At 41.7% G+C, this 144,179-nt stretch overlaps 1 long non-coding RNA gene and 2 pseudogenes across 1 annotated transcript; 1 reads left to right on the plus strand and 2 right to left on the minus strand.

The window, feature by feature from the left end:
- Positions 1-971: 971 nt before the first annotated feature.
- On the minus strand, positions 972-3,641 carry LOC101424909 (proteasome subunit alpha type-7 pseudogene; annotated as a pseudogene).
- Positions 3,642-35,592: 31,951 nt separating this feature from the next.
- Positions 35,593-117,890, plus strand: LOC131280471 (uncharacterized). The gene is made up of 3 exons (XR_011650160.1): positions 35,593-35,679; positions 37,351-37,428; positions 117,516-117,890. It is a non-coding gene; the product is annotated as an uncharacterized lncRNA (long non-coding RNA).
- LOC101424453 (WW domain-binding protein 11 pseudogene) lies at positions 71,310-103,452 on the minus strand (annotated as a pseudogene).
- Positions 117,891-144,179: the final 26,289 nt, after the last annotated feature.

Consider the following 144,179-nt stretch of genomic DNA (forward strand, 5'->3'; position numbering starts at 1 on the left):
GTGTCCCCCGCGTAGGGGAGCCCCACGTGCAAGGAGTGCACCCGTAAGGAGAGCCGCCCAGCACGAAAGAAAGTGCAGCCTGCTCAGGAATGGCGCCGCCCACACTTCCCGTGCCACTGACGACAACAGAAGCGGACAAAGAAACAAGATGCAGCAAATAGACACCGAGAACAGACAACCGGGGGAGGGGGGAATTAAATAAATAAATAAATCTTAAAAAAAACCAAACAAACAAACTTCCATCGGCATGCCATAAGGGTTGTTTAGTCTTACCAAAACTTGATAAGTCTTTTTAATTTTTTGTCATTGTAATAGGTGTTCATTGGTATTTCATTATGATTTAAATTTACATTTCCCTAATGACTAATAATGGGGAACAACTTTTCATATGCTTATTTGCTATTTGTATAACTTCCTTGAAATCAGGTAGTATTTGTCCTTCAATTTTGCTCTTCTTTTTCCGAGTTGCTTTGGCAATTTAAGTGCTTTGCATTTTCCTATGGATTTTAGAATCAGATTGTCAATGTCTGCAAAAATAGCCCTTAGAATTTTACTTGATATTGCATTGAACTCTATAGTTCAATTTGGGTAGGATTGGCATTTTAACAATATTGAGTCTTCTGACCTATGAACTGTGTATCTCTCCATTTACTCAGATCTTCTTTAATTTATCTTAACAATGTGTTGTAGTTACTCATATTTCAGTTTTGCACATCTATTTCAGATTTAATCCTAAGTAATTGTATTTTCAATATTATTTGAAATAGTATTTTTTCCCCATTTTCTAAGGAGCCATTGTAATTTTACCTAAAAAATACATGTCCTCAAAAAAAAAAAAAGTTAAAAACATGGATGTTTATTCTAGGACCCTGAGACAATCTGGATATACGGAATGGAGATGCTGCACATTATTTTGAGAATCACCCATGATTTGAATTTAAAAATCGCTACAGGCAAGGAGATTTTATTCATCACGATGTTTCCTTTTGCTTCTTCTTTTCGTTTTCTTTATCTTTTTCAATTTCAGCAACATATTTCTCAACTTCTTCAGGATCGAAAAGCTTGACGGGCTGATCTCGCCTCATGACCGCGAGCTCAATGTTTTTCCCCTGCCTGACCCACTGGCCTTGGTGACCAGCCGGACGGCCAGGCCCTCTGCTTCCATGGCTTCCTCAGTGAAGTCCCTTCTCCAGGGACTCACCACAGGCCTGGCGCCTCGGCCAATGGCACTGGCCTTCCAGGCGTGGTGTGGGCCAAAAGGGTCTGCGCGGTACAGTCCGGAAGTGCCATCAGAGTCCAAACCCACGAGGCGGGCGGAGCTGCCCAAGGGCCTGCGCAGGTTGCTCCGCGGGTAGCGCTGCCTCAGGCTGGCGGGGTCGCGGCGACAGGGGCCTCCACGCCGGCGGGTGGCGCTGTCCTTCCCGCCGCGCCCTGTCGATGGCTGCCCTGGCGTCGGCGGGGAGCCCTGCCCGGCCGCCGCACTGTCATCCAACGCGCAGCTCTTCCGTGCTGGCCTCGCATCCTTCAGTTTGGCCACTGACTTCTTCTCCACCCCAGAGCAGCAATATCTTTCCCTTGAATGCCAAGCGCGTGAGCCCTTCCCCACGGCCTCCCGCGCATGCTCCGCTTGGGAGAAGTGGCCGTCGGGAGCGAGGACGCCGATGGCGCGGTCGTAGCTCCTGGCTGGGGCAGCCGTGGCCGCCGCTGCCCCGCAAGCGCACACGCGTCGCCACGTGCTGCGCGATTCTCGACGCTGCTGGGCCCCAATAGTATTTTTTTTTTTTAAATTTAAATTTCCAATTGTTCTTTGCCAGTATTTGTAGTCTGCCACCTTGCTAAGCTCACGTACGAGGTGTGATCCAAATAGGGCCACGTTTATGGGACCAGGGGTTAGGACTTGAACATATCTTCCTCAGGGGATGAACAACTTTTAGCCCTAGTTTTTGCTGAGATGATCTTTTTTTGTTTTGTTTTTTTTCTTCCTTTTCTAGTTTGTTAATACGATGAAATAGGTTGACTGATTTTCAAATGGTAAACCAAATCGTTACCCTGTATTACCTTCCTGGGATAAGCCCCGTGTTTTCATGATGTATTACCCATTTTATATATGGTTGGATTTGATTTGCTTAAATTCGTCTTGAGGACTTTTGCATTTTTTTGTACATGAATGAAATATGTCTTGAGGGTTTTTGTCCTCATGTCTTTGGTTTTGGTATCACGGTAATGCTCACCTCATGGATTGGGATGGAAAGAATCACTACTCTTCAATTTTCAGAAAGAGTTTGTCTAGAATTGTAATTATTCCTTCCTTAAATTTTTGGAAGCGTTTTCCAGCGAAATCATGTGGGTATGGAGTTTGCTTTGTTAGAAGGCTTTCAATTTATAAATGTATTTTTTTTTAATAGAATGTAGGATTATTCTGATTACCTACTCTTTCTTCCTTTCAAGGAATTTTTCCATTTCATCTAAGTTGTCAAATTGAATGGCAAATTTGTTCATAATATTCTTCCATTTTCCTTGTAATATCTGTAGCATCAGCAGTGATATTACCTCTGTCATTCCTGATATTGGTAATTTGTGTCTTCTCTCATTTATCTGAACATTCTGGCTAGAGGTTAATCATTTTTATAGGTTTTCTTAAACCTATAAACTCTATTCTTTTTGTTTTCTAAATTTCACTGAACTCTGCTGTGATCCTCATTATTTTTCTTCTGCCTACTTTTTGTTCTAATTTGCTCTTATTTTCCATGTTGAGGTGTGAGCCTACTTTTTATGTGAAGGAATAGATGGTAAATATTTTAGGTTTTGTGGGCCATATTTTTTTTTTGTCCCAACTACTCAACTCTGTCACTGTAGCACATAAATTGTCATAGAAAACAAAACAAAACAAATAAAAACACTTTATTTATGAAAGTGGGCAGTGATCTTGATTTGGTTTAAGGGCTATGGTTTTCCAAGCCCTATACTAGTTTCTTATGACTAAAGCTGAGTTCATTGTTTTGAGACCTTTTTTTTTTTTTAAAAATGTAATATTTTAGTGCTATAGATTTACTTATAATAACTGCTTTAGTGGCATCCCACTAATTTTGATTTGTCGTCTTCTCATTTTCATTCAGTTTAAAATGCTTTTTAATTTCCCCTTTGGGTTCTTAGTTGATCTATAGGTTATAAAGAAGTGTGGTATTTAGTTTTCAAAGATTGCTCTGTAATTGATTTCTAATTTACTTCCTCTGTGGTCAGAGATTACACTTTCCATAATTTAAATCCTTTTAAGTTTATTGAGACTAAATTTATAAATGATCTTTGTGCACTTTATTGTCTTTATTTATTTTTTTAATGTTACATTAAAAAAAATGAGGTTCCTATATACCCCCACCCCCCTCACCCTACTCCTCCCATATCAACAATCATGAGACATTCATTGCATTTTGTGAATACATTTTTGAGCACTGCTGCACCACGTGGATAATGGTTTACATTATAGTAATGTAATGTTTACATTATAGTCCACCCAGTAGACCATGGCAGGACATACAATGTCCAGCAACTGTCCCTACCATACGACCCAGGACAACTCCAAGGCTTGAAAATGCCCCACATCATATCTCTTCTTCCCTCTCTCTACCCTCAGCAGCTACCATGGCCACTTTCTCCACATCAATGCTACAATTTCTTCCATTACTAATTATCTTCATGCACTTTAAAACAATGTGTATTCTGCTGTTGTTGAATGGACTGTTTGACAAATGTCAAATAGGTCAGTTTGATTGACAGAGTTGTTCAAGTATTCTACATCCTTGTTAATTTTCTGTCTACTTGTTCTATCAAATACAGGGGTATATTTAAATCTCCTTCTGTAATTGTAGATTTATCTATTTTACTAATTGTAGGCAGCATATAGTTAGAAATTGTTTTTTCATAAAATCTGACAATACCTTTTAATTGTGATGTTTAGAAAATTTACATTTCATGTAATTATTATTAATGTAATTATTTCTCTGATTGGATTTAAGTCTGTTATCTTGCTATTTGTTTTCTATTTGGATCTCTTGTCCTCTTTTTGGCCTTTTTCTGTATTGATTATTTCATTTCATTTTATTTTATTTTTTGGATTATTAATTATAACTATATGTTTTGTTATTTTAATGGTTGGTTAATGATTTATGGTATATAGTTCAACTTACTTCGGTCTACCTTTAGTGACTTTATAGCATTTCATATATGTATGAGGATCTTACAGATAGCATACTGCTATTCCTTCCCTCCTGACTTTTTTGCTGTTGTTGTCATGCATTTTGCCTTTACATGTATTCTAAATCCACACACCATTGTTGTTTTTACTTAAACATTCAATTGTCTTTTAAATAAATTTAAATAATAAGAACAAAATCATATAGTTAAACCATTTCAGGTACTCTTCATTTTTTGTGTGTAAATCTATATTTCCATCTGGTATTGTTTTCTTTCTGCCTGAAGGAGTTCCTTTAACATTTACTATAGTGCAGGCCTGTTTTATGATGAATTCTTTCAATTTTCTTATGTTTGAAAAAGACTTTATTTCACGTTTTTTAAAAATATAAAACTATTTTTTGCTGGGTGTAGAATTCTAGGTTGAGTGTTTTCTTTTAATACTTTAAAGATGTGGATCTGTTGTCTTCTTGCTTGTCTTGTTTCTAGTGAGAAATCTCTCAACTTTATCTTTGTTCTCACAGATGTGAGATGTCTTTTTCTCTTGCTGCTTTTAAGATTTTCTCTTAATAATTAATTGGTTTTGAGTAATTTGATTATTATGTGCCTTAATATAATTTTCTTCATTTTTCTTTTATTTGGGTTTGTTGGCATTCTTAAATCTGTGGGTTTATTGTTTATATCAAATTACCTTTTCAGCCTTTACTACTTCAAATATTTTTGTCCTGGTTCCTTTGGGACTCCAAATATATATAAATTAGTTCATGTGAAATTGTCCCATGACTCACTGATGCTTTTTTGTTTTTAAACTCCTCTTCTCTATGCTTCATTTTGGATATTTTCTATTGCAATTTCTACAAGATTGCCAACTTTTTCTTCTGCAATACCTGCACTGTTGTTAATCCCATCCACTGCAATTTTTATCTTAGACATTATAGTTTTCATTCCTAGAAGTCTTATTTGCAATTTCTTTATATCATCAATGCCTCTATGCAATATTTGAATATATTGAATGCACATGTTTTACATACATAATGCATATATAATGACTGCTTTAATGTCCTTGCCTGTTAATCCTAACTTCTGCATCAGTTCTAGGTCTGTTTCAATAGATTTTCCCCTTCATGTTGTGTTATATTTTCCTCCTTTTTTTGCATGTCTAGTAATCTTTGCTAGAATGCTAGACATTGTCATCTTATTTGCTGTGTGCTGCATATTTTTGAATTCCTAAAATTATTATTGTTTTCCTTTTGAAATGCAATTAAATTACTTGGAAACAGTTTCTATCTTTTTGGTCTTGTTTTTAAGATTGTTAGTCAGAACCAGAGTAGCATTTATTCTGAAGCTAATTATTCTCTACCACTGAATCTCCACCCTCTAAGTCTATCCAATCCCTGTGAATTATGAAGTTTCCTAATCTGACTTGTGGGAACAGGCACTATTTTCAATCCAGTATTTTCTGGGAACTGTTGGCTCTAATCCTTTCAGATGATTCTTTCCCAAACACAAGTAGTTCCCTCACATGCATATTCTGATTAGTACTCTGCTGAACACTAAAGGGCGTATCTGCAGATCTCCAGATTTTTCTCTCTCTTTACCACTCTCTTTTCCAGTACTCTTTTCTTTGAAGTCTAGCTACCTTGGTCTTCTTGGGCTCTAGCTCAACATGTGAGGTCTACCAATTTCCATCTTACTTCCTCTCCATGCATCAATACCTGATATCCCTCTCAAGACACTAACCTGGAAGATTCTAGATTTCACCTTGTTTATTTTCCTTTTCTTAGGGCTCACCATCCTTTGTTGCCTGATATCAAGTGTCTTGAAACCATTGTTTCATATATTTTGTTCAGTGTTGGTTTTTTTTTTTGTGTGTGTGTTTGTTGTTTTGTTTTAAGATAGGGAAGTCTTAGGAAAGTCTGTCCCTTTTACTCTATCTTGGTCAGAACAGAATTTTCTGTTATTTCTTATTCATCACTTACATGCTCTGTAATTCTCTAATTTGCCTAATACCTTTTCAAATATATTATCTATATCAGAAGATATTCCAGGTAAATTTTGAAAAGTACAGAAGAAAGTAGAACTGTCCTTATTAAGTCTATTCTTGAAACTTCTATAGTTGCAGCATAAGAAGGCTTTCCTTTTTATCAACCTCATTACCTGTGGCTTCTCAGTGTATAAGCAAACAAGTAAAATTCCCAACTATTCATTTCTTGTATGGCTATAAGCAATGCCTCCTATCTTGTTTTATGCAGTTTTTCATAATTTTTCTTTCCACCTACAGGAATTTTAATTTTTAAGATTGAATTTAATTTGATTAGATTCCAACCAGGACTCACTGATTCACTGTGGGGGAACAGACCTTAGGAATACATAGAATTCATGACTAGAGGAAGTAGAGAGAAAATTAGATGATTACAAACAGGCCTAAGGAAAGGTAAACCAAGTGGATGAATTAGATAAAAAATATAGTGGTTTAATCAGAAAATAAAAGGTAAAACAAAAGCTTCTGACCATTTAAGACATTGAGGATGTGAATACCCCAAAGAGCCTAAGGAAATGCTTTGCTCTTGGTCTGGTTTGTGGAACTGTAATGTACTGGTCTGCAGAATCTTAAATAAGGACCTAGAGAGCCTATGGCTAAAAGTGAAATGATGAAAGGAATTGCTAAAAGAACCTTTGATGTTTTGGACCTGTACCAGGAATTGAGTAAATGTGAAGAATGTAGTTGAGATTCTCTGCAGCTTGTCCATGACAACTGTCTCAGTTTTATCCAACTGAAAAAAATAATTTGTATATTTGAAGCTACTGTCTGTGATTGGTGGCAGGAGACACAGTAAGATCCTTGTGAGGAGGGAGTGGAGAGTGGATGAGACCCATATAAGAGGAGGCAGCACCATTCTTTTCTTATTTAATTTGGACAATATCAGTGCAAATTTGACCCATGAACCAACAATAAAAAGTAGAGAGACTTGCCTAAGTGATGGTAGAGGGCTTTCTTGGGACTGCTTGGTCATTTGGGGCAAGCTCTTTACCACTGTTAGAGAGATTCAGTTTTATTATAGCTACATCTGAGAAATTCATGTTCAGGGAATAAAGATGGATGGAGTGCTCTGGGAAAAAATGGGTCTTTCCTTTTTTTAGATGTTGTCGCATTCCTTCTCATTCTTGCTTTTCTAAATCACTTCTTGTAATTTTTATTTCTTCATATCCTTGCCCAATATTTTAAATTCTTCATTAATTTTCTTTTCCTTTCCTTTTAAAATTTATTCTTTAATATAATGAAGTGTAAATTTGATGTTTGTTACCCATACTGTTCACCCCCTCCTAATCATTCTCTACTTGCCAACCTTGTAGACAATGTCTCCCCACCTCCCCGCCACTGAGATGAGATGGTTTCCTTGTCTGCTCATTGTTTCTGCTCATTGTCTGCTTGTTGTTTTTGTTTGTTGTCTGTCTGTCTGTTTGTTTTACTCATTGTCTGCTTGTTGTCTCTTTGTTTATCTTCTTTAAGAGGCACGGGGAAATGAATCTGGGCCCTCCCATGTGGGAGGTGGGTGCTCAACTGTTTGAGCCACATCTGCTCCCCGGACAATGTCTTAATAGTAGCAAAGAGGAGTTTGGACAGAGAGTAGAGGTAATAAGGCTGTGGACCAATCTATGCTCTCTGCAATGACCAATGTACCTCTCCTGAAATGAAGACATTCCTGTAGTGATCAGTGAGATGGGGCCAATGGAAATAATAGTAAATAGGGGGTGGGAGAAGGGTGGTTGTACTTGCTGCAGTGAAGATTCCTCTTCTTGCTCACCAGACAGAAATATGAGATCACAAGTGATAACCCAGTCAGGGTCTGCCCCACCTTTGAGAAAATTACTACCCACATGCACACAGCAAACTCCTCCCACTGTTCTCCTTGGCTAAAATAAACACAAATGGAAAATCTGTGATATTCTTACCAAGTACAAAATCTAACAGAATTTGAATTTAATTCAACCCATATCTATTGCACTCCTACTGTACACAGGCACTGTAAGGAATGATTGAGTTGCATAAGCCATGACCCTTACTTTTTAGGAACTGTACTGTATACATTCTTAGTATACTGGGGGTGGCAAAAGAAACATCCTAAGGATCATAAGAAGGGCAAATGGGGGCCTAGAGGAGTGAGAAGTTATTTCTTGCCAGAAGATTAATGGGGGCTCCATTGAGTATTGGAATTTCATCTGGTTCCTGAGCAAAGGTTGATGAAGGGAGTGTTAAAGAAAAACGTAGAGATAAGAATTTGCCAAGGAAGTTTGTAAAGGGAGTGGTAGGGCGACAGTGGAATTGATAAGACATTTCAGGCCACTGTATGAAGGGTCCTGGGATCTGCACTAAGCCTGCAGGTCTGTATTCTATAGGCAAAGGCTATCATTGATGGGACCTCAGATAGGAGCAGTGATTGATCCAAGTTCTGCACATAGATAAATACATTGGCAGCTGGGTAGGGATGGAATGGATAGACCCAACAGGAAAGGGGAGAAGGAATGAGAACCAGTCTTAGCAAGGAGTGGCCGCAGAGCACAGTGGGTATGAGTGAAACTATGGAAGCTGGATGGCCAGCCTTTGAATCCTGGACGTAAGAGCCATGACTTGGGGCAAGTGACTAGATTTCACTAAACCTAAATTTCCTTAGTAAATCAAGGATCCTAATAGTACTTGTTTCATAGGACTGGGGGTTCAATGAATCACTACATTTAAAGCACTTAGATGTGTGTCTAGCAAATAGTAAGCACTTAATAATGTTATATATTATTAGTAAGGCAGTGGTAAGAAGCACTGATAAGGAGTGGGTTTGAAAGTAATTGTACTATATAATTATGTCATTATTTATGTTGGAGTTATTTTCAGCTATTTGCCTATTAAACATAATTTTGTCACTTAGTAGGCAAAGCAAGAAATCAAGTTGTTATCACAGCTCTTATTACATTTCACTTATTTCTTGCAACTGATATCTTCTGGAATCTGTCTCAGAATCTTAGATAATATACTAGGTTGCTCTGACATATATTCATTTTTGAAAGCAGCTTGAAAATGTAATAAGAGTCATTTGAGTTATGTGGTTAGTGTTAGTTGTAATAGATGTTTCATCCATCCGTAGATGGCAGTACCACCAATTCCTACTCTGTTTTCCTTGCCTCCCCCTCTCCTTAAATCATTGCCCTAAAGCAGAGGGAGCTCCTTTTCCAGAGGTGTCCCCGCAGAAGCAGGTGCACGTCTGGGAAGGCGTCTCCTCCCCTGCCCCTGTGCTCCTTCATGCTCCTCTGGGTCTTGGGAAAGAGGCACAATGCAGAACCTCGGCTGAGACAGAACAAAGAACAACTCTCTTTGTTTTGGATAAGGAAAAAGGGAAAATAGGGGGAGATAAGCAATTCTCTTTACTGTTTCCTGTGTAGTTGGAGTTGGAAGTGGACTTATCTGTGGCCTAGACCACGCCAAAAATGTGAAGGTCCCGATAAGGGGGACATCAGCAGTCACCATCTAACTGTAAAATTTTTAATCTTGATTTGCTTTGGGGTTTAATAATAATAGTATTCAAGACCTAAGAGGGAAGCAATGGGTGAGCATTGGTGGGATGGCAAAGGCCACCTGCGAGTAGTCAAAGCTCTTCTAGGGGAAAGGCTGAGATGAGCCATGTTTGGGGGTTCATGGCTAATCGGCTCTTTCCCTAGGTACCCTGTTACCCTTCTGTTTCAGGGGCCCCGCCCAGAGTGGATACTGGGCACTCTTTTCACCCCTCTGATAATGGTTCAGTTTGAGCTTAGCGCTCACCATAAAGTCACTCTCTACTTGAGGGAATCAATGGTAGTGGCAAAAGAAACCCTCGTATTTAAGGCATTTTTTTGGTGCTGCTATTTTCTCAACTCTGGCTACCTACCCAGCATCAGAAGGAGACTAACTCACACTCAGTCATTAAAAAATAAATGCGGGTAAAGATGTACTGGCAAGGAAATCTGCTCATGAAATATCGTTAAGTGTGAAAATCACGTTACAAGCATTATGTCCAGAATGATCCCTACTGAGAGCCAAAGTGGATCAACCACACACTCACCACACGTGTGCACAGGGTAGTGCAACTGAGTTTCACTGTAGTTACCTCTGGTGTGGGAATGGGGGGGGTTTTGTATAGATAGGTGGGGGGGCGAGTGTAGGGGGTATGTATTTATCTTTAAAATTTTCTATCAGTGAAAGTCATTGTAATTTTCAAAATGAGAATGACAATAAAAACTCTACAGCAGTTAAGTTGCAATGCTTCCTAAATTCTTTTCTTCCAAGCCAGTTTACGGAAATATGAAGGTAATCTGGGAACTAATACAGTTCTCGTTTCCCTTTTGGTTTCTGCTGTGGTCTCTGCTGTGTTTTTGAGTTTTTTTTTGCACAGAAAGCATGGAATAGCATCTTCTCTTCTCCCAAAAGATGCTGGAGTGTGAGTGATGGAATCAATCCCCAAAATGAGGGGAAATGGTGGAAGATCCTCCTTCTACACCCCTACATGCCCATCTGCTTCCTGTACCATGTTCCAACCCTCACCTGGTATTCCTTTAGCAAGACTCAAAAAATGGGCTGAACATTGACCACTTGGAAAAAGATCCCATTCTCTACCAAGATCTGATGCTCTCAACGGAACCCTTGTGGTTTGTGTGTTAGGAGAGGAGATGTTGCATGAATCCATCCTCATGGTGTCTCATGCTCTACTCAGTCATGTCCTCATGTTAGGTCAGCTTCCTGGCCCTGCCTGGACTTCCTATGACCAGAAGCCTGGGCACTGGCCCTGACAACTCTGTTCGTTGAGCTGACTTTCAAACTGACAAAGAAAGTAGCAGTTGCACTTACTCAAGAGAAGATGAGGAAACCTCAGGCTGGTCACTGTGTTTGCTCATCAACTGACACGATTTGGGCCCCTTCTAAAGACGGAAAGAACAGCAAACCACGGAATAAACAACAGCAGCAAGGAGCTGGAGGAAGCAAGAAAATCCTGGCCGGGGTGAAATGAAGTGTGGGAAACTCTTTCTAGAATTTCACTGACTGACCGTTGATAAAATAACAGAAGTCTCCATTCCCCTTCTGGGCCCCCCTTATTCACAATCTGAATGTGAAGAGTAAGGAATCCAAGGTGCCTAAGCTTTCCCTGTGATGACGGTGTGTGACCTTGTCTGAAGAACTCTGTGCTATCACCTCTGAGGAGGTGACGTGGAGCCAACAGGCCTCTTTTCCATTCTGGCTGTTTGTTTTCCTGGAAGTCTGTGACATCCATTTTCTATCTCCTCTTCCTCAACACCCTCACCAGCTGGGGTGCTCCCTTCCTCCTTCTCTTGAGGGGGCTCATTTCCATGTCAGACGCCTCTCTGGAAAGAAAGGCCCTTCTCTTCCACTCCCTGCCCTGTTTGTGCCTTAACTCACCTTAACTCCATCCTGCCCAGTCCTGTCTCACAACTGCCATAGCAAGGAGCAGAACCTGACCTAGAAGTCAAAAACACAGGGAAAAAAATCCCCAACAGCCTTGCCTGTGAAGGAGAAGAGCAATTTAATTGCCCTTGAGTACATCAAGAAAGAGTGATTACTATCTCTGACAGTAAATCTAGAAATAAGAATCACCTTTCAGCGAAGCTGTTATTTTCCTTAGGAAAAATGGAAAAGCAAAAAAGATTACACACCAGGAGATAAACCCATTGCAGGCTAATTGAGAAGAAGTTATCTGGGAGGGGTGAGTGTAGTTTAACTTGTCTAGTATTTGCAGAATGTCTCCTGATAAACTCATCCAGCACAACTAAAAAGGAATTTACCTGGACACAAAGAAAGCCCTTATAGTCCATGTTTTTCCTCTTCTGGGGTTAGGGGTGCTTGAACGGCATGACTTCCCCTGTGCTTCTGGCAGACAGTGGAAACCCAAATCTGTTTATTGCCTGTAAATCACCTAGACCTGAAGGCATTTTGGATAGGGTTAATTTAGAAGTAGTTCTCTGGGATTTTGATCCGTGTTGATTGGACCCAAGTAAGACTTTCTTCTGATGGCATCAAAAGCCCAAGGAGGCTCCTGAACTGAACAGCCACCCAGGAGAAACTCAAGCTCATTAGCTCTCACCTGGTGCTGGAGTAGACACCTGCTATGTGTTGATTGTGTTCCCCTGGTCCAGTGGATGTGAATTGATTTGGAAATAGGGTCTTTGGTGATCTGATTAGTTAAGATGAGGCCAAACTGGATTAGGGTGGGTCCCAATCGAATATGACTGTTGCCCCTCTAAGGAGAGGAATTTGGGCACCAGTGGAAGACAGAGGCTGGAGAGATGGCCCCGTAACAGAGGCAGGGGTGAGGTACGCTGCCACCAGCCTCGAGCATCAGGATGGGCATCCAGGAAGTCAGGGCCCAGGGGTGGAACAGAATCTTATCTTTACTAGGAAGCAGGCCCTGCACACCCTGGGTTCCAGGCCTCTAATCTCCAGAGCTACAAGACAAGCAGTGCTGTTGTTTAAGCCAGCTTGTCCACGGTGCTTTGTCATGGCAGCCCCAGCAAGCTCAGCTCACACCCCATTGGGCTTCTGATGACAACAGGCCCTCTGGGTGCCCAAGGCCTGATTTCTTGTTTCCTGCTTCTCTCTACGATGTCAGGGCTCACCCCCGCTCCCACCTGTAAACTGGCCTGGGGGTTATAGGAAAGACCTACTCTTTTCTTGTCCTAGAGAGTTCACAAAGCAATCCTTTTGTCTGGAATGTTCTTCCCTCACTTTGCACCTGAGTAACCTCTACCTGGCTAACTCTTAAGTCCAACTAACTCTTGAGCCTTCAAAAACTCTGTGAGATCTTCCTCCTATATAATGTCACAACTGGCAGGATGAACAAATAAGATAGTGATGAAGAAATAAAAGCTTCAGAGAACCTCCTAAGTCATTGCCTCTTAGCACCCTTTTTAATGTCTTACTTAGAGGCATTAATGACCTCTTCTTTTATTTTTGGAAATACCCGTGTCACTCTAAAACCAGAAGAAGGACCTAAGAACTAAAAGTAAGGAGGCTATATCAGCAGAACTTCTAAGCCCCATACATAAGTCAGCTAAGGAAATGCAAGAAGTAGTTCCTTCTAGAAAGGTCAGCCTAGGACATATATTCCCAAAGATGTCTGGGAATCTATTAATACAAATGTGCACAAAACTTCGGTTCTCAGACAGTCTACAGTAGTGGAATAAGGCACTTTTGTTAGTTTTCTGTTGCTATGTAACAAATTAATGCAAATTCAGCAGCTTAAAATAATACCTATTTATCAGCTCATAGTTCTGTGGTTTAAAAGCATTGGCATGGCTCAACTGTGTTCTCTGATCAGGATGTCACATTCAAGGTGCCGGCTGAGCTGGGCTCTTATTTGGCTGAGCTGAGCTCTTATTTGGAGGTGTGGGGGCCTCTGTCAAGCTTGCTCAGTGTTTTGCAGTTTTAGAATTGAAGTCCTAGCTTCCTTGCTGGCTGTTAGCCCAGGGCTGCTTTCAGCATCTTCTACCTGCCTCCCTCCATCCTCAAAGCCAACCACAGAGAATCCACCTTGCATAGAAGCCTGCTCACACTTCAGATCTCTCTCACCTGGAATAGACTGCTCTTTTAAGAGCTTTCCTGATTACGTGAGGCCCACCAACCATAAGGTCCCTTATTTAAAGTCAACTGAAGCATATACGGTGACCGAATAATGACAGTGAATGACCACAGTCAAGAGGAAGGGCTGTGAGTCATTTTAGGATTATGCTTACCACTGCACTCAATGAGAAAGTATAAAGCAGAGTGAGGTAAGTTCCACTTGAAGGGCAGTAAGTGGTACACTGATGCACAGTAGAGAGAGCACCTTGTTCTGTGATATTGTATACTTGGGATATGGTAAACAATCAATATTTGATTGATGTGGGAAATACTTATTAACCTAAGGGCACAGTGCATGTATTTAATTGTATTAATCAGAATAAGTTTTATTAGTCAAATAAGAAAACACCTTTGATCTCCACTGTGGATATTTTGATTGCCAAGTTTCTGGGTAAGGGGATGAATTCTTCTGGTAGCACCGAGGGAGGGCTTGGGGGAGGTAAAGGGTTCTGCATATCAGGCACTTTGAGCCATTTGGGGGGAGATGTCTGAAGCCCTCAGTCCTGGGTGAAGCCCATCTGGAGCCAAAGGAGGTGGCCAGGTGCCAGAGACAAGGACATAAGCTCAGGCACAAGGGGCCTTCGGTGGACTGAGGCTTTCCTACTTCCTGAGGAACCTTGTAGAGTGTGCTTACTCGTGCGGGTCCTGAGTTCCCCCTGAAAGTGTCGATGCTTTCCCTAGTTGGTGCGCTGGTAACTGGCAGCCAGTGAGTCAGACGAGCCCAGACTGGCGCTAAGTCCTGGACACCTGGGCAGTTTCTCCCAGGGTCCAGTAAGAAATTGAGTTGTGGTGACTGGAGGTGGCTCTCAGAGTCAGTTAACAATAAAAATTACAATGGGGGTGCCTCCTGGTTACAGAACGCCTTCATTTGAAGCCATTTTAGAGCTTTTATGGACAGATCTATGTAGAGCTGCTCTCATTCCTGTTTCTCAAATGGAAATAAACAGAGGTATTCTGAAAGGAAGTGACTTACTCAAGGTCTTGGTAAATCAGTTGAAGGGCAGGAAAGCCAGTGCAATATCCTCAAAGAGTTTTTTAAATTTCTAAAATGGAGATAATGAAGCTATGTCAATATTCTGAATTGGTACCTGCATTTCTAATTTGGATATTCATTTTTTACATTTAATTAGAATTCTCCCATTGCTCTCAAATTCTTCAGTGTCGCTGAAGTTCCAGGCATGTCTTGTGCAGAAAATCTGAGTGTTTTATAAAGCAGGTTAGCTGAGGAAGAATCACATAAAGCCTGACTGAGGATTTATGTTTGGAGATTTTAGGTTTTAGCATTTTTATTTAATTGCTAAATACACAACTGAGATTTTAATCTTCAGATTGTTCACAGGCCGGTTGAGCCTGAAAACCAGCAGGGTTGCGGCCAACTCTGACTCTCCAGTTCTCATGCCTGCCCTGTACAACTAACAAAACGATGATGATGCAGAAATCTCATCCCCAAAGCAAGAAGTATCTCCAGCTGCAAGCAAAAGAATCTTTCCTCTGCCCCATAATAGCCAATGCCCCTCTCAGCCTGAAGCAGTCAGAGCAGACATCGCCCCAAATCCCTCAAGACTGAGCAATGAACAAAAATAAGGGGGAAGCGTAACCATGGGCCAAAGCAGATGTAGTGTTATTGTAGTTATTATCATGTGTTAATGGAGTAACTTATAACATTGATATAACAAAAATAAATATACAACTGAATTATTTGACTAAAGTGACCAGTCTGATTATTTCAACGTTTTGCAAGATGCATTATGAACTTCCTCTGATGTCCTTGGGAAAGAATAGTCAAGGCATTATTGCTTCTTCTATAAAGTCCCATCCTAAGCACAGTAGAGTAGCTTTAGAAACCCTTGGCCACTGCTCACTACACTCTCAGCTGTTAAAGGGGAAGTCAGAAAGACATATAAGTAAGGTGGGATAAGGGCCACATAACTCAAGGAAATACAGGTGTAATCCTAATGACATTTCAGTTCACTGCAGTTGAAGCTCTAATAAAGCAAAAGGTAAGGGACTGTAAGTTACATCTTGTTATGTTGGAGAGAGGGGTGAATGCACTGGAGGCCTGGAAGTCTACAGCTTTTATCTGGTAACATGGACTTGACGAGGTTTTCCTTACCTTAACAGCGATAGCTAATTCCACTGGAATATCACTGGTGTGGCTTGGAGATGTTTGGATAAGGCGAATCCCATCATGACAGGATCATTTTTCAGGAACAATGTCTTGAAACTGATTACCAGAGAATGGTGATTTGTTGTTTGTGAGATGAGTGCCTAAAATCTTAGTTGGCATGTTTTCATAACAATTTGCTAATGAGAACATTTTGGGTATTTTCTTACATTAAGTAGGAAAACAGAGCATTTTTAAGTGGTGAGTTTTAAAATAGGAAACAAACAGCGAAGTATCTAAAAGGACAGAATATGCCAAAGGAAACCCACAAACCACAGCCTAAGACATTGTTACTCTGTGGACTGGCCACCACGAAATTCTCCCTCCCTTCCCTTCTCAACAGCTGCTCTGAGCTCAGGACAAGTATTATGGGTGTAAAAAACTCAAGGCACTAAAAATGTATCTACTGTGTTTTCCTAGTGTTTGTTTTTCTTCCTTGCCTACTGCAACTCTATGTGAGAAATAAGAACTGAGTGTGATCCCAATTGTTGAAAACCAGACACGAGAAATGGAATAGAGATTGCCTGTTAAAGAATGGTGGCCAAACCTGGTCACTTCTGCAGTGTTTTGGGTGCTATAATGAGGAACAAAATTTAATGAAAGTTTGCAAGTCTAACCAAGTCTTCCAGGGCAGAAAATTATACGTGCTTATGAGAGACTAGATGGCTAACATCGCCCCTTTGTTAGAAATGTTGGAACTGAGAGGGAATTTTGTGAAGTTTGTAAGGCAATTGGTTGGGGAGGGAGGAGTCTAATAGCAGGAAAGCAGCTGAAACATTTGCAGTTCTCTTTTATTGTCTTCATCATCTACCATATATAGAATGGTTGGATGAATAAAGTGAGAACCGATTGTCTTAACTGTTACAAGTTCTGTGAATGGTGTCCTGAAACCAGCAAACATTTAAATATTAGGCTCTATGTACTCAGTGTTCTAGAAAAAGATCGATAGTACAATTACTGCCAACAGAAATCCTTGTGAAATTCTCGGAAGTGAGAGATGTTTAGCAGCATGGACAGATAAGTGACTTGTACCAGCTGTTGGCTTCGCGTGCAAGGCTGTTCCCCTAGATTTATGCATAGCTGTTTCCTTCTTGCCATGTAGGTCTCAGTTTACATATCACCACCTCGGAGAGGGCTTTTCTGAGCCTTCCCCCACAGTCACTCCATAAGACATACTGTATTTTCATCAGAACACTTGCTACTACCTGCTATTTTCTCTTTTATTTTATGTTTTGCTTGCCATCTGTTTCCCTGCCCCCTACTTGAGTTTAAGGGCTATGGAAGCAGAGACTTTGTGTTCTTCATTACTCTCTCCCTGTGTCTAGAACACTGGAAGCAATAACGGGCTCTCAAGAAATGCCCGAGGAATGTGAGAATGAGGAAATGAGTGTGTGATAAAATATAGATATATTCTGCCAGTATTGAATTCTTGGCTTCCCAGGGAAAGTTAGTTGGTCTTAATATTCTGCCTCTAATCCAATTTTTCCTCACCAATAATGTTAAATGCATATTATTGTCAGTATATGGGGGCTTACGTCAGTATAAGGGGACTTTCTCTAAGGGCTTAGAAAGGCTTTCTCTAAGAGGGAAAAAGATTCTCAGATGATTTTTTCATTAATGGTTTTTAATTTAAAAAAAATTTTTTTTAATATGGTACCAGGGATTGAACCTGGGACCTTGTATATGCGAAGCAGGTGCTCAACTGCTGAGCTATGCCTGCTTCCAGTTTAATTTCTTAAATTAGAGTTGGGGGTTTACAGACTAATCATGCAAAAAAAGACAGTATTCCCATATACCACCCTACCACCGATACCTTGCATTTGTGGGGAACATTTGCTCAACTGATCATAACACTTTTTTGTAATTGTACTGATATTTTTATTTTAAGTATATCATTCATACATGAACATACATAAACAATAAGTGTATAGTAAAAATTGTGAACTTACAAAATAAACATGTGTAACATCATTCAGGGGGTCCCATACATCACCCACCATTGAAACCTTGCATTGTTGTGAAACATTTGTTACAAACTATGCAAGAACATCGCCAAAATATTGCTAGTAACTATTGTCCCTATCTTACATTTGGTGTATTTTCCCCCCAACCCATCCTATTATCACTCTTTTGTACTAATTTTTAAAATAGTAGTTGCCTTTGTAACAATTGATGAAAAATTATTTATTTATTTATTTTAATTTTATGTTTTATTTTATTTTTTAAATTTATTTTATTTATTTCTCTCTCCCATCCCCCCCACCTCAGTTTTCTGTTCTCTGTGTCTATTTGCTGTGTGTTCTTCTTTGTCTGCTTCTGTTGTTCTCAGCAGCATGCGAATCTGTGTTTCTTTTTATTGCCTCATCTTGTTGTGTCAGCTCTCTGTGTGTGCGGTTCCATTTGTGGGTAGGCTGCACTTTCTTCCGCGTTGGGCGGCTCTCCTTACGGGGCGCACTCCTTGCACATGGGGCTTCCTACGCGGGGGAAACCTCTGCGTGGCAGGGCACTTCTTGTGCACATCAGCACTGCGCATGGGCCAGCTACACATGGGTCAAGGAGGCCTGGGGTTTGAACCGCGGACCTCCCATGTGGTAGGCGGCCGCCCTAACTACTGGGCCAGGTCCGCTTCCCGAAAAATTATTATAATAGTACTATCATTCATAGTTTATATTGGGTATATTTTTTCCATATACCACCCTATTATTAACAACTTGTATTAGTGTTCCATATTTGTTATAACTCATGAAAGAACATTCTTGTATTATTGACTATAGTCCATCATCTGCAATAGGGTTTATTGTGTTATATAGTCCTTGGAATGGTTGTTACCCATCACTAATAAATTGGCTCTGGGTTTATATACCTATTCTGTGAGCTTGGTAAGTGTGAGTTATCCTGAAAGAGATGTGCTGACATTTTAAATATCTGAGTCTGCTGGGTTCCTGGCCATGCTCTGGGAAACTTCCCAGGATGATGAGTGAAGACCTCGTAAGGAAGGCTTTAGTGCTGAGCCAAAGAAATTATTTGACTTTCTGAATTAATGTTAATCTACCATCAGTTAATCAGGTTGGTTACTTAACCAAGAGCAAGGCTCTGACTTTTTCTAACCTAAAGAGATTGAGTGTGTGCAAAATCCAGGTCAGCATCCCTGTTTCTCTGCAAAAGGGAGGACAGAATCTGGGTGACTGTTATTTGGAAAGCCAAGTCTGGCAGCCTCCCCCTGGGACAGATCTTGACGTGGGGGATGAGATGGTTAATTTTCTGCGTCAGCTTGGTTAGGTCATGGTGTCCAGTTGGTTGGCCTAACACTAGTGTAGATGTTGCTGTGTAGGATTTTGTGGGTGGGATTAGCACCTACAATCAGTGAACTGTAAGTAACGGTGATGACCCTCCATAATGTGGGCCTCTTCCAAGTAGTTGAAGGACTTACGAGCAAGAAACTGAGGGTCCCAGAAGAAGAAAGTCTGCCTCAAGATCACACCCTCAAGACTTCAGCATCACTCTTAAGGAATTTCTATGCCCTAGGGAATTCGAACTTGCCAGCTCCACAATTGTGTGAGCCAATTCCTTAAATGAATCCCTTCATACAGATATGTCCTCTCAGTTCCATTTATTTGGAGAACCATGATTGGTATAAGGATAAAGGGAGAAGGGGCAGGTTTTCTTCTCACCATTAGGCTGAGCTGGAGCTCTCACTGTTTCCCTCAAGGGCTCTCTACATTAGGTTCTGAGGCCCATGAGCCCAGATGGAGCCTGGAGAACCTCTGGGTCCATGTTTGCCTATGTTGGGCTGCATATAAATAAGCCAAATTGACAAAAGGATCAGATGGGTGACGTGTGTCTTTGGCATTTCCCATATCTGTTTTCTGAGTGCTTTTCACCAGACGCAGTGTCTCTCCTGATTTTCAACTGTCTCTCATATCACCATTTATAGGGAGATCTCTCTGTTGGTTCTCACTCCTAGATTCTTTTCAGCTCTTCTCAGAAGGAAGAATCCCTAACATCTTCCCTATCATCTCCTAGATCATTGAGGACAGCTCCTGGGGTCTGAAGGACTTGTGCAAGTCCATGTCTACCTGACGGTTGACCCTGAACTTGCCCCTTGCTTGCTCTTTGCTCTTCTCAAAGCCAGACTCTGTCCTCCTCACCTCTACACTCTGAAGTCCTTTCCTCTGTGCTTTTTCTCTTCTTTAGTAGCCACTCCATCCTGAGGCCAATAGCTGCAGCTCTGCCGACTCCCCACTGTATTTAGCAGATAAGCCATGGTCTTAGGGACCAGGGTTTCTACTGACTTGAGGCCTCAACTTGGTGTTGGGGGGGCAGAGATCAGGGAGAAGTGCGAGGGACTCTTCTGGCAGAGAGCAGAGTCTACAAAGACTAGGGAGCTGGCAGGGCAGGAGAGGTCTCCAAGACACATCAGTGTGGGGAGCTGGGGGTGGGAGACCACACTTGCCCAGTGGCAGAGACCATCAGCTGTTTTCCTGTGTCCTCAGCGCCTGGCACAATGTTCAGCATTAGGTGGGCCCTCAGATTTTAGCTGGATAATAGCTAATGGGGAGTAAGGTCTAGAAGCTTTCTTGTTTAAATTGTTTGTGTTTGATAATACTGTTGATTTGCCTGAAGATTGATTAGAGCCTCTCCAAGGGGAGACTAAAAACGCCATGTTTGCTTTGCCTATGTAAAAACTAGGTATTAAAGACTATTTATGTGAGCTGCTTATGGTTTATTAACCAAAGCAACACAGTACTCATTGTATTTGTCATTACCTTTGCATCAGGTTAACTCTGTTGCAAATTTTATTCAATTGCAATAGTAAATCTCTCTATGTTTAAGATATGTTAAAAATATGAAGCTTAGTTCCAAGTAACAACAGAAGCCCTTCTCACTGCTCTGCAGTCACACTTCATGAGCTTTGACTTCATAGAGTGTAGCGTGACCCACGTTTGTTTAAACACAAATTTTAAAAAAAAACATACCACGGAGAAGGAGGAGGAGAAGAAGAGGAAAGACAGAAGATGAGGAGGAGAAGATGGGGAGAAAGGAATAAGATTTCTTAGAATTAAAGGTAGGTGCAGATCTGTTGCAGAGCCACTGCCTGGGGAGTGAGGAACATGAGAAATTTGGAGGAAACCCAGCCCAAGGAGCACAAGCCCCGCCTCTTGGAATGGGAGGAGAAAGCTTAAGGGAGAGATTCACGAGGCATGGCAGGCACCTTGAATTACACTAACCTACTGGATACAAATATGATTAAATTAAAGTCCTACTAACAAAAGATAGACTTCCATGGCACACTAAACTCCATGTTGTAAACTTGGAGGAACAAATCTTGAGCAATTTAATGATGAATAGACTTCTCCACCAGCTCCCAAGAGGGTCCAAAGAAGAATAAAAATTAGACTAATAAAATTAATTTTCTACTTGAATAGTATTTCTCTCTTTGGTTTCCAAACACTTGAGTGTAAACATAGTTTAAGGGTCACTGATTATGTTCTTTCCAAATGATAACATAACTTCCCCCCTCTAATCCTTTCCCAAGCTCTGGACATTTAAAATCTTTAGTAGCTTCTCAATCTTCTGTTGTAGGATGGAGTCCCAAGAAGACAACCCAGGAAAAGGATTCACTAGTGAGTGATTTATTAAAGAGGTGCTTCCAGGACAACCTGGTGAAGGAGAAAGAGAAGTGAGGTGGAGAAGATTTCAGCCAGTGTTCCACAGAGGGTAGCCTCAGCCTGAGGCTTAGCTGAGTTTGTCCAGGCCTGGAATTTGTCCCAGGCAGAATCAAGGCAGCTGGGTTTTTTTGGTATTTGATATTTTATCATCACTGACTGAGGGCTGAGGGACAGCAGGGTCAATGTTGGGGGGATGGTGTGTGTGGCCAAAGAACTTTCAGTCCTTTGAGCTCTCTACCCCTCCCATAGCGGAGAAGTGTCTGCCAAGAGAGGCACTGGTGTGGGCCAATGTGATCACTGCAAGTGACCTGCAGAAGCTGGGGGAGAAGAGTTAACCAGGACGGAGGATTCCCGGGGGAGCATAGTAGTGTCCACCGTGTCTTCCTGGTTCTCTCTGCCCTGATTATTATTTCTCTTCTGCAGTGCCTCACCATTCCTCAACATACCTTCTTCTCCACACAGGCCTCCTCCAGGAAATTCTCATTATAGTCAGGGATCTTTCTAAAATGCAAATCTGGCAGGGTTAGTTCAGTGCTTTATGTCCTTCAGTGTTTGCCTCAAGTCCAAGCTCCTCAGCACGACTTACCCAATTTTTGTTCTTGATCTGGACCTAAAATTACTGGGATGCAGCCATACTGTGCATTGGTATTACCAGTTGTTCTCCAACCTCTGAAATTTTGTCAAGCTGCACCTAATGCCTGGAAGGCCCTTCCCTCATAGGCCCCCTGCCTCACTTGTTCCTTCCCCAGGGAGGTCCCCCATAGCTTCCTGGCGCATGGCTTCCACTGGATGTTGGGTTACCATGGGTGTCTTGGTCTGATATTTGCCCCTCTCTCTTCCCACCAGGCAGCGAGCCTCCTGATGGAAACTGTGGCCTCTTTCTTTCTGTCTCATTATTCTTGAGTCTATTAGAGGGTGAAAATAGGGCAGGAAGAGTGGAAATCTTTCTTTGCAAAGGTCTGTAGAAGGAACGTGGTCTGAAGGCTTGGAGGGCCCCGTTCTTTCTGTGTTAACTCAAGGGAGTCAAGGAGGGGGTTTCACACCCATCATCACATCTAATCCCCTTGCCCAAGACCTGGGATGGATGCTATTCAGGCCTCTTGTTGAATTTCTGGAGGTCCGGGAGAGCAGAGCGACCTCTTCCACTCCCAGAGATTCCCTGGTCTCCCGATGGCTTTACCTCTTAGTTCAGTTTGGCCTGCATCTCCTCTGTAAGCAGAGGAGGCATCTCAGGTCAACCACCACACCAGGAAGCCAAGAGTGCCTACAACTGAAAGCAGGAGGATTGCATCCAGCATCCATGTGGAATCTAAGCCCCCTCTTGATATAGATGTGCAGTGGACACAACTATTCCAAGGTCCACAGGATGGAGGAATAGAATATGGATTAGACTGGACTTACTGATATTCTATTCATGAACTACTGTGATTAGTAATAGAAGAAAATGTGGCATTGGTGTGGAGAAAGTGGTCATGGTGGCTGCTGGGGGTAGGGAATGGGAGGAAGAGATGAGACGTGGGGGCATTTTTGGGACTTGGAGTTGTCCTGGGTGGTGCTGCAGGGACAGTTACCAGACATTGTATGTCCTCCCATGGCCCACTGGGTGGGCTGTGGGAGAGTGTGGGCTATGATGTGGACCATTGACCATGAGGTGCAGCGGTGCTCAGAGATGTATTCACCAAATGCAATGAATGTCTCATGATGATGGAGGGGGTTGTTGTTATGGGGGGAAGAGTGGGGTGAAGGGGGGTGGGGGGTATATGGGGACCTCATATTTTTTGAATGTAATATTAGAAAAATAAATAAAGACAAAAAAAATCCCACATATTATTGAGAACCTATAAAGACCTGGAGCTCTGGTAGGTGTCAGGTGTGCAGAGATGAATGAAACATAGAACTTGATCTCTGTCATCGGAAAGCCATAAAATAATCGTACGCTGTAGGGTGAGGAGGCCAAGAGAGGTGTGTGGCCTGGAGAAGGGAGGCTGGCTGTGCATGGGGTGCAGGAGGCGCAGGAGTTCCGGGCTGGGGTGAGCTTTGAAAGCAGGAGCTGGGTCAGATGACCCCTCCAATAATGGCTGCGACGTTCACCAAGAAAGCCAGCGACTGCACAGGGTTGCCCCCACTCCCTCTTCATAATAATTTTATTTGTTTGTTCGTTTCAGGAGCAATACAGGGAGGCCTTAGGAGACACAGAAGCAAGCGGGGGCCTCAGGGCCTCCAGCAGCCTGGGGTGGGCAGCTGGGGACCTTGTGCCACTGGGTGCCGGCAACTCCCACGCCAGTGGAGCAGGCCCTTTGCTCCCCCTCTCTTTATTCCTCAGAGTAAATCTGCTTACCACCCAGAAGAACAGGGAAGGAATCAGCCAGTCGCCAGGGGCAGATGGTGCAGTGTTCACAGAGGACACAGAGGAAACAGAACTCAGTTCTCGTTCGCCCTGGGCCATCTCTAGCGGGCTCTTTAGACGGCATTGGCTGAAGTAAACACCGTCGCAGGGAACTGAAGGCAGAGGAAGGGAGAAATGATTTCAGGTCTTCAAGTGAATTACACCCAGATAATAATAACAGAACTTGCAGAAACGACCAAAGAACCACTGGGAGAAATTATTTTTGGCATTTTTTTTCCCCAGAAATTTTGGGTAATATAAAAAGTGCCTGAAGCCTGGAGAGAAGCCACTGTTTCTCTCATAGTCAAAGAAATGTAAGAGGTAAACTCAGAAAATACAAGCTCTTATCGATTCCCGACAAACTGCTCTTGTTATTTTTTAACTAGCCACACACAAATATACAAAGGGGAAAGAGGGAGGGGGGAGAACGAAAGAGGGAGAGAGAGTTGGAAAGAGAGCAAGAAAGAGAACAGAGCAGAAAAGACCAAGAAATGAGAAGAAGTTTATTAGATTTATGAAAATTACCGTAAGTTTACAGAGTACACACAACTCAATTTGCCTGTAGTTGTGACCTCAATAATCCTGCAAAATGTCAGAACTGGATATTAAATAAACATGATGTGTGTCCTGAGTAAATAAAGATGATTAATAAGAACCGGAGACGTTTAATTAAGAAAAGAAATCATGCTAAACTTAGAGCTTCCTTCCTTCCCATTTGCCTTGTCTTTTCTCATTTCCCCATAGTGGCTTCCATTCTCATTTCCCCCAAAGACGTGGCATTGTCTGCACCAAGCAGAGAAACAGGTGTGGTTTCCATTCTACACGGAAGACCACAAGGCTACTAGGACCAGAGAAGCAGGTAGTGAAGGCTGCGAAGTATTTTCTGCCCTCTGAGCTCCTCTTTCTTCCCATATCCCCGTGTTTGTATTGGATGGTTCTGGCGCAGGTATACCTCACTTTATTGTGCTTCACTTTACTGCACTTTGCCGGTATTGTGTGTGTGTGTTTTAAAAGATTTTTAAAATTTATTTATTTATTTATTTGTTTATTTATCTTCCTTCCCTTCCCCCTACCCTACTGATTTTGCTGTCTGTGTTGTCTTCTCTTTTCATTTTCTCTCCTCTAGGGTTCACCAGGATTCCATCCTGGAGACCTCTTATGGGGAAAGCAGTTTCCTGTCAATTGCGCCACCTCAGTTCCTAGTCTTGGCTGTGCTTCACCTTGACTCTCCCCTTTGTCTCTCTTTTGACGCGTCGTCATCTTGCTGTGTGACTCACTTGCATGGGCACGGGCTCACCATGCAGGCACTCGCGCGGGCACTTGTGCCGGCACTGGCTTGCTGCGCAGGCTCACCTTCTCTTCTTCGTTTTCACCAGGAGGCCCCAGGGATCAAACCCGGGACTTCCCATATGGTAGGTGGAAGCTCTATCCTTTGAGCCACACTTGCTTCCTGGTATTGTGTGTTTTCACAAATCGAAGGTTTGTGGCAATGCTGTGGTGAGCAAGTCTACCGTCGTTGCCTTGCTTCCAACAGCATGTGCTCACTCCATATCCCTGTATCACATTTTAATTAAATATGTACTCTTTAAAAAAAGACACAATGCTATTGCCCACTTAATAGACAGTGCAGTGTAAACATCACTTTAATATGCACTGGGAAACCAAATAGTTCCTGTGTCTGGCTCTATTGTGATACCCGCTGTACTGCGGTGGCCAGAACTGAACCTGCGGTCTCTCCGAGGTATGCGTGTACCTTTGTCCCTCCTAGAACTGGTTCCAGCTTGCTTTGCTCAGTTGCTTCTTCTCCAGGTCTGATGGTTGGCTCTGCACCCCTGATGGGGGTGGGCCCAGGACATCCCCAGCAGCCCACCCTCCTATGTGGAGGAGTCCCCCGCAAAAGACTCCCAAGTTCAAGTTCTGCCTCCTGATCCTGTGACTATAAACATATTTGTAAACAGGCTCTTTGAAGACCAGAATCCTCCAGACTTTAGAGGGAGCCGGGAAGCCACCAATTCCTGCTGTGTGTGTCAATTGCTTCCTGGTACTTTGTCGCAGCTGCTCCGGCAAACTAAGACCGACATGGACCATCTTGGGGCGTTCCCCACCAGTGCTCACTTCCTTTTCCCTGTCCCTCGAGCTGTGTCACTGACATTGCTCTGTTATACACTAATTGGACACCAACTCATTAAAACACAGGTTGGCCCTAGAGGTGAGGGCACAGGCTTTGCAGTTAGACTGACTGGCATTTTCACGTCTAAAATATTAGAGATCAGATCATTTCTCTCACTTGCATAAAACTTTCCAAAAGTTTTTCATCCTGCTTTGAATAAAATCCCAAATTCTTCCATGACCTGCAAGGACCCATGTGCTCTGAGCACCGCCTACTTGCTCTGTCGCCCTGCAGGCCAGGCTCGTGTGTTTTTGTTTTTGTTTTTTAATGCTCTGGAGACTTTTGCCTTCCTTCTCTCTCTTAAACATGCCCAGCCCGTTCCTGCCTCAGGGCCTGTGTGTTTGTTCTCTCTCCTCGCAGGTCTTACATTTCTGCATCTTTCTCTTGGGCGAGGACTCCCAGACCACCCTGTCTGGGCGGCCCTCCTCCCTCCCACCAGCCTACCTCTCTCCATCATCCTGCCTTCTTATCTTTGTGGCGCTCAGTCCCTCTCTGTATGGTTCTTTGCTTTCCTTTACCTTGACCTCCAGAATGTAAGCTTCACCACAGCAGGCCCTGCACCCAGCACCTGGACAGGTCCTGGGCATAGTAGGTGTCCAGTAAACGTGTGCCAGAGGAATGAATGAATGAATGAATGAATGAATGAATGAATGAACGAGTCCTTGTCCCACAACTACTGGTTTTATGACTGGTGCTAATTACATGGATTTAGTGCCATTTTACAAATCAGCTGAACTGTCCCCTCTCCCAGGGTTGTGAGAGTTACTGAGATTCCAGGAGGTATCCAGAGCCGAGCCAGCCCGGGAGGCACAGGACAAAGCCTGGTCGGGACTCCCGCCATGGCCTGCCTTCCCAGGGCCAGCTCGCCCAGCGGCTGGTGGCCTTCTCGGCCCGACTGGCCCCTCCGCCTCGCTGCTGGGACTGGCCAGCAGAGGCATGTCCACAAACCTGACAGTCCCTGCAGGGAGGCAGCGGCTGGGCAGGTATTTCTGGCTTGCAGCAGAAAATAAGGCAGAGCTAGTTACCACATTGTTGTGATAAATGGGATTATGCCTCTTTGACATGAATGACTATGGAATTAGATACATTTAAACTCTCAACATTTTCTGAGATTCGAAAGCATTCTTAAGATTCTAAATGAGAATGAAGAGTCATCGTTAGAAAATTGATTCCTCAGATTAACAAGTCTGGACAATCAAACTTGGTGGAAAGGGTGGAGCCCAATTCATTCACCCCCCAACCAGTCAGGCTGTCACATTATGCTGGGGGGAGGGCGGTGAGCACTGGGGTCTCCAGTTTCTAATTAATTGAAATAGCAGGAAGGCTACAAAATGGCATGATACCATTTTTATAAAAAAATATCTATCCATGCACAGAAAAAAAATAGGACAAGAAAGACACATAACAGAAGGCAAATAGTAGATGTGAACTTTTAGGCCGCTTGTCTATGTTTTCCAAACTTTGCTTCCTTGATATGCATGACTTTCATAAGTAGAAAACAGACTTATACAAAGAACAGCACAATTTCAGGCTGGGGAATAGACAGCCTGTGAGCTTTTCACATTCAGAAACGCTCACGGGGCTGATGGATTGTTAGTCACGTTAGGGCACCTGCCGAGACGCGGACCGTGGTGTCCAGAGCAGGGCTGGCAGGTGTGGTTCCCAGCCCATGTAAGGACACTTTTCTCACGAGCACAGCAGAGAAGAGAATGACCTTTACGCTGGATTGCACACTCCACAGTCACCTAGTAGCCTTTCTAGGGCAGAGATGTTGGAGAGAAGCTTTCCACGTGGGGTGAAGACTGGACCGAACTTTGTGTAGTGCTGCCTCCTGGGCTAGAACATTTAAGAACCCAAACCGCCACCTCTATTTATTATAGTCATGATATCGTCACAGGCTGGGTGCTACTCTTACAGTGAAGAAACTCATCTCAGGCAGGTAATGAATTTGCTGGAAGATCCAGGTATTGAGGTTGGGACTTGAGCTTAGATCTGGTTAACTCCCAAGTCCCAATGTTTTCTGCAGTGTCCTGCTGCTTTTGCATATCACAGTTCTCTACTCACTTCCTTTCCTCTTCTTTCTGTGTATTTCTCACTTCCTTTCCTTCTTCTATGCCTCAGTACCACAAAGATGGCTGGTAACGGCATTGGCTCTTCACTTAGTTCCTGGTATTGCCCTTCAAAGCTGAAGAGACAGTCACGTTTCCAACGGAGGTTGAACAAGATGATGCCCTCTCCTTGTCTCAGCTCTCACACTACAGGCAAGTGCCCTTTCTGTGGTCTATTTAGAGCCACATTTCTCACAGTGTTAGGCTTTTTGTTGGTGATTTTGCTGTTTCAAATGTCCTCCAACCGTAATGTTGCAGTGTCGTCTGGGCTCCTGAGCACAAGAAGCTGTGAAGGGCTTTTTGGAGCTAATACGCACATGAGATGTGCTTTGTTCAGGCACCAGCTATGGTGCTGTTGGCCGAGAGTTCAACGTTGGCTAATCAACACTAGAGATTAAACAGAAACACACAGAAAACGAGGTTATGGATTGATGGGTTAACGGAAATGTGACGAGAGGCTCCCAGGAGCCCAGTCTGCTGTTTCCCCCAGGAGCGGTGGTCTGGAATTCGCTGGTTGGGATAGGGATTGGGATGACTTTCTCGAGCACAACTGCCGTGAATAATGAGACTCGACTGTGGAAGGTTGAGTCCTGAATCATAGCACCACTATTCCTTATTATTATTTTTGACATAGTTGAGGAAAGGTTAGACCTTCATTGAAAACCTTCCAGCGAAACTATCTGGGAATAAAGCCCTTAAGATTATTAGTGGTGTTAAATCTCACTCTTTTTAATATTAAAAAAATGGTCTGAGGCTTTCAGTAAGAAAGTCAGGGGAAACAACTGAGAAACAAATCAGAAGTGAGCAAGTGTGATTCAGCACCGCTCCAATGCAGGGGTCTCCACACTTCATTTCTGCGCAGTGCACCCCTCCTCTTTGGAAGGCGCCCTCCGTTCCTCTGCACGGGCGAATCCCAGTGGCACTGCCTGTGCATTAGTCACCAGACAGCAGCTCTTCATGCACATCTTGATGCTCAGGTGTGCTACAGCCACGAGCAACTTAAACTTGGCTCCTCGGGGTACAACGCAAGCGGGACCCATCCCACCTGTGCTTGGGGCCAAGCATCAGAACCCACGAGGTGGGGTATGGGGCTCAGCAACAAGCTGGCGGAGGGCCGCTGCAGGGGACTGGAGCTCAGGCAGCCTGGCCCCTTGGCAGCCCATCTTTGCATTTAATGCATTTGTTCACTGGACAGGAAGTGCTGGCTGCAGCTTCCTGCCCTCCAGAGGCCCCTGGCCTGGGACTCGAGCCCGGGATATCTTGACTGTCTGAGTTTGCCGCGGCTGCCAGACAAAAGCGCTGCAGACGAGGCGTCTAAGCCAGCAGGAGTGTGCTGCCTGGTGGCCCTGGAGGCTCTGAACCCAAGCTCTCCTTAGGGCTGTGCCCCCTCTTAGAGGGGGTCTGTCCCACCCCTCCCCTGGCTTTTGGTGGGTGGTTGGCCACCTCGGGTGTCCCTTGGCTTGTGGCAGCATCACACAATCATGGCCTCTGCCACAGGGCCCTCTCTCTGTCTGTCCAAATTTCTTCTCCTTAGAAGGACCCCAGTCATACGGGATCAGGGCCTACCCTAATGCAGTGTGGCCTCATCTGAAGTAATCTCAGCTACAGAGACCTTGTTTCTGAATAGTCACATTCAGTGGACTAGGGATTAGCACTTGCTCATGACTTTTTTTTAAAGATTTTTAAAATTTAATTTCTCTCCCCTGCCGCCATTTTTGTTTGCTCTCACTGTCTACTTCCTGTGTGCATTCACGTCTTTCCAGGGAGGCAATTCAACCTTGCCCACTGGCCATGCCACTTAACGTGCCAGCCTCTATTTCCCCTAACTGGACCTCTGTCCTCCCTAAAATGGGGTGGTATAAATAGCTACAGGCTTTTTTAGAAGATTGAATAGTTAGCAATGCAGACACAGGGTGTGGGAATAAAAAAGGAAACAGGAGTCAAACAATGCATGGAAACCCCAAAATCAAGGATCTGTTTTACAAATCTTTATATCCAGTTCCTACACTGGCCAGGCATTTATTAACCCTTCTGAAGAGAGCGCCCTGGCCAGAGTCTCTTGCCAGGTTCAGGGATGTGGCTTTCAAATTGAACAGCCTGATGTACTGGCCCATGGAAATCTGTGAGATTTCAGCTGAAAATTAAATGCAAATGGAAATCAATAAAGCAGTTTAAGAATCAATAAAAATCACTATTGAATCACTATTCAGGAAACTTATATTTGCACTTTTTTACAGCCATTCTGTATCCTTAGTACGACTGTATTTTATCAAAAGTGCCTGCACTTGAAGTGCTTGAGGTTGAAAAATAACACATTTTTCAAGTGTTCAGCATGGCAGTGTCAGTTTGGCAATGAAGGTAGTTTTCAAAAACCATTGCTGTGCCTTCAAATAAGAAATGAAGTGAAACATAAATTGCCCCCATGAATTAAAGCTAGTTACAACTATAAGTGCTCAATCATTTGTGTCATTTCTTCTACCATGGAGCAATGGGCAAAGATATTTAAAAATGACTGGTTAAATGTCAGTCTATTTTATTTAATTTCATGAGGGATAGCTATTTCTTACACTAAACAAAAGTCAGTCTACTTATCCAGAACTCACACTGAGGTCTCAAATTTAGCATTGGCCGAATAATCAGAAGCCAGCCCTGTGGACCAAAGCAGGGAGATTTTGGGTAGCAATTCTGTGACTTGGTTACAAAGAGGGTAAACGGATTGGCGAAGATTGGATCACTTACGCAAAGTCCACGGAGAAATTTAGTTGAAAATTGGTCCCAGGTAGCCTCACAGGCTTAAAGGGCATTTCTGACTAGACAAACACTGTCTCCCAACATCCCCTGAACTGGCATAAACAGCCGAGTGTTCCTCCACCACAGCCTGGTAAATACCAACTAAACTGCCTGCCTTTAAGCCAAGACGAGCAACACTCCCTATTTTTTAGCAAAATATTTTTCCACTCTGGCCCTCCAAGAAACTCTCCAAATCCAATACGCTTCAATGGTGCTAAAGGCTTCTCTATTTTTCTCACTATTTATAGCTTTCAGATGTTGGCAGGTAGGGGACTACATTTTCTTCAGGATAAACTTAAAAATGGCAGTAATGCAATTTCATTATATGCTCCACGGTATTGAGAAAGGACTAAAACAATCCTTCCTTGTGAATGCAAGCATTTAGGCTAGACTAAATCTCTTGCAGACAATCTATCAAAAGTCAAGGTTATGTTGTGACGCCTTCTGTTAGGTGAGGGCAACGTGGAATGGTCTTGCCATGCCAAGGGGCCGAAGCCCAGGAGGAGACCTTCTGCCCCGCAAGGGTACTGAGGCTGGAGGACAGAAAGGAAACAGGATCGCAGCACTCACTTGATAGACTACACACCAACTTGTAACTATAACACCTCATTGGTCCTTATAACAATAGACAAAGTGATTAGTCACTCTGTATTTGGAAGAGGAAACTCATCAGAGAAGTGACTTAGCTGAGGTGACATGGGTGGAATGTGGCAGAGCTGGAACCAGCAGGCACCCGTCCTGATGCTAACCCTGCTCCCTGCCCAACACCTCATCGTCCTCCAGGACCTCAGCGCACGGAGCACAGACCATCTATTCAAGAGAAAGGGCAAGCGGAGAACAGCGGGAAAAGGGACACCGAAGGGATTGCTTGGGGATGACCTCCAGCAGCCCAGGTGCTTGTCAAGGACCTTATTGGGCTCTTTAGGGGGCAGTAGTCTGGTAGAGTTGAAAGGGAAGACAGTTGAAGTCCCTAGCTCACCGCTAACCATGGTGCCCTCACCTGCAGCTCTGCGAGGCCCCCGGGACTGTGGTGAAATCACCAGGAAGAAAGGCCACTCGAGGGGCAGGTGCTAAGTGGAAGGAGGTACACGCCTGGTGGGGAAATAGCCTGAGCAAAGGTATGGTGGCAAAGTGAGTGTGGCTCAAGTGACAGTGAGGCAATGAGGGTGGACAGCCAGAGAGTCATCAACTGTCACGTCAGTGCCATCCATGTAGTCGACCAATCTGGACATTTTAGGTCAAGATTTATGCTTTGGATTTTAAAACAACCATCAAGACCCTCCGGCCCTCCCTCCCTCCCTTTCTTCTTTCCTTCCTCCCTCTCTGCCCTCCCCTCTCTTCCTTCCTTTTCCTCTCTTCCTCTCTAATCTTACCTCGCCTCTGTGTAGACACAGACTATTCTGTGATGAATTTCAGGAGGGTTGGATTCCTTTGTCCAAGGCAGTGTTGTCAAACAAAGGTCATTCTGGCTGCCACCCCACTGCCATGGCAGACAATGCTAATCAACCACTGTTCTCTGGGCACAGTCTGAGGATTCATTTTTGGGGACATGGGTTTGTCGCATTTTGGGGACATGGGTTTGTCGCACAAGTAATGAAAGCTATTTGCCAACACAAATCTAGGACAAAAGTGGATCAAATATGGTTCTCCGTCGGAAAAAGAAAAGAAAAGGTAAAAGTGTACAGCACATGCTCTACCTTTCACCTCCCCGCTGTTCTGATCTCAGCAAAAGCTCCAAGTGGAAAGAGGCAAATGCTTTATGAAGCCACAGCCTGGTGAACTGAGAGTCCAGGAAAGAACTTTAAAAGCCCGAATATGCTTCCACGAATGGCCACGGTCTTTTGAATACTTTGTCAAACAAATTGACTTCTGGATATTCTGATGTTTGCCCCCTTATAAATTTGAATTCCCCTGGTGCTAAAATTTGGTTTCTCAGCTGTAATGCAAATATATTTTGTCTGTACATATATGTAGAAATTATACCTCAGTTTCTGAGGTCCCAGACTTCCATTTTAGCACTTGAAAAAGAAATAATCCTTGCACTTGAAAAAGGAAATAATCCATGAGTTTACATGTCTTGTATGCAGCTGAAAACATCTAAAGATTCTGTTTTTCATTGAATTGTTTGGCTAAATGCCTCATTTTATTTTTGTGCTTTTATGGGTTTAACTCAGTTTTAATGCTACTTGAATTCTACTTTGTGGTTCCATCATGATTTTTGTTGTGTGTATTCGAACTAAAAAAAATTCCCCATTTTTGGTAGCGGATATATTCAAACCACTAGTGCTGGAAAAAAAACAGCCTGTCGTTGAAGTAGACGAGCGTTGGCAGGGCAGGCCGTGCATCGCCTTAGACGTTCATAACATGCACAGTACGGTCGCCACGGAGCGAGGGACCTCCCTCGGAGTCTCGCCATCCCTTGTGTCCTGACTCGCAGAGAGCAGGGCTATTACAATTCGAAAATAGCTTTGCATGTTTAGGGGAAAAAGTCAAAGGAAAAAAAGAGATTTGCATGCAAAACATCTGACATCCATAAGCAATTTAGACGTGTGTGGGTATGAGTGTACACGGGGTCCATGAACACACAGGAGAGGGTGGTTTTGAAAATCTGGTGTTTGATTGATTATATTATATTATATTGACTGAAAGTAAGTACTTATGAATCTGAAATTGTTGAATTCCAAGCCTGACTTCTTTTTAGTGATAGTGTGACTTTGGACAAACTTCCACTAAATCTTAGGTAACATTTTTAGTGGGAATAAACATCTCTACTTTATAGGAAAGATTAATTCATATTAGGTAAGGCATGTAAAATGCATAGTGGAATGTCTGGCCCATATCAATCATTTAAATAATATAGCTGTTAATAATAATAAATAAAACAGGTAATTAAAGTAAAGTCCATAACAAGGAAGCCTGGCTTTGTCCTGCCTTGATTTCCTTTTCAAAGATTTATTTTATTTATTTCTCTCCCCTCCCCACCCCCCCGCCATTGTCTGCTCTCTGTGTCCATTCGCTGTGTGTTCTTCTTGCATTCCTGTCAGCGGCACCTGGAATCTGTGTCTCTTTCTGTTGTGTCATCTTGCCGCATCAGCTCTCTGTGTGTTTGGTGCCACTCCTGGGCAGGCTGCACTTTTTTGTGTGTGGGACGGCTCTCCTTGCTGGACGCACTCCTTATGTGTGGGGCTCCCCTATGTGAGGGACACCCCTATGTGGCATGGCATTCCTTGAGTGCATCAGCACTGCTTATGGGCTAGCTCACCACATGGGTCAGGAGGCCCTGGGTTTGAACCCTGGACCTCTTATATGGTAGGCGGACACTCCATCAGTTGAGCCAAATCTGCTTCCCCTGCTTTGATTTTAACTTTACAGGATAATCATTTGCTAGCTTAGCTAATATGTCATCCCTTAATTATAATAGTCATTTGAAGACTTTACTAATCCATGCTGCTTATGAGAACTATAAGCATTGGAACAAGTGAATATTTCCTGACCCTGAGTTTTCTAATCCAAGGAGAAAGCATAACTGTGATTGCATTCTATCATGGCCATTCCTCTTGAAAAGAAGAAATCAAATAATGGGGTTTTCAAGTCCTTACAAAGCATATCCTGGCTATTAAACTGAAGAAGAGATAAAATAGTATAGACATGAAATACATATTTTATGGGCAACAAGTCTAAAGAAGACAAGCATATAAGTACAAACAAGTAAATAATTAGCTCATAGCAGTTTATGGTTGCTAAATTTGCTAATTATTCTTCTCACTTGGAAGAGTTGACTTCTATTTGTTTTCAATAAGAACGTATAGTACATTCTTCACGATCTAGAGGTACAAAACATTCCCAGAAGGTCTCTTAGGTATATACCAGGGCTAGATTTCTACATTATGAAAGAGAAGTCCACAGACCCATCATTGGGTCAACACAATCTGCCAAGTGTGACCAGATCCTCTGGGTCTCTGATGATCACCTTTCTGTCCATAGGGGACTGCAAACCAGCCTCCTTTTCTGCTGTCAAAACTTGGAGTTGAAGAGTAGTAGGAGGACACTTCAACTCTCTGTACTTCCAGTAGAGAAGGGAATCCTTACTATCACTCAGTTTCTCAGGAGAAACATTGGTTCAGTCTAATGGTCTAATTTTAAGAAAAATGAATTTGGGGAACAAATCTACCATTTTTTTCCATGTGTCTTTGGATGATATGTTAAATTTACTATTTCTACCATTTGTAAAACTAAGCTAATGACACCTGCTTCACAAGACTGTTATTATAAAAATTTAATAAAATTACATTGAGAAATTGCTTTGCAAACAGTACAAATCTTTAAATAATTAAATAGTTCAAATATTGTAGTTTTTCTTAATTCTCACTGAGGATGGTGTATGAAGTCTGTGGTGTATAAAAATTACCTTGAACCATTAGCTCATCCACTCAGGTTAAAAATTAACCTCTGGAGGAAAACAACTCCGTTTGATTCTTGTATTCAAGCACTAAAGAGAGAGAAAGAGAGAGAAAGAGCATGTGCTGAGGGTATTTCCTGTTGTTTGCAGGTACTGAGGGTATATATCTGTAGGTTTCTGGGATAAAAGATGTCTTCTTTCATCTCCCTTGTGGTATGGGTGGTTAAACTAGAACCTTGAGGAAAAATGGGATGGAGGATGCAGAGTGAGGTGTATGGGATATTGGTAAAAGGTAAGAGGTAGGTAGCCACGCAGTCCTGGACTTTAGTACAATCTCTGGAACTCACTAATGGCTATTGTTTATAAATTAGATCAAATAATAATTCTTAATGACCTCATCAGATATGGGATAAAATGGTATCACCCTACAAATATCAGAAATACATGAAAAAATACTAAGTCAATAGTCAAATTGGCACGCAGGTATAGTAAGGCAACCCCTTTTTCTTCTCCAAAGAAACATGTTTCAACTTTGAAGTTGATGAAATGAACGAATCAGCCCATGGCGTATAGGGATTGTTGTGATACCTTCCAGGGCCCTGAGACTTAGAAGCAGAAGTGGAGGGCTGTGGGAAGGGCTAACAGTTAGAGGAGCTGAGAGGGTACTTCTTTGATTTACCTTGAGATGGTGTGAAAACAGAAATATCAACAGTAAAATGATGAGGAGATATATGCCTTTATTATAGTTTATATATTATATTTTTGATTCTTGAGTTTCTGTTTGATTCTTTATACTGTGTATCTACTGAGAATCACTATTTATTGAATCTTTGTCATCATATTTTACTTTGATTCATTGGGCATATTTACAGAAGTTGTTTTGAATTCTTTGCCTTCAAAATCAATATTTGTGTCTATTCAGAGTTATTCTCTATTGACTGTTGTGCTCTGTCCTGTGTGGATTGTCTTGCAATTTTTGGTTGAAATTGGACATTTTTAAATATTGTAATCGATGGTATATTGTAGCAACTCTGAGATCTGACCTGTTTTACTATTTTTTTCTTTTTCTTATCTTGTCTGAACTTAAAATGCAAAATCTTTCTCCCCACAGGCAGCTACTGGTTTTCTGCTTAGTTTTGTATTCTTGTTTTCACTCTTTAGCCTTGCTTAATAGAGGTCAACACACTACCTACATAACTGAGTAGTTAGCCAATGAATGTGTGGGTAGAGGTGATATTCACACACCTCCATCACATGAGGTTTTCTTCTTTTGGCAATCAGTTTGCATGGGTTTGGGGAGTAGGTTTAAAATTCAGCTGATTCCCAAGTCACACTCGGTTTTTACTTTCTACGAGACTTTCTCAGGTTTCTCCTCTGCAAAGCCCTAGTTTTCAGTGAAGCAGAATGTGTAGAGTACTTACACAGCCCTTAAGTTGAGCTCTCCTTTTCGGGGTTTCCCTGCATAACTTTTGCCTGCTCATTGCTCATCCCAAACAGGACTATGACCTCAGTCTAGCAGAGCTGTGGTTTTCTATCATTTATTTTTCACTATGTTTTCCAAAGCCATTTTTGCCCCCATCCCTAACTATTCTCTCTGTCTGATAGCAAATCTGCTGCTTTTCTGGCCAGCTCTGCTTTGGTAAAATTGCTATTTTACCAAAGGTGATGGATGGGAATTCTGTCAGGCAAGAAGGTCACAGACTCAATTGTTTTTACCCAAACCTCTAGCATTTTTCCAAGAATAAATTCTTCTTGATTTATCATTTTCCTTTGGTCACTTTGCAGACCCCTGATCTGATTGTTGTTAACAATTTTGTCCAGCTTTAGACCTGCTTTATGAACAGAAGATTCTCTGACTTCTTCATACCACCAGAGCTGGAATTAACCCCTGGCCTGAAGGTATATTTTTAATATATAAAATATGTGCATTTTTAAGATGCGCCTTCTACTTTCCTTCTTATTCACTAGTATTTTAAATTCATCTGTGGGTTATCTATTTTGCGCATGGTCCACAGTGAACCCAGACCTTTTACTATTGGCTAGTCAGGCCTCTTGACTCTGACAAAAGGATCCAAACAATGGTGCATAGCAAAGAGGGATAGAGAATTTATTGCTTACACACTTATATGTCTATTCTTTGTGATCAAAAAATATATTTGGGTAATGTGGTTTGCATTACCTGTCATTCATCCCAACATTCACTTTTTCTGCTATATTTCTGATGTGTATAAATATTCTGGGGCAAGTACATTTGGTAAACAGATATCAGTAAATATATGATACTTAAAGACAATATTTCCAATCACTGTTTAAGAGCCATCCCTTGGCCTGTCACACCATCACTATCAGTCTCACTTCTAGTCAATGATGGCTTACATTTAGAACATTTAATGCAAATACAGAGAAAAACACGTTCACATTTATGCAAAGTAGCACAAATTTTCACCAACTGAATTTGTAAATAATTGCAAAATGAAATGCTGATGAGAAGGTCATGAAACAAACAGTCTCATATATTGCCAATGACAGGAGAAAACTGGCTTAAAAACATCTATGGAGGACTTTCCATTTCAGCTCTGACTTGTAAAGTGCTCAGAAATTGTTATTCTCATCTTTACAAAAAGGAAAAGCTGGATAATCAGCAAATCCACGTAGGGCAACCACCCAGAAATCTGAAGTGTTAGACATGACCAGAGAGACACGTCAAATGAAATCTGCTAAGGTGGAGCCAAACTCCTGGAGCAATAAACTTGTAGGGGCAGTCGCATGGTAAATTTGATGAATTGATGGAGGCTAAGTGTAGACTAGTTTAAGAATGAAAAACTCTGGTTTCCAGTCTTGGAGGATGCACTTTTATGGGCTTTCCCTTCAGGAGCTGTGAGAATCTGAGAAAGACCCACTTGAGGCTCTGGCAGGAGTAGGGGAGGAGTAGTCCAGGGCCTTCCCCATGCAAAAGGCCTCCTCTCCAGGTCAGAGGACCTTGCTAGAGCACAGTTCTGAAACCTCATCCAGGTAGAGGCAAAGAAATCCTTCCCCCTCAAACCCCTGCTTCTCTTGCCCTATCAGCTAAGAATTAAAAAAGAAAATGAAGTCAAAAGGGAGAGTTCTTCCAGGAAATGGATTGGGAACACTGCAGACAGGGAATGGAGTAGGAGACTGTGTGAAAAAGATGAACTACTGGAAGAGGGACAGAAATATTCATGATGGCTGCAGCCCTGAGACATGGCCCATTGAAAGAGTGAGACTTATTCAGAAGATTATAGAACTTTCCCCTCCCCCCACATCCTGGTAATGACATATGGATAACATGAGCAGAGAGATGGAAACTTCAAGAAAAAATTAAAGATAAATGCTGGAGTAAAATGAAAAATGACACAATATGGCTTAAAGAAAGAATAACTGAACTTAAAGATAGAGCAGAAGAACCTTCCAAACTGTAATGCAAGGAGAGTAAAGAATTTTTTAAAAAGATGAACAGAAACTTTAAGAACTGTGGAATGATACCAAAAGGTGTAACATAAGTGTAAATGTAATACCAGGAAGAGAAGGAAGAGAATGGGGCAGAAAAAATATCTGAAGTCACAGTGGCAGAAAATTTAAAAAAAATTTATAACAACACCAAATCACAGACAGAAGAAGCTCAGAGAACACCAAATAGGATAAATGCCAACAAAACAAAACAAAAACACACAAAAAGCAAAAAAACCCAAACAACACGTAGGCATATAATCAACTTCAGAAAACCAAGGACCAAAGAGAAAATCTTGAAGGAAGCCAGAGGAAAGACATTTTTTACCCATAGGGCAGAAGGATAAAAATTACATTGGACTTCTCTTTAATAACAATGCAAGTAAGAAGAGAGAAGAGTGAAGTCTTTAAAACATTAACATTTTTTTTAGAATATATATCCAGTGAAATTATCCTTCAAAAATGAAGGAGAAATAAAACTTTCTCAGTCAAAATAAAACCAAGGGAATTCATCACCAGCTGTCCTACTCTTCAAAAAAATGTTGACAGAAGTTCTTCAGACAGAAGGAAAACGTTGTGGATAAGAAACTGGGATCTACATAAAGAGAAGTAAAATGCCAGAGAAGAAATAAACGAAGATAAAATCTTTTAAATTTCTTACTCGTAATTAATCTAAAAGATAACTTTTAAGGCAATAACCACATATTGGGTGATTCTAGCATATGGATAACTGAAAGGAAGGATAGCAATGTCACAAAAGACAGAAGGGAAAAATCTGGAATACTTTGCTATACGCTACCAGCAAAATGTGTGAAGATGTAAAGTGTTATTTGAAGGTAGATTTGAATTCTTTAAAATGTATACAGTAAACTCTAGGGCAACCACTAAAAAACTGAAAAAGAAGTATAAGTGATATGCCTAGAGAGGAGATAAAATGGAGTCATATAAAATGTTCAACTAAAATAAGGGAAGGCAGAAAAAAGGGAGAGGGATGAAATAAAAACAATGAAAAAAAATTAAAAATGTTGCTTATTAATCCAGCTATACAACAGAGCATAAAATACAAAGAGCAAAAGTGATAGAACTTAAAATAGAAATAGACAATTCCATTATTATACTTGTAGACTTTAACATCTGTATTAGTCAGCCAAAGCAGTGCTGATACAAAATACCAGAAATCTGTTGGCTTTTATAAAGGGTGTTTATTTGGAGTAGAAGTTTACAGTTACTTTCCTCACCAGTTTACTGTCAGGTGTTGGAGCAAGATGGTTGCAAACGTCTCCATGGTTTCAGGCTTCCTGAGTTCCTCTGTTCCTGGGCCTTGCCCTCTCTCTGGGCTCAGCTGCTCATTCTTTGGTCTCTGCAGCTACAAACTATCAGGTGAACAGCTTGTCTCTCTTCCTGGGGCCTTCTCTCTTTCCTCACAGCCAAGCTCCTCTGTGTGCTTATTTCCCAAGGTTCCAGCTCAAAACTCCAGCATCAAAAACTCCAACATCAAAACTCCAACTAACTCCTCCACTCTGCCGTGTAGTTTTATCTGTGAATTCCCACCCAACAAGGGGGGGGGGGGGGATTCAACATCCTATTGATGTGGCCCAATCAAAGCCCTAATCATAATTTAATCTTACCCAGGTACAGACTAGTTTACAAGCATAATCCAATGTCTGTTTTTGGAATTCATAAACCACATCACACTGTTACAACATCCTTCCGCCTGTAATTGATAGGTTAAGCAGGAAGGAAATCAGTAAACATACAACTAAATAACACCATCTGTTAGCTTGATCTAAATGACATTTACAAAATATTCCATGAAACAATGTCAGAACAGACATTCTTCTCAGACTCACATGGAGAAATATGGACCATAAAACATACCTAAACAAACTAACAAACAAATCATGTAGAAATCATACAAATTGTGGGCCTTAGGCTACAATGGAAGTGTACCATTAAACTAGAATGCAATAACAGGAAGATTGCTGGAAAAACTCCAAATATTTGCAAATTGAGCAATACATTTCTTAATAATGCATGGATCAAAAAAGAAGTCAAAATTACAAAAATATTTTAGACTGAGTGATAATGAAAATACAACTTATAACACTGTGGGATACAGCTAAAGCAGTGTAGAGGGAAAATTATAGAAAATAGAAATATTTATAATTATGTGAATGTACACAAATTAGTGTATATATATTTATTTTTTTGCTGTGTCTACTGAGAGGGCCTAGAAACAATGACACTCCAGTAACAGTGAGCACAACTAGGGCCCAGATCTTAGTCTTTTAATTTCATTCTCCGGTCAAAGGTATCAGGGCTCCTTGGAGATTTGGCTGCTTCTAGGACTGGGATAAGAAATATACAAGATGAGCCTGGAACATCTTATAGTGCCAGAAGGTAAGGGATAACTCAAGAAAAAAAGATTAGAAAAAGAAAACAGGAAAAATCCTACAATGATGGCAGAACAGCAAAGGGATGCAGCAGCTAGCTAAAAGAGCTTCCAATAGCTACATGTGGGAAGATTTGAACAGCAACATAAATAATGTATTATTGGATTATCACCCAAAGTATAAAATAAATATCCATGAATCCATACTCATATCAATAAATGATTGAGTAAATTCATTAGTGGGGGAGAGTAGACAAATGTCCCATGCAGAAAAATTCCAGGCAATTTATATAGATACTTCTCCATCAAGGTCGTGGGGCATAACTCCCCAGTCCTTAAGCCTGGGCTGCATATAGTGACTTCTTTCCAAAGAGATTGGTATGCAAAGGAGGAAAAAGAGCCGCTTTCCAGTGGAGAAATCTGAGGAACACTACCTCAGCCAGGTGACCAAGGTCCTGTTGCTAGTTCATACTGATGGGATGAGATCAAGATGGCACTTTATGTCCACAGTCTTCCTCCCAAAACCAATAATTCCAGACTATGTTTTTCATCAGAAAAAACATCAGGCCATGCCAAACTGAGAGATGGTCTACAAAACTGTAAGTTATCACAAACAAGAAAAAGCTGAAAAACTGTCACAGTCTAGTGAAGCCACAGGAGATCTGAAAAGTAAATGTCAGTGGAAGCCTGGATGGGATTCTGGAAGGTGTTGTGGGAAACTGGCTTACCTATTTGTTGCTTCCTGTTATTGCAGATGATGTTGTAATTGTTTCCTGTTATTGTAAATGTTACCTTATTGTAGATGTTGCAATTGCTTCCTGTTATTGTAGATGATGTTGCAGTTGCTTCCTGTTATTGTAGATGTTACCTTATTTTAGATGTTGCAGCTGCATCCTGTTATTGTAGATGTTACCTTATTGTAGATGTTGCAAGTTACTTCTTGTTATTGTAGATGATGTTGCAGTTCTGATAGCAAAGAGCTGCTTGTTAGTTTTCAAATAAATACAATGTGGAAGCTAGGGTTGAGGTGCTCTTGGTTCCAGAAGCTAGTCCTGTCTTTATCTCCCCTCTTGTATCCCTCTCTCTGTCCTTTATTTCGTAAAGTTCTGTGTTGCCTTCCCTTCAAGGCAACCGATTGCTGACTTAGTGCAGCAGAAAGGAAAAGAGGACATTAGGTAGAAATTAAAGATTTCTGAACAAAATATGGACTTTAGTTAATAATAATTTCTCAATACTGGTTCATTCATTGTGACAAAATGACCACACTAATGTAACCCATTTGCAATAGGGGAAACTAGGCATGAGATTTGGAAACACTCTGCAATCTTTGCAGTTTCTCTCTAAATTTAAAACCTTTCTAAAATAAAAATTTGTTTTTAAAAAACATACGAAACATCTCTCATACCATATATAAAAATTTTTTCTAGAAGGACAAATGCCTTAAATGTAAATGGCAAAACCCTAAAATTAATGGAAAATAAAATACTGTCTTAATGGCATTGTATAAGTAATTTCTTAGATGACACAATCATTGCATACCATAAAAGCATACATATGATAAATCACACTTTAGAAAAACTTCTGTTTATAAACACTACCTTTAAATGTGAAAAGAAAGACCACAACTTAAATATGCCTAAAATGGACAGGGATTAATATGCAGTATAGATAAATAATTTCTAGGAATCAACGAAAAAGAGTTAATATATGTAGTATAAATGTATGCAAAATACATTAAGGGGCATATCAGAAAAAGGAGAGAAAATGGATAATGTGTCTATGATATGATGCCCAATCTCATTAGTAATCTGGGTTAAAAAAAAAAAACGTAAAAACACAATGAGACACTGTGCCAAATTCATAAGATTGATAAAATTAAAAGCTGGATGCATACAAAATGTTTACAAGAGGGGGTATTTAAGGAAACTCTCAACTGCTGGTATGAATGCTAATGGTACAACCATTTAGAAAATCAGCTTGGCATTACCTAGGGTCCTAGTGTCCTAGCTGATGTAACAAAGGACCACAAAGTGAGTGGCTTAAAACAACAAAAATTTATTCTGCCATCGTTCTGGAGGCTGGAAGCCTGAAACTAAGGTGCTGGCCTAGGCATGCCTCCCTCTGAAACCTGTTGGGGGGAAATCCTTCCTTGCTGCTTCTAGTTTTTCTTGTTTGCCCTAGGGTCTTGGTGTTGCCTAGTGGATGCACCACTTCAATCTCTGCCTCCGTCTTCGCCTGGCCTTCTCTCATGTGTCTGTCTCTGTGTCCAAATTTCCTCTTCTTATAAGGACACTGGTTCTATCGGGTCAAGGCTCACCCTAATCCAGTTTGGCCCCATCTGAACTAATCACATCTTCGGGGACCCTGTTTCCAAATAGCGTCACATTCATCAGACCAGGGATTAAGACTTGGATTGTTTTCCGGGTGGGGGACACAGCAGAATCCCACAATAACTAGAAAAACTGTGCACACCCTACCATCTAGGTTATTCTGCTCCTAGATGTAAACCTTGGAGAGTTTCTTGAACCAGACTGTGTGTGGGAGTATTGGTTGTAACAGCAAATAGCTGGAAATAGTCTGAATGTCTTTCCGTATTAAAATGGATAAATTGTACTCTATTCCCAAGTAGGGAAAATGAAAAAACCTAAGCCAGACACACCAAAATAGATGAATCTCAAAAGTAATTTTGAATGATGAAAACCAGTCTCATTATATAAATATGATTCTATTTATATGATGTTCAGAAACACATTAAAGTGAGCATATATTGTGTTTGGACATATATGTATATGGTAAAATTATATGCATATCTGGATGGTATCTAGAACCAGATGATCTTGGATTTTTTCTATAAACCACATAGAATACATATCTATTTGAATATTGACTACCTCATAGTGGCTATTACATAGTAATTTCTTACAACGTTGTAATACTCAAATGTTTAATCAACACATTTCTTTGCTTTTTTTTCTTGAAGACTCGTAACTGCATTTTATAGTTTTTCTGTCTCTTTCCCCAGTAATAGGCTGTCAGCTTTCATTTATCATTAAGTTGAGTATGCATGTGTCTAACAGTCTTCCCATGCCCCTGTAATTTGCTGCTTTTTATCTCTGGTGGCCTGGGAAACCAGATAACTAAGCTTGTTGGAGTCTTACATAAGGTGAGCGGTCTCCAGATGTGGGCACAAAGCGTGATGATGTGACCTCTGGGGCACAGGCAGTGTGACATTCATTTATTCAATGAATATTTAACAATTCCCTACCACATGCCATACTCTATCCTAGGCTCTAGAAATGCAGCAAAGAACAATTAGACAATGGTCCTGGACGCTTATGGACTGGCAGGATGTGTTTGGGCTCTTGATTCTTGCTTCATATTGAAATTTGGGTGAGTTAGGCATTTCTGAATACACACGCACATATCGCACACACTCCCGTGTGGCAATGTAGTAATGTAGAGTCTGTAGCCTTAGGCGGCTGCTATTTGTATATGACGGTAGACAATGATTAATTGCTGATGGATCTGATAATGATGGTAAGTGAAGGTACGAGGCTATTGTAGCATCGCACACATTTTCCCTCCCGAGGTTTGCTATAGCCTAACCTCCCAAGGTTTGCTATAGCCTAACCAAACAAACAGTGGTAGGAAGGAAAGCAAGAAAAACTTAAACTATCTTCGCTTGACATGTTATGTCCTTTCTGGTTTGCTAGAGGAAATAAATATTATTGGTATGTGAAACAGGCCATGTTTCTAACGTTGGCTTGCAAATCATTACATGACATAAACTGAACAGGAGGACATGTATGATGCGTTAATAAGGACACTGTAAGTCTTCCTTCTCTAAACATACTTGTCATTAATTGCTCTTTTTAGGGTAGGGTAGATAAACAGGATCCCTTAACTTCTGAGCCTTTTTCCTATTCCTCTTAACTTTCCTCCATTTCTCGTCTTAATTTCTGAAGAAAAAAAAATTGTTTTCATCTACCTCTTTAGGGCTAAACGTGATATAAAGACACAAAGAAGCAAAACATGCTTATTCATGTTTTATGAATGGTATCTAGGATGTCGTGTTCTCATCTGTATTGGTGGCACTTGAACTTCCAGTCGCAGTATCAAGTGATCCTGCATCTAAATTCAAGGGGCACATTCTGACTCCACTGCCTGTTCAGAGAAATGAGGCTGTTTGAAACGATTATTTCAGTTGTCCTTTCAAAACAACTCTTCTTCACAAGGTTATGACACTAATAGGGAGGCATTTGAGAACAAGAGGCTTGGACTTAACAGGGTATGAAAGGGCGTGCCCTCTGGACCCAGAGGCTCATTTCACTGGGTACGAATAAGACCGATCAATGCAAAGGGCCGGGTGGCATCACAGGTTAATTCACTCGGAGTTTGGTTATCGATCTGAGAATTTACATAAAAGTTCATCTGAAAAGAGCCCGGTGTGTTAGATGTTTGTGGTGGGCTGGATTTCCACTCCTTCCCTGGTTTAAAACTGTATATACTTTAAATAGTTCTGTTTTGAGCCATGTGATGATTGTTCTTCCGAGGAAATCCTGACAACAGGTCATTCGGTGGGTCACAGGCTCGTGGGGCGGGAGCACTGACCGCGGAGCTGAGTGGACCTGGCATCTCTGCCCCTTCTGCCCAGCCACCATGGGCGCCTGCCAGCTACTGTAGTCAGTTCACTCACACTGCAGTTCTAGGAGGCAGTAGAAGGCACAGGATTGACATCCCTACGGACAGACATGCAATGTATAAGACCAGGCACAGCTAGCCGAAGGATGGAAAAAATTGGTCCCACATTTTGTGGTTCAACGTGATTAACTCTATTCTGCTGTATAAAGTAAACTCAATGTGGGAATGAATTCCCAGATGTTTACCAAACTAAGAAATAAAACTGCATTCTTCACTGTTTTACAAATACATTGACTTAACTAACTAAATAGGAATGACTCTCTGTGCTCCTATAGAGAATAGAATTAAAACCTTATGATTAATTTCGAATTAGTTATTCCATTTGATTACCAAATTTGTCCCATTCATGTTTTTGGGTACTGTGAAATAATGTCATACTATCAGACTACAGAAACAATTTTTTTAAAAATTCAAAATATTATTTTTGAGAGTTAAAAAGTAAATAAATGAAATATATTTACTTTATATATTTGGACTTTGAAATTTTGTAATTTTAAAAAGTACACTTTTTTTTCTTATACACTTTGAGGAAATAAGTAAAACTGTGTTTCAAAGATACTTTTCTAAGTAGAACAACAAGAGAAAAAGATTGACTTATATATAAAGTACCATAGTAGAAATATTATCAACAGAAGCATATAAAAAGAATTTACATTTTGAAATCTCATTTATGTAAAATATAAAAAAAATTTTGGGACCCATATGTAAGTATTCCAATATAAAATTATTTTCTACAAGAAGGTAAAATATAAGCAGGTCTTATGCCTACATTCATGGTATGGTAATATTTGTTCCTTTTCAATTATAATCGGACATTATATTTGAAAACTTTTTAAAAAAGTGCCATAAAATAGGACCTGTGAATTTTATTCATGTGACCTTTTTTTTCTTTCAGTTTTCCCAACCTCGCAAGACTTAGCTAGGCTCTACCTTTGAAACAGTGATACTGATGCTGATGCTTACATCTTGGGAAAGGAGTTCCCAAGGTATCTTTGTTTTTAATGAAAATGTTTAGTTTCAAAATTCCTCAGAGAGGAAAGAAACAGCAAGAACAGTTTCTCTAATCTTTCCCATGTCGTTCAGAAGCAAGCTATCACTGAGGCAGAGAGCCTCTCACTTTCTGGCATTTTGCACTTTTTAAAGCAAGGGCAATGCCTATGCTATTTCATTTCTTTAGATGACCCAGAAGATATTATCTAGTTTATCCCCTACCCCAGCCCCAACAGTACTTCTGAGAGGGGTTTTTGGACCCACAACACTGGCTTGTAAGATATTTTTACTCCTGGGAGTTCTGCTGTGAACTCTCTGGATGGCCTGATGATTTTGTTGCTAGCGAGAGTCATCTTATACCCAAAGAGGGATAAGAGATCACTGGCTATCATTTCTTTATCTTTTTTAGTAAGGGAAAGAGCATGTTAATGGAGCTAGAAGTACATCTACGTGTGGGTCACACTTGTATCATTTCTAAAAGACCGAGGCTCAGCCCAGTTTCTTAAGTAGACGCCTTTTTTTTTTTTTTTTTTCGGTATTTCAATTATGAGAATTGATTTTTTTTCCCCTTTCCCCTGAGCCTTTCACTAATGCCTAGGAAGTTGAAGGACTGGAAAAAAATTAGAGAATTTTTTGTTGTCTTCTCCTTCTGAGGTATTTTTTAATTTTTAAAATTTTAGTTAAAAACAAGAATTGTGTGGAAACTTCCTTTGTGACAGCAGCATGTCTTGTGAAAAATCAGCTCAGATCATGAATGTTTATTTTTATTGGTCTCATAGGATGGGGAAAATTTCAATACCCATCATGCCTCTAGGGGCAAGTTAGGCGTGGGTTTGGAATGAGAGACATATGCACATAGCAAAAGCATGGTTCCTCAACGGTCTACTAAGAAACTGGGTCCTGTTAGCTAGAAGGCCCTTTGTTTTGTGGAGTTCCTAGATGAACTGGATGAGAAAGTTTAAAGATAATAGTAGCACACTGGTACATTGCTTTGACAAAAGAATGAGAAGGAATAAAATATTCTTGAGGAAAGAAAATGTTTGGAAAGGAGGAGAGGAGAAATGAGCTTGCACACATTGTAAGGAAAAGAAAAGAATCAAATCCTCTGGTGTGGCTTGGCTGAGGAGGGACTTAGAGGGAAAAGACACTTTTTGATAGGATTTTTGTGTGCAGAGTTTAGTGAAAATTAAGGCTGCCTTCTGCTTTTCCTACGTATCTTCTATAAAGACTGTGGTGCTTGTTAAAGTAAGGATGCTCTTGTTTGGGTACATGCAAACAAGTACTGAGTTTCATATCTGGATGTGGTTGAAACAGGAGATGCGGGAACTGGCTTTGAAGGCTGTACAGCCGACCTTGGGGTCAAACTGGAATTTACCCTTCTCATAGTGGCAGAGCATTCTTCTTTAAGGTAGAAGGCATTTGAGAAATAGACTTAGATAAATGATCTTGGGGTATCTTTTTCCCCGTGCATAGAATTGCATAGCAGAGCTAGTTTACATATATAGGCTGGAAAGATGAATGGCTATATAGATGGAATTCCAGCCTTACAAGCTGGGAAGATATTCACATCCCAGCTTGCTTGAGGAGAGTGGAATATAAATAGTTTGGATCTCAGTTTCAATAAGTTTGGGCAGGATTTGATATATGGCACTTTTAGGGGAACTAAATTTTAAAAATCCAAGGCTTTATTTTTATTTTATTTTAATTAATTTATTTTTACTTTATTTTAATTTTTTAGGAGGTACCTGGGAATGAACCTGGGATCTCGTACATGTGAAGCAGGCACTGAACCACTGAGCTACACCTGCTCCCCTGTATAACCTTTCAAAGTCCAGGCTTAGCTTTGTTATGTATGAAACGAGGATGTGTCTAAATGACCTCAGAAGTCCTGTGCAAGTCTAGTGTGGTGGGTTTATCATTAGAAATCTTACCCCGTAGGTGGCTGTAAATATTGCTTTGATCCTTCTCAAGGCCTTAATTTTTCAAATAGCTTGTACTTCTTGGAAATACTAGCAAAGTACTCTCATAGGCAACCCTTAGGTCTAAATTACCCTCTAGACACTTAGATTCCTCCTGGAGTCTTTTTTTAAAGATTTATTTTATTTCTTTACTCCCTTCCTCCCTTTGTGCCAGTTGATTGTGCTCGCTGGCTGCTCTCTGTGTCTGCTGATCTTCTTTTTTTAGGAAGCACTTGGAACCTAACCAGGAACCTCCCATGTGGGAGGAAGGATGCCCAATCGCTTGAGCCATCTCTGCTTCCTGCTTGTTGTGTCTCTCATTGTGTTTCCTCTTTGTGTCTTCTTGTTGTGTCACATCATTGCTTCATCTTGTTGTGTCAGCTGGCCACACCACCCTGCCGCGTCAGCTCCCTGTCTTGCTTGTTTTCTTTAGGATGCACTGGAGACTGGAGACTGAACCTGGAACTTGCCATGTGGTAGGTGGATGCCCAACTGCTTGAACCACATCCACTTCCCATTTTTAGAATATTCTGTTTTCTATGATATTTGGCTTTCACAAGCAATAGTTTATAAATAATGGAAGCATCAAATCAAATTAATGAATACAATAATAGTAATAAAATGTTGCTTTATGAGAGCAATGATATTGATAATAACCAGATATGATGATAATGATGATTATAGTAATAAACCTGAACATAGCAAATCTTTGTACTTCTATGGCACTCCTCATTCAAGAGAAAGAGCTTTACAAATCATTGTTATCTGAAAAGTGATCCAATCACCAGGAAGTTTCTTGATTTCTCAGGAACAAAGAGCTAATTCATTCACTCAACCATTCATTTAACAAAGGAATATATTGGTAAAAAATGCAGAAGAAGTCCCCATCTTCACAAAGGATACAATGTAGTGGAAGGATCAGGTATTTATCAAATAAACCTAAGCACATATAAAATCTGTAACTCTGATGTTAGAAACATTTCATGGAGGATAGGGAAAGCTTCCCTGAGAAAGTGACACGTGAGCTAAGATCAGAAGGAAGCGTAGGCATTCTTGAGGGAAAGTAGGGAGGGACAATGGCAAGCTCAAGAGGTAGATAAAGACTGACCGCACATGAACTTGTATGCCTCGCTAAGACATGAACTTGTATGCCTCGCTAAGGTTATCGTCGTTATCTTAAGAGGTCTACAAAGTCACCAAGAAGTTTCAGCAATGGCATTTGTTATGAGGGGAGTATAATATTATCTTAGTTAAGATTTGGAAAGATCACACTCTCTACAGTTTGGGAAACAGATTGGAGAGAGGCCAGTCTGGAGGTGAGCAGATTAGTTAAGAGGATAATTTCAGCTCCAGGAGAAAGCTCATCACACATTGGACCAGGAAGGTGAAGGTGGAAGTGAAAAGAAGTGGGCAGATTTCCGGGACTGAGAGAATGATCAGATTTTCTCAACAAGTGTCTGGAATCCTTAGCTATATTTCACAAAGGGAACTTTACGGGCCACACCTACACTCGAGTGGAACCTTTGGCTTTCCCATATCAGGACTCCTGCCAGGGTAGGAAATGGAATAAGTTCTCCAGAACTTTCCTGATTAGCCACTTTTGCTCTCTCCACTTTGGATTGTGGGCAGGGAGCTCTGAGCCCAGTGGCCAGTGAACTTGGAGTCTGCATAGGCTTATGTGGCTCCTTCAGGAGCTGTGCAGCAAAGGAAAAACTGCTGTCTGAGGGACACCTGGTGGTCTCTTCCATTGCTGGGATGAAGAGCATTCCGTTCTGAGTTGGACTCAGGTTGTATACTCAGTATTACCTCAAGTGTTGGAGTATATGTAGGTGATGGGCAACCTTGGAGAACATTCTCTTTGCTGTGAAAAACCAAAGTGAAAGAACACATTTATCTAAAAGCTCTCTAGTCCTCCTTCCAGCCAGCGACGGTTTCCCTCGGCAGAGGTGCCGGATTTGTCCATAGTGCAGCCCCTTCTACCCATCCTGCCAATAGGCTACCATTATCCCAACCGAATGAAATGGGAAGAAGATGATGCACTTTTTTAAACTCACTCCTGTTTGAGCTGTTTGTTGCAGGATGAGCATTTCCCTTAAGTAGACTCTTGTGTTTTTTTTTGGCCTAAGGAAAAATACCTTAATGGTTCCACTGACTGAAAGTAGGTAGCTGGCTCTGGTGTCAGTCTAGATGGGGCAACATGAAATAGAAAGTCAAAATTCTCTAATTGACAGGAATTTGAGTCTTCTCTGGTGGTGGTTCTGAAAGAGAGGAAGGAGAGATGAGGAGAGAAAAGGGAGAGTTGAGAAAAATCTAAGAAGATTTGAGAAGAAGGAGTCCAGCAACCTGCCTGCAGACAGGAAGCCAAGTTTTGATAATCAGTGAGAAATTTCTATGGGGGGAGAAGAATAACGCCTGACAGGCTAGACCGGGATGGTTCCAGCTCTGCCCTGATTATTGCTATTATCCCCGGACTTGGGGTGAAAGTCTGCCATGCAAACAGCTTTGTGTTATTGGTTCGTTAAGGGCAGCAAGAGAAGAGACCTTGTCCACACCCAGGGAGAATCAGACGAGAGAGGAAAGAGAAGCTTCTAGAAGAGAGGTGTGGCATGCTGCCTCAGAAATCCTAAGCTACGTTAAAGTGGGCACCAGAATTTCCACAGCACTAGGAATGGGGCTTGGGTCTCTTGACTTGGGTATTGAACAGTTGCACTCAAAAACTGGACAACTTGGGACCACCTGGACGTAATTTGTTTGGTGCTGTTTCTAGGGTGGAATCAGGAAGAGGGTGCCCCCTGGGCCCCACAGGACTGTGGGCCAGATGGATGGGCAGGGGCTCAGGAGGGTGCTGGGCTCAGACATGGAAACTGGTTCCCATCCACTGGGGTGTGTGTTTGGCCGGGAAACTTCCTCCTTCTCCAGTCACATCTCTATAAACGTCCACCAAGTCCTTGCAGAGTCTTATCCCTCTTCTCTGATTCTGTTATTATAGGAAGTTGTGATTTTCAAAACAAAGTGAGAGAACCTGCTTCCTATATACGAGGTCCTGGTACCTCAAAAAAAAAAAAAAAAAAAAAAAAGTACCTATTTACATCAACGCTCAAACAACCTGACATCTTCCCTCTTCTCCTTGCATTCCCCCAGGCTGGCCTGCAGTCAGTTTTTGATTATAGTCAGTGTTACCCTTGTTTTGCCGATGAAGTAAATGAAGCTTAGACAGGTCATGATTTACCCAAAGTCATGCTGTTTGTGTTCAGCAACCACAACTTGAACATTAGACCTGGACTCTAGATCCAGTGCTCTATATTCTTGAATTTACTATAACCTGAGAGCATCAACCAGAAGCATTCACGAGAGTACAAAAATTCAGTCAGCAACGGCAAATACTGCAGTAACAATGCAGTCAGCTCTGTCCCTAATTGCCCGGTGTCACTCAGGGGCATCCTCCCAAGCCTGGCCCTCAGGCCCCCTGCCCCAGCTCGGGGCCCGGGCCACCTGCCTTCTGACCAACTGGCTAGAGCTGGGCTTCAAGTGCCTGTGTTAGACCTGATGGACAGAAACCAGACCTGGGTGGTTGACGCAGTCTGTAGCTGCCCCCCATCCCAGAGGTGGGGGCTGGTCAGGCTGACGTGAAGGCGCTCAAAGCCCCAATCCCTCATCACCTGGTTCATCTTTCTGGGGTTGCCCCGCCCTCACCCTAAGTCAACAGGTGGCTGGTCCCACCCTGTCATCTCATTACCATAGGAACTTTCTAGTGTGGGCCAGGGCCCGTCCTGAATAATGAAAGACTCTCTAACACGAGAAATTCCAAGAATGGAGAGGTTCCTGGGAGGGCAGAGCCTGGCCAAGGTTTTCATTATGCTGCAGCTTTCCTCAGGACCCATCCCCATCCCAGGCGGCCCTGGGCAGAGCCTACAAGTACATGTAAAATTTAGCTCGTTATATTAGTCATACTAATAGTTTTACAGCTATAGAGGAAGACTTGATACAAAACTAAGAAGCTGGAGTTCTTTAATTAAGAATCTATTTTCATGTCCTGTTAATTTTTTTCCAAGTAGGGAAATAATACATCGTTTTAGAGAATTGCAATTGCAATTCTTATCCTAAGGAGCACTTAGGATTTAAGAGAGGTGAGGGGAATACCTTTTCAATCTGGTAATAGTTTTTCTGTGTGTTCACTTCCTGTTAAATACACCTTTGCTAAATGCTGCTTGTTTCCTCGAGAATTTACTTCAGATCTCTCTGTTGTTAGGACACTACACATATGCAAGTTATCATTTATTTAGCATAATAATTTCAGGGAAACAAATAAGGAGAACTGTAATAGTCAGTGAAAGGGGTACTGATGCAAAATACCAGAAATTGGTTGGTTTTTATAAAGAGTATTTATTTGGGGTAGGAGCTTATAGATACCAGGCCATAAAGCATAAGTTACTTCCCTCACCAAAGTCTATTTTCATGTGTTGGAGCAAGATGGCTGCTGATGGCTGCGAGAGTTCAGGCTTCCTGGGTTCCTCCCTTCCCAGGGCTTGCTTCTCTTTCCTCTGTGAGCTTACTTCCTGGGGCTCCAGTTTAAGGCTTCAGCATCAAACTCCAACATCAAAAACTTTTCAACTCTGTGCATTTGCCGTGCCTTTTATCTGTGAGTCTCCACCCACCAAAGAGCACAACAGGTTTTCCTAAATACTTAATCAGTAAGCCTATGAATCCAGTATAATCTCATGTGCCCAGAGGAAAAGACCAGTTTACAAACATAATTCAATATTTCTTTTTGGAATTCATCAATAATATCAAACTGCTGAAAGAGCCATGCTGGATAAGAGTGCATCAAAACCTTTTTTCCTGGCTTCATGCACTGGCCAATGACATAACACCTGCGCCAGCTGCTGCCTTCAGTCTGGGGGGTGTCTCAACCCTTCAGAAAAGGCTATTTCTGATATTCTTAAAATTCTGTTGGTTACATTGTTAACTGAAATCTCTACAATTTCCACTCAAAAATATATCTTTCCACCCAATTTGCTTTACTCTTTTCCATTCCTACCTGATCATTTCAGTCCCAATGGAGGCTCAGCTCAAAGCCCGTCTACCTCTGTTCAGTGCCTGCTCATAGGTCCACACTCAGAGCTGGTCAGTTTTCCACTGACCAAACGATCTCATTTTTTTAAACCTTTTGCTTTTAGGGTCCAATTTCCTATTCTTTTTTTTCCCTTCTTCTTCTTCTTCTTCAGTTGAATAAAAACATACATTTCTCAATTAAATGTATTGGGTATCTATAAGTTTTTTTAAAAATCATATAATATGTTACACAATATATTTGATTCATAGTAATACAACCATATAGTATTCATCCTTTTGTGTCTGGCTTGCTTCACTCAACATAATGTCCAATTTTCTATTCTTATAACCACATTGATGGATCCTTTTAGATTTTTGTCCCCTATCCATTCTTCCTCAAACTGTGGAATCAGAGCTAATGTGGACAGGGGCTGGTCTGAAAACTGCTGGGGAAAATGAATATTTCCCTTTGTGTTCTAATTTCAGTATAAGCCAGAAAGACAGTCATTTCATTTTTTAATAATAAACTCTATTTATTTTTGGAGCGGTTTTAGAAATTGCACAAGATGTTTAGAATCCCCCCCTGCCCCTGCACATATGCAGTTTCCCCTGTTATTAATACCTTGCATTAGGGTGGTGCTTTTGTTACAACTGATGAACCAATATTAACACATTTTTTTAGTAACTGAAGTCCCTAGTTTACATTAAGTCTCACTCTTTGTGTGTACAGTTCTATGGGTTTTGATAAATGAGTGACGTCATGCATCCGCCAACATGTTATCATACATATTTTTACTGCCCTGAATCTGTCCTGAGCCCTACATAGTCATCCCCTGATCCTTTCTGAACCTACAAAAACCACTGATTTGTTTTGCTGTTTTTATACACTTGCCTTTCCCAGAATGTCAGACAGTTGGAATCATAAATTATGTACCCGTTTTAGATTGGCTTCTTAGCGATACGCATTTGTAGTTCCTCCATTTTTTCCTTTTAGATTCTGATTTTGCCAATTGGCCTACTCACTTGGCTTTCTTTGTAATCCCAGAATCAATACAATACTTTCATGTGACATTTCATTATGACAACTTGAAGCTGGGTGGATCCCGGAAGATCATGTCCTTAGAGCTAATCTATTCCTGCACATGTAAACCCATTGTAGATGGAACCTTTGGGTTAGATTCTTTCAGTAGGGCATAACCCAGGGTGGGTCTTAATCTTCTTACTCGAGTCTTTTATAAATGAAATAAAAGCCACAGACACAGGGAAAAAAAAAAGCTCCAGAGACAAAAGAAGCCTCCAGAAATCAACACACCTGGGAGAGAGAAAAGCCACAGATGGAGCAGCCTGAAACTGAAGCAATGAGGCCCAGAGGAGAGAGAAGAGACAAGCAGATGCCACCTGTGCCTGATCGCCCACAACTGCTGCTTGGTGAGAAAAGCATCTCTGATGATGATGCCTTCATTTGGACACATTTACACTATCAGAACTGTAAGCTTTTAACCAAATAAATTCCCGTTGTGAAAACCAACACACTTCTGGTAATTTGCTCCCAGCAGGTTTCAGGAAACTAAGTCTTTCACAGACATGTGCATAACAGTGAAAAGTTTGGGATGCCTGACATGCCTGTTCTCAGCTGAGGCTGGGCCAGGTGGCCCTCTGCCTGGTTCATCCTCAGCCTGGTTTCAGGTCTCATGCTGTGAATGTGTCCTTTTCACAGTCTTAGGGCCATCGTTCTCACATTTTTGTACTTTTTCTGTGATTTTGTCATTTAAATGGCCCCCTGAGCATAGTGCTGAAGTGTCGCGTAGTGTTCTTAACTGCAAGAAGGCTGTGTGGTGCCTTTTGGAGAAAAGACATCTCTGATAAGCATCGTTCCAGCATGAGTGCTGTTGGCTGTCATGTCAGTGTCCCAGCTTAATCCCTGGCACCTCCTAAAAACAAACAACAAAAAACCACAGCTCTCATTGGGGCAGCAGATATAGCTGTTCCACAATAATCCTGTTTCTTTAAGGTTATAGGAACTTGTGAATATGCAACTCATTTGCACATTGACCTCTTAAACTCATTCCAGACCCAGTTCATCAACTACATGAATATTCTTTCTCCTGCCTACCTGTCCAATTCAATATCCCACAAGTTCCCTCTACCCCCAACCCACACATACACACACGTACACATACACACACACGTACTCTACTGCCCTCCAGTTAAAACATACTAGTTAAGGTTCCCTGGACTGCCTTGCTCATGCTTCTCTGCCTTTACAAAGATACTCTCTGCCTGGGATGCCCCTCCCCTGCCCCCTCTGCCACCTTTGTCACCACTGCAATGCAAGTTTTCTATAAAGCTGTCCCTAATACCCACAAGGAAGACTCCTTTGTGCTACTCTCTGGTGTACCCTCAGCACTATCACCAGACTGTCATTAATTTTGCTCCCAACCGCCTTCCCTATTCCACTGTCCAATTCCTCAGGGAAAGCCTGTGTTTTATTAAAAATGTTAAGGCCTAGGCTTATGCAGCAGATTGTTAAAAAATATTTACTGATTAAATAAGGGGATGAGAAAAATTGAGTGATAGGGAACCCAAGAAAACTCTTCTGATTCTTTTATACCCATGTGATTGAATTCAATTGAGCACACAATGGGATAAACCAACCACTGGGGAGAAGCTGAGAGTGAGGGCTAGGAGAAAAATTGGGTATGTTTCCAGGCCTTTTGCTTAAAACTGATCCAGCTCCTAGACCAGTGGCTCTCACCCTTGGCTGTCCATTGGTGCCAGCTGGGGAGTGTGACCAAAAATGATTCCTGAGTCACAATCATAGAAATTTTGATTTAATTGGTGTTTGGTGTGGCCTGGGCATTAGCTCCCCAGGTGATGCTAAGGTTCAGACAAAACTAAGGCTCATTGTACCATACATTGCAGATTTTTGCGAGGACTTTCCTGAGAATGAACCCAAAGTAGGAAGAAGGATCTTAGCACAGTGTCTGTGTGTGAAATCTGTCAAGGAACTAGATTATCAATAGGCAGTTTAAGAAGGTACTTTTGAATTTATTAATATTTTAAGCTTTGAAGGTGATATCTAAAGTAAATAAGACCATTATTTATTAAAAATATTTACAAATAGTCCACTGAAAGGTCATTATAGAGTCAAACTCTTCTGTGAGTTCTCAAAATAGTCTAGTGTTTGCTTGAAAGTTGATTCATTTTCAAGCTTCTAATTTCCGACTAAATAAACACTCAAGTAGATCATCTAGACAATTGAAGTTAACCTATTTTAGGCTTTAATTATCCCACTACTTCAGGTGAAAGTGAGTTTTTATTTTTAATTATTTAGCTAACGGAGGACAAAGAGCAGTTTTTGGCTACTTTCTCTGGATAATTTATAAGTGCCATTGTAGTTTTAATGTCTTCATTGTCTTTGGAAGACATGGGACACATGAAGCAGTGATGAGAACTTCATTCTGTAGCTAGCAAACACTTGCTGCATGACCTGGAATTTTTCTGAAATACAAGAAGGGGATCATTATTTATCGAAATAATTATTTTAAAAATTACCTTTAAACAAAATATTGGCTGCATATTTCTAGATTCCAGCCAGCCCTAGTCCAACTGAATGCTTTGAACCTCGTCTAAGATTATCCAGAGATTATCCATGGAGTTAACGATGGACTCTTGTCCTCTTTCCTTCTGCTAGGACATGAAGTTTCTTGGCAACAAGACTAGGTTTAAATTCAGTGAAAAGCTGAAATGCTCTGACAGTTCAGAATTATTTTTTATGTCTATTGTGGTGTCAATGTGGAATACACGAGAACTTTTTTCATTTAAAAATTTCACATACTAGGAAAAGCCCCTTGGAGCAATAGTCTTCATTTTAAGAATCCTAGAGTGTAAGGAATTTCCTTTCTTTATTCTATATTCCAATACATGGGCAAAAGCCATAAGAATTCTTGCTATGTCTAACTATCCTTAGAATTTGGTGTAGAGTAAGCCCATCTTGGACCCTGTCTATGGAGAAAATTCTAAAATATATATTTTATTATAATTGTAAGATTCTGAGGAGTACATTAATTCTTGAGTGGAGATGAAAAAAATAGAGGAAATACACATTTGTGGGAACCATTCACTTCATAATACAAAGTGCTAAACATGTGCTTAGTACTTTAATAAAAGTCTAATAATACCCTCTGAATATTTTTTTGATTCAACCTTTATTTGAATAAGAAGCATCCCTATGTCTTTTCTAAATTCAGGATAAAAGTATGGTATGATTAGGTTGCATGCTCTTGCAGAGAACTACCTGGAAATTAGCCATTTTTACCCATATTTATTGAAGAATAATGGCTCACCCAGAACTGAACAGTCCATAGCAATAGTAATTGAAATTGAGTTCTTTCTCCACATCTTTTTCAGCTTATCGATATCATGAATTGTATTTTTATTCTCTAATAGCTAAATCCTCCTGAGTCACTCTGGTTTTCTCTGTCATCTCAGAACTTGGCTCTGTCGGTCCCCAGGAGATTGATGTGGTCCTGGTTTCTCTCACCTCCAAAAGGGTCTCCAGGGACCTTTCTGGATGGCTCTTGAGCACCTGTTCCCACAGATACCTAATCTTGCTCTGAGCCTCTTTCATCCCAGGGATATGAACGTGGGAAGTGGTAGGTTTTAGGAATGAGAACAAGGGAAAGCCCTTTCACTCTCCCTTTTTAAAACTTTGTATTAATTTAATCTCAAAGTGGAGAAAGACTCCAGGTTCACCCAGTCCGCTCGTCAAACTATCCATTTGGGCTTCCTTGAATGAAAACCTCTTGTTAGGGTTCCCAGTCTGTTTTTAAAGAATGGATCTTTGTAGCTCTTGATCCCAAATCCTTTGCACAAGGGTGGTAGGTGTTAAGTTAGAGATTATAATAAAAGCCAATTTACTGAGTACTAACCATGAAATGGAAACATTTCTAAACTCTTTAATTCTCATAACAGGTATTATAATATCTACTGAAGCAAGTATTATAATAATCCTTATCCTACAAATGTGGAAATAAGAGGTGAAGTCAAGAGCCAGTAAGTCAAGCAATGGGATTCAAATCAAAGTGTCTGCCTCTGGCACTTGCCATACTTTGCTCTTCTAAAAGAGAGTTTGTTTTAGTTCCTGGGAACAAGAATACTCCTTGGAGGCCCTATTTGTGGTACAGATATCTGTATAACACCTGACATCCAGGAAAACTTTCAGAGCTCTCGATGAGATAATCTGAAATCCAAAGCACTCTTATCCCACCCGAGCATTGAAGTTTGGGAAATTGAGTTGAAAAATTAGTATCTGTATGCAAGAAAAGGAAGATTTTTACTTTATTAAAGTCAATTGACTAATAAGGGATTCTGAATCATATTTTAACTCCATGAATCATATTTTAACATGATTTCTGAAACTCAATGACACCATGAAGCAACAGTTAGAGAAGCAACTTTGGGTTCAATTGCAATGCTTTAGTCTTTATTTTATTTTATTTTATTTTTTATAAGAAATGGTACTTTATCCAGAAAGAAAAATCTTGTTAACTTAATATATGTTTTTGAGTGTCAAATTCCAGTCTGATATGTTTTGCTCAAATGCAGGAGAACTGTACTTATTCAACCATGAAATCATCAGCAGAGAATTCAGCTGAAAATGTGGTCTCATGATAAATAATTAGATTGTAAAGGCAGAGAAAATATAATCTGACAGCAGGCATTTTAAAGCTGACTTTTTGCATGATAGAGTTTTCCTGAATAGAACTTGAAAAATCATACTAGGTATTTGGAAAAATATCGAGAATGGTTTTAGGCATAATTGTTAACAAGTCCATGGGTTTTATTGTCCTAACGAATTCTTTTTTTTTTTAATATCCAAGGAATAATTTTCTTCTTTTTTCTCTTTGACTTGTAAGATTTTGTTTTTGACCTTGCTTAGAGGAGTGATATCCAGTTAGGTATCAAATTTAAATTTTGAGCTGCTATTGTATTTTGATCATGATATGCAGTTATTGGAAAATTAGACTTCTTGTAATTTGATTGATATTAACATCACAATTTAAAAATCTGTTGTTTATTTGCCTCGTTTTGATTTGTGCTTTTTACCATTGGATCGTTGCTTTGGGAATATCAAACTCAGACAAAAACTTGAATGGACGAAAACATGTGAGCTGAAGTTTCTATGTACTCAACAAGTGAAGGAACTCACCTATGAAGGGTAGATTTTTTTTGATGTTCACCTAAAAAAGATAACAAATGTCATGTGTCCCTCTATTTTCATGGAGAGAAGTTTAACTTTCCTCAAATTTCAGTAATTCCAGATTAACTCCAGAGGATTTTGTCATGCACCGTCTATTCTATTGTTAGTGAATATTTTTCTTTTAAATGGACTTCCTTTTATTCTTAAACTTATCTTAAGTAACAATATCCAAGAAATCACAGTTCGATGTATAAGTTTTTGAATTTATTCTGTTAATTAGCAAAATAAGTACTGAACTATTGAAGTTTAAAATATTCTACCTTTGTAGAATCTAAAATCAACTGTGGTACCAACACTTGGGCAAAAACTGTGTTGCTATAAGAACTGGGCATTTAGAATGAGAATATTTTTTTCTCCTTCCTTTTAATTTTTCAATTTTTAAAATTCTCTTTATAACATATATATATAATATATATTTCTTTCTTTTTCAATTCCTGTTTATTTTTGGCCCTTGGGGCAGTGTCATCTTTTCAATTTGAAAAAAAAAAAAAAGCTGCAAGTCCAAAACAAAATAGAAATTGGAAGTGTAGAATCTGAAAAAACGAAAGATAGTGGAAAAAAAAAAACCATGAAAGGGAGTAGCAAAAGGAGAGATGAAATGTCACAGAAGATGACAGAGTATGTCTTAGCCCTTCTCTTCAGGGAATCGACTCACTGAGGTGCAGTGCACGACTTTCCTTGTCAGGGCTGCAATTCCTTTTTGGGGGTGAGAGGAGGTGGGGATGGGAGGCTCACGACAGGAGGGCAGACCTTTCCTGGGGGACCAAGAGCTCAGGACAGGGATGGAGGGAAACTGAAAATGGGGATAGTACTGTAACCCCTCCCCTGAAGCTAAAAGAGGCCCAGGGAGATCCCTGCAGATCATGAAAGAGCCTGGATTCCCCTCGTTTGAGATTTTTTTCTGAATCCCAAAGAGAGCAAGATTGTGTTTGTAAAGTAATCTGTTTCTTTGGGTGTGATACCCTTTGATTATATTAAATGCAGCTGAGATGTTTTGACAAGCATACCTGTTAAGTTAGGACTTTGATTCGACCATGTCAGTAAGGTGTGATTCAGGTCAAGTCCGTGCCCCCTTGGTGGGCGATATAAATGGACACTCATCAAGAAGACATGGGAAGAGAGAGAGCTCTGTCTTTTTTGATCCTGGTACCCTGGCAAGAGCTGAGCCATTCGCCTGATAGTTCGCGGCTGACCTTGGGAAGAAAAGCTATAGAAGACCTGGAAAGAAACGAGCCTCTGCCAGGAGAGAGAGGAAGCCCTGAGACACAGGCCCTGGGCCAGCCTGCAGCTGAGAGAGGATGCACGGAGGAAGGCTGAACCTAGCTGAGATAAGCCACTGGCCTGCTTTAACACGTGGCAATTGACTTCAGTGAGAAAGCAACCTTGACTTGGAGTCTTTAGGGCCTTGTGACTCTTAGTTTTTACCCCAACAGATTTCCGGTACTTTGCATCAGCACCCCTTCGGCTGACTAAAACACACATACATAAAATATATATATATTTTTAGGAGGTACTGGGGGTTGAAACCTGGACCTCACACATGGGAAGCAGGCACTCAACCACTGAGCTGTACCCTCTCCCCTACACACATTTTTAAAGTCTAGGAATGATGGACTGGCTTGCAAAGTTAACTTTGAGTTGCCTTTCTCAATCTCTTTTCCTCCATATAGAAAGGAAGGATGACACTCCCCTTATCCAGTGAAAATCCCTCAGCCAGCTTGGCATTTTGACAATTCTGGGCAGGTTTACCATAACTTCACCACATTCTCTTCTAGTGGGGAAAGTATAACAGAATGCAAGTGAGGTAACCTTGGTTTTCTGTCTTTTGTTTAAGAGTAAATAATTTACAAACTTGAGTCCTTTAATTATGAGGAGTAAAAAACGATTTCCTTGGGACACGCCCCTCTACTGATTGCAACACCACGCTTGAGAGACTTTGCTCCTGCAAATGAAAAGGTGCTGCCAGAAGCTGCGTTTGTGGCTTAAGGTCCCATTTGAGCAGCAGTGTGCTTGCTATTACTTTTGAAAACTACAAATAATTTACTCCAATTCTATTCTCCTCTTTAATTCCTTCTTTTCATTTATAAGCCCTGATTTTAAAGAAGGACTATACTGGAACTGTATGTGACCTGAGCAATTGTTAGGGATAATCCCTGACAATTACAGGGTAAGCGACTCATCCGCTTTGCCCAGGACTTTCCCAGTTTTAGCACTGGAAGTCCTGCATCCTGGAAAGCCTCTCAGTTCTGGACAAATGGGACAGCAAGTCCCTCAACCAGCCTGACGTAAATTGAAAATGTGGCTGGGCAGGAATTTAATTGGGTGTAAAACTTGTTAGTCCCTATATTTAAATGTGCTGAAATCTTGGACTTCAACCTGATTATAGCTAAAAATGGGCTGAGGCATCGCTCTGTTACCCAACTGGTCCACTGTCTAAATTGCTTCCTTCGTATCACGCCATTGCATAACATCTTTCAATGGCTTCCCATTTATTTTAGGAAAAGGGCCAAACTCTTGAAAGTTTGCAATCTGGAATTGCTTGATTTAGTCCAATGGTTCTCAAACTATACTCTGGTAAGAGCTGTCTAGAGAATTCGTTAAATATGAAGATTTCTGAGCCCTTTGTTTGAAGCAAACACATCTGGAGAGTGGCTAAAAGCATCTTTTAAAAAAATGTATTTTAATCACCATGGGTGATTCTGTGTCAGGTGGTCCCTCGACCATGTATTGATAAAAAACACCTAGTTCCTATTTTCCTTACAGCCTTTACCTCTTGTCGTTCTACCCTTACACTTTGCACTCTGGGTTTACTAGGACTCATTCGGCTTTTCGGGGTGCTGGCTTTGTCACACAGCCTGGTCCTGCCCCCTGGAGCCCCTTCCCACATCTTTGGTGGCCGATCAGATTTCTACCCTGATGTCCCCTTCCCACCAGGTCTGATGCCTCTCCCCTCGCCCGCCTCAGGTTCTGTCTCACTCGTGGTGTTGAACCTGCTGTTTCCTTGGGTATATCTCCCTGTAAACCAGGTCCAGTGCCCACTGACCTCTCTCATTCACTTGATTTGTGTCCCCGTCTCTCATTCATGCTTGAGCATGTGTTAGGAGTTATTTACTGAAAAGTTACTCTGTTAGTGGATGCATTGTGAAGGACAAGGGCCCAGATGGGCAGAACCGAGGGCTGGGCCTACCTGGTGTTGGGTCCCATCCCTTCCCACTCTCCCAGTATCTACTGATACATCGGCGTGGGGCTTTGCTCTTCAGCTATGGAAGTGGTGAGCCATTTGGGGGTTGGAAGCAGTGCGGGGGCAGCAGAGAGGGAGCAGTGGATGTCAGGAGGGCCTGGAGCCATTCCACTCTTCCCTGGCTGACCTGAGGGACAGCTCTGGAGTGGGAGAAGAGAAAGGGGAAGTGGCTGTTTCACCCTGGGCACTAAGGCTCAGGGGGCAGATGTGCTGTTCAACTAGAGGCCTGAGAATGGAGAGAGACCCCCAGCCCCCTATGTCAGTTTCCCAGGACTTCCCTGACAAAGTCTCGCATACCGAGTGGCTTGGAGCTTCAGAACTTCGCGATCTCATGCTTTTGGAGGCTGGAAGTCCAAAATCAAGGTTTTGGCAAGGTCATGCGCCCTCTAAACCCTTTAGGGGAGAATCTTTCCTTCCCGCTTCCAGTTTCTGGTGCTTGCTGGCAATCCTTGGCGTTCCTTGGTGTGTAGATGCATCTTTTTTAATATATATTGTCAACTATGTATATATATTTTAAACAAATCCATTTTATTGATGCCTATTAATAAAGCATACAATTCATCTGAAGTGTACAATCAATGGTATTTGGTATAATCACATCGTTGTTCTTTCATCACTTCAATCACTATTAGAGCATTTTCATTATTTCAATAATAATAATAAACAAAAAATCGACAAATGAACAAGCAAATGCCTCACTCTCCTGCTTCCCCCACTGTACATAGCTGCTGTTTCTGGCTATTCTATGCTAAGTGTATAATCAACGGCTTTTAGTTCTAATCACAGAGTTGAACATTCATCATCCCCAAAATTTAGAGCAATTTCATTACCCCAAAAACACTCCACACCCCTTAGCATTCCTTCCTCACGCCTACATAACCACTAATCTCATTTCATCTTTATAAATTGATTTATATTTACATTTTATATAAGTGGAATCATACAATATGAGGTACTCTGTGTCTGGTCTCCTTTCTTAGTATACTGTTTTTTGTTTTTCTGTCTGATATATGCATTGTGTAGTATTAACTTACATTTGTTCAGCAAAGAAAAACACTCTTATATATGCAATTCTACCAATATCCATATTTCACATAATATATTTATATTTTACATAATATATTTAGTTCGTAATAGGCAATCATACAGTATTTGTCCTTCTGTGTCTGGCTTGCTTCACTCAAGGTAATGTCCTCCAGGTTCATCCCTGTTGTCATAGTTTCAGACTTCATTTCTTTTTACTGTTGTATAATACCCCCTTGTGTGTGTACCCCACAGCTTGTTTGTCCATTCATCTGTTAATGGACACCTGGGTTGTTTCCAACTTTTGGTAATCGTGAATATCGTGGCTGTGAACATTGGTGTGCAGATGTTCATTTACGTCGCTGCTCTCAGTCCTCTGGGTGTATACCTAGTAATGATATTGCCAGGTTCCACGGCAAGTCTATATTCAGCTTCCTTAGGAGCTAGAGGCATCACTTCAATCTCTGCCTCTGTCTCCACATGGCCTTCTCCACTGTGGGTCTGTGTCCAAATTTCCTCTTTCTATAAAGACACCAGCTCTATAGAATTAAGGGCCCATAGTAATTCAGTTTGGCTTCATCTTAACTAATCACATCTTCAAAGACCCCATTTTCAAATATGGCCACAGCCACTGGACAGGGGTTAGGACTTGAAATTACCCTTTTGGGTTCAAATTCAAAGTTTATTATGCCATACGAGCACACACCCTCACATACACGTGAGGCTTTCCCCGCACCCCACCAAGGATACAGCTCTGTCCCCTGGGGAGGGGTGGGTCTGTCATGGCAGGGAATGCTTTCTCAGAGGGCAGGAGCAGGATTTTCCAGCTCTTGAGTGTGCATGAGCCCCTGACTCCCCTGGAAATTCCATAAAAAAAACCAAGGAGATTTGGTGGCAGTATTGAAGGAAAGGGTCTCTGCTGAGCTCTTGCTTTAACAAATGGGAGTGAACTGTCATTTGGACATCCTTAGTGAAAACTGGACATTTGGATGAGACTAAAATTAAATGAAGTCCAACTTTTAGACAAAACCCATCTTGGATCCTCAGCTTCAGATTGCCAAGACAAGACCTTCTCATCAGAATAGACTGTGAGATGTATGAAAAGAGCTAGCTGAATTTTAACATTTTATTGCTTTAGAGAGTTTTTATGTGTCAGTTATCACAAAAGCCACTCCCGTTCTTGACAACTTGTGGTGCCAGGAAGCTCTTTTCCAGTCCTAGGGAAATTTCCACTGAATCTGTCTTCAGCAGATTCTATATCACATCTGTTTTTGCATTGCAAGGACTGACCTTGCTGGTTGTGAAATGAGTGAGGTGCTGCTAAATTAGGATGCACTGAGCCCATTGTCACAGCTTGGGAGATGGTGAGGTACAAGCACGCAGCTGATTTCCACGGGAAGTTTCTCAAGTGTATGGGAGTTGACTTGGTGTGAATGTGATATAAAACAGTTTTAACATCCTTGGTGAACCATCTTGGGCCACTCGGCAACCTGCGGATGGACCCTCTGATCAGTTCCTTACGTTAAGACCTCACCCCTTGTATTTGTCAGCCAAATGTGTACTGATGCAAAATACTGTAAATATGTTGGCTTTTAGAAAAAGTATATTTATTTGGGATTGAAGCCTACAGTTACCAGGCCATAAAGAGTAAATTACTTCTCCCACCGAAGTCTATTGCCATGTATTGGAGCAAGATGGCCGCTGGTCTCTGTGAGGATTCAGCCTTCCTCTTCAGATCTGTGGTCCCAGCTTCTTCTGGTGTCAGCTGTAAGATATAAGTATAAGGCTCATCTCTCTCTCTCTGGGACTCATTTCTCTCTGGGCTCAGCTGCTCTGGTCTCTCTACAAGATCAGCTGTAGACCCCAGGCTCTCTCTCTTCCTAGGGCATCTGCTGAGTCTATGGAGCTGTCTCTATTCCTCTGTGTTTTTCTCCTGTGTATTTATTTCCTAAGGCTTCAGCATCTCTCCTCTGCTGTGTCGTTTTCTCTGTGAGTCCCCACCTGCCAAGGGGGCAGGGACTCAATGTCCTACTGATATGGCTGAATCAAAATCCTAATTGTAATTTAATCAAGTAAAAGTGAAACCTCTGAATCTAATACAATCTAATATGCCCAGAGGAACAGACCAGTTTATAAACACAATCCAATGTCTATTTTTGGAATTCATAAACAATATCAAACTACATCCCTGTCCTGGTAACAAGGAGGAGGATTTAGTAGTTCTGAAGTGGGGTCTTGAAATATGCCCTTCAATCTAGGAGGACTGAACAAATAATCACATATTGCCATTTCCTCATGAAATAACACTTAGGAGTCTGAAATTCTGAGTTTCTTCTTAGAGGATATGAAGTCAACTTATATAACTTTCATGGCAAAGTTATATAATTGTAAGTTATTGTTTTTGTTGTTATTCAAAATGGACAACTGTTATTTTAGAGAACAGAATCAATGTAGTTAGTTGGAGAGGCTAACTGGCAACAGAGAAATACACATTTATTTTAAAGATCACACATGTAAAATATTTTGAGAAGAGAGAGAGGAAAGTGTTAAGGTAAATTTGCTACAATTTCACAATTTTGACACCAATTTAATGGAAGGTTTGAAAGATACCAGACCTCTCATAAATGCCTTTGGCCAGGGAAAGCTTATGCCTGATTTTCAATTGGGAAACTGAAAGGGATGCCAAGGGTGATGAATGGAAACTCCAGAAAACACAGGGAATTAATGGCTCCAAACTCAGTATAAACTGGAGGGAGGACAGTGGCTGATCTACTCTCTAGTAGGAAAGGCCACAGTGAGATGAAGCCTGTTCTCAGGACCTCGAAGTAGGGCACTTACAAGTAAAAGGAGCAAGTTCTCAAAATGCACTTGTGTTTAAGTAAGTTTGTGTACATAAATCAGTGAAATGGGTAATCAGATGCTTCTGTGGCAGGAACAATGGGCTGATTTCTGTCTCTAAAGATAGCTCACCAAATCATTACATAATCCAGCTTGATGGAAGATAATACATGCTTACTTCCAAGCTCCAGAAAAAAAAAAGGGGTGTGTTGGCAGGATTTGGAGGCAAATTGGTACCTACTGTTATAGGTTAAATTATGCCCTCCAAAAAGACTTTTTAAAATTCTAACCCCTGGTCCTATGACTACGAACTTATTTGGAAATAGGATCTTTGAAGATGTGATTAATGAAGATAAGACCAAACTGGATTAGGTTGTGCTTAATCCCATATGAGTGGTGTCCTTATAAGAGGACAAGAGACAAACACACATAGAAGACGATCATGTGACAACAGAGGCAGAGATTGAAGCCCAAGGATTGCTGGTAAACTGCCCGAAACTAAGAAGAAGCAAGGAAGTGTTCTCCCCTACAGATTTCAGATGTCTAGCTGCCACACTGTGAGGCAATACCCTGCTGTTGTTTTAAGGCTCCAGTTTGTATCGCTTTGCTATGGTAGTCCTAGGAAACTCAGATGCCCACCAAAACTTGAACACAAGAGATGACTCTAAATTAAACAGTAAAAATATTGAATGAATCCCATGAAAATATTCAAATTGATCTTAAAAAGTAAATCCAAATTGGTGGTGAAAGTGGGGTTTCTCCTCACTGTGACACTAACGGAATGATCATGGTGTTTCAATGCCCCATGCCTCACCTGTGCCAAGATTCCCTACTGTGATTCCAACACAATTGTTGAGGGGGAAGTCTCATTCCCCTCAAATATGTTGGGAAGGAAAAAAAATTTTGAGCCCCTTTCCTCAAGTGACTGAATGGCTAAAGAACTGTCTGTAAATGATGAAAAAACAGTAGATCTAAAGAAAGAATATGATGGAATTTGGCCAGCCCAGGGAAGATTGAAAAGGTTGAGAAAAGAGGCAAGCACCAGTTTTCTTCACCAGCCATGTTCTATCCCCATAAGTAGACATGAGAGTTTGATGCCAGTCATTCCAAATAAGTCCCCCTGCTGGGTGGGATGGCATGCCCAACAAGGCACCTTTGACTTCTCAGGAGGTGGACCATCATTAGCACACTTGGACATCTAGCATTACTGAGTTTTTGCACATGAGTGTCTAAGAAGCTTGGTTAACATAAATCCCACCCTTGAGAAGTGAATTGTTTCTGAATGGGATAGCAAATTTAATCTCTTAATATGTAAGGCGTAGTGATCAGACCCCAGACTCTGGTGAAATCACAAGTTTATTCCAGCCGGGGGGGCAGCCTCTTTCATGAAATGAACCCTTATAGTCTACCTTTCTTCTAACTGACAATACGACTAGGGGTAAAAATGTTCTTTTCAGGTATGAGGCTCCTAGTGGTTAGGTATAGAATTTTGATTTGTTAGTACGCCTTCTTATAAAATAGAAATACATAGTTATAACTAAATTTAGGGAAGGGCTTACTGAATTTTCCCTTTAGGGAAGGATATGTGGTAGCCAGCTTCCACAACGCCTTTAGTGCCCCTTTGGTATTCACGCCCTTTTTTTCCTTCCCCTCCCTGTCTTCCACTCTGTTGTTTTTGCTGTCTGTATCCATTTGCTGTGTGATCTTATGTATTTATTTCTCTTTTTTGTCTTCTCTTCTTTCTCCCTTAGGATCACCAGAATTCCATCCTGGGGACCTCTGATGTGGAGAGAGGTTCCCTGTCAATTGTGCCACCTCAGTTCCTGGTCTCTGCTGTGCTTTACCTTGACTCTCCCCCATGTCTCTCTTTTGTTGTGTCATCATCTTGCTGTGTGACTCACTTGCATGGGCACTTGGCTCACCACGCGGACACTGGGCTCACCACATGGGCACTCAGCTTGCCACGCTGGCACTGGCTCACCATGCAGGCCTGCTTTCTCTTCTTTTTCGCCAGGAGGCTCCAGGGATTGAACCCGGGTCCTCCCATATGGTAGGCAGAGGCCTTATCACCTGAGCCACATCTGCTTCACTATTCATGCCCTTTTGTAGTACCTTTCAAATGAATGAGGGCTGGCCTGTGTGACAAATAATATATGGTGAAACTTACCATGTGTGACTTTTCATGACAAGTTTAGAATGTACTATAGCTTTAACCCAGCTCTTATGGATCACTCAGTGGGATCAGGCTAGGAGTATAACATCCCAACAGGCAGCTGGCATAAACCACTAAAGATGACAGTGGGTTCCTGGGAACAGACTACCCCAAAGACTCATATTTACAATGCTAAATATCTACATATCTACAAGTTAAAGCTAATTTAGGCTGGTTGACATCTCAATACCGCAGTTGCCTCTCCTGAGAAATGGAGTTCACGGTACCTACCTCCCAGGACCATTATGAGGCTGGCACACAATAAATGTGCATATCATTTCCCTCCGTCCCAAGACCTAGACCCCTGGTCATGACCTGATGCACATTTCTGAGCACTTCCAGTAACCATGGCAGACTTATTAGGGATGACATGGTCCACAACACAGCACCTAGTGAATGGGAATCACAACCTCACTAGCCCTACTGATGGAAACCTCTGTGGCTGTGGGGCTTGTGCCAGGGCCTTGCTCTTACCCAGCAGCCCTCCCTCTCTTCCAACTACCCCTCCCCACCCCCTAAAACCCAAAAAACCTAAGGGCTATTCAGGAAGCCAGGTGACACAGTATGAGGACATTCAGTTTGTCCTGTGGAGAGGCCCACATGGAAAAGAACTAACTTGTCAACTATGTGAATGAGTCATCTTGGAAAGAGATCTTCCACCCCTGACCCAGCTTTCTGATGCCTGCAGCCTCACCCAACATCTTCTTGCAACTTTATGAGTGTCCTTGATAGAACGGCTCAATCAAGGGCTTGGGAATTCATGACCTACAGAAAACATAAGGGGTAATAAATGATTATTGTTGTTTTTTAGGACACTAAATTTTGGAGCTATTTGTTATGCAGCATTTCATAACTAATACAGAACTTGGTACCTTGAAGTGGGTGATATTGTAACAAAAACTGAGAGCCTGGGGAGAAGCCAACAACCACAGAGAATCGTTCTCAGGCAGAAGCAATGCTAAGCCTCAATCAAGAAGTTGGCAACATGAGCCTGGGCTGGATTTCAGAACTACTATGGACCAAGAACTCCCGGGTGCCTCCTGTTTTTCCTGTTATTAATGACAGTGTCTATGGTGGTCACCCTATGCTTGTCTTACCTTTTATTGATTAATTGATGATTGATTGATTGACATAGAACATTAATTTTTTCCAAGAAATAATTTTTGAGGAAGCGTTTAGGACAGTCGGGATGAATTTTAATCAAAGAATTGTATATTTTCTTCCCATGAATCCTGCTTTGTATTAGGAAATGACATTGTGATTCATTTCACTGAAAGTAAAATATTACAAAATATTTATAAGAAAATATTTAAAATAATTCAAACACAAATGCCAAGATGGGGTGAAATAAAACATTTCCTCAGAATTCTCTACTCTAGCACCCACAGCACACAGGAAAGGAGAGTGAAAATAAATAAGTAACTAAGATCCCCCTGGTCACATGTTTCAAAAGGATTGGAGAAGAAGAAGTGGGATGGAAATGGTGATATGAAAGGAAATGGATGTTAGCAGCACTGATTCAATAATAAATCTGTTCTGAATAAAATGACCTTTCTTATAAACAGTAAATTCTGACCAAGGCTAAACTTTAGGATATTCTTTGAACTAAATTAGAAAATATCTTGACAGTGGAAGTAGCTCTTTCACCTATTCTTAGTAAGAGCCTCTTTCCCCATGAACCACTGACGTGAACAGAAGCTTGTAATGACATCAAAAGCTGTCACAAGTAGCCCTTCTATCTCTTTCATGAAAGCTTCATACACGTCATCATTATTTTACATTGAGACAGGAATAGAAGAACCAGATTTGGAGGCTGCTTTGGCAAGAGGCAAAGCAGAATCATCCTCTGAGTTTTTTGGAGGAGTAGCAGTAACCCCTTTATTCTCCTGACATACTCTCATGCTGTGGGCACAAATTGAGTAATCTCTGTCCTGGGATTAGTGATCTGTGACTTGGCACTGATGGTTGCTACGGCTTTCTCCTCATTGATGGCTGCACTTGTATCATCTATCTTGGGTCACTGAATCAAATTGGTGGACCATTTAAAACCCCTGGGTTTGGCAAGGGGGCTGGTGGGAAAAGCCCAGGTGGGGCAGGTCCAAGTGGAGGCACAAAAGGTGGGTGCATCATACCAGGACAAGGTGGAGGGAACCTGGAGGTGAGGGTGGAGGTAGCCTTGGTGGGGGTCCTTGAGGAGGAGGACCAGGAGGCAGACTTGGAGATGCACCTGGGGGAGAAGATGGGGTTGGCTCCATGGTGGTCCTGTAGATAAAAGTTGGGGTAAAGACCCTCATAATCCTGGCACTCCAAGTGGTCTCAGGAAAGAGAAGCTCCTGGAGGTGGCTTAGGAGGAAGGCCTTGGTGGTCCAGATGCCATAAAGGAAGTGCAGGTGGTGGTCCAAGACGAGGTGATCCTGTCATGGGAGGTGTTTGTATCTTAGAAGGAGGAACAGACATGGAAGAGTCTGATGCTATGAAGAAGCTGTAGATGTGCCATCAGAAAGAGATTCTTATTTATGCTGTTTTTGTGATTGCTTTTCTGCTTCAGAATCATCAGAATGATCATCCTCTGAAAATTCCTCTACTTCTCATCCCTCCTCTGGGATTTCTTGATCTGCCATTTGAAATATCATGGCATAAAGAGGAGTCAGTTCCTTCATGTTCTTCTTTCTCCCCTTGATTTTCCAGACATTTTTGCAAATTGTACACTCGGACTTGACCTTTTTCTTCTTGTATGTCTCTCTCACTATCATCATGGTGCACAAATGCATCCCCTTCACTTTTTCCATGTGATCTGTTACTGTCATCTGTGCTGTCATCATGCTTATCTTGATTCATGTCTTCAAGATAGCCATCATCCTCACTGGGGCTGGAAACATCATCATCATGACCTTGCCAAGCAAGATCAGGATGATATCTCTCCTACAAGGAGGAAGATCTAAGGCAAAGCCTACTTTATGGCCATACATGTACAAGACTTGAGGAGGAGGTGAACTGGGAGAGGCCAGGAGGTTTTCTGCCAAGGGGCAAATGGGGAATACCATGTCCAAGAAGAAGTATAGAAACAGCCTAAGTTGGATGTCCATAGGCTGAAGTCTTTTTAAGGATGGAAAGTGGCTGGACACCAGGAAGTGGAATGTCCTGGATCAAGATGTTGGAAGGAGCATGACACATATCTGGCAAAGGAATACTTTCAACTTCCACGTGCTGAATTCTTGACAGCATCAAAACATTGGCTAAGTTGAGCCTTCTTCTGTTCATATTCTACTTCTAACTTCCTCAATTCTCTATAAATATCTGACTCTTTTTAAAATAGAGTTATAAAATACATTCAGTGGTTTTATGCAGCTGTTACATTTGTCTTTCAGCACCTTTACATTTAACTGTAGTTGTTGCACAGGGTTAAACTCTGTTTCATCCAATTTCTCCATGTCCCAGATAATTTGCTTGGAAACCTTCGTCTTCAAAACTGCAGCTCATACCATCATGCACTGTTTTTTGTTCTTATTTAATTCTCTCTTCTGGACTTCCTTTCAGTTCTGATTTGTGGAGTTAGTAAATTTTCCACTAGTGGTGGTAGATGTAGATCTCTGTCTTATATTTAAAATCCATATTGTTTACTAGTTCATTTAAAAAAATACATCTGTTGAGTTCCTGAGACTGCTAGAAGTGGGTATGTGCGATTCCTGGCCTCTTTTACTTTTTTAGTGGTCTTCACCTTAGCCCCTTGACCAGTCACTCAGTTATCACCATCTTGAAAGCTTGAGTCACTCTGCCATCCTTTGGTCCTACCATTTTATGTCTGGTGTGTGGGGGAGATAACTTGGCTCTTCATTTCACGAGTCTTTAGGTCAAGAGGAATTCTACTTCAGGGGATTTATTTGAAGAACTACAGCCAAGAGATCTCATCCATACCTGGACCTGATCTAAATAATGAGAACCTGGACCTTCAGCTGATGCTCTAAGAGCGAGAGAGTTTGGGTTGACTTGGGTTGGGATGAGTGTATTTCTCATGTGTGTTTTAAATATGTGTTTGAATCACTGGATGAGAGAGGGTGGGCCAGAGCAGCCAGCCTCCAAGGGGGCCCCTAGTTGTCCTCATCTCCTGGTAGGCACACCCTTCTACAGTCCTATTGCACAGTGAATCAGGGATGGCATGTGACCAATAGAATATTGCAGAATTAACAGTGTGTTTCTTTGGCATGGCATGGAAGCTCTGTGAGAAGCTGTCTGGCCTTAGGCAATGGCATTCAACCAGCCCTGAAGAGAGATCCGCACAGAGGACAATCAATTTGCCAAAACTAACAGGCTAATCATCTGAGTGAGCCAAACTGGAAATGAATCTTGCAGACTTGAACAAACCTTTGGGTGGCTGCAGCCCCAGATGGCTTCTATCTACAATCTCATGAGCAACCTTGGTCCAGAATCACCCAACTGAGACACTCATGAATTCCCATCCTGGAGAACCCATGAAAGATAATTAGATGAATGGTGTTGTTTTAAGCTACAATATATTGGGGAGATTTGTGATATACTGGTGGGTAAATAATGTGGGGTATAAATATAAATAAAAGACATCTATACATTTCTTCTTCCCTAACTCAGAACAAATTCTGAACAATAAGTGTAAAAACTTGAGTCATAGTTTTGCATTATGACCAGAAATTCCAGCATTGCAATGAGGAAATTTCCTTTCTGTTAAACAGCTGGTTAATTTGATGTTACCAAAGGATTAGGGCTTAATTCATGATCATCATTGTCATCATCACAAAAAGAAGAATACTAATAACCACAAATAGTTATTGAGGACTTGTCATATCCAACACTTTGCTAAACACTTTGATAAATACAGACATTATCTGACTGTTTCTCATAACAACCCTATGATATAGATAATATTATTCCCATTTTTCAGATGAGGAAGTTGAGTTCCAATGAGTTAAGTGGAATGACCCAAGGTCTCACAGCTATTAAAAGTCAGGTCTTCCAGGAAAGTGGATGTGGCTCAAGGGATTAAGCTCCCACCTATCACATGGGAGGTTCCAGGTTTGGTTCTTGGTGCCTCCTAGAGAAGATGATCAAGACAGTGAGCTGGTGTGATGGGCTGGTGTGGTGAGCTGATACAACAAGGTGATGCAACAAGGAGACACAAAGAGGAAACACAATGAAAGACACAACAAAGCAGGGAGCAGAGGTACCTCAAGGGATTGAGTACCTTTCTCCCATGGGGGAGATCCCATGTTTGGTTCCCTCTGTCTCCTAAAGAGAAGACCAGCAGACATAGAGAGCACACAGTGAATGGACACACAGAGCAGACAGCAAGTGCAAAAAACTAAGCGGGGGGGAATAAATAAATAAAAATAAATCTTTAATAAAAATAAACAAACAAATAAATAAATAAAAGTCAGGTCTTCCTGACTACCAAACTTGTATTCCTGAGTGGTAATCTGTATTACTTCCTTCCTTGAAAATTTTGCTTGGGGAGGCCTTGAATTTAAAACATAGGATGTTGGTTAGGCTATTGTGTCAATTTGGCCAGGTAATGGTGCCCATCTTTTTGGTCAAGCAAACACTGGGCTAATTGTAATGCAAGGCCATTTCATGGACTTTAATCAGCGGTGAGTTGATTGCACAGATGACTGATTAACTCTACAATCAACTAAGGAGATTTCCCTCAGGAATGAGTGACTTCTCATCCAATCAGTTGAGGGCCTTAAGAAAAGTGATTTCAGCATTCAGAGAGAGAACTTACATCTCTACTCCAGAGAGCTAGTGTCTCCAGGGGAACTCATCAAGGAGCTTCATCTGAGTCTCTGACTTACAGCCTACCCTGCGGAATTTGGACTTGTGCATCCCCACGGTCACATGAGACAATTTTATAAAATCACATATAATTTATAGATCTCTCCTGCCAGTTCTGTTTCCCTGGAGAGCCCCGGGAATTCTCTGGGTTCTCAGATACAATTGATTCTAGCTGTCCAGGGTCTAGAGTCAGCATACTTGCCAGGGAGATTTAAGCTGACCATGTAAAGTCTGTTTCATTCTATGAGCTTTTCTTAATTCCAAATTTTCACTGTTAGTTTATGGAATAGGAATCCCATGAATCACATTCTCATAGTTATCAGGAAGGTAAGTGAGACCAGATAATGCTATAACTAATGGACTCTGGGCCTCGATTTCTTCTCCTAACTGAAGATGCTTCCTGGGATCACGGTTAAACCACTGAAGTTAATGAAAATGAATCATGAGTTGTAAAAATTAAAAAAAAATAACCCGATTTTATGTCTTCTTTGTTCAGACTGTAAGAGCACCGAGGATAATGTCATGGCTGAAATGTGCTTAGCTATTGCCAAGGCCAATTTTATGCCTTGTCATGCTTTTCATTTTCCTTTCCTTCAAGCTAATGGTAAAACAATTGGAAGATTGCTTTGACTCAAACATACCACAGCAGAAACTTTAAAGAAGGGAATATATTAGTTTAATAGCTCAATAAAGCAAAATTCAAATGTCCCTTTTGGCAAAAGTTTCACTTAATTTCAGCTCAATTTTTCTAGGATATTCCTCAAGAGTTAGCGAGTTGGCAAATTATTTGTCATTTCTAGTTGCATATTTAAGTGAAGATAAATCTTTATGGTTCTTATATTGAGAAGCTATGGTTGACTAAGCCCTTTCATTGGAAATTTAAAATCCCTCTGTCATCCACAAGCGAAAATGGAGATAGGTGTGTCTGTGCGTGACTATGTGCGGTGAGCAGAGGGTCTGAGGGTTGGGGTGGGGTCAGCAAGGCAGAAGCATTTAGCGGAAGGGGATGGAGCTGAACCAGAAGAAGTTGAAGCTCAAATTATTGTAATAGCAGGAAGAAAAGTCATGTGTCTCTAAATCAAATTAAATCTCCTTCCAATTGGGCAGGAGAGTCTGCCCCAGCCACACGGGGACTTTAGGGTCACCCAAAAGCAAAAATATGCCCTCCAAATTGGAAAAGAACAACTTGGCTACTTCAAGATATTCACCATTGGTGTCCTACTGGTTCCTTGAATGTGGAAGCTTCTGCTGCCCCAATGCCAAGAGTGCTCCTGTGGTGTTTGAACTCAATGTCAGGGTCCAGCCTCCTAGGTCTACCAGACAATCTTTGAAAACACGCCAGGAAGTGAGGCCCATGCCTTCACCACTAGCGAGGCCCTCCAAACCTCTTCCTTTCCCAGGGCCATGCCCAGCTTCCCCTGCTGCTTTACTCCTTTCCAATCAGGCCCAGTCACCTCTCTCCCTGTCCCTACCATGACCCTGAGCTTAATCTCCTTCAGGAATCCAGGCTTTTTGAGAGTAAAAGGCAGGAAAGGGGCAGGGTGGTGTTTAGGCAACTTCTGAAACAAAAATCTCTTTTGAGGCCTGCAACCCAGAGGCCTGCCTGCCTTTTTGGAATGGGGTGGAGGGGTGTGGGGTGGATGGAGAGGTGAAACAAAATGCAGAACTAAACCAAATCCAAATTAATATCTCAATATATTAACCTGCTGCACAGTAAGAGTAAAGTTTCCTGGCAAGGACGTGCCAAGGAGGGTTAATAGCCCATGGCCGTATCCAGATTAGCTGCCATCCAGTGAGAGGTCAGTTGTTTAAAAGAATGTAAAAATTCTTCATAAATGCTGTTTGGCCACCTCTCTTACTCTGGGCAAAATCCCTGGAGAAGCACGGACCAACCACTGCCCTCTTCACCCTCTAGTAAGAGTGAGGGCTGGTGAGGGCGGGTGAGGGCGGGGCAGCCCTTCCCTGTTGAGCACCTGAGGAAAGTGAGGCTCAGAGCAGGGAAGGTGATGACTTCAGGTCCACACAGTTAGGGAGTGAGGGATCTGGATTCAAACCCAGGACTGTGGTGTAAGAGCCCAGGCCCTTCACCACTACAATATGGCGCCACATCTGTAAAATTCCAATTCCAGCACTTCTCTGCAAACCACGTGTGGTGGCGTCCCTGAAACCTAAATAAAATTAAGTTTGGAGTGAGTGGCAGAGGTCACTGAATACCGGGAGCTCCTTGGATGAGAGCTTCCTGGGACCGGTGTTAAATCTGCATGATGGGAGAGAGCAGCTCTTAACCTGCCGCAGTTTGGTTGCTTTTGGTCTATTGTTGGAAAATTCCTCTTGCCTAATGTTATCAAGTGAGCTGGTTAAATTCTGGAGAGATCTGCCCATAAAACTGATAAGAGCCCTCCCTTAAACAGCCAATTTGAACTTTATCCCGGAGACCTTGAGAAACTGGGCTTGCGCATTTATAATGCAAGCGTTGAGCATAGTCCTGCGCAACTGGGTAATATTTGACCTTGAAACATGGCTCTGAAAGTCATACATGCCCCTGGCTGGCTTTGCGGTTGGTTATCAGTGTATCACCGAACACTTTATCATGGTAATGTGTCAGGAATGTGCAGGATGGCCAAGGACCTCGAAAGCCGCGGCAGTTTCAAGTCTGCTGGGCTCTTGTAACTGGCTCACTGGTCAGTCAGTCATCCGAAGAGTGTCAGACCACAGACACCGCAGAGAACCTACGTTCTCAACCAGGTCACTGCCAAGGGCAATTCAAGGTGCTGGCTAAGAAGGCTCTGTTAAATGGCTGTTTTCCTCTGAGTCCATCCTCTCATTGTCACTGAGATATGCCACAGAAAATGCCTGTATTCTTATTTAAGTTTCAAGTCATTACAAGTTGTTTGCAAAGAAGTGCTTCAATTGGACTTTTTCAAGTGTGGCACCTTACTGCAGTGGTGAAGGTCCTGGGTTTGAGTCCAGCTCCCTCACTAACCGTGTGGACCTGGAGTCGTTATCTTCCCTGCTCTGAGCCTCACTTTACTCATGTGTGAAATGGGTAGGTAGACCTACCTCTCTGGTGCACATGACATTATAAAATGTAATGTACGCCATGCCCTTGGTGCACTGGCTGAGCATTCCTGTTTATTCTGTCTGTCCAACCAGCTGCATGTGTACTGAGAACAGAAATCATGGTTAATTCTGCTTTGCATTCCTTGTGCCAAGAAGAATGCTAAGAATCTAGCAGGTACTTAACGAATCCTTGTTAACTCCTGATCTTCCGATTGGAATTATCCCATTCTCAGCCCAGTTATACGGACGCTTCTTATTTGTTGATGATTAAGCTAATGTCTTCTTTTCCTTTAAGCCTGGTAGAAAGCCATAGAACATAAGGCAATACTAGATAGTTTTATTTTTAATCCTTGTATTTGGGAGGCTTTAAAAAGAAATCAGTTCTATGTTTCATAAGAATTTCTGGCAGTGGTCATTGAGAAAGAAAACCATTCAAATGCAAGTGGGCACAGTGTTCTCTAACTTGTGTTCTTTTGTTTTCTGTTTCGCTAGTTCAATGAGTGCTTCATGTATCTTAATAAATGGTCTGAAGCATAATATCCAGCTGGAGGCTACCTGTGTCTTTGAAACTTCAATAAAATTCTGATTGAAATTTAACTTTAGCTGTATGCCCACACAATCTGCATTTCGGCGGAAGCACGCCTGGTGTTGGGTGGAAGCAAAGGACGAGTTACACAGAGGCAGCTTCCAGGCCGATGACTTGCAGTGGCTCTGTAGTCGCCCCAATGCAGAAGCTTCATTTTGTCATCACACGAACTAAATAAGAAAGACTCTATGAGGCTGTTTGTAGAGAGAAAAGGAGCCTCCTGAATTCAATGGATGATTATGACTGGTTGATTTGTTTTGTCATTTCGTCTAAATTTCTCACCACATTTAGAGAAACGGTAGAGACACTTCACCCATCAAGGGGAGTAAAATGGGGCAATTCTGTGGAATTGAACCAGATATGTGTGTGTGTGTGTGTGTGTATGTCTATAAAACACCACTGGTGACTTTGAACAAAACCTAGCCTTTAAGGGATTAACACTGAAAAGGAAAGGAAAAGAAATGGATACTAACCTTTTTTCTTTTACTGCTTATTTTAGAATAGAGTTAGATTTGGAAAAGTTGCAAAGTTAGTACAGAGAGTTCCCATATACCCCATACCCAGTTATCCCTATTATTAACATTTGACATTAGTTTGGTGTATTTGTCACAATTAACTAATTTTGATATCTTTACATTAACTAAAGTCCATTCTTTACTCATATTTCTTTAGTTTATACCTGAAGTCCTTTTTTTCAGGTCCAGGAGCCTGTTCAGGACATCAGATTCATACTAGCATTTTGAAAGAGCCAATTAATTACCATATGCATTCATGTTCATAATTTCATGTAATTTTCATCACATTGGGTTTAAGTAGGCCTGATTTTCCCATTTTAAAGATGAGACAACTGATATCAGAGACAGTAATTGTCTTCCCCTGTAACCAAGGCAGCAGTGAAGCAAATGACTCAAACTCAAGACATCTGACCCTATTCCCATTTTGTCCTCCTCATATCATGCTACCTTTCTCACTTGCAATAAAATAATGAAATTTATATTTGATAAATGTACTGCACATTCAGCACTACATCCATATTTTGGAAAATAGTTCAAAAAGACCTCTCTTACTTGCTCCAACACAAGCAGAATTTTTTTTTTTTAATGAATTTTCGTCTGATTTCTCAAAGCCAGAAAGACTCACTCATACCACAGAATTGTAAGTTAGAGCTGCCAAAATATAATTGGGTGTTGAATGATAAATGACTTATTGCTGTGATATGTTTAATGATGCTTTGTTTCCTTATTGAAGGTTCTGTGTCATAGAAGATGCATTTCAGCTTCTATTTTACTCAGAGGCGATATAAAAGAATGAGCGCAAGGTTTTGGGTTGAGTCATATATTAGAGGAGGTTTGCTGTCAACTCTAAGTTAGCAAGGTTACTCACAAACAATTTACATCAGAAATAAAACACACAATCATGGGAAAACGAATTCACTGGGGCTGTACCTAGTCTTTAGTTATTTACATCATATTTCACTGAAATTCAGTTATGTAAAATTCCCATTCTAAAGTTTCAGCTCTCTGCAACTGATACAGTGATGGGAAAACTGGGTCTCCAAAAATTTTGAATGCCCTAGGTTGAAAAAAATCACAGTGAAAGGATAAATGATTAGCCATTACTTGAAGCAGTTCCCTTATCTCTCACAACTGTTTCACCTGCTTAACAACAGTCATTAACCAGAATCTAAAAAAAGTCTTACAGAAACCAAGTGTTTCAATAACAGATTAGAATTATGGGATGGCTATTTCTTGTGGTTAGTAACAGATCGACTGTGTTGACTTAAAATATAAAGGGTGATCATTCCTAACAGATTATTTTCTTTTTCACATAAAACTAGGAAGTATACAAAAAAGAAAAAGAAAAAAAAAACCTGACTGTTCTTGGTAAGGAGATTTTAATTTGTATCTACACTGTGTTCTTCTCACTTCATTAGGCTTAGAATTGGTGCCTGAACAGCAGTGTTTGGGCAGCCTGGTGCCTAGTTGGAGATGTCAGAGGCAATTACTTTCACAGATTTAAGATTTTATTATCACACATATCCTGTCTTTAGTTATCTGAGTGGACAGCCCAATCAAGGATGATACTCATTTCATCATATCTTCCTTCTTGTGTCATTTTAATAATAGCTCCAGTATCATCCTGCTTTGCACAACAAGAACACATCAGCTGGATGCATGGTTGAATGGGGCCATCCAAACTTGCTTCCTTCTCTAATTTCAAATTCTTTCCGTGGCATAAATGAGCCCCATTAGACTTAATGGCAAAAAAAATCTCCGAAAACACGACTCATTTTCAGTGACCTTGAAGATTCTCCAAAGGAAATATCTAAGGGGTAGTTTATGGGACAACTTCAGTCAACAGGAATAAAAAAACTTATATTTTTGGAAGAGGAGTGAGTTAACCAGTTTCCTCTATGGATTTGGGGTCCCTGGGAGAAGGGATTGATATACCGAAATTTAAAAAAATTTTTTTCAGAAACCATTAGGATCAGACTATATCACGCGTTGCTTCTACTAAATCTTTTTTGGCTTCCTCTACTTAGAGACTTTCTGGGCCTTCCTTTCTTGGAGAACAAATAAATGGACACTTTTTAGGGCTCAGTAAAATGTCCCATGCTCTCTGAGGACTTCCCTGATGCCACAGAAGACATAACCTTCTCCTCTTTGCCCCCCTGTGCACCCTGTAATACATTATGGCACAGAATGTTTGCAAGTCAGTAGCCTCTACAGATTTAACTCTCCATATTCTACACATGGGCCCGGCGGCATTTTTTTTTTTTTTTTTTGCACCTTGATGTTTGAGAACCACAGACAACACAGTGATCAAACACTGTGTGAGCTGGCCTGGTAGTGGCTGATCTCACGCTTGGCTTAGGACAGTGGTGCACAAATGGATTGAATGTAAGAACTGCCTGGGGTGTTGGATAATAGTTAAATTCCTGGAATCCTGATTCGAAAATAATGAGAAGGGACCCAGAAGTCTGCAGGGTCTACAAGTAAGCCAGGTAATTTTGACACAGGTGTATAAGGAATAATCTTGGAGGAAACGGGCTATTCCAGTTTTCTATTGTTGCATAACCACCCACCCTTGGTGGCATAAATAAACCACTTAAAGGCATAAAACAACAGCATTTTTATTATGCTCACAGATTCTGAAGGTCAGGGATTTTTATGGGACACAGTGGGACTGGCTTGACTGTGTTCCACAATGACTACTGTCTCAGCTAGGAGGACTCAGAGGTCGGGGCGAGACATGAATGGCTGAGGCTGGAATAATGGACAGCAGGAGGCCCTCCTTCCAGTGTGATTTTCTCACACAGACTCTGGCACCTGGGCTGGGATGACTCGAAGGCTGGGTTCAGCTGGAAGCAGCAGCCAGATCACCTACATGACGAATAGAAGGTCTTAATTTTAGTAAAGTCCAAAGTAGCAATCTTTTCCTCTATAGTTTGTGCTATTTGTGTCTTGTGAAATTTTTGTCTAGCTCAAGATGCTGGATGTATCCTCCTATGTTTCCATCTAAAAGTTTCATTATTTTGCCTTCAAAGGAGAAATTTAAGTCTACGATCCACCTGTCCATAGATTTTTTTTCTTGGAAGTATTATATAGGTTATTTATTTTTTCCCATATGCATATACAATTAACAGCACAATTTTTGGGAAATTATCCTTTCAAACACTTGTTTCCAATAGAACCCTTATCAGAAATCAAGTCTGGTTTTAGTCTCTTTTTTCTGAGTCATTGGTCTAATGTCTATCCTTATGCCAATACCATACTGTTAGCTATCTTAATTACATGAGCTTTATTATAAGACTTGAACTCTAAGAGCTCGAAATTTCCCCCTTATTTCTTTTTCAAGATTGGGTTGGTTAATCTTGATCCTTTGCATTTTCATATACATTTTAGAATTGCCTTGTTGATTCTGCACACACGAAAAAATCCTACTGGGATTTTGATTGGTTTTTCTTTAAATCTATATAGTAACTTGGAGAAAGTTGACATTTTAATAAAATTGAATGGTATCTGAAGCATGGTATATTCCTTCACTTATTTAGGACTTCTTATTTTCCCACAGTAATGTTACATTATTATTATTTTTAATTTTTTAGGAGGTACCAGGACCAGAGATTGAACCCAGGACCTCGTACATGGGAAGTAGGCACTCAACCACTGAGCTATATCAGTTCCCCTGTTTTATTATTTTAATGTAAACACTTTCACATATTTCAGAAGATTAATTTCTAAGTGTTTGATTTATTAATGTATTGTAAATAATATCAATTTAAAATTTCATTTTATAATTTTATCTGTTTATATATACAAATAATATTTTATATATTGACGTAGAACCCTGCAACCTTGCCAAATTCACTTAGTAATTTTAATAATTTAGTGTGGATTCTTTTGAGCTTCCTAAGTACACAATCTTACCATCTTGAATAGTTATAGTTTTATTTTTTCCTTTTCAATATTTATATCTTTTATTTCTTTTTCTTGCCTTATTGCATTGGAGAGGAGCTACAGTACATGATTTACAGAACGTAGTAGCAGGCAAACAACTTATCTTTTATCCATAGGCAAAAACAAAGCTTCAATATTCAACTGGGTTTTTTTTGGTCTGTTTGCTACAGGGCTTTTGGAGATATGCTTTATAAGGTTATGAGATTGTCATTTTATTCTTTATCTGCTATTCATTTTTGTCATGAACATTGTATTAGTTAGCCAAAGGGGTGCTGATGCAAAATACCCAAAATTATTGGTTTTTGTAAAGGGTGTTTATTTGGGGTAGGAGCCTACAGATAAGAGGCCATAAAGCATAAATTACTTCCCTCACCAAAGTCTATTTGGCGCAAGATGGCTGCTGATGTCTGTGAGGGCTCAGGCTTCCTGGGTTCCTATGTTCTAGGGGCTTGCTTTTCTCTGGGTTCAAGGTTCCTTTCTTCCTGGGGCTGGCTTCTCTTTCCTCTGTGAGTTTACTTCCCAGGGCTCCAGCTTAAGTCTTTAGCATCAAAGTCCAATATCAAAACTCCAACATCAGAAACCCTCAAATCTGTTCTTTGCCATGCCTTTTTTCTGTGAGTCCCTACCCCTTGGTGGGTGTGGTCTCAATGCCCTAATCATAACTCAATCATGCCCAGGTACAGATCAGATTACAAGCATAATCCAATATCTATTTTTAGAATTCATAACATGTCCAATTTCATAATTGATTTTCATCATTTGAGATGGTAAAGCTTTTTCTCCTTTGCTCTGTTAGTGTGTAATAACATTGGTATTAAAAAAAAAAAGACCTGCATTCCTGGAATAAAGAAATAGTCTTGCTTTATAATTCTTTTTATATATAACTGGATTTGTTTTGCCAATATTTAATTCAAGACATTTTTACCCATGTTCATGAGGGAAATTGGCCAATAATACTCCATTCTTTTAATGTCCTTGCCAGGTGTTGATGTCAAAGTAATACCAGCCTAATAAAATAAATTGAAAAAATGTTCTCCTTTAATCTGTTTTCTTCATGAACTTGTATAATATTGCTGTTTTGTGTTTTTGTGTGTGTGTGTTTCCTGAATATTGGAAATAATTCTATAGTGAAAATACCTGGGCCTTAAATTTTCTTTGTGGGAAGGTTTTTAAAATTACAGGTTTAGTTTATCTAGTGGACTATTCAGATTTTCTTTCTTTCTTTGTGTCATATTCAGTGTTTTTTAAAAGATTTTTCTACCATCTCTCCTTTTTCTTCGTCAGTCTTCCCGGAAATTTATCTTTTCAAGAAAATAAGTTTTGGTTTTGTTAATTTTCTCTATTGCATATTTGCTTTCTACTTTATTATTTGTGTTTCTTCCTTTATTATTTCCTTTCTTTTGTTTTCTTTAAGTTTAATTTGCAGTTCCTTTTCTACTTCTTGAGATGGTTACCTAGGTCATTGATTTTTTCTTTCTTCCTTTCCAGTATTAGTGTTTATTGTTGTAAATTTCCCTCTAAGTATTGCTTTAGTTCATCTCATGAGTTTTGATATGTTGTGTTTTGAAAATTATTCAATTTAAAGTCTTTTCTAATTTCCTTTATATGTATTTTTCTTTCTTCTGTCAGATTATTTTAGAAGGTATTGGTGAACTTCCAAATATTTGTGAATGTTCTAATTATCTTTTTCATTATTGATTTCTAGCTTAATTTTCTCCAGTCAGTAAATATACATTGTATAATTAACATCCACTGAAAGGTTTGAGAATTATTTCAGTGCTGAGTATGTGGTCTGCTTTAATAAATAGTCCATGTGGATTTAAAAATATATATATATTCTAGAGTTGCTCAGAATTGTGTTCTATATAGATTAATCAGGCTAAATTTGTTATTTAAAACATCTTTGTCTCTACTAATGTTTTTTGTCTTCATGGTCTATCTTTTACTTAAAAAGATATACTAAATTGTACAAATATGTTTGTGGATTTTTCTATTGTTTTTTCTTAGTATTCTTATTTCCCTTTTATTTTCTTGAAATGTCCCTCTTTATCCTTACAATTTATCACATAATTCTTGCCTTAAATAATGCTTTGGTTGATAATAGTAAAGTTATGCTAATTTTATTTTTGTTTAATATATTCATGGTATACTTTTTTCATGTTTTTATATCCAATCTCTTTGCATCATAGTTAAAGTGTGTAAGTAGCATATAGTTGTTTTTTTTAAAAGAAAATCTAGTCTGATAATCTTTGTATTTTAATTAGAGTTTTAGTTAATTTATCCTTCATGTAATTGTCAATACTTTTGTTTTAATTTGACTGTCTTACTATTTGTTATTCATTTTCCCCATATGTGTTTGTTCTTTCTTTTGCACTTTCTTGTCTGTATTTACTAATCTTTTTTTTTGTTATTATTACATTTACCCCACTATCATTTATACAGTTTTTAGTTAGCCTTTAAAAAATATTTTAGTGATTACCTTAGCTAGTACAACATGCTTTCTTTGTTTATTGTAGTCTACTATAATTTAGTACTTTTGCCACTTTCTCATAAATACAATGTCCTTAAGCCACTTACACATCATTTGCAACCTCCTACTTTTTGTGCTATTTTTTCATGTATCCAACTCTTTATATATTTTAAACTCTACAATGCATTATTATTGCTTTATACAATCAACATTCATTTATACTTGCTTATTTACTTTTTTCATTTGTTTTTGTTTTTTTGCATGGATTTTCCTACTTCTGATTAAGACAATTTTCCTTTTCCTGAACATCTTCTTTTCATATGGGTCTGCTGGTGATACATTTTCTAGATTTTTAAATTCTGAAAATATATCCTTCATTTTTGCTGGCATAGAATTGTTGCCTTTCAGCATTTTAAAGTTGTCTATTCCCCTCCTATTCCCCTGGTTCCCTCACTTCCTGTTGAAAAGTCCACTGCCAGTTTTATTATTGCTCCTTTCAAGTAATGGGTCTTTTTCTCTGACTGCTTTTAAGGTATTCTTTTTGTCCTCAGTGTTTGGAAGTTTGACTATTATGTGCCTAATTGTGGATTATTCTTTGTATATGTCCAATTTGGGATTTCATGAATTGCTAATTTGAAAAATATTTTGTGATTTGGCCAAGTGATTTCTTCAAATATTCTTTCCACTCCTTTATCTCCTTGGTCTCACTCTGAGAATCCAATGATGTACATACCAGAGCTTTCTGGCATTTGCCATATGGCTAATATGCTCTTTTATTTTCCTTATTTTTCAAACTTTTTCCCACTGGATATATTTTATTGGTCTATCTTCCAGTTTATAATTCCTCACTTCTGTGGTATCTCATATGCTCTGAAATCTATTTACTGAATTATTAATTTCAGGTATTTTTATTTCTAAAATTTCAATTTAATTCATTTTTATAGATTCCAGTCCTTGGGTGACTTCCTCATCTTCTTATTTATTTTCTTAAATATAGTAATCTAAATTACAGTAAAATCAGAGTCTGATTAACTCTAATTTTATGTTATCAGCAGTGTGATAATTTCCACTTTATGTGTTTTTATCTTATACCTTGTTTTTTTGGTCCAGTCTTGGATATTCCTGGTGATTTTGAATTGAAGGCCAGCTATGCTTCTAGATAATTTTATGTTCTTACAGAGGGGATTTGCTTTCCTTTTGGGAGGTAGCTTGAGGAATGGAAGGTCATGTTCCAGTCGAAGACTGTGATGAGTCCAGGCTGTTGGATTCTGTTTGTGTCGGTCTATCTCTGAGTTGTTCTTACTTCCATGTCCAGTCCTTCATTAGTCTAAACTGAAAATTTGGGGAATTTCCCATGGCCTCTTCTCCTCAGCAGGTATTTTCTTCAATTCTGACACTTTAGCAAGACATTATGGCAGAAATTTCCAGTTAATCTTTTAGTCTCTTAGCTATGGATTTCTGCTTGACTTCTCTGACTCTTACTTCATGCAGCTCAGCATTTTTAAGTGTTAATCGGGAGAAAAAAAAAAGGTACAGAATGTTGACACACTAAACTCCCTTCTCTGCGATTCCCTTTCTCTAGAATGTTGGCCTCTCGTGTTTTCACCAGTTAGGCCACATAATAAACTATTTCTGCCTACGCATCTTTACAAAAGTGCCAAAACTTTGGGACTGCCAGTTTCTGCCTGGTTCTCATTAATAGACAAATATATGTTTTCGATCATAGCACAATTTTATAATTGTACAATTAACTATAGTCCATGGTTTAAGTCCATAGTTCATAGCCCATGGTTATACTGTTTGTGCAGGGTAGCTTTTAAAAAGTTTTATTCTGTCACCGTATATGCAATCCAACATTTCCCTTTTGAGTAGCATTCAGATATTTATTTCAGTATTGCTAATTATGTTCACAGTGTTGTGCTACCATCACTGCCACCCATTACCAAAAGTTGTATCAGCCTCTTTCTTCTGCCTTTCCCTGGATGCTGTGCAGTGTTCTCCTGGACCCAGAGTTTCAAAAGCAGCTGTTTCAGATGATTCCTGCCTGTTTAAGAGTTGTTCTGGTGGAAGGATTGAGTCCTGGAGCGCTCTACTCAACCATCTTCCCACAATCCTCTGGCTCATAGGTAGACAAGTGGCAGAGAAGTCTGCTCAACTCAGGGCATTTCTTTTCTCTCTAGAATATTGCCTTCTCAAGGCCCTGATGTCTTGACTAATCTCCAATATCTTCAGACATTTTTGTTTTTAATCTTATCCATTTCAGGGGTAGGAGAATTGGTCTATGCTGAGTAGGCGAATTAGTCTGGCCAGGTGCTCTGCCAGAGTTGGAAGCAATGTTTCTCAGATTGACCCCTTTCGAGGGCTGCTTACTAGAGACGAATCTCCCCTTTTTGATTCCATCTTTCATGGCCTTAAATAAGACTTTCCTGAGTGTAGGTTCCAGTTTTGAAAGTTCTTAGTTCTCATCAATCAGCACAATCTTTATGCATTTCCACATGTTAATTGACTTTGATTCCAAATATTAGGATGTCTGACCTAGGGCCATGGCATACATGACTATGAAGACATTTGGGGACAAGGTTAAGAAGTTCATTATTTTTTTAAAAATTCTGCCCAAAAAACATGTGATTTTATGTGGTTTCCATAGCTCTTGATATGGTTTTTACAGGAATTTATGTCCACAAAAAGGCATCTGGAGGCTTTATTTCTTAGCTATGAGGCAGAAGTCAAATAGGTAGAACTGTTTGGGAGATGTATCCTGAGCTGTGGGTAGGAAAGCAGGGCCCCATGATCCTCCTAGACTGCGGTGAAGGTCTCCATTTCCCAAGAGTTGTGTGACCCAGGGAAAGATTTAGTTGCTCAGACTTCTATTTTCACATTTGTGAAGTAGGTGTCCCTCACAAGATTCTGGTGTTGGTTGCACGAGAAATTTATAAGAAGAACTGAGCACAATGTATAGCACAGTGTAGGAGTGGAACCCCGGGTATCCATTCTGTAAGTGTGGTCTTGAAAGGAACCTAAATGGCTGCAGGATATTTTATGCCTGGTTGGTTAGTCCTGTTGTTTAGAGCTATGTGAAAATGAGGCTAAGGTCACAGGTGGGAAGTTGGTATAAGCCAAGTAGCTTCTCTCTTTTTCTCTATTTTGAAATGTTTTCCTATTTCCTGGTTATGAGACAATGGAGTGAAAATGTATGTGGGGACCATTGGACATTCACCTCCACCGCAAGGAAAATTGACTTAGAACCGTGGCTGGAAGGTGAATTGGTAGCGTCACCTTCACGTCTGGGGGGTAGCACAGGACCTAATAACAAGCTGTAGGAAACTTTCTTCAAGCCTGTTCTGTACCATGGCTTTCAGGTGGAAAACAAAAAGCCCTCGGCACCTTTGAAAAGGGAACAGAAGTGACCTTGTTTTTCCACTCGCAATTCTCCGTACAGTATTTTTAAAGCTTATTCTTAGAGCTAAGGAGCTGAACAAGCTCTTGCTGAGCAGTTAATGGTTCCGAATGAGCCTCCCAAATCTGTGTACTTCTGGTGCATGACTCACTGCTTTCCGGTGCAGTAACTTGAACTACATAAACCCAATTTTAATTCTAAATATAATTTTGACTCTTTGGGAAATAATATATCGCCTGCATCACTTGAATTACAAAGTAGATAAAAATAGTGGGAATTAGGTTATCATCTGTACGTCAAACAGGGTGATTTCTCAGCTGCAGTTTGAATTTGTGACATGGAGCGATTTTACAAGTAAAACTAATTTAAATATGGCACAGACACCCAATCCTCTCCAAGGCATTCTGCTAATTGGGGAATGAGGTCAGTCTTGTCTTAGGAGTTCATGATCATTCTCTTGCTATTTGATTTTAACAAGCTTTTATACTTTATTTCTTAAGAGAAGTATATTTGTTACTCTCTGGTATCTTATGTGATTTAAATTGTTACTTGAAATTGGCAGCATTCTCATTGTTAAGAAGAGTGGCTGTTGTTTGATGGATCATTAGATTTGGTTTTAGGGTTTTCCTCTCCAGTTTACATTAATCAGTTTTATGTACCTTGTGCCTCATTTCTTTTTCCCAGTTCACATAAATATTGATGTCATCTTCAATTGGAAGTTTCAGAAAAGAAATTAGAATGAGAAAGCTGGCTCCAATAACCATCAGTTGTAATACCAATTCCAGTCATATCTATCAAAATTAGCTATTTTTTCAGTACATAAAATCCATTTATGCAAAAGGAAAATCAAATAAACTCTCATTTTAAAACCTGTATTGTTTTTCCATTTCCATCATCAAAAAATGACTACCCATCAAACTGTAGCATTTTTCTAATATATATATGAGTAATTTATTAGTTTGTAAAATAAATACTCTTTCTATGACATGGTTTAACTGTTTACCTTCTCCATTCACTCTGGACTTCTTTTAGTTAAATAAGATCATACAATAGCTTTGTGGTGTTGACCGGGTTCAGATTTTAAAATACACATCTATTTAATAAAGATAGGCTTGGTAGGGCTCTTGTAGGAGGATGAAGGGAAATAAAAACAGTCTTCTAATAGTTGCGTAGCCTGGATCCCTGGAGTTCTACAGCTGAATATGGCTTAGTGAAGGGCTCAGTTCTCTGTGTTTAGACCACTTGGTTCTCATTCTTCCCAGACAGACTTGATTTAGTCAGTTACCAGCCTCCTTTACTCTACTGCTTTTCCTTCACTTCACTGGTTCCTGCTTCTTAGTCCCTTCTGCTGGTTCCCTAAATGACCTTGACCCCTCTCTGTGTTGACCTTCTGTGGGCTTCAGTCCTTGGACCTCTTCTCTTCCTTTCTTATGTTTACTTCCTCATTCACTCTAATACTTCAATACTACCAAATGCTGATGATTCCCAAATTAGGGAAGGTCATTTTTCCTGAACGCCATACTTGTATATCCATGGTGTGCCTTCTTGAAGACAAATAATAATCTCATATTTTCATCTGCAAAACTGAACTCTCCATCTCATCCATTTTCTCCTGTAGTAACAACTCCATCTGTCCAGGTATTATTCCAAAAACCTTGGCATCATCCGTAACTCTTCTTTGTATCTCCACATCTTCCTAAGGGGCCCTGCATACATGACTTTCATGGGCCCGTGGAAACCTCTTATTTATCCTGCTGGTTCACCAGTAAAACTGGAGCAAGCTTGTCTTGTAAGCATTAAAGATATGGGCATAGTCACAGAGTTAACCAAGCCACACCGTGGCAACTTATGGGCCATGAGACTGTGGAACAATCTACAGTAATCAATGTCTCCAAAGACATTAGCACTAGACAAAGAAAATGTAATTATTAGCTCTTCTAGAAGGAAGTGTAAGATCTTTGAAAAGCCTAAGGAAAGACACCAATGTAAAAAGAAAAATGTACTTCTGCGTTGAGCCACAGAAATGCAGAAGCTAATAGAAAACAATTTTCACCCCCCTTCTCTGCTACCTCCTCTTTTAGATATTCATTCCATTCTCACTTTTCTTAATATCCTTGCATAGCACCATGTCCCTATCATTCGTAGCACTTATCCCATGCTTAATTCTGAATTTATTTGACTTTTTGATTAATGTCTGTCCAAAGATAAACTGTAATCTCCTTGAACACCATGTTTTGGCCTCTGTATCTCATCACTGCATCATCAATACACAGCAAAGGGCATAAAGGATATTGAGAAGAAATATTTGTGGCAATAATGAATGAGTATAAGGGGAAAAAATGATGGAAATGTATACAGGTCAAATCCTGTTGCAACAAGCCAGCAATATTTATTTCAAATGATTTTCTTCTGGTTTTGGGGAAGCCACTGATCTCTTCGAGGTGCTGAAATCTCAGGCTTCAGGGCATAAGCAGAACCAAGAGCTTTATTCAAACTCTCCTGAGTGCCCGTTTCTTTATCTTTAAAATGGAGGTGGTGATAGTATCTGGTCATAGGGCCTCCATGAAGATGTAATGTGGTATATGTATTAGAGACTGAAACCTGAATACATGTTTCACATGTGGTTCTGGCAATGTCCATGAATTAGCAGTACAGCACGCCGAGCCCTGGAGCACAGTGGCAGGCAGGACGGAGACCCCCAGACTGCCTAGGGCAGTTACAGAGGGCTTCAGAGGGGATTCAGCGGGCCTTAAAAGGGGAGCAGAGTTGGCCAGGCAGAAAATCAAGGGAAAAGAACAGAAGGCTAAATGAGCTCATTCAGAAAACGGTCTGTAAGCAAAATATGGTCAGAGTGGGAAGGGAAATTATGTGAAGCTGGATATCTAAAAAATATATTCTTTGTGTTAATTTTAGAGCCCAAATAGTTGAATAAAGGTATTTCTTTAAATGGTTGTAACACCTCTTTTATTATTATATAAAAAAGTAATGCTATTTAGGAAGATCTGAAAAAACACAGAAAAACATATGTGCATACATATGCAATTTATAGATTTTCTACTTGCAGATTATCCCTATCATGCTTTTGATGTTTTAATATTTCCTTCTAGTCTTTTTCCTATACCCATACGCATTTTTACATAGGTAGATTGTAATATGTAAATGTTTTGCATTGTCTTCTTTCCTTCTTAACATTACACTTAACTGAATGGGTGGGTATTGCAGGCTTTGTTCTATTCATTGTGTATGTTAATATTTCTAAATGGCCATACCCTTATAAATATCCTAACAAATAAAAAACTTGAGATAATTAGTTTTAAAGCACTAAAGTGTTAGAATCAGAATTCAAAACTCATCTGTCTCCAAAGTACATCCTACAGATTTTAAAACTTCATGATGGTATTTAATTGCTACATAATAACATTTCAATGTAAAAATACAATGTAATTTTCATAAGGGTTCGAGTACTGTAGGATAAGAGTGCCACTTGTCACTCTTGTAAACAATGCCATTATGAACATCTTTGGGTTCCTAGCATTCATTATCAGATCAAGCGCATGAACTCTTTCAGTGTATTGACATTTTGCTTTCCAGAAATATCTGTGACATTTTACTTCAAAGGAAAGATTTCCTACCTTTGGTTAACTGTCACAGACATAATGCTTTATTGATCACCTTATAATGAATTCATTACCATCGATGATCTACTGCAGTAAATGCTGTATTCTCCTTGTACCCCACAAAACAGCTACTTCCCATTCTATTAATGATCTTTTTTTTTTTGAAATTGATTCGACTGTGGGTCTAGAAAACATCTCAGAAAAATATAAATTGTTGGGAAATATCAGTCCAAAATAACAACAAAAAAAGGTTAAAACAAAAACAATAAATCCTTTTCACAACCCATCTAAATGTATCTTAGTTTCTTTCTGATCAAAGATTTTATTATTGTTTCCCAACAAAGCAGTTTGCCCTTGTGCGTTGTGTAGGGTGGTTGTTATTTGGAGGTGAGGCTCCGGTCACTTTTCCCATTTCTAGGACATGTTTTCGCTTTGGCAGTAACTTGGAAATTTATACAAATAGACTTTCAAAGCTCCTAAGTGTTCCAAATTTATCTCACTCAGTTTCTTTGGTTTAGAAACGGACTTGGAAATCTCACAAGGCCAACTTGTCTTCAGTAATTTCTACTGCTTCTTGTTTGGGGCAGGCTAGAAAAAGCTAAATTTGGTGCTTGGCAGGAACCTAACACACGGAGGGGAATACACGAAGTGCAAAACCCAAAATATCAGAACTCTTTGCCATTTCAAACTAATTTCAAATATACGGAGATGATAAAATCACAACATCTGCTTAAATCAGCCATGTGGACAACCTCTGCTGGTGAAGGCAGAAGGCAGATATGCACAGGATCACAGATTTCTTTACTTCACAGCAATCATTTTATATGTCTGATGACTGTGCATGAAGTGATTTTTTTCTAATGATTAATATCAATGTTCGAATTTGCCAAAAATTTAATACACAGACCTACAAACATAGTTTGTAAAAAAGCTAGAAATTGTTACTGGAAGACTTGGGCGTAAGCTCTAGCTTCACACGAGCTTGCTGTGAAATCTTGGGACAAATTCCTCCAGTGGTCAGTATTCCAGTTCCTTCAACTGTGCTGGGGAAGAAGCAACATCTACTCCCGAAACTGTCCTGAAGGTCAAAATGAGATAATTTCATGTCAGTACAGGCAGAACTCTGAAAGTCTAAGTAAATATGAGGGATCATTTTCTTGTAAACTGCAAATTAAAATAAGGTTTCCTGGGAATAATTGAAATGTCGATGAAATTGATAGGAGGTTCTCATGGAGTTTATCACTGGATTTTGGGAAAGAGAAGTTGCTGAAGAGATTGGGGAGTTATATTCACGGCTTGTCCTTGCCCCACCCTCATCTCCCTTTCCCCGTCACAGACCAAATGGGAAACTTTATTATCGGAGTGTCCTTTTCAACTGATGGGAAAGAGGGCAGGGCAAAAGGAATTTTCATGACTAATTTGGACCTAACCATGGATTTAAGCACGAAAATGGCACATGAAGAGATAAGAAAATGACTGCATTCTAAAGATAAATAGAATCTACCGCTTTCCCCAACAAAATGATATCACCGTGAACAGCTTGAGTTTGGCAGAAATGATGCAATAAGCCAATGACTGCTCCGTGTTTGGGGAAATTCCAGATGAATTGGGTCCTGAGGGGAAACCCATTGTCAGATTGAATGGAACCCCTCACCCCCACCCCCTCTGCGGAGCTCCCTGGAAAGCTGCAGTGCACCTCTCCCATGGGGCCAGAAGCTCTGTGTGAGTGGCCCAGAGGAGATTTTGACTTCGAATCTGCTGCCTTTGGCTTCAGAGCTCAAGTTTCTACTAGTAACGGGCTTTTATTCAAATATCTGTCTGTGAGTGATTACAGTCAATGGAAATTGCTGGTGAGTAACTGGGAGATGGACTTGGCATTGCTTTTTGAAGAATGGAACATCTGCATAGTATTTATCCTGTTTTTGAATCCGTAGCTTAAATATCTGCTAGTCTTCCAGCTAAAAGTTAGCTGGTGAATATCTTTCCAGATCTAACTTTTAAATTTTGTTTCATGTATGTTTTTGTTTGTTTATTTACTTCACCCAAGATTTTTGACCAGTCTTTAAAACGTATTTATTTTAGGGATGATTTTAGGGATTGCGTTTTCCACACAAATGTGAATTGAAGGCATGTGGAGGCAAGATTTCTTCCTTTTTTAAAAACTATAAAAACATATTCTCATGGTTAAAAAAAATCTAACCTTATGAAAGTCAATGGCGTAAAAATGAAAGACTCACTTTATCCCTGCCCCAAAGAGCGTGGCGGTCTTTCACAGTGGATGTTGGTAGAACCCAGGAACCTGGGATGCAGTGAGAACCTTTGGGAGAATGGAAGTCGCTTCTTTTTAATTTTTAAATTTGTTTATTACTATCTTTTTTAAAAGAGACACAGGGATCACACAAAATGTTACATTAAAAAATATAAGAGGTTCCCAACTATCCCCTGCCCCCCCACCCCACTCCCACATCAACAACCTCTTTCATCATTGTGGCACGTTCACTGCATTTGGTGAGTACATTTTGGAGCACACTGCACCGCACAGATTATAGTTTACATTGTAGTTTACACTCTCCCCCAGTCCATTCAGTGGCTTATGGCAGAATATATAATGTCCAGCATCTGTCCCTGCAATATCATTGAGGACAACCCCGAGTCCCGTAAATGCCCTAATAACACACCTCTTTTTCCTTCTCCCTGTCCTCAACAACTCCCATAGTCACTGTCTCCACATCAATGATACAATTTCTTCCATTGCTAGAGTCACAATGGTTCTGTACTAGAATACCAGGAAGTCCACTCTAATCCATATTTTATTCCTCCATCCTGAAGACACTGGGATAAGCTGCTTCTTGATCACAATTCAACTTAACAGAGAAACCCCTTAAGTAAGAGTCACTAACGGCTCCATTTTTACAGGCTCTCACAAACTATTTTATTTAGCTCACAAACTGTCGTAAAACAAGTACATTTTCGTGTGCACATTAGTTTGGTGTCTACTTTGTTTTTCTTCAACGGAGAGGTTTTAGGATCTTGTGACACAGCCACAGTCGCCTCCTCCGGGGCTCTTCGCTTCCATCTGAACGCAGGGACAGTGCAGGAGGCGGAAACCTGCTTTGCTTCTCACCCAGTTAGAACGTATTTTGAGACCTGGGTGCCGTGGGCCCAGCCCCTGTGGGGTGGATCTGCCTGAATAACCATGCATGTTCCGTTCCTGGCGCTCTGAGTCATCCTTCCCCACTGCGTGTTTTTGCCAAGACCTTGCACAAACAGGTTCCTCATTGTTTCATCCGATTCGGAGCGTCTGCAGGCTTCAGGTGTCCTTGGATTGTGCTCTCTCTTTCTCATCCTTCCTTCTGGAGGGTTTTGGACCTCAGAAAGAATTTCTTTCACAGAATTTTCTAAAAGGAAAAATGCCACTTGTGAAGCTTTTCCTTTAACGCAATATGTTCATTTTCAGATCGCTTCACCTGCCTCTAGAGTGCATGATAATTGGGAGCTGCGCTCCTGTCCTACCTGCTCGGCAGCCCCCGCTCCTTAGCTGCTGGCTGGGTGGGAGGGGCAGTACTGTGTGCTGGGGCTGGGGGAGGTTTGAATGGAACCTGCCCAGAAGGCCACTGTGGAGGGGGTGGGGTGGGAGGTGAGGAGGTGAGAGGTGGAGGGGGTGGCGATGGGGGCAGGGAATGAAGGAGTTGGAAGAGTGGGGCTTGGGGGGGGGGGGCTGCCCACACCTGGGGTCCCAGGAACTTTTCTTGAAACTTGAACTTGAAAGCACTCCTTTTATTAATTTAAACATCTGCATTGAGGGCTGTTCTGTGTCTTCTTTAGGCCCTGGGGTGGTAGCAGTGAAAAAAAAAAACCTGAAGAAGTTCTGGCCTTTGTGGGACTTCCATTCAGCCTGTGGTGACAGACAATAAGCAAATAAGTCATCAGTTAAATAAACAAGAAAATAAGGTGTGCCCTAAGTGTCAGGAGGAGAGGCCAGGTAGGGGAGGCTGAAGTGATGGGGCTGTTATCTCCAAGAGCCTTTGGGGAACACCCTTCTGTGGAGGAGACCTTGGAGTGGACCCCGCAGAGGGCGGGGAGAAGCTGGAACATCTCAGGAGGGGCGTTCCAGGCCCTGCGAGCAAGAAGAGGGTAGGGCTAGTGAGAAGTTCACAGTGGCAGGAAGTGGGCCCAGGGCTTGCTTTTTACAAAAATTGTTATTTTCAAAGAAGCTTTAGATTGCATAAATGTTACATAAAAAATATAAGGGACACCCATATGCCCCACTCCCTCCCCTTCTTTTGCTTTCCTCCATTAACAACATCCTTCATTAGTGCGGTACATCTGTTACAATTGAGGAACTCATGTTGAAGCATTGCTACTAACCATGGTCTATAGTTAACACTATAGTGTATGCTCTGTTTCACACAATTTTGTAGGTTATGACAAAATATACAATGGCCTGTATCTGTCACTGCAATGTCATGCAGTACAATTCCAATGTTCCGAAAATGCCTTCATGTTACTCCTATTCTTCCCTCTCCCATCACTCAGAACCTCTGGTGGCCACTTCCTTTATATCAATGGTAAGAGTTCTTTCATTGCTAGAATAATAAGTCAATAGTAGAATAATAGTAAGTCTACTTTAGTCCATTGTTCATTCCCCAGTCTTGAGGATTTTGGGATGGTGGTGCCCACTCTGCTTCTAATTGAAAGGGAGCTTCGATTCCATGGGGCAGATGGATGGAACTATCTTGTTTGCTGTTGCAGACATTTTCTATTCCTTGGGATGGGGGTTCTCTCATCATCATCTCCTTGTTAGTTATCCTGTGTGAGTCCAGTGAACTGGAGAGTAGATGTGGTGACTCCACTGAAGTGTGAAGTGCTGGGCTCAACTGGGACATGAACAGGTCAAAGACTTAAGTCTCTAGGACATATATTTATCAAGTATATGCTAATCATAAATTCAAATAAAAGGGAAAAGAGCCATGTGTAGAGAACCTATAAATGAGTCTAACTCTGTTACACTGGAGAGCATAAATTCCAAAGTAAGGCCAATTGACAGTGTGCCAAATTCCTGAGCTGTCTGCCCTGCTTATAGTCTGGATACCTCTAGAGCCCTCAGGAGCCCCATTATTTGAGGCACTGTTTACTGTGGAAGTCAATGCAATCTTGCTGAGACTTACATAAGAGTAACCTCTGGAATGACCTCCCAACTTACTTTGAAATCTATTAGCCATAAAAATTAATTTGTATTTACCATTTCCCTCATTTGGTCAATGTATTATTCCAGATGCACTGTTAGTTTGGCGCTTAGTAATAACCCCTCAGTGCCAGGGATGCTCATCCCTGGGAGTCATGCCCCACTTGGGGGAGGGGAGCAGGTAATGCATTTATATGCTGAGTTTGGCTTAGAGAGAAGATACATTTGAGCAACAAGGAGGTTTTCAGGAGGTGAGCTTGCTTTTTGATCTAACTGTTAGGTGTTTGGTGGCTTTGAGCAGCTGAGGGACCCACTTGAGTTCCACAGCGTCCCACTAGCTGTTGTGCTGAGAAAGTATTATATGAGGCAGGCATTGGGAAGACCATCCAGGCTCAGTCTTGGTGGGAGGAGATGTGGGCACAGAGAGCCATTGTGAGGACATTTTATGAGTAGAAAAGAGTTTCTCCTTTTTTCTTTGTTATATTCAAGTACATATATGCTGGAGTTATTTAAAAAGGAAAAAAAATGAGAAACTTCAGCTCAATTCAAAGAAGGACTTCCACCAAACTTATTTGTTCTCTGATTGCAAAAGCAACAAATGTTGCTTGCTGAAAGTCCTTAAGGAAAGAGTAAAATATAGAGAAAATATACTACCTATAGTCCCATGGCTAATAAAGAAATGTGTCTATATTTTCCAAACTTTTTGGTGCATGCAAATATAGATTGTTAAAAGAAAATTGAGGTATTATTTTCTGTTATTTTGATATTATTATACTATTCTGTAGCTTGGCTTATTCACTTACCAATATACCATCCATGAATATTTCCTCATTGAAATTTCCTTTAGATGAAATCTATCTAAAGCCTTATTTTTTAATGATTATACTATAGCAATTATACATATGAACCATCATTTATTATAGCTATTTTGTGTAATTGGATAATCAGATGGCTTCCAGTTGTTCTTTTTTTTCTCACTTTTACTATTATAAATAACTCTGCAGTCGTGAACGTCCTTGAATATGCGTTGTGTATATCTCTAATCATTTCCTTTAGAGAGATATTTAGGATTAGCCGTTCAAAGTATATGCACATTTTCAAAGCTCATGATACATTTTGCTAAAGTTTGTACCAATCCAAATTTCTACCAATGGACATATTCCATTCATTTCCATTTTCTAGCTTGCAAAGTCTAAATATGGAACAAGCTCCACCAGCAGGAAGAGTTCCCTGTTACTGGAGGAGATCTGACAGGTTCTGGAAATTCACTTGGATGGGATATTAAGGAGGGAAATCTAATTGAATATTTGAAGAGTTAAGGAAGTTTTGGAATTCCTTTCCAGTTTAAAATTGGGGATAGAGAAAAAGAAAGAGGGAAAAACATTGAATAATTCTCTTGCCTCTACTCTGATATGTATAAATAAATTGGTTGGTTTTGGTGACAGATCATACACAATAAAAAAGAAAAAATGAAAACAGGGTACTCGTAAGCAATTTTGCACAACTTGTTAAAGAGTGGTATTGGCAAAAGCCAAGTAAGACAACAGAGTTGGGGCAAGTGTTTTCAAAACTCAGTTTAAAATAAATTTTATACAGATGAGGAGAAATGAACTCTAAACTGTTGTTAGTCCTTCCAATGTGGGAAACACAGCAGCATGTAAGCAAATATTGCCAACTCAATCAATCATTGAGTGGTTCATGTATGTAATTATGCATTAATTTAAAATAGTATTGATCACCTAGTAATTCTAGGCCATCTGCTGGGCTCGGGGGTTCAAAATCACACAGAACATGATTCTCAGCCTTAATGAGCCTATAACCTGCAGGGGGCGGGGCAGCGACAAGTCGACCTCCAGTGAACGTTGCATGGCACACACACTCTGCTGGCGCACAGAGTGGAGGGCGTCTGAGACAGCGGCACATGGTGGGGATAGGCTCTTCCCATGCTGAAGACAGGAGACTTGGCTTTGCGTTCTGGCTTGGACACTGCCTGGCCAGGTGTGGTTGGGCATGTCACTTAACCACATCTAAAATAAATGGGAGAAATAATATTTACCTGAACGGTTGTTTTTGTTTTTTTTGTTTTTGTAAAAAATGAGTATCACAGCAGGTGAGAACAGCGAGTGCAGTGAAAAAGTGTACTAAAGTGCTGAATAAATGTCTGTCGAATCAAGAATGACAAATAGAATGGATCTTCCCAAAAGATAATTCAATGAGCAGTCCAGGAGAAAAGCCCACAGTTTTTAGAAGCTGGAAATAGATTCTTTTGCCATAGACAATATCAATTGTTAACGATGAAAGTTACCTTGAGACTACTAAAAAGGGAACTTTGTGTTATCCGTGTGCTACCACAATTTAAAAAAAGAGTCTGACACATTCTGGCCTCATGGAGCCTGGAGTCTATCAGGAAGGGCATCCATCAAAAAATAAGCACAAAGATGGCTCCATGGAAAAGGAAGTGAGGGAAAACAATTTAAGGAGTCTTTTATACATAGTGTAAGTTCTGGGCGTGATTCTACTTATAAACTTGTGGTCGAAGAGGTGATTTCAGTTTTCTGACAGAGATGAAATGTTTCAGTTAGCAGACCCAGTGCCTCTCTGCTGCTGCGTACGTAAATGACCTGAGCTACTTTTGCTATTTTGACCTAATGTCAGTTCCGCTTTAGGTCTCCAGAAACCGAGTGACAAAGTGGAAAATATTCATATTCAGCATCGTGAGTGACCAGATAGACACACAATTGAACTAGTTTCCACCCCCCCTTAATCTATTAAATTAACAGAAAGGTAAGTGATAGTATTCAGTGCTGATAGCACAGGCATAAAACACTGCCATGGCTCCTAAGAATGAAAACTGATTTAAACTTTTGGGCATTGTGTATTAAGAACCTTAAAAACCTTACAGCCTTTGATCCATTCCTTCCAATTCTAAGACTTTATTCTAAAAACAACAACAAAAATCCAATATATAGGGGGAGGGGAGATCATTGAACAAAAACATGCTCACTGCAGTGCTATTTAGAACACTGAAATCTTGGAAATTACCTAAATGTCCAACTACAGAATGATTAAATTATGTGCATCTTTTGAAATCTCCATGGGTTAGGGTGCCAATAAAACTGGCACTTATAATGATGCTTTGTTATAATGTTAATGTAAAAGCCTGCTTTTGGTTTCCAATGAGAGAAGCAACTCCTAAAGCACTAAAGTAATTCTTAACAATTATTTAACAATTCAGTCCATTGTGCCATGTGAAGAGTACTGCTGTGGTTTTTAGTTTTAAATTGCTTGAACCGCATAATTAACAATTATTAATTGATATAGTTGCAACTATGTAAAACATACTAATAAACCCTCAACTGCAAAACAAACGGATAGACTGGAAAGAAATACCCAGGTTTATTATCAATGGTTGACCATCAGTATTGGGAAATTTCTTCTTTTCATTTTTCTTCATTTTCCAAGTATTCCCAAATCAGTGTATATGATATTTATAATGTACACAAGGATGTCACACATGAGGAATTGTTGTGGTTTTCTCCCTCTTCTTCCTGAAACGCAGTCCTGTCTTCTGCACTGTTCTTGGTGAAGAGAAGCTCTGGAGCATTGACTTAATAAATAGGCCTCTTACGGTTTCAAGAAATCAGAGGGAGCAGGTGTAGCTCAGTGGCTGAGCACCTGCTTCCCATGTACGAGGTCCTGGGTTCAATCACCCGTACCTTCTAAAAAAAATCAGAGATCCATAGATACATAGGGATGAAAGGTCACTCATTTCAGGTCAATACCCCTTTTTCCGGAAGAAGTAGACATTTATTTGTTGTGTACCTACTATGCATGAAGCTCCCTTGGTAGCAATTGCCCACCCACCCTCCTTGGCAAATTCCTACAGGCCCAGGCTCCTTCCAGAGGTTTTTGAGGAGGATCCTTCCCCGTCTCTTATAGCTTCTGGTGTTTGCGGGCCACCCTTGGCTTGTAGATACCTCACTCCAGTCTCTGCCTCTGTTGTCACATGGGGTGAGGTCACGGAACAGTGTCACGTGGTGCCCCCCTTTGTGTCTTCTATTCCAAATTTCCCGCTTCCATCATGATGCTAGTCATATTGGATTTAGAGTGACCTCATCTAAACTTACTTACATTTACAAAGACCTTGTGTCTAAGAAGGTCACGTTCACAGGTACTGGGGGGTTAGGACTCCAGCAGGTCTTTTGGAGTACACAGTTCAACCCATTCAGACCTTCTCTCTGTTTCAGAGAAGATTACGTGTTGCAAGCTTGCCCAGGGCAGGGCTGTGCCCCAGCTGCTGGCACGTGGGGGCCCTTAGACTGCTGAATGAGTAGGTGCATGAGTAATTATTGAAGGCACTATTTTGGGTGCTCTGGCTAATGATATTAGCCCTTAAAGATCTTATGTAGAATTGTCAATGTAAAAATCTAGTTAACAGAGCATATTTGACAAGTAATAAAGACAGCAACAGATGTCACATGGTCCAGTGTGTTGAATTGTTAAATATAAGGTAATGCGTGAATGCTTTAGGGGTTGCTTGTTTCATTGGAAACCAAAAAACACTGGGAAAATAAAAGTATCAAGTGGCTCAGATGTACTTCTTCATAGGCTTAAATGACTGGTTTAATTTATAATCTTTTAAATTGAAATGATAAATTTAATAATTATATCTTCCATACACACTTGAATCTGAGAAATTATCAAGACGACTTTTCATGTTGACTAATTTCCCAGCTGTGTTATAACTGAACAAGGATTGGAAAGTTTAATTGTCTTGGTTAAAATACATGCTTCTTTAGGGTTGGATTGTGTGACTGTCAGCTTTTATTAATCCCTGGGCTATATACCACATAAATTAATAACAGCTCTAAGAGGGTTAGCTCTTCCTGAGCCTTATGAATGGGAGTGAGGAACATTACTCAGCTCCGTAAGCACAGGTCTCCTTTTTTCTATGGGAGAACTGAGTGCCCCTTGGATGTGGATGCTGGGAAATGCACTTCCTTCCCTCCGTCTCCTCTGCAATGGATTTGCACATTCCTGCAGCCGGCAACAGAGGGCAACCTCTCCTGATGTTTCCCCTTTCACTGAGTTGATGGGTTGGGTTTTCTAGATTATGCCTATTGACCCTCTATCCCCAGGACACCAACGGTGTACAGACCGGCCTGTGTCCTGTCCCCGTGGTCTGAACTGTGCACCCCAGCTTGGACATGTTCTCGGTCTTGGTGGGCGTGGGCCCGTTGGGAACAGGATCTCTTCAAGAGGGTGCTTTGGCGAGGTTGTGGCCCCACTGAATTGGGTCGGGCTTTCATCTGGATGACTTGCGTCCTTTATAAGCAGAGTGTGGCAGTTTGAATTTGGTGAATCCCAAAAAGAAAAGAGTATGTTCTTGAATTAATCTATTCCTGCGGGCGCGGGGCCTTTTGAGTGGAAGTAGGTGAGAGCGTGAGCCATCTTGGGCCTCCGTCCTCCTGCTGGGTCCGATATAGATGGAGACACAGAGAGACACACAGAGAGAAAGGAGCTGCCATACTGACCCTGCCCTGAGAGAGAGAGGATGGCAGGAAGACAGAGCGGCCCCATGGCTGAGAGAGGCCCCGGAGTCTGGAAGCTGCAGGGCGCAGAGGCACGGAGCCCCCGAGGGGCTGCGCCCGCGGAGCAGCTCAAGGCTGCCATGGGCCTGGGAGCTCATGCTGAACTAGGAAAAAACTCGGAGCAGCTGAGACTGAGGGAGGAGCCTGGAGGGACCAGCCCTCTGGCTGGCTGCCCACAGCTGAGCTCTGGGAGAAGGAAGGTTCTGGAAGGAAAGGCAGGGGTCTCTGCCGAGATCAGCCACCCTCTTCGCCATGTGGCAGGTCCTCAGTAGCTGACCTCGAGGAGAAGGCATCTTTGCTGAGGACTTGGCATCTCACAACCCTGGAACCGTGAGCTTTACCCTGAACAAAATCCCCGTTATAAAAGCCCCCCCACTTCCGTGCTTTGCGTTGGCAGCCCCGTGGCAAAACTAAGACACAGAGTGAAAGGCAGGTGGAGTGATGCTGTGGCCGGAAGTCAACAGAAGCCCGAGGAGAAAACAGAAGATGCCACCGGGAGCATTGCCATGGGATGGAAAAGCCGGAACCGACTCTGAGCCCTGAGGAAGGCAGCCTCTCCCCGCTGAGACCTTGAGCCAATAAATTCCTGTGCTCTCAGCCAACCCATTGTGTAGCATTTATTTTATCAGCCAGGAAACTGAAACACCCCTCAATGTAAATTATGTTAGTTTTAAAATTTAATAGATAAAATGCATTCCTCTTGCTCATGCTTTTGTCTGTAAGAGGATTAGTTTTTGAACAATGAGTGCAGCTCTGTGGAGGCTCTAGAACGCGGGCTTGCCCCAGAGCTGGCTGGGGCGTCACGGGGCGGAACACACCTGTCTATAAATATCCCTGAATGATACAGGTACGGAGGGTTTCATTAAGCAAGAAAAGATATTGTAATGCCATCTATCAGAAACTTAGATTTTAATCCTACACTAAGAGGAACGTAATCACTATTCCAATGCTGCCTAGGAAAACGCGGCATGTGGTTCAAGCAATTAGGAAGAGATATCAACAAAGAGAAATCGCTTCTAGTAGAGTATTGTAAATAATGAATTTTCTTCAAACAAGCAAGGCCCTGAATTACTATAAAGTAAGCATCAATTATGCATACAGTTTAATATTTTATCATAACATTTACATTAGGACGACAGGAAGCTGGGCTCCCGGGAATTAAACCAGGCCTACAAATCACACAGCCTGCTGGGCTTTGGGGCACCTGGTCTCATGCCCTCCGAGCCCCTCAGGGTCTGAGATGGTGCATTTCGTCAACCTTTGGGGAAATAGGGAGCTGTGGCAGCACGTGGGAGTCTGAGAGCGCCCCGCTCTAGTGCGGATTACGAGACATCAGGGAACTCCCCGAGCCCTGATTTAACCGGGCCTCAACCAATGAGGCTGGGCAGGGGATGAAGGCCGGGCACCTGGTAGAGTCATCCACAGGTGTTTCAGTTTCTGAAGAGCTCTCAGGTGGAAGAACACCACACAGAGTCGTTCTTTTCAGGAGACAGGACTGAGACTCAGGGAGGAAGACTTTGATTCAATATTCATGTGCCCTGTATTTTGCCATGTTACTGCATGAGGCGGGAGAATCAGAACTCTTTTCACATCCTGGGTTCAGCTCTTACCAGCCGTGGATTTGGAGCATGCTGCCTCAGCCCTCTGGGGACTGGGCTTCCCAACCTAAGGGGGGATATCACCCAAGCAGGCCTAGCGGAGGGAGTATGGATGCTCACACACAAGGAGGACCCCTGGGGCAACAGGAAAATGTTGGCCCACTTCCTCTGCGACCTGCTTGTGAGGCTTTCTTCTTATCTTCCCCAGTCCTTCTCAGATAGTTGGGAGAATCATCGGGATGGGGTCATGTGTGGAAGAGGTTTTGTAGCCGCCCCGTGAGTTTCACCATTACTAGCCCTCATGTACCTTCTTTCTGGCTCCGGTTCACTGGGGCAATGTTTACAGCTGAGGCCACACGGCCAGAAACCTAGAGCAGCTTGATGATCAGACCACCTCCTTGTCAGTTCCAGCTCTGGTCTGGTCCTGTCCTGGGCTCCAAAAAGAATCCCAGTCCTGATACATTGCCCATGAGCAACACTGTGAGTGGCATTCACTTAATGATCCCATAAGGCTGTGATCCTAAGGCCTTAGATGGGTTTTTGTTGCTCGTTCCTCCTCTTCAGTGCGCTTACTTCTTCAAAGGACTTGATGTTGATCCCACAGGAGCAAGAGGGAAATTGGGAAGATTGACAGGGTGGTGGATTCAAAATGGCCCCACCCTCTACTGCGGGCTGATGGTCCTTCGGTCAAATTTATGTTTTTAAAATTTCTTTTGCATTGGTTACCCCAATTCTTTCCATTGACTGGACAAACACATCTGAATCCTAAGGTTGCCATAGTTCAGGTTCTCAAATTTGGAATTCTGCAAAGTAAAGAAAATGTATTAACAGTTAGAATTAGTTCCTTAAAGGGCATGAGGGGGCTCAAGAAAGAATAGCCTCCTGCTAGTAGGACGAAGCAGGCAGAGGCTCCATGTCCACACGAGGGAATTTAGGGAGGGAAGTAATTCCACATGGTGGAAGGGCAGAGTATCCACTAATGGCCACTCACCCATGAGCTCTGATGGACCCATGCTACTTCTGCCACGAGATTAGTATTCTGGGCTGGACCATGAGGTGAGTAAGAGCAACCAGTGTGAACGGAGGGAACACACACACATCTGTGCACACCCAGACTGGGGGAACACCTATACGATGCTCATTTTTCAGGGATTGGCTTCATCTTTCTTCAGTTTCTTTTAACACTGTTAAGGATGTTCACAGTCATTGGAGCACCCAGTACCTTAAATAAAGAGGTACTCAATAAATAAGTGCGTGAGCAAATGAATCTGAAGGATTCTACTTTCCATCCCTTGACCTCGTACATGACGAGGCATCTTTCGAAGAGTCCCTTTGCTATGCCTCCCCCACCTGGAGGATGGGCTCACTGACTGCCTTTTCTGGTGGCCCTTAGGGATTCCAACTTTCTGCCCAGCCATAGACGATGCTCAGTTAGTGATCTGTTCTTTGATTCACCCAAGAAAGGTTGTGTTACTCACTGTTCTAGACTTCAAATGACTCTGTTCCACTCTCAGAAGCATGTATATGAGAAGGAATTTTGTGTTGTTCAGGACTTTGAATTTTTTGTCTGTACCTTGCAGCTCAGAGGCAATGTGGTGTGGATCGAAACAAATTGGACAAGAGGAAGGAAGACCCTACCGTTTAGCTCTGGCCCTACTAATTTCTAGACTTATGAACTGGACCAATTAACTAACCACTTTTGGATCTCTGTTTCTTCATCCGTAAATACCATCTAATTGAACTACAGTGGGATTGTTTACTCAGTGAAGGACAGCGATGTTTGTGTACTGCACTCAAAAGGTCAAGCAGATGGGATTATTTTGGATTGAATACACAGGCATAGGAGTGAGCCTTTCATGAGCCACATAAATTCCCATGGGTCCTGGTCACTTGCTGTGTGCCCAGCAAAAGTCTTGGATGGTGATAAATACGACGCCATTAAACAAGGCTGCCTTTCACACAAAGAGAAACCGGGAAACAAAACAACACAGAAATCTGGACCTTGTCTCTAGATACTTTGTGGGACTTTGGATGGATCCCTTAACACTGTCAACTCTTTAAATAGATTCATAAAAAGAGCCAAATGCTCACCAAGGGAGGGTGGCATATGACTGGACTGCAGGAAAGGTGATTTGACCCAAGAGGTGGGAAGCACCGTACCTGCAATGTGTGACGTCTGAAATTCCTGGCTCCCTCCAGCTCTTCTCCAAGGGGTAGAATTCCCATGATGGTAGTGCGAGGAGATACTCATCCAGACAGTTTTGGGAATTGCTTAGGATTCATGGTGTTTTTGAATTGGGAAGGAGCTTAGAGATCTTTTAAAGTGACCTCTGAATTTTATAGATGAGAAAACTAAGTTTCAGAGCAGTTATATGATTTCTTCAAAATTATATAATTTGTGGCAGAGCTGGGACCAGATTAGCAAGGTTAGGAAATTCGAGCCTCTCTGTTCTGACCTATTTTGCTTCTTTTTAAGTGTTAGGGGCAGAAGGTAGACTTATTTTCATAATGTTTTCATTTCAGAAGGGTCTGTCAATGCCCCCTCATTACTTGTTTGCAGAAACAAAATAAATCAAAAAAGGCCTTAATTTTACAAATATATTGTGTGCCAGCCTGGCACTGTTCATTGCTGGGCATTGGGAAGGCAAACTTGCTAAAAGGCCCTCTGCTGCCTGCTTTAGTTTCCTGGCTGCTAAAACAAATGCCATGCAATGGGTTGGCTTCAACAAAGGGAATTTATTGGCTCATGGTTTTGAGGCTAGGAGAAGTCCAAAATCAAGGCGTCCTCCAGGCGTCATCGAGTCGATGCTCTCTCCCAGAAGACTATGATGTTCTGGCGCTGGCTGCTGGCGACCTCCATCTTTGGCTTTTGCATCACATGGAGATTGCACATGGTGGCCTCTCCTGGTTTCTTGGGTCACGTTGACTGATGGCTCCATCCCATGGTTCTCCCTCTTTCTTTCTCTCTGTGGCCTTCCTTATAAGGCCTTCACTAATAGGATCCGAGCCCCCCCGGGTCACACCTTATCTGAAGTAGTCTCATCTAAAGGTCCCATTTACAAGGGTTCACACCCACAGGGAAGGATAAAGGTTAAGAACATGTTTTTCTGGAGTATAGAGCTCCAAGCCCCCACATTGCCCTCCAATAGATTTCTTTTCTGTTCCTTCCCATCCCTAATCCTAAGCAAGCTGCTTAGTCAGGAAAAGTCAGCACGTTGTAAAGATGCCTATAAAAATAGGAGTTCGAGATATGATCTGTTCCTGGAGCGCCTTTGGGTGTGGCACAGTCCAAAGAACAGCTTCCTCCAGTAGACATTAACTGTTGTCTCCATCTTCTCTCATGAAATACATAGTTGCTGTTTTAGAAGTCAAGGTTTTATTTGCCAGTGAGCATTTTACTCATTGAGGGTCTTCTGTTTCAATACAAGACTAAAGGAGAGAAGGAGACGTTCTGAGGGAGGACACAGAGATGGCGTTAGACCTGCTGCCGCCCCACCCAGAGTGGACATGGCACAGGCAGGGCAGTGGGAGCTGGACTCAGGCCAGCCAGGAGGGCTGCCCAAGCTTCTTGTGAGGAGTGAGTGATCTGAATCCTTCTGCACATACTCGCTTCATTGTAAGACAAGCCATAAGCCAAGCTGATGATGTGTCAGCTGACAAAGAACTTGTGGTGGCTTGGATAAAGTACAGCCAAGAGAACTGCCCCTTAATTTTTAAAAATGGTATTAATTTAGAGCTGGTCTAGGAACTGTGCCTTCTGCACGTACTTTTTTTTTTTTTTTTCTTTTAAAAAAGCAAAGTGCCTTGAACAGGATTAAATGAGCAAATCAGCGATCAGTGTCTTTCTGGCTTAAAGCTATTTAAAGCTACCAATCTCCCTTTATACTGAAATTCCTACAGAGGTTCCGCTCAGGAGAGGAAAGTTCACCCCACATAGTCCAGGAAGACCCAGCACAGGCAACCAGAAGTGGACCCAGGGGAGTAAATGCTGTGGCCAGCCCTGCAAATGATTTGTCTCTGCTCTATGGCTTGACTCTCCCAAACTCTGCTTTCCAAAACAAATCTTCCCCCTACCCTTTTCAGTGGACAAGTACAAACGTGCCCCTGTCTGCCAGGGTCTGAAGGCAAGTGTGCGGGTTGTGGAAACAGAGGTACCCTCTGCCCACTGTGATGCTGGGTCCATGGTGCCATCTGGAAGATGAATGCTCAGTGCCACTGTTCATGAGTTACAGAGACTGCGAAACAGAAGGCTGGAGGGCAGTGAAGCCCGGGCTGATGTTATGATGTCTGGGTAATATTTTCAAACCCTGGATTCTTCTGCCAATCAGACTCTGCCATTTAAATTTAAGACCGTGATGAAATCAGCTTACAGAAATACTTCCCCATGTGTGACTTCACCTATCCTTGGTGCCAGAGTTCAAAAGGGTGTGTAAATACGATAGACAGAGGGACACATTATCTTGACTGATAACCCCAACAAAAGTAGCTTGAAACAGTAGAATAGTATTGTAGCTGTGATTGCAAAATCTGTCTAATAGGGATAACTATGGAAAACGGGAAAGGTTACGTCTCAAAATAAAAAAAAAAGATGTAAGCTGATATTGTTGTCGTTTAGGGAAAAAAAGTAGATTCCAAGAAAAAAAGAGAAGCTGAAGACCTTAATATAATTTCCTACAAACTTCCTAGAAAATTGTATTAAGCTTATCAGCTTCTTATGACTTGTGAGTACTGAGAATACAACGTGGTAATAGTAAGAAATCAGCATTGGTTTATTAAGACAAATAATGCCAAATTAACTCCCTGCATTTTTAAAAATAGTTTTGTTTGTTTTTACTAGTATATCAGGAAAATGCTGCAGATATCTGTTCAGTCTTCTGCAAGGAATATGAGATTTTTCCTGCAGAAATACATGGAAACAAAGTCAGAAGCTAGTATGTTTATGGGAGTTCACGACCGGCTGAAGTAGAACCAAGGACGGCTGTGACATAACAGACTCCCAGAGGTGGGGTCTCCACTGAGTGCCACAAGTCTCCACTCGGCTCGTCCTATTGGGCAGTTTTATTAACAAGTTTCATGATGAAATAGAGGACCTTCTTCTCCTTCTTTTTTGTAAGATAATTATCTTTTATTGTTTTTTAATCTATTTTTTATTTTTTTGATTACATAAGTGTTACATAAAAATATAGGGAATTCCAATACGCTCTGCTCCCTTTACCTTCCCCATTTTCCCACATTAACAACATCCTTCATTAGTGTGGTACAGTCATTAAAATTGATGCAAACATGTTGGAGCACTGCCACTAAGCATGGAGTATGGTTTATATTGCAGCTTACGCTGTCTCCCGCACAATTTTGTAGGTTATGGCAAGATAGGTAATGGTCTGTATCTAATATTGTAATGTCATGTGGGACAATTCCCAAGTCCCCCAAAACGTCCCCATATTTCACCTGGTTTTTCCTCTTCCTGCCCTCAGAACCTCCAGTGGCCACTCCTTCACATCAATGATGTAATTTCTTTCATTGCTAGAATCACAAGTCTATGGTAGACTGATGGTGTTGTCCACTCCACCTCTAATTGAGAGGGGGCTTCCATCCCATGGGGCAGAAGGATGGGACTCTCTTGTTTGCAGTTGTAGACTCTCTCGGTTCCTTGGTATGGTTGTTGTCCACCATCATCTCCTTGTTAGTTGTCCTGGGTGAGTCCAATGAACTGGAGAGTAGGTGTTGCAACTCTGCTGAGATTTGGGGCCCAGCTGCACAGGGGAGGACATTCTTCTAATTCCATGTAAATCACCAATCCTTTCAATCTACGGGATTGACCGACAGGGTGAGAGCTCAAACTCAGATGTGGGTTTGAATTTGGCTTCAGGTCTTCCTAGCTGTCTGACCCTTGACTTCCAGCTCGCTTATCTGCAAAATAGCTAACATTTTCAGAGCAAGACTGTGTAGACCTGCGAGTTAATGCCTAGAAAGACTTCACTTGGTGGCTGGCACGAGGCGAGGTCTCTTCCATCCGTCCTCCTCCTCTCCTTGTAAAACGGGTTTTTACAAACATGTTGAACTGAGTCAGCTAGTGGTTTGGTTCATAAAGAATTGCAGCCTTAAACAATAACTGATCCCAGTGTATAAATATCTACATCAGTTTTATGCACAGAGGTCCTGATTGTTTATGGAGTCTGAATTCAAACATTAGGATAGTAGTTTCTGGTTCATTCTTTCAGTGTTTCCATTTGGCAGAAATACATAAACATTTATTAGAGTTATTTACCCTTCTGTTTATAGAGAAGGTACCAGCAGACATCGGCCAGGGCACCCCTCCACAGGGCCCAGAACTCCCTCTCCCACAGGCCAGGGCACCCCTCTCCAGGTCTAGCAAGGTCCCTGTGGGTGCAGCCGCCTGACTCCCCCCCACTCTCCTTTCCTTGGCCGCCTGCCCCCTCTGAGCACAGGCCCTTCCTGTTACCTGTGTGCTTGCCTCTTGCTCGCTAGCATTTTCCGGTGGGAGTCCGAGGCCATTCTGAATGGCGAGGACAGTGTGAGCTCTGGAGGTGGCTTCTCGGTGGCCGAGGGCCAGCTCCTCTCACCTTGAGGCTCGACGAGGAGATTTGCAGTTAGGGGCGTCCCCAGGAGCAGTCGTGACTTGCTGCAGGGCCCCTTCCACTAAATCCCCCCTTCTCCCAACATTCTCCTCTAATCTCCATGAAGGGTCACTGAGAGGGGGGTCTCAGCCCCTTCGGAACATTTTTGCATCTTGCCCTGCATCTGGGCTGAAGCTGCCAATCAAGCAGCAGATCCTTCTGCAGAGTCCCCGGCCCCAGGCTCCCCCGTGGAATGGGTCCCTGCGAGATGGATGCGTCGGGGGTCCCCGTGGAGGAGGAGTGGGCGGCGGGCGGGGAAGCCAGCAGGGGGGCTAAGGGCCGGTGCCTGGTCCCGCCCTGGCTCTGCCACCCCCTAGGTATTTATTTGACCTTTGAAGATATGTCCCTCTGGGCCTCGGTTTCCCCATCTGTAACATGGGGATGAGGACAGTTCCCTGCCACGTCCATGGTGTTGTGAGTAATAAAGGAGTTACTATTCTGAAGTGCTTGGAAGCATGGCTGGCCAGAAGCAGCCACATAAGGTTTCTTAAGTAAATAAATTTAAAACGCTGCTGCCCCGGTCTGCACGTCCTGTGCCTGGGCTGACGCAGTCTCTCCTAGGAAGGCTGCCGCGTTCTCACGGCTCCTCTGCACCATCGGGGGGCATGTCAGCGCCCCCACATTATCCCGCATGCTGTAAGTGACCTTCTGTCTCAGTGGACCATAAACTTGAAGGCAGGGGCCGTAGCTCATTCCTAGTTGCAGATCCAGAAGTTTGCAGGGTCCGATACGTGTTAAATAGACAAATGAATAAGGAAATGAGTACGGGGTAGAGACGGTCCATTCTATAAGGATAAAATCACATTTTCACAATCTGATATTTTCCTTTCTTTCAAGATGCCAAGAGTCCCCTCCGATGGATTGGCCATGTCACATGAAATCATAGCCTCCCAGGTCAGCTGGGGGAGGGGATCGGGGATTCATGTGATGTCCAGACTTACAAAAGGCCCCGGCGTTTGATTACGTTCTCCAGGGAAGGCTCTGCCCGGCTCCTCCAATGTGTCCAAACAGAATTCAGTTCCAGCCACACTTGTCCAGGTCCTTGTGGTCAGGGCGCTGCCAGGAACATGAGCGTAAATCCCAGGTGGCCCCCGCCACCCAGGAGCCTACGGTCCAGCCGAGAGGGCAGCTGGAGAAGGGTCTGGAGAGCAAGGGGGCAGGTCAGCAGCGGGAAAGCCAAGGAAGGTGGGTTTCTTTCAGCAGCATTTCTTCTTAAGAATCTGTTGTTTAGGAGAAGTCCTATTTCCCGTTTCCATTGCCTCTTTTAGATTTGCCATGAACTTCTTTTCGCCTCTCGGTTTTACTATACTCATAGACCTACCTGGAAGAACAATTTCTTGATTATATAATTGACCACAGACATCAAAAAGCTATTTTGCAACCACTCTCCTTCTTCCTGTTTCCAAATTGTCTTATCTTCTGATTGAGCCTAGAGTCACTCGTGTAATATCTGGGGGCAATATTCCCCCGTGTGGGATATCAGTGTTGTTAGGACAGAATTTCAGAGTTCGAAAATAAGTCCGAGATCATATAATTTGCTCTGACATTTTTAAAAAATAAAAATCAAGTGGTGGGGTAACTAGTTACTAGACCAGCCGAAAGAGATCCCAGACCTCCTGATGCCCAGAGCAATTCTTTTTTCCATGATACCATGCTGCTTCTAGAATAATTTTAGACTTGAGGAAATGTGGTCCTGGGGAAGATATTTATAACAAGCCTCTGGCTCATTTAGCATGCTGTTGTTTGGGACATCCAGCTGCACACTTTGTTCTTGTCAGTAATAAATTATTTCCTGACAATTTGGTTGACAAACGGGATCCCAGCCCCGATGATTTGTGCACATCTCTTAAGAAATGATCAGGTGAACTGTTCTAAATGGCATTTTTGTCCTTCACTTACCTTCCAGTATGGAGAGAAGGGAGATTCAAGACTTCAGTATGAGTGTGAATCACACACACAGACAGAACTCTGCTTAAATAACATTCACGGCGAAGGTACCCTTTTATGAGCTCTTGGAATCCAACGGAGATTCTCTGAAAGTCACAAAATCTCTCCGCTGCCTTGTAACTAGCAAAGTTTGCTTTTCTAACTTCCCAGTGGACGAGGATAACAAGTATGTGGACATTCTGCTGGCTGGAAAGCGAAACACAATCAGGAGGGGGGGCGGGGAGGGGAAGGCAGGGCAGCCCGATCCTTCTCTGTTGGAGGCTGAGGTTTCTGGTCGCCTCGGGGCAGATTCACCTGCCCGATAGCAGCTGCGGGTGTGAGGTTGGCGCGCGCATCTCCTCGGGCCTGCTCACTGGTCTGTGGGACAGGAGAGCAGTTCAGCGTGGAGCCAGCTCGGTGTCTCTAGCAAGGTGCGCTGCAGCGATTTATCGATCCCTTTTCCTTTGCCCGGCCTGGGCCTGTTCTGCGCCTTTCCCTCGCCCTCGTGGGGCCTGCCGTCACCGTGGGCCGTTGGGCTGGGTGCATCTTGCACTGACGAGCAGAAGGTGAGTGGGGCAGCCACTGTCCTGGCTGCCCCCTGGCCCCTGGATGCCAGGGAGCCTTGGCCCGCCGGCGACTCAAAGGCACGGCTTCGCTCTTAGCCCCCGTTGATAACTGCAGGGCGTGAAGAGCAACTTGACCTTCTTGATGGTCCAACTGGGACAGGTGGTCAGCAAGGTGGAGTTTAAAAGATAACAGCTCGAGAGGGTGCAAAAGCCTTCGATGCATTTCCAATGAACGAACTGAAAGTTGGAACGCGAGAGCTTTGCCGACGCAGGGCTTCTTCAAAGGGCAGCTTTCTGATCTTTAGTCCAGTGTCCCTTTAAGAATGCCCACGTTCCTCTCCTTTAGGGAAGGACTGCCATGGTAGACGTGCCTTCTGTGGTACATGGAAAGGGCAGGAAAAGGCTATTGAAACAATGACAGCATTTTGGGTCATAAATTATCTGTTGATTCAGACTGTCAGCAGGTAAGGCCATGCTAAGCTGGTTTGGCTAGCCTGGAATTTGGCTCCAAAGGGCTTTGGACATCTGGCTCAGATGGAAGTCGTCAAGCCTGGTGTCAGCCTGCCCTGAGATTCCCTTCCTTTGAGCAGTCGACTTTGGGTGTTATTGTGGCACTGGTGTCTTGTGATATCAGTTTGCCACAATGCCACAAGGTGTGTTGGGATAAAACACGCACTATCTAGCAGCAGGGATGATGGTCAGTGGCGTGGGTGTCTCAGCCGAGAGGCACGCGGCCAAACCAGTCAGCTGGTGAATGCTTAGCCCGGCCCGGCTTCGTCAGCTCACAGGAGGACTTTCGGTTGCTGTGCTCAGCCAGCTCCGCATGCATCCGAACATGACCACCTAGAAACGGCCACCCCTCCCGACCTGCCCCTTCCCTGCCCCTTGCAACAATGTGAAACCAGGAATGGTTTTCCATCCTTGCATGTATGTATTTAGGTACGGGTGGATCAACAAAAAAATCCTCGTAAGTTTCTTTAATGAAGAATCTCCTGGGACCAGAAAAAACCAGGGGCTAGCCCAACCCAGGAATGGGGTCTCTGAGCCGACTTCGGATTCTCTTAGTTGTTGTAAACATTGTGATTCGGTTAAAATACAATAAAACCAGGGCACAGATAAAGACCAACCAAATCCTGATGTACGCATTACTTTCATCTGGTGACCAGCTAAACATTTTCACTGTGACAGTACTCCCATAGATAAAATTCCCCTCATCTTTTACTTGAACTCTTGACAACTTTTTACTTCAACGAAATAATCGTTTGAACTTTGAAAGGCTGTGAATGCCAAACTCCTCGGCTAGTTCTGCGGTGGCCAGAAAATGGAATGTTTTGGCAAAAACACACGTCCTAACTATCTGAAACGAATCATTCTTAACTTTAACCTCTTTAAGAATGTGATTATTTTCCTTGGAAATGCTTATCATCATATTCGAAATGTCCCTGCTTTCTTAAACAGAGTAAAGAGCATATTGAACGTAACTCTTTTTATGACTCAGGTCTAACCATAAATGTAAATGCACCAGTGCTCCCATGGCCTATTAAAAGTATGGAAACATTTTTCTTTGCAATAAATCTCTGTGTTATCTCAAATTACTCTATTTGATTTTTCTGTCTTCAGTGGTTTTGCGGTAGCTGCTAATCCTTGTCGCTCCTGGGGTGCCCGCTCTCCTCTCGGTTCTCTCCCTCTTTCGTGGCTTCTTGATCTACTACTGCCTAGGAAGAACATAGCTAGCATTCTTAGAATTTTGTGAAAACAGAAGAAAAATGCCTCTAGTGGGCTTTACCCTCTGGACATCAGGAAAATCGTTTGCTGCCCCCAGGCCCTGTTTGTTTATGGAAAGACAAACATGATTTGCTTTCAGATGACTGCAGACTCTTATGATGCGGAAGTTCTTTGATATCTACAAAATCTTGCCCCTAACATCCTGGGTGCTTTGACACCCTGATGAGTATAGAGGGAATGCCCTCCTCTGAGGACAGGCACTCTTCGCCTGCAAAATGCACCTCCCAGAAAACACTCCCAGGCGGCTGCAGGGTGAGGAAAGCAAGTGCCTGGAGGGCTGACACGTAGGTATTGTGGTGAATATGGTTTGTTATAATATTACCTCAGCTGTTTGTAGTTTGAATGAGCAATCATCTGCTTTGGTTATAACATGCACACTCTCCAAAAAGGAGCCTTAAGCCAAACAAACGTCACTGGCAGAGAAAAAAGCAGGTAAATGAAAATTATACAAGGCCAAAGGATTGTCGGATAGAGGGATATAAAGAGGCCAAGAGATCTCTTACTGGACTGTTGATTTTAAAATAATGTTTGCCCACTTGATTTGCAAAGTTTCCTTATTGGAGAGCAAATGTATGTTTCTGATGAATTCATACTCGATACCTCGTAGCCCGGTCTTTACGGAGCCCTCCATCCTGGAATTCTACATCACTCTGATGCCCGAGGCATGTTATGGACATCTTAGCAAGCCTTTTGATTCTCTCATTTATGACCCAGGAAGCTTCTTTAGAGGTTGCAGGTAAACTTGTGCTTTGCTTTGAATGCTTACTGCAGTTGAAAAACCCATCATGTAAAGAATACTGTTTCCCTTTCCGAATGGAATTTTTGCAACGGAAAGTGCCCTAGAAAAGTCAATGTGCACTTGTATTGCTTTTTAAAAATTATATTGTCAAAGTAATCCTCTCGAACCTTCTCTACATTTCTCGCCTCGAGGGTGTTTTCTCGAACCCAGCTCATTTCAGTAGGGTACGGTTCGTGGGCCTCTGTGCACACACACGTGTGTGTTCATGTGTGTCGGTGGCTGAGGGTAGCTGAAACGTGAGGTTGTGAAAGGTGTATGTGTGACGTGATGGCAGTGGGGGGTTGGTGACAAACTCGGGAGTTGACATCTTCGGTCTGACTGACAACAGTTCTTTTTCTTTCTCTTTCCTTTTTTTCTTCTTCTTTTTAGCCCACTAGCAAGTCCAGAGGGGGTGCAGCATCAAATCAGATGTACCTGGAGGAGTTGGACCGCATTCCTGCCGCAGTGGGCAGCCTTAGGGCACTGTGGGGTGGGACCCCAGCTCTGGCTTTGTCTTCAGCTACCGTCGTTTGTTTGTCTCTTCTCTGGGGCTAAAAATGAAAAACAGTAAAAACAGAGACCTTATGCTCCACCTTTTGCCATGTTTCTGTATGTTATGTAACAGTTTGGCGAACTGGACAGAAAGTTACATAGTTTGACTCTCAGGAGAGATGCCACTTGTATGTATCTTATACCTCTCAACTAGATCAACTTCACATTAAATATGACAGAGTGGCTCCCTTTAAAGCACTTCCTTTGACCTCCAATGCACTTCATTTCACAGAACATGAAAAAGAAATCATCAAAATACACTTCCTGAATTGTATTTGCTAGCTAATTCTCATTCTACTCATAAATATTATAAGGAGTATTGACTAAATATTACCACATGTCACTGCAAAACTTCCAGACTCAAAATACCAAACACCTCACAAAATTAATGGAGTTTGCTACTTCTGCCCCCCTTGGTTATTTCAACGTTCTACTTGTGGTGCGTTAGGAAGGCTATTCCCCCATGAGGAACATGTGCTGCGTGTAAATTATTAACTTATTAATTCCTGAGGTCCTTATGCCCCAAGGACATAGCAGTTTATTTTTCTCTAGCTTGCAGCTTTCATAAACGTGCAAACTGAAAGAGTTGCAGCAGAAAAACAGTGCTAAGAACCAAAAAATAGAATTCAAGTCTGTTTGATCCTGGGACAGGGCTGAACAGCTTTTGCATGGTAATAAAATATCAGTATTTGTGGGTATGTATCTGTTAAGATTAGGAAAGTAGTTTTGACGTGCTGTAATATTTAATTACTTTAAATTGCTTTGAAGTGTAAATATGCCATTTTGGTTTTGGAAGAGGCATAGCCCTGAAAGCAGCCGAACTCCTTTGGGGGCTTATATACCAGTGAAGTTAGTAATATCGTGGGGGACATACAGGGTTTGATGACACCAAAATATGACAAGTTTGGTCCTCACCCCATGGTCACATGTGTGCCAAAGGCCAGAAGGCATTTTTTTGTGTGTAGTCTTTGCTGTGAAAGGGGAGTTGGGCATCCGTAGAATCAAGAGGAATAAGTCTTAAATGGAAAAGAGCAAGTCTATGATGGCTTTTGGATTATTTATTTTAGAATTCTCCAGAGGCCTTCAAAATTATTTGGCATTTTCTGAAAATAAATTTTCTACCGTATGTGCTTTAATGACATGCTTAATAACAGCTTGTTTTAGGATCATCGGTGAAGAATGCATTACAAATACACCAAGGACATGACTACAGTAATCACAAAGGGAAGGTAAACTGGATCTAACAGTGATTTGACAGGTAAATTTAAGAATTTATTAAACTACTAGTGATTTAAAGGGCACAGATAAACTAAGGAAATGAGGGGAGAGAGAAAACCCAAATTGGTGCAATTTATGTTCACAAAGAATATCTTAGCATTTACACGATAAAATATTGAAACATTTTTGAAGGCCTGAAGAATACTTTCAGGAATGCCTCAGCATTGTTTTTTTTCTTTTCTATTTTTCTTTCTGCAATAAGTTTTGACACCAAAACTGCTATGAGGTTCAATACAATTGGAGTCACACTGTATGAATATGTTCCCATTCACACAAGGTCACAAATGAAAGGATAGAAACAAAACTATGGATGGCGAACCATAAAAAGAACTTTTCCACCTGGACCACACAGGTGGGAAAGAGACCCAGGTAATACTCTTTTAATCCAAGATGTTCTTCCTTTCCTGTGCATTTCAGTTGTGGAAATCAATGGAGAGCCATGATTATAGGAACATTGGCTGCAATTGTGGTCATTTTCCTAGCAAAGTGTGAGTGTTGATTGTTTCCTAGAAGAAGAAGGTTTCACTTACTAAAGTCTCCTTGGGGGTGGGGGCGCCCGGGTCAGGTCTCAGGTCTGAAGCCCCAGTGCAGTGGGTGTGGCCCATTTGTAAATTGACCCTTCAGAGATGTTATTATTAGCTACTGCGTGGTGGAATAGGTTCTTTGATTTAGAGGAGGCTAAACTGAATCATAGTGAGTCTCAATCCACAAGACTGGAGCCCTTTTAAGGCACAGAAAAGGTGGAAGCCCAAAGTCAGAAGAAGCCAGAGAGTGAAGTCGTTGGCATATGATAGAGGCAGAGATGCACCCCTCGTGGAGCCCCAAGGATTGGGACAAGCCAGCACCAGAAGCTCCAAACTCTGGGAGAAGCCTGGCCTGTCGTGAACTTGATGCTGGATGTGTAGCCTCTGAGAGTAGAGGCCAAACAAAATCCTATCTTTGGGCAAGATTGGAAGAGCTGATTTTTTGTTTATCAACTGTTTAGGTGCCTAGTGCTGAGGATTGTTTAGAAAAAGTGATGATGAGGAAAACCATCAAGAAAATTATAAAACACACAAGGTAAGAAGAGAGAGGCTCACCAGAAGCAATGGGAAAAGAGGCTGTTTATGGCAAACATGTTCAAGGAACTTAATCCAGATTAAAAGAGAGTAAGTGAATATTCCCAAGGGACATTCTTTCCGACCTATGGAAGTAAAGTAGATAATTGATATTTCTGGGTTAATCTCCCCAAAGCTGTCTTTTTCACACTAAATTTCCAGCAACTGCTAACAACTTCCACTATGCATTCAGCCAGAAGTCTCTGAAATTGGTACCAGACTTAGAAAGCCCCCGGGCATTCTCAGCAGACCACAATATTCCGGATCAATTAAGCAGGAAAAGAAAAAAGGACTAAATTGGTAAACCCATGATAAGGCTGAGCATATCCATGAGGTTTCTACCATGAAACAAAATAGTTCAAGAGTTACATTGTTTATGTGAGGCATCTTTGTTTTGCAAGATTTGTAACACTCTGTGGTTTGGGTTGGTGCTACCATAGAAACCAAAGTCATTTCTAACAGTGCAATGAAAATCTTTGCCCTTTTTCTCCAGACTACCCGTCCTTCTGCAAATATATCAAGCCAAACTACTTTTGCTTTTGTTTCCCCCCTCAGAATAGCTTAACTATGTCAGTGCCTTACACTCTCACTCCAACACGCACATTCTCTATAAAACTTCCTCCAGCTGCTGACAACTTCTAGGTAAATGCTTCCCACCGCTACACACTGGCCTCCAACATCCCTTTCCATGTTGCACGGTTTGCTTATCTGTCCTGTCTGGATGGAGTCATCGAAAGAGACCTTGCAATCAGTGTCCTGCAGAACGCCTGTTTCTAATTGAACGGAGCAGCTAACCCTTCTGTTGGGTAAGGGAGCGCCTCATGAGAGCTCTGAGAAGGCTTGCTGCATTCAATTGACACCCTTCGACTACGTGACATTTTCTCTTGGGCCAGTGCTGTTGAAGCAACTTCAACTACGTCAGGTGAACCCATCCAGTGCGTGTGCATGTGAATGCGTGTGGGGTGTGGTAGCAGGGTCCCTCGGCCTCAAGGGGTGGCTGAATCAACTGAAAGTATGTTAAGTAGTTTCTTGCATGTGCACATGCATTTGTAGGGAGGACGCGGAGGATCTATAACTTCTATTAGATTCTCATAGTTCCTAAGACACAAAATAAATAATCAGACACTACCATAAAGAGTGGCAGACTAAAGTCTTTATCAGTGAATCTGAAATAAGACAAGGATGTATTCCTTGAGCATTATGATATTCTACCTAAGAACAAACAAAACAACTGAAACCTCCCTAAAATTAATAGAGTTCAGGAAAGTGGCTAGAAATAAAACACAAATTCAAACATCAATAAATGTTATGTATATTAGGATAATCACTTGAAAAGATAATGAAAAATTCCCAGTTCCATCAGCAGTAAAACTATATAATACACAGGAATAAATTTAATGAGAAATCTGTAAGATAGCTATCAGAAAAACAATATAACTTTACTGAAAGACATAAAGGAGAACTTAAATATAAACCCAGGCCATATTCCTAGCTAGGATGGCACAATATTGCAGTGATGCCAAGTAAACATATGCAAATAACCTCAGTGTAGCTAAAATGCAAATTAAAGCAATAATGAGATATATTTTATCTATCAGATTAGCAAAACTTAAAAATATGTGCAATAGCATATTTTTTCATACATTGCCCACGGGAGTGTAAATTGCTACAATATTTTTGGAAGTAACTTGGGAAATACGTAGCAAAATTTTAAACATGTATGTTTTTTAACTCCACAGTTATGCTTTTAGAAATTTATTTCCCATTAGTAGTCACCCAAGTGACTGTAATATTGAAATATCAGAAACATCATAAACGTTTATCATTAGGAATTGGGTTAGAAAGTGACTTTTAGGGAAGTGACTGTGGCTTAATCAGTTGGGCTCCCGTCTACCATATGGGAGGCCCTGAGTTCGTGTCCTGAGGCCTCCCTTGTGAAGGCAAGCTCACCTGCAAGCGCCACAGAGAGCCGACTCAACAAGGTGACACACATAAAAAATGGGAGTCAAGTAAAAACACAGATGAGCACACAGTGAATGGACACAGACAGCAGACAAGCAAGCTGCAAGGAGGGGGATAAATAAAAATAAATACTGATATACAGAAGAATGCATAGCAAATGGACACAGAGAGCAGACAGCAAAACAAGCCGCAAGGTAAGGGGAAATAAAAAATAATAAAAAAAAGAAAGTCACTTTTATCCTTTCAGAGAAATACTGAGAGGACATTAAAAAGGATATGGCAATTTTTTACATCAAATGAAAATATTATCCACGATGTATTGACAAGCAGACAAAAGTTGAAATACACAATTTGATATGGCTCATTTTTTTTTTTGTTTTTGTTTTTTACTATTATATCACGGTTTTTTTTTTACAAACATTTTTTATTATCTTTTTTTAAAGATACACGCACTACCCAAAATGTTACATTAAAAAATATAAGAGGTTCCCATATACCCCTCTCCCCACACCTCCCACTCCTTCCACATCAATAACTTCTTTCATTAGAGTTGTACATTCATTGCATTTGATGGTTACATTTTGGAGCACTGCTACACAGCATGGATTATAGTTTATGTTGTAGTTTACACTCTCCCAGGCCATTCAGTGGGTTATGGCAGGATATATAATATCCTGCATCTGTCCCTGCAACATCATTCAGGACAACTCCAAATCCCGAAAATGCCCCCACATCACACGTCTTTTTCCCTCTCCCTATGCTCTGCAACTCCTGTGGCCACTTGTCTCCACATCAATGATATAATTTCTCCCATTGCTAGAGTCACAATATTTCTATAGCAGAATATCAGGAAGTCCACTCTAATCCATATTTTATTCTTCCATCCTGAAGACACTGAGATGGTAATGTCCATTCCACCTCTAAGTGTGAAGAGGCTTAGATCCCTCATGACTGATAGATGGGGTTCTCCTGCTTGCAGCTGTAGACTCTTTTGAGTCCTTGGTGTGGTGGTTGACCATCCTCTCCTCCCTGTTAGTTGACCTTGGTGAGTCCAATGAACTGGAGAGTAGGTGTTACAACTCTTTTGAGGCTCAGGGCCCAGTGCTTAAGTAAGCCATTCATTGAAGGACAAATACTACATGACCTCTCTGATATGAATTAAGTAAATCAAGCTGTCCCAGAGAGCTAGAGGCTGGATATGGCTCATTTTTAAAGAAAAGTGTGTGTGTGTGTGTGTGTGTGTGTGTGTGTGTGTGAAGTTCATGTAAAAATCCCAGACAGGAATAGACCAAACTGCTAATACTGACCATCTCTGGAGGTAGAATTTTAGGGACTTTCATCTTTTATTTTGTCTATTTCCACTGCTTGAGATTTTTAACAATAGGAATATATTTTTTCTCTAATCAGAAACAAACATGGAGGTTCTCTTACTTCTTTAGGTTTTTATCTTTGATTGTTGTGGCTTCACCTCTATTTCCTTCATGTTTAAACCCCGGGACACAGCCCTTGGCAGGGGGCCTGCCGAGAAGGGCCTGCAGGTGGAAATGGGCAGCGTTCTCTCCATCCGAGGGAGCAGTTAATGGTGGAAGTGAAAGCAAGACTGACAAAGAGGTCCTGGGGCCGCCTGCCCCGCCCCCCAGGAGCTTTTCATAAGTTTTCTCTGCCGTCTCTTCATCTGAAGACTCCCTGAATCTCCTGCCCTCTGTGGGCATTTTAGAATGCCTGACATCAGAGTTTACTTAACTGGATGCACATCTATGAAAAAGATGAGATGGTCACAAGCATACATCTGCTACCCACAAAGAGGTGCTTACATTTCAGTCCAGTTTAAAGAAGAGGGAGTAGATAGAAAGATGTGTGTCTCAGGGTGTCAGTGCTAGGGAGAGTGTTTTTGTTTTTGTTTTTAAGTAAAACTGGAAATATCAGATTCTTGGATTTTCTAGATAAGGAAAAAAGTGGCCTTCTAAATTGAGACAATTATTAAACTGGAAACATCCAAAGATATTTAGAGGCTGGGTTTCAAATTGTTATCACTTCCCTAGACCTCCAGACTTTTGGCCGAACATTTTTCTGGAATGGTCTCATCAATGCCTGGCCCTCTGGGCACAAAGCAAATATTTTCATTGTTAACAAGTAGTGAAGAACCTTGAGCAAACCCCACCACTTTTTAACTTTATTGTCGTTTTGATTGCATGGTTATTTATCTCAACGTTAAAGAATATCTCTGCTTTTAAATTCTCCACTGATCAGGCTCACAATGAGTTATTTTAAAACACATTCCAAATATTTTATTTCGCCCAGCTTCATGTTGACAGGTACAATAGACCCATCTTAGCTTCTGTTCACACAAGAACACATTTTGAAACCCAATTAATAGAAGGTAGAGCTAGGCAAGCTCCGCAGAGCCCAGCACCTGCTGAGCAAACTGTCAAATGTTTGCCACGGTACTTAGAGCTGTATTACAGCAAAATGAAAAAAAAAAAATTAGGCATGGGAATGAAATTAAAATCTCACAATGCAATAGCTGATTAAGAAAATTAAGCCATTTAGCACAGACCCTTGCCTCTGCCTCCTGGAGGAAATCTTCAGAGGCTGCTGTGGAGCAGGGTCAGCCAAAGCATGTGTCCTCTCTGCCCATAACTGCTTAATTCTATTTACAAAGGCCTTCTCTGGCATCCATCAAAATGATCAGGTCCCCTTTCACATTTATTCATAAGTTTCCTCTTTCCCAGTGACCCCAACATACTTGGTGCGGGGAAAGGGTCTGTTGGAATAAAGCCTTCCGGGTCCAGAGGCCTGACTCCTGATAGAACCTTCTGGAGGGCCAGAGGCTGAGCGCTTAGTCTCCCCAGGCCAGCGGGACCCTTTAATTGCTTTTTATATGTTTGTTTTAATGTTTAACGGAGAAGGGAGGGGAAAGAGTGATAAGGGAAGCTTCGAGGGCTTCATGGTGAGTAGACCTGGCTGAACTTTTACCTCCACCAGAGAGCCTGCTCTCCTTCACTCCACTCTCGTACTCACCATCCTTTGCCCAGGGCTCGCGCAGCACCTGGGTTCTCAGCTGGCCCAGAGCAGTTTCGAACGTTGCTAGATGTGCCTGCTTGTTGCTGGAGTCACGGAATTGAACTTCCTAGCTAGACTCTGAAAGCTTCCAGAAGTCTAGAAATAAACTTCCCATTCTTTCATAGGATTTCATAGTGCCTAGTATTTCACTTGAGATCAAGAAGAGCTCAATTAATTAAAAATGATTGGATAGATCAATTAATGAAAGGAATTAGAGGGTCCATCTTGAACCCCAAAGGCTTTCTTGAAGGACAGTGACCACCAAAGCAAACGCACTGGTATATTGCTCACCTCCAGCGAGAACCTGTTCAACTTGGCTCTAAGCTATTCAAGAGAATCACTTCGAAAAGGTTAATTATTGTTTCAGTGGGACTAAATTTTTTATATTTATTAGGAGTGATTTTGGTGACATGACGTAGACCAGTGGCATTTACATGTTTAGAATGAGTAACATGATGGGGGCAGAGCTATTTGTTTATTTACCCCTACCTTGTTCATTAAAGAACTTTAGGGTTACAGGATTAAACAGAACACACCAATTACATTTTTTTCTGAAAAAAAAAAAAAAAGAAAGTAACACAAGACTAGATGTATCAAATGGAGGAAAGTGAAGACTAAATGAAAAATGAATCCTGCAGTCTTACACGCTTTCCAGAAGTCTGGCACTAAGCCCCTTGGCAACCAACCTGAAGAAGAGAACATGATTGGATACACAATTTGCAACATTTAAGAGATGGAAAGAGTTCCCCTTGTTCAGGAGACTCACCACCATTCTCAATGCCACGTCCAGGCAGAGACTTCTCTTGAGGCTGCCCCTCGTCCTTGACACCATCCTGAAGTGTGGACCTCGATGAGTTCTTGGGGTATGCTTATTGTGCCCTTCAATACAAGCCGACCTTCACACCCAGGCCCCACTCAGTAAAGCACTTCTACTGGTGTCTCTTCTAATGAATTGCAAGAATATAGTTTCCTCGGGTATGGTTTGATTTGGGGATAGATCTTAGAGAATCCACAGTGAGAGAACTATTGGGTTGGGCTAGCTTGTGCTATGATAACCAACAACTAGGGAAGTTAGCTTAGAATGACACTGTTTCTTTCTTGTCTAGATGACATGAACATCGTGGGTGGACAAAAACCTACATGGGTTCTGCTCCTTGTCATCACATGGGAACCAGGTGATAGAGGCTTTGTGCCTTCAGGGTCATAGAGACAAGGAGAAAGCACCCAGACAACCACAGGCTGGCTCCTGAAAGGTCTGCCATGGGGGGACAAAACCCTAGAGTCTGAGCCCAACAGAAAGACTGGGGGGTGGAGAGAGAAAGCCTGCCCTGAGCCAGGAGGGGGTGCTCAGGGGTCTGTCCTCTGGGGCTGCTCTGAGTATTGGTTACAGAAACACACTTCCGTAACAAAAAACCCAAAGAGAGATTTTCTTCGTGGACTTCCCCAAGATATTTGTTTAAGTTCTCCAGGTTGCCATGACAAATGCCACACAATTTGGTTGATTTGAAACAGAGCATTTAGGGGCACAGAGTTTAGGAGGCCACAAGTCCAGAAGTCAGGTATCTGCAGGGTCATGCTCCTCCCTGAAACCCAGTGCACTCTGGCCCTGGCTGCCCAGTCCTTGTGGCTCCTTGGTTTCCCTCTCTGCCTGGCTCCTGGCGATTCCTTTCTCCTGTGTCTGCTCTTGTAGTTTGTACTGACTTCCTGCTTCTTCCTGTGGCCTTTTCTGATTTCTTTTTACAGGCTTCCAGTAATATGGACTAAGACTTGCCTTGCTTCTGGTGGCCATACCTTAACTGAAAAGAACAACTTCAAAAGGTCCTATTTATGATGGGTTTGTACCCACAGGAATGCAGATTAAGATTGAGAATTTAGCTACTAGGGAATTGCAGATTAAAACTCCAGTGCAGTATCATTTCATAATGGCCAATATTAAAAAACAGAAAACTGCAAGTGCTGGAAAGGACACTGAGAAATAGAAACACTCCTTCACCGTTGGTGAGAGTGTAAAATGGCACATCCTCTGTGGAAGACGATTTGATGTTTTCTCAGAAAATTAAATATAGAATTGCCATATGATCTGGCAATCCCATTACTAGGAATATATATTCAGAAGAACTGAAAGCAATGACACAGATATCTGCACATTGATATTCACGGTGGCATTATGAACAATTGCTAAAAGATGGAAACAACCTAAGTGTCTATAGACTCATGGATAAACAAGATGAGGTGTATTCTTATGATAGAATATTACTCAGCTGTAAGAAGAAATCAATTGTGGAAGCACATGAGAACATGGAGGAACCTTGAGGATGTTATGTTGAGTGAAATAAGCTAGACACAAAAGGACCACTGATAGGAGCTAAGTACAAAGAGTAGACTTATGGAGTCAGACATGATGGACAGGTTGGGGGGAGATAGAATGTGGGAGAAGAGGGAGATGGTGCTGGATGTACATAGGATGTTTAATAAGGCCAAATGTAAGTATGTGGTAATGGCTGGACTTGATGGTAACACATTGTAATGAGTATAACAAATACTGTTAAGGATGTGTTTGTGGCTGAAATGAGTAGTCTGGGCAGATTATTCTTAGTTGGAGGACGGCTGGAGAATAATATAGGGAATCCATAACAATGATTTTTGGCAGTTAAAGAGGATTGTGGTTAATAATATACACACAGGGATGATCTTCTACTACAAGGTGTTAAGAATGTGGTGACACATGGAAAAAATGTAACTAATGTAATTTATAGTCTATAACAACAACATTGTGATGTTTTTGTAGCAAAAGCCAGGTAGGTACTAGTAATATATTAACGCTAAAGGTAAAAAAAAAAAGAATATGGGTTTTGTTTTATGAGATATGAATATGATTAAGCATTTTTTTCTCTTTTTCATTAATAAGGAGACCTTGACTATGTCATTTAACTCATCTGTGTAGCTCTGTGAACACTAGAGGAACAATTGAGTTAGCAGTTGGAATTAGATGAGATGAAAGTGCCTGGACAGAACTTTTTAGGAGTAAAGTTTCCATAACTTGTTGAACTGCCTTTTTCTGTTTTGTTTTGTTTTGTTTTATTTTGAAATAAAGTTATTTTAAAAAAATTAAGAAGCTGTTTTTTTGAGGGGGTTTATAAGTCAACCTACCACAGTATCGGTTGACCAATAAAACTCCAAATTGCATTCCTTTCTGTCTCCCTGAAATGTGTTTTCTGTGAAAATGCAAGCTGTCTGTGTTCCCAGGCAGAGCAGCAGGGGGTAGGGCTGACCTTCTACCACGAAAACACAGTAGGTTCTCTAAACCGGTGCAGAATGGGCTCCGTGACTTCACACTTTGTATTGTTCTTGACAATGGAGACCCATGTCTTTCGTTTTCTGCTTGTACTATTGGTATAATGATGATGTCATTATGATTCACCTTGACCAAACTTTGTCACTTTCCCCTCAAAAACACTCAGTGATCCTCAGTGGCATTCCTGGAATTTATGAACCCATATATAACACCCTCCCCCACTTGTGTGAGGAAATGGGTTTTCCTATAGTAAACGGGGTCCATTATGGTTTTATTTTTTTTCACTTTTGTTTAAAAACATTTGGCCCCTTAAAAGGAATGATTTTGATTTTAAAGAGTATTTGAATTTAGAATATTTTATGCAGTAACTAAAGTTTGCACTATGCAGATCAAAAATCTTTTGTTTAAAAACATTTGGCCCCTTAAAAGGAATGATTTTGATTTTAAAGAGTATTTGAATTTAGAATATTTTATGCAGTAACTAAAGTTTGCACTATGCAGATCAAAAATCACTTCCAATTAAAAAAAAATTTCAAGTGATCCCATAGAATGACAGAATTGCAGTAATTTGAGTTCTGTTTCTTTGGCTTATGGTCACAGCTTCCCCCCTTCCCCCCTTTTTTTTTCAGTGTGCTAACAGAGCTCACACAATTTCCCACTTTAACCATTTTAAATGTACAATTCAGTGGTATTATGTTCACAATGTTGTGCTACCATCACCACCAACCATTTCCCAAACTTTACCTTCACCGAAGTAAAACGTCTGTGCCCATTAGGCTGAAAGTCCCATTTCCCCCTCCTCCTGGCTTCTCAGGACCACGAGTCAGCTTTTTGTCACCCTGAATTTGCTTTGTCTAGATAGTTCATTTAAGTGGAATATGGTGTCCTTTTGTGTCTGGCTTATTGTACTCAGCTGAATGGTTCCACGGTTCATCCATGTTGTAGCATGTACTAGAACATTCCTTTAATGGCTGCATAGTATTTCATTGCACAGATAGACCACATTTTGCTTATCCTTTTCTTTCTGGGTGGACACTTAGGTTGTTTCCATCTTTTGGCAATGGTGAATAATGCTGCTATGGACATCAGTGTGCAAATCCCTGATCCAGTCCCTGTTTTCAATACTTTTGGGTATATACCTAGCAGAGGGGTTGTAGATCATATGATAATCATATGCTTAACTTTCTGAGGAACCGTCCAACCGTCTTGCCCCTTTTGGCTTTTGTGACTAATGCTGCTGTGAACATTGGTATAGACTTTGACTGGTATCGATTTTGGTTCTACTGATTAAATACAGGACTAGGCTGGAGGCATGAATTGTTCCTGAGGCGAGCTCAAATGCTTCCCAACTCACTGCTGGATACATGCAGCGCAGGTGGATTGGGGACCAACCGCACAATTGGAAGTTTGCTGAGTTAACTTTCATATAGGATACAACATTTAGTAAAGGAAGCGTAATAAAAGCATGCTACAGCAAGCCTTGTAAGGTAATATTAACAACATTGATGGCAGCAACTGCTTAAAACTTAGACCCATGTAAGTGTGCGTTTTGTTTTTGTTTTTGTTTTTGTTTTTGAGCTGGAGTATTTTATCACTGCCTTGCTTAGAACTGTAGGCAAAAGGTGATGATGAAAATCAGAATGGCTGGCTTTTATTATTGCTTTAAAGTTCTCTCCAGCCAGGGTATCCCTTTGTTGCCTGCACTTGGGACTACTGCTAACGCCTCCATGCTTGATATGCCACTGGTGACTCCCCAAAGTCTACAGAATTGAGTGCAAAGTGATAACCCTTAGAAAAGCTCTCCGAAATGTGGTCTCAGCCCTCAACTTCTTTTTAGGCTACCCATTCACAATTGCCCTATCGCAAAAGTACCCCGTCATCTAGAAGAGTAGAAATAGTCTGCTCCCTGTCACCCCCCCCACCTCCACCTTTTCAGTATTTCTGTGTATTAGCTCATCTCCCCCCCTCTGGTAATTGAAGTGGAAAGAGCTCACAGGCTTTTTTTTAAAAAGATTTATTTATTTATTTATTTCCCCTTCTCCCCACCCCCCAGTTGCCTGCTCTCTGTGTCCACTCACTGTGTGTTCTTCTGTGACCGCTTCTATCCTAATCAGCGGCACTGGGAATCTGTGTTTCTTTTTGTTGCATCATCTTGTTGTGTCAGCGCTCCATGTGGGCAGCACCATTCCTGGGCAGGCTGCACTTTCTTTCGCGCTGGGCGGCTCTCCTTACGGGCGCACTCCTTGCGCGTGGGGCTCCCCTACGTGGGGACACACCTGCGTGGCAGGGCACCCCTTGCGCGCATCAGCACTGCGCATGGGCCAGCTCTACACGGGTCAAGAAGACCTGGGGTTTGAACCGCGGACCTCCCATGTGGTAGACGGACGCCCTAACCACTGGGCCAAGTCCGCTTCCCAGCTCTCGGGCTTTAATGCCAGAAATTCCCTGGTTTGAAGGTTCCGCCAGCAGGTTCCAGGTGTGGGACCCCTGGCAGGCTATCTAAGGTAGCTGGGCCTCCCTTTCCTCACCTGCCCAAGGAATGAGACCAGAGCCTGGTTTCCAGGTACGATTGGGTTCGACAATAGACGTCTGAGATGGACTGTCACAGCCAGATAATGTTTGATTATCTTCCCTTGCAAAGTGGTGTGTATTCACTGCAGGGCTTTGTTCTAATCAGGTCCTGGTATAGCTTGGGAACTGGCACTGACTTGATCCAACGCGGGGTGCACCAGCCCCAGGGCCCAGCTCCGCCCCCTGAGCACCGTGGTGAGGCCCCAGCTACGGTAGTTCTCGTTTGGCTTCAGTTCCTCCCCAGCTGTCCAGACCTCTGCATCTAGAACAAACAGTCACAGAACAGGGGGGCGGCCCGAGCAGAACCGGGAACGGCGGCCCGCGTGGGGCCCGGCGGGTGCCGCTTCCCCCAGCTCCGTCTTCGCGGCCTTCCGAGCGGCTTAGCGGACAGGAATGCTGTGTCGTCAGAGGCACCGCCAGGTCCCAAATAAATTCGGAGTTAGGAGGCCGATGACTCAGCCTCGGAGCTGCCTAGACCTCATACTCCTCTGGTATTTTAAGTAACAGAGAGTGGTGAGCAGCTGGGAGATATCTTTGCTTCTTTGTTCAGGCAAAGCTGTGTCTGTTCCATTAGGGAACAAAATACTCATAATTTCCAGCCCATTTTAAACTTCCCCTTTGCAGCACTGTGACTGCACACTTAGCCGGGCCATTCAACTTACTTTTAGGCACAATCTCACCTCATTGTCTAATGATTTTCTGTTTCCCCGAGTGGCTGTGAAGTTTCTTGTGAGAAGAGACCATGCTTTGAATTCTTACAGTCTTTCCAAACTCAAAGATTAGTGTGCATACAAACATTAATTATTATTTTGAGAAGCCTCTACAGTAGGCATATTACTTTCATATCCATTCTTTCATTTGAACTTCACTATAAAGTAGTTGTAACTATCTCTTTTTTGAAGGCCAGGAAACTGAGGTTCAAAGAGATTAAGAGTACTGTTGAAGTTCACACAACTAGTAATTATTAGAGCCTGAATTTATATATAGGAATTCGTAGTAAAGAGGCATATAAATCCCATAAATCCCTCCAGCTCTGGAAGCATTTAGAAAACCATTTTGTAATTTGCAGAGACAAATCTAGGACCCAATTCTTTCACTCATACACAGAGAAGTTCATCTGTTGAAATGTAAGGAGAAATGGCACAGAAATATTCTCAAATTATAAGAAAACACAAATTCGTTTGCGTTTTATTCAATACGTCTGTAGCAGATATTCAAAGAATTCACAATATTTTCGGGCTTTGCTGTCCATCTTAAAGATAAGGAAATGTGGGCAAATGTCCCTGTGGTTAAGAGAGCAGAAAGGGTGTAAATAACATAACTTGGTAGATTCATTTGATTCAGCCAGCAGGTATTTGTGGAGCTCCTGCATTTTCCATCATGCTTGGAGAGGGTTTCTGAACACATGTTGAAATGTGGTGTGTGGGCGGGGGGGATGGGGGGGTGGGGGTGTCAGGTGCTCTGGGAGCTCAAACAAAGTAACCTACTTTCTCCATAAAGACAATGCACAAGGGACCGCACAGCCCTAGCTTTTACGTTCTAGTCTCGAGCTCTCCAATCCAAGCCATAAATGGACAGCAACTGAGATTCAAAGAAGACACTTGCCTCAATTATTATGCTGTGATTCATAAATTCCTGGTATAGAAGGTAATTGAGTGTTTTGTCTTTAGAGTCTTTCTCTTTCAGTTATTGCCAGGCTAGCGCAAACAAACATCCTCTTTATATCAACGAAGTAATCATGTCAACAAATTTAATAATAAAGCTTATTAAAACTGAAAATGAAGTTCAGTTTGTTTGGTTAGAGGTCGGTGCAAGCACAAGTGTTTAGTCTTTATTTGAGAGATGATTTAATATGGTGTGCAAATGGTTTATAGGGCTTGTGTAATTAATGCCCTCAGTAATTTAGCACCCCTTGTACTTCATTCACAAAGATTGAGAAGGGTTGTAAATGGATCTTGGAGGAAGTTGGCTTAATGGCTGCCTGGAGTAGAGTAAGAGTGGCCCAGGCAGGGAGGTGGGAGGAGATGGTTATTGTAGCTGCAGGGAACTCTCCTTCTATCTCCCAGTTCAATCACTCCATCTTCTGGCTGTGCATTAACCTGGAATCGATCACGGAGCTTCTCCATTAAAAACAATGCATGGGCATTTAGATTGATGATTGCAGCTGTATCCAAGGTTCTGTAAATAATGGTAACATTACTGTCTCGCACATTATATAAGATCACCTAAATTATACGTAGAAGATGTATCATGTCATGGTCAAGTCTATATATATAATTTACAGGCTTCATTCTCCCTGTCATAAATGTCTGTTGAAGAGGGCAAGAATTATGACCTATACCCAGAAAAAATATGTCAAGCCAGTGCCCTTTTAAAAAGCTGGTATTTAAGAAGTTGTGCAATCCAAAGGAGATTAAGAAGTTGTGCAATCTAAAGAAAAATCCCCCTCAAGGGGAAAAAAAATCTTTGCATCTACCCCCTCCCATTGGATTCCATTCATCACAATTTGTGACCTTAGTTTGTGTGTGATGCCATCCTGAGTACAATGGCAGAGGGTAGGAGGTGTAAAAAAGTGTGGAATCTCTGTATTGCTCTTACCATTTCACTGACGAAAGCGTGGCAGTCCGTCTTCTTCTCTGTAGGAAGTATTCTGATGTGTTATTAGAAATCCTCCTTTCTTCTGAACTGTCATTTGTCCTTAAAGTTTTACGCTTTGCTATTTTTTGTTCCCTGACACCCTGTTTACCTAGTTTTACCCTTCCTTATACCCTGACTAGCCATCTTTTAGAGATTTCTCTCCAAAGATGCCTTTCTCATGTATTATTTATTATTCTTTCTCATTTTAAAAATGAGTGTTGCTCAAATATAGTGTTGCTGAGTTGCTTTAGCATAAAGGCTTTGGGTTCCATTTTGGCAATTTTCTTATCTGTTCTGATTTTCTAAGTTCAATTACAAACCTTTGCCCTTAATCACCTATTGGTCAATGGAATGGAGTTGAGCCTTCTTCCCACTTCAGAGTCATCGTCCAACCATAGGAGACCTCTTTGTCTTATGATGATCTTTAATCCATTCATCTATATCTATCCTCCTGCTTTCATGTGTAACCATTAATCATTTTGTGTCTTAGGTTGAACTGTATGAAATTGCAATTTATGTAGGCCAAAAACAGTCCAATATCACAATTCTGTATGATTCAACCTAATGTCTTTCCAATCCACATTCAGAATAGTTATATGCATATAACTGAAAAATACATAATGTATTGGGTACGACTAGGCATCCTTTCCCGACTACATCAGTGGTGCCACCTATGTGAAATCCAAGTCCATATAAACATGGGACTGTTTCTGGAATCTGTATTCTCTTCCAGTGGTGCACACTGCTACAGAGTTATTATGAGATGCAAAGATTTTGCTTTATTTTCCAAAATTGTTTTAAGTGTTCATGGGACTTTACAGCTCATTATAGGTTTTAGCTAAAATTTAGCAATTAATCCTTTAATTTTTAAAATATTATCTTTTCTACTCCCCATCTCTCAGTCTGTTAGATTTACCATCTTTTTCAGATTTTCTCAACAGTGTATTTTGGGTCTTCTATTGCATTTTTCATGCCAACTGTTATAATTTTAATATCCAAGATCTTTATCATGTTCCCTGATTGTTCTTTTGTAACAGCATCTTGTTCTTGTTTCATGGATGCAATATCTTTTCTTATCTTCCTAAATATATTAAGGCTATTTTGTTGTCCTTTGTTCAATTTTCTTCTCCCTGCAAAGTCTCTTTTTCCTCCAACTTGTGTCTCATCTTTCCCATCCCCTCCATCTATTCATTTTTAAGAGTCAAGCTTTGAAAAGCAAGCTCTGTGCTCATGGTTGGAACTTGTTTGTATGGACTTCACTTTTGCCTCACTGGCTTGGCTGTGGGAAAACCGTCCTCTCTGGCTTGTCACCTTCTGCAGAGAATGAGCTACTAACTCAGACCTAGAGACCATAAGCCTGACTGTTAGCCTGCTGATAGAGTGAGAAAGTGGAAGGGAATATCAAATTTTAGTCTGTAAACTTTCCCTTCATCCTCCTGACTTGAATTTGGCATTTCTTTTCTTCTGTTGGGACTGGAGACCCCCAAGGCAGGGAATCTCCAGAGACAAGGCTTCCAGTTTTTCCATCCGGTGGAGTAGGGTGCCCCCACAGAGAATGGGAAGGTATCTGGAGATCTGCTTCCCAGGCAGAGTTTTAAGCAGTAATCCTTTGTTTTTGTTTGGTTCCACCACTACTCCCACTTCCAGTGGCAGAGGATGCTGTAACACTTGAGCCTTTGGGAGGTTTTATGAGACAAATCACATGGCCTCTCAGATTTCTGTGCTGCCAGTTTAAGACTGTCTTTCTTAGTTCTCTAAGTCAGTTAATACTCATTCTTCTGCATTTCCTCTCAAGTTTTATTGCTATTCCCTCATCTTCTGTTTTCTTTGTCCTTATAAGTTTATGCCTTAAAAGGCCCTGTTTCATTATCACTTTATGGGGCTTCTGGAGGGGGTGGATTAAAAGGCACATATTCAACTCCCCTTCTTTAACTGGAAATCCCTGCTCTTTTATTATTTCCTTCTTGTTTCTTTGGTTTACTTGGTCAGTCTTTTACTGGAACTTTGAAAAACGATCACTTCACTAATTTCATTACATATATCTTGGTTTCTGATAAATGTCTTCAAAATTAAAATTTTCCCTTCAGTACTACTTACCTTCCCTGCACAGAATTTGACCTGTAAGTTTTTCTTCTTATTTAACTGTAAATATTTTAGACTTTTTAAAACGTCTTTCTCTTTAACCACAACATGTTTTACTAATGTCTTTTATAGTTTCTAGTGACATTTAAAGAAACTACCACTTATAATTGATTTCTGATTTTATTTTTATTGTGATCAGATCAAAAAGTCCATAAGATATTGATTCTTTGGTCTTTAGAAGCTTTCTTTGTGACCTATAGCATGGTTGATTTTTTGGATGTTTCACAAGCTTAAAAAAATGTGCCTTCTGTGTTTGTTGGGTAAAAAGATCTCTAGAGCTATAAATCACGCCTATTAATCCTCTAATCTTTTTTACCCTTGGATATTCTTTACAGCTGCTGTTCCCTCTTCATGGTTCTTGTATTCTCCTTAAGATCTAAAAACCTCCCTTTCTTGCCTTTGACATCTGTAGGATTTGGCAGCAAGAGCCAGTACCTCCTGCAAATTGGAACAGTTCTCTGTTCTTTGAGTTTGTCTGATCCATCTTCCATTTTAAAAACACATTGATACAATTGTCATATCATATTCCTGTCTTCCCATTTGTCGACTTTCCACATGATGCCTCTGTTTGTTGTCTTTATTCCTCATCTAGACCACTCTTATTATTTTTCAAAAATGTGTTTTCAGGAAGCCTTGGTTTAGAACAAATTAGTCCTTTAGGGTTCATCCCACCAGTACTTTTAAGAATTAAATTAAATTTAAAAGTGGGTCTGTCCAGATGATTCTTTTATTCTGAAATCAAATAAATAAGCACAGAGAGCTAAAGAGGACTTTAAAGAGACCCAAATCAAATGTTTTATTTTACAAAATAGAGAAACTGAGGCCTAGAAAATTTCATTACTTTTCTAAAAATCCTACACTTTACTTAATCTGGCCTATAAACACCTTTCTCAACTTTAAATTGGGGCTATAAATATCTTCACAGGCCCCTGGTGATGATAAAATATGATAATATCTTTGAATGTGCACTGTAAACTATGTAGCACTTTATTATGTGAGGAATTTTTTGTTATAGTTCACAGCGGCAGAAGTCTTCTGGATGCCTCAGACCTAATTGTCTGGCAGGTAGGGGGTGCCCAATAAGTATTTACTACTGGTATTACTATTACTATTATTAGTATGCATCAGACACATTTTCAGGATCCCAGAGTTCAGAAATGATGGGCTACATTAGCCCTCTGAGAAGCCCCACATAACAGAGAAGAGAGAAATCCAATGGAGAGAGCTCAGTGCTCTAAGAGAAGAGTGCTCCAGTCTGGAGTGTTCTATGGAGGCCAAAGAGGTGAGAGCCCCTGGAGGACACAGCACATTCTCTGGCCTGTCTGAGCACACACTGTATTCCTTGAAGCCCCCAGCTCTCCTTTGTTCCCTGGAGAATGCACTAGGACATTGTGAGTCCTCTGGTAAGCCCTACATAAAAATGTGCGAGAGGGGCACTGGCGGAAAGAAGGGCTGTGGTGGGAAGCCAGGCTCGGTTCTTGGAGTGCTTAAGGACCACGCATCTTGCAAACAATGGAAAGTTCTTGGAAGACCTTAGACGGGAAGTCTTTGTGTGCAGAGCAGAGATACCTTCGGTACAGTGAACCCCATTGGCATATTCCTGCGTAGGCCGGGCACATTTGGTTGTTGGACTTTTTCAGGAAAACGGTTTGTTATTGTTAAGCTTAGCATGACCATTGCTTTTTGTTTATGGTTATTTTGTGCCCATGCACTATGATTTCCCTAGTGAAGTTATAATTAGGGTGAGACCAGAAGAGGGGGGAAAGTGAGGAGGTTCAGGAAAGCTCTGAAAGGACATTGAGGGGAATCACTTATGTCCAGAATGGCAAGCCCTCACTTTCTCCCAATTTCCCTGATCTATCATTTCTTCTCTCCTTCCTTCCTCCTTCTTTCTTTCCTCCACCCCTCTTCGTACCTCTTCTCTTCCCTTTCCCTTCCCTTGCCTTATCTCTTTCTGTCAACACACCATGGTTCTATATTTTTGTTGCCTTCTGGTAGATGTTTTGGATAAAGATGGGGTTACAGCAGCTCTCACTCTATTTTCAGTGAGAATAGTTCATTGGTCAAGGCTGAATTATCCAGCCAGGGACAGGATCAAAGCTCTGTGCTTCTCGACTGGGAGTTTATTGTATTTTAGCAATTTACACCTGATTTATTCAATGGGGAAAAAAGTCCATTTTGAAGCAATAAAATGATTTTCACCCCCACTTTGCTCAATCACTAAATCAAAGAAAATTCATAGGCAGTGAATTGTTGAAAAGTCCATGGTTTTTCATGTTGTTTCAAAATTGCTTACATTTGCATTCCCATAATTCTGTATCCACCCATGGCAGTCTTGGGTTATTTTCTTATTTCTCCATATCCTTCTCTCTTTATATACAAGTGGTAGAACTTACCGTTCTGAGTTTACATTCCATTTACATTGTTTGTTGTTTTGTTTTATATTATTACAAGTTTGTATGATGGTTCTTTTTGTTTTATTTTGTCTCTTTTCTTTGAATTAACCATATTAGATTCTAACATCAAATGGGCAGAAAATTTTATTATCTAAAATAATATGAAATTACAATATCATACAGTTTAAATGTGAATAAATGTGTTTAATTATGCTCAATTTGCTTACTTTAATAATTTTAAGTCTGTTTTTCTGTTTTCTTTTTTAAAAGTTTAGAAAGTACAGCAATATGACTTTGTAAGTGTGTATATATATGTGATGGGAGGAATCTCTCAGTGTTTTATGGATAAATGATTCATCCAACTTATGAGTAGGCAGAACCAGGACTAGAAATCAGATGTCATGAGTTTCTAAAACATTGATCTTCCCTGTCTGCTATACTACCTTCAATATTAATTAATATACCCAATCAATTGCTTTGGTCTTTGAAGATCAAGTAAAATAATTTCAAGTTGTAAAATCGAGTCCATCATGAAAGTCGGGAAGGCAAGAATTCAGGAAAGGTGGAATAAGATCAAAATTTTAAAAGTTACGAGGTAGTATTTTGTATCTCTTTGGGCATCATAGCATAAATCATGGCATTTATAAAAAATGTAATTTATGAACACAAATCTTCAAATAAAATCGAGAATGTTTTAACAGGTCAGAATGATTTTTGGTTAATTTATGGGTTGGTTTGTCTACCCCACTTCTCTCATAAATTAAGTATAATTATGAAGTTAATTTTCTTTTTATCTCCAAAGGTCAGAGATGGAAGTAACTGAGAATATTTATTTATTTCACTCCCTTGAACTATGACAGTCCACAACTTTCTCATATACATGGGCACCTACTATCCATAGTCAACCTTAATGCCAAAGGGAGGAGTTGATTTTCTATCCTCAATCCTGGGAGATCAACTCATGCTTTGGAGCCGCGGAATAACCAGATGAGAATCCTGTTTCAGAAAGATTAACCTGGTGGGGTGTGTAACAGGGAGGATGAGAAAGGGTGAGTGCTGTAATAAAAAAGGGGATTTGAAGGGAGTCATTGATGGCAAGATATTTCCTGGACTTGGCACATGATTTGATAAAAGGGGAAATGAGAAAAAGTTAAAAAAAAAAAAAAAGGAAAGAAAAAGAAAAAATACCGCTCTCCCCAGCATTCCTGTCTAGTTGGCCAGTAGCATGGTGGCGCCTTGAGAAGAACAAAGAAGCCTGAGGCGGTGGCTCTGGAGTAGGGGAGAGGGTTGGAGATGGTGAATAAAGATTGCTTTACATCTGAACTGAAAGCTTTATCTGTCAACGTAAACCACTGGACAAATACAGGATTTAATATCTGACCTCTTGTTTTCCAAGGGGCCAATGCGATTTTTCGTGCTGCTTTTGCTCCGGGTTAGTCTTTCACGAGCATGTGCTCCCTGAAAAATAATTAGGTCTCTCTTGAAGTTGAAACAAGACTGTGATTTCCTGAGTTGGGAAATAGCAGCAGTAGCATCAACAACAATCACGAGCAGCGTCACAAAACCCAGCGAGAACAGGGATTTGCCGTATTCTGTTGCTCACCATTGCGTGAAACTATACACTTTTTACTGCTTCCCGGTCTTTGACTCTGTGCCAAGCTTCAGCCAGCCTAGGGTCAGGGCTTGCTGGGAGTGGGCAGCCGGTTACATTGTGTGTGCGCTCCTGGGATCAAAGCATTCTTTCTCGGTCTTCATCTACCTCTTCTCCCTACTGCCGGTCTGCTTTCTCCTGCAGGGGGTCAGACTGCCCACATTTGCACGTCTCAGTGCGGGAGCCCTTTTATACAAAGTTTTCTTTGTTAATCAGGAGAAGTAAATGCAAATCCCCTCCATAGACAATGCACGGCTTTGAGAAGAAGGTGTGACAGTGATATAATGACCTGGTGAATTTTCAGACAAGGAGGATCAAAATAGCTCGGTTTTTATTTTCCAGAGGTTAATATTTGCAAGATTGGTCTGCGTGTGTGTCTGGCTGTTTTTACCCGCATTCTCCTTCTGGGAAACAATGCCACTAGGGAATAGAGTTCTTGAGTTCTCTCCTTTTCCAGCTTCATATCTGAATCAGGCTTTATACTTAGGTGTCAGTGCAAGAAGGTTTTGTTGTTGTTGAAACTGCAGGGTATGTAATCTGTGTGCATTCGGCCAGTTAATGAGCTTTAATGTCTAACCTTAGTGGGTCCCTGGCTGGGGCCTGCAGGGGCACGTGGGGCTAGTTTCCCGTGGCTCGTGGCGGGGCCGGAATGCACTGAGACAGAAGCGCTCCCTTCCATCACGGTTCTCGGCGAGATATTATTAAAAGCCCAGCAGCTGTGCATTCTGTAGTTCACTTTTGCTTGTCATGACTTCTTGCACCAATCAAACAAACAGTTGGTAATCACGTAAGGGCTGTCTCTTAAAAAAAAAAAAAAAGGAAGTTGGGTATGGATTATATCCGAGGACCTTCTTGGGGGACAAGTATTTACTCTATTTTTTAAAAAGGACCAAAATGAAGGGATCGGCATTATGTTTCATTTAACTTCTTTCGTGAACATGGTGGAATCAAGAGGACAGCCGCTTCCTTTGACCTTCTCTCGGTGGGAATAGTCACTATAATGGGTTTAATTAACTATGTGGTATGGACGTAATTAGTTATCCTGGTGATGATACTTCTTTAATAAAAGCACTTCATTGGAGAAGCCCTGGTGTTCTGCAACAGCCGAGCCCTCCACCGATATTTCCTAACTGTCCAGACGTCGGAACCGCTTGCCCATTTTACCAACAGCCCTTCAGAGAGGTTATCTTGCATGGCTTCAGGTAATTGGGAACTAATGATTTTGCCCCCTGGTTTCAGACTCGCCGGCTGCAGGGAGCTGAGAAGCGATGGGGGAAGGGAGCAGCTCGTTTTGTGAAAGGGAGGGGGAGGGGCTGTGTTTTGGAAACCATATGCTCCGAGGAACTGTTTCTCTTTAAGCTAGCCACCAGGGACAGTAGCACCAGAGGGGACTGGGGCTGATTCACCGATGGGCGGACGGCAGAAACACGTTTAAATAAATGCACGCGGTGCATCAGGGACACACGCTCCCCTTACCCGGGACCCTGGCTTCCTACATGTTTATTAACAAATACGCAGGCACTTTCTGGGTTAAAAAGAGATCGCGGCTTCACTTTGGTCAGCAGGTGCCTGGCGATGTCCCCTTCACACAGCACAGGGGACAATGGAGTCGGACGGCCTGGGAAAAACAGGACCCATATAAAAGAGGAAACATAGAATGCGGGCATTACCATATGAAAATGTCAATAATAATATCACAAGAAGACCCAAAGAAGAAGAGAACAAAAGCAAAAGATTATCTAGCCGTGCCGGGGACTCGTCCTCAACAAAACATCCTGGCTGAGCCCACCCCCCGCCCCCCGCCCCCAGTTTCCTTGCTATTCAAACTTGGGTGATGGAGGAGGTGGGGGAGGGCTGGGGTGGGGAGCAGGACGTGGCCGGGAAACCTAGCTGAATGGGACACTGCTGGGAAAGGAAAGCCCCTGGCTCTCCTCTGCAGGTAGAAGCGCTTTCTTCTCCAGCCTGCCTTACATGACGCTCCTTCTTTTATCAAAGACGTCCCTTCCCCTGTCACCTCTCCTCGCAGCTCTTCATCCTGCAGCGCTGCCTCCCCTCCGCGCCTCTCTGGCGTCCTCCCTGTCTAGAGATGCAGATGGACAGCGCTGTGGACATTTGAAGGCTTCCGCGGCCAGGCTGGAGCCGGCGGGCCATCCCGGAGGAACCCAGGAGCCACCCTACAGCAGAGCCGTGCCTCGGCGCAGCCACCTGCCAGCCAGGCTCACTCCTTCCCCACCAGGGATGCGCCGGCAAAAGCCTCCGTCCCTCCTGGCACGCAGGAACACCAAGGGTCCTTTCTTTTCCCCCTCGGCGCTGTCATCCAGGAGCGAGCAGAGGGGCCCAGACTTTTCATCTCATTGTTTCAAAGCAGGTTGGAATGGACAAAAGGTTCCTTCCTTTACCTTTGTGAAAATGTCAGTAAAAAGGCAGATGCTGAGCTTCCCGACTCTTGTGCTCAGTAGAAGAAAAAAAAAAAAGGAGTGTGTGTGTGTGTGTGCACGCTGGGACCCGGGGAATCTGTGACAGGCTGACTCCGTGGACTGAAGCTTTCTGAGACATTTTGTTTAGCCTGATATTGTGCAGCCGCGAGGAGAGGTGGCCGCTATTGTGCGCCGGCTGCATGAATCACTGGATTGAAGTCTCACCGCCCCACATCCCCTTTTAGACAGTAGAGGGGAGATTAAAGCAGGGAGCTCGTGTGTCACCAAATAGAGGTACAATGCGGTTCTGGTGTGCTCCGTGCTCTCAGCCAGCATTTGATCCAAATTTAGCCAAAGGGAACCAACGTGTGCTGCCGTCAGCCGGGGAGGTGACAAGTGGTGAGCTGTCATTTCCCAAATCCCCTTTCTGTTTCCAAAATGCCATCCTTCCTTTGTCAGCCTCATTAGGATCGGATCTATGTACAGTCACAGACCAACTGGAAACAAACAAAAACAACCCCAACCCTAGCTAAATTATTCCACACCTGCCTCTTCCTGAGCTGGGTAATTGATGCGGAGCATGGGGCAAGATTTGTGTCCAGGAAGCCCAGCCCCATTCATTTAATAAGTATGCGTGGAGTGGTGTAGTAGATTCTAGAAGCTCAGGGGATACACAAGGAACCTGACACCTTCCTACTCTCCAAAAACCGCTGTCTCCCTAAGGAGAGAAGGCAGACCTACAGACACACTCAGAACACAGCCTCACAGGCACAAGGACAACAGGGCATTCTGGTGAAAGTCTGAGTGAGGGGCATAAACAAAGAGTCCTACAGGGATCCAGAAACAGCAAAAATATTTTGCAGCGTCCAGGGACAAGGGAACTCATCTGAGTGAGGTCCGGAGCATTTCTAGATATCAGACATCTGCTGTGTCCTGTAGCATGGAGAGTCCTCTCTGATGGAGAGTTGAATGAGTAGCACCCCCATCGAATAAGCGCAAAAGCCAGATCCCAGAGAGGCAGCTACCTTGCCGAGAGTGGCACACTTAAGAAGGCTTGGAGCAGGAATTGAAGCTCCCAAACTCCTACTCCCAACTCCATGTCCAATGCGCTTGGCCAAGCACTGAAATGGGGACGCTCCAAGCAGGTGACTTGCAGCTCTCCCCTGCTGGTGACTAAATGAATCTTCCCTCTGATCTCGCAGAAACTTCCAGGTCCTTAGCCATTCCTGTTTCAGCTGGACCATCAGCTGCTTCCTGTGCCCATAGGTCCCTTTCCCTGGACACTCTCATGGTGGCCTGGCCGGGGTCACACAGGCTGCTCCTGGCGACAGAAGCTGCACCTGTCCTTGGCCTTGTCTTCGAGGCAGCAGACTCATCACCACCCTGGCACGCCCTGCTCCTGGCTTTCCCTTTTGTGTTGTAGAGGGAGCCTCTAGGAAGACGGAGAACCAGCAGCCCTGGCCACCTGCGAGCTCAGGAACGCCAGTGACGACGAGGCGGCCTCAGCGGCGCCCGGCGCCATCCCTTCCGTGAGAGCCGGGTTGCTGCTCCTGGACACGTCCTTGATGCAGCTGGGAGGTCGCAGGTGTGGTCTAGAGCTTGACGAGGACTTGCCCATCACCTGGCGCCATGCTGTGCCTTCACCCACCGGTAGCTTCTGGGGAGCCCCGGCTCCCCAGCAAAGCCCCCCCTCGCTGGCTTCCCAGCACTAAACAGTAGGGCCCTGGGGCTTGCCTTAGGGCTGGTGTTATTTCCCTATTCCGTCTCTCTGCAGAGAGAATGGGGAAAGGGAACTAGCCGGCGAGGGGCCCTGCGTCCCACACCGCAGAGGATCCTGTGGGGCAGATAGCTGCGGTTCCATCGTCCCCATTTAGCAGCAAGGACTCCCAGGCCCCAAAAGAGGAGGGGCTTGCTCAGGGGCACGCAGTTAGAAGGAGCTGCTGCTGCATTCCCCGGATGGAAACCTGAACTCAAAAAAGTGCTGGATGAATGG

This window comes from Dasypus novemcinctus, chromosome 11 (genome assembly GCF_030445035.2).
Source record: "Dasypus novemcinctus isolate mDasNov1 chromosome 11, mDasNov1.1.hap2, whole genome shotgun sequence".
In the NCBI taxonomy this organism is placed as follows: Eukaryota; Metazoa; Chordata; class Mammalia; order Cingulata; family Dasypodidae; genus Dasypus; species Dasypus novemcinctus.